This window comes from Ictalurus punctatus, chromosome 10 (genome assembly GCF_001660625.3).
Source record: "Ictalurus punctatus breed USDA103 chromosome 10, Coco_2.0, whole genome shotgun sequence".
NCBI lineage: Eukaryota > Metazoa > Chordata > Actinopteri > Siluriformes > Ictaluridae > Ictalurus > Ictalurus punctatus.
Window position 1 is genome coordinate 8096971 of NC_030425.2, and position 144179 is coordinate 8241149.

At 40.1% G+C, this 144179-nt stretch overlaps 4 protein-coding genes across 11 annotated transcripts; 1 reads left to right on the forward strand and 3 right to left on the reverse strand.

Moving 5' to 3' along the window:
- Nucleotides 1-3310: 3310 nt before the first annotated feature.
- Nucleotides 3311-46507, reverse strand: atp13a3 (ATPase 13A3). 4 transcript variants are annotated; one of them, XM_017478285.3, is made up of 35 exons: nucleotides 46301-46507; nucleotides 42682-42891; nucleotides 35451-35537; nucleotides 29416-29512; nucleotides 28391-28564; nucleotides 27668-27847; nucleotides 27339-27409; nucleotides 26726-26809; nucleotides 26098-26167; nucleotides 25281-25415; nucleotides 25017-25089; nucleotides 24554-24685; nucleotides 23244-23426; nucleotides 22790-22947; nucleotides 21527-21715; nucleotides 20522-20583; nucleotides 20200-20350; nucleotides 18438-18554; nucleotides 18308-18325; nucleotides 17691-17844; nucleotides 17474-17594; nucleotides 17044-17168; nucleotides 15566-15729; nucleotides 14830-14952; nucleotides 14192-14271; nucleotides 14034-14076; nucleotides 13584-13693; nucleotides 12128-12224; nucleotides 11803-11875; nucleotides 11448-11625; nucleotides 11124-11299; nucleotides 9627-9715; nucleotides 8728-8808; nucleotides 7801-7893; nucleotides 3311-6562 (listed from the first exon to the last, which is right to left on the reverse strand). In XM_017478285.3, the coding sequence occupies exons 4-35, from the start codon at nucleotides 29464-29466 to the stop codon at nucleotides 6362-6364; spliced, it is 3756 nt and encodes a 1251-aa protein (XP_017333774.2). In that variant the 5' UTR covers nucleotides 29467-29512; nucleotides 35451-35537; nucleotides 42682-42891; nucleotides 46301-46507; the 3' UTR covers nucleotides 3311-6361. The 4 variants fall into 4 exon arrangements, with proteins under 4 accessions (XP_017333774.2, XP_017333775.2, XP_053539032.1 ...); XM_017478286.3 differs by lacking the exon at nucleotides 7801-7893; XM_053683057.1 differs by having other exon boundaries at nucleotides 28391-29512.
- Nucleotides 46508-49737: 3230 nt separating this feature from the next.
- tmem44 (transmembrane protein 44) lies at nucleotides 49738-61393 on the reverse strand. 4 transcript variants are annotated; one of them, XM_017477334.3, is made up of 9 exons: nucleotides 60870-61393; nucleotides 60588-60702; nucleotides 60394-60484; nucleotides 59636-59802; nucleotides 59424-59510; nucleotides 59126-59296; nucleotides 58823-59047; nucleotides 58144-58287; nucleotides 49738-50050 (listed from the first exon to the last, which is right to left on the reverse strand). In XM_017477334.3, the coding sequence occupies exons 1-9, from the start codon at nucleotides 60929-60931 to the stop codon at nucleotides 49829-49831; spliced, it is 1284 nt and encodes a 427-aa protein (XP_017332823.1). In that variant the 5' UTR covers nucleotides 60932-61393; the 3' UTR covers nucleotides 49738-49828. The 4 variants fall into 4 exon arrangements, with proteins under 4 accessions (XP_017332823.1, XP_017332820.1, XP_047014137.1 ...); XM_017477331.3 differs by having other exon boundaries at nucleotides 60799-61393; XM_047158181.2 differs by lacking the exon at nucleotides 60588-60702 and having other exon boundaries at nucleotides 60799-60917.
- Nucleotides 61394-64000: 2607 nt separating this feature from the next.
- Nucleotides 64001-72806, reverse strand: lsg1 (large 60S subunit nuclear export GTPase 1). 2 transcript variants are annotated; one of them, XM_017478827.3, is made up of 14 exons: nucleotides 72648-72806; nucleotides 71716-71842; nucleotides 71520-71640; nucleotides 69954-70040; nucleotides 69776-69862; nucleotides 69607-69667; nucleotides 69310-69486; nucleotides 66866-67192; nucleotides 66678-66779; nucleotides 65167-65310; nucleotides 64954-65077; nucleotides 64778-64857; nucleotides 64483-64653; nucleotides 64001-64390 (listed from the first exon to the last, which is right to left on the reverse strand). In XM_017478827.3, exons 1-14 carry the CDS (start codon nucleotides 72747-72749, stop codon nucleotides 64211-64213), a joined length of 1890 nt encoding a protein of 629 aa, XP_017334316.1. In that variant the 5' UTR covers nucleotides 72750-72806; the 3' UTR covers nucleotides 64001-64210. The 2 variants fall into 2 exon arrangements, with proteins under 2 accessions (XP_017334316.1, XP_053539296.1); XM_053683321.1 differs by lacking the exon at nucleotides 72648-72806 and adding an exon at nucleotides 72198-72628.
- A 3274-nt stretch (nucleotides 72807-76080) lies between these two features.
- fam43a (family with sequence similarity 43 member A) lies at nucleotides 76081-78014 on the forward strand. Its single transcript, XM_017478989.3, has 2 exons — nucleotides 76081-76184; nucleotides 76271-78014. The coding sequence occupies exon 2, from the start codon at nucleotides 76331-76333 to the stop codon at nucleotides 77369-77371; it is 1041 nt and encodes a 346-aa protein (XP_017334478.1). The 5' UTR covers nucleotides 76081-76184; nucleotides 76271-76330; the 3' UTR covers nucleotides 77372-78014.
- The last annotated feature ends 66165 nt before the right edge of the window (nucleotides 78015-144179 follow it).

A 144179-nucleotide genomic window follows, 5' to 3' on the forward strand; every position in this document is an offset into this window, starting at 1 on the left:
GGTTACAGCTTATGTAAGATTAGTGCTGTGTGATAATCATAAAAAGAGAAAAACTCCCTGAGACGATATGAGGAAGAAACCTCGACTCGAAAGGGAACCCGCCCTCATCTGGGTGACACGAGATAGTATGATTATAAAGAAATCCCTGCTATAAAATGTGCTAATACTACATTGTCAAATAGTAATATGATGTAACCAGGAAAACTGATGGAGACTTGAGTGCAAAACTATTTGTGGCGATTGTAGTCGTAGCCATCATAGCATAACTGTTCATATGAATTGAAGTCCAAAGCCGTGTTATGGTTTTTAAGTGGTACCTAGCAGTACCTAGTAGTAGTAGTAGTCCTTGGGGTCTTCTCCCAAAGAGAACAGGGTTGAACAGGGTAACATCTGGCAGGACGTAGGGCAGGAGTAGATCCCCGTTCCTCCCTTCCTCGTCTACCAGCCACTGCAGCATTCTCTTAAGCATTTGTTTGTACCTCCAACAACCGACAGAGATCAGACGTTAACTTGGAAACAGGAAACTTGATGTACAGGTACACCCTGGTACACCAAGTTCCCTGACGATATTATGGGAGGTGGCCTTCCAGAGTGGGTCTACCTCAGGATACCATGTGGCATGGTTGTTTATTCATCTAAAGGAAAATGTTAGAATGTCTGTCCCTGATCTGAATCTCAAGAGAAATAAAAGTGGGTCATGCAGCAAGTTAACAATTCCACGCACACAAGTCGCTCTTCCAAGGAATGGTAAAAGAAAAATTAAGTTAATGTTTTGGAATGGCCAAATCAAAGTCCTGATCTTAATCCAAAAGAAACATTGTGTTATGACCTGAAGCAAGCATTTCATGTGATGAAACCCAGCAACATCCCAGAGTTGGAGCTGTTCTGTACTGATTAACGGGATAAAATTCCTCCAAGCCGATGTGCAGGACTGATCAACAGTTACCGCAAACGTTTAGTTGCAGTTATTGCTGCACAAGGGGGTCACACCAGATACTGAAAGCAAAGGTTCACATTCTTTACAGTCACAGATATGTAATACTGGATCATTTTCTTCAATAAATAAATGACCAAGTACACTCATCAAAAAAAAAAAGAAACATCCACTCACATTCAACTGCTTTTATTTCCAGAAAATTTCTTAACATGTGTAAATATTTGTATCAACATAAAAACATTCAAGAAGTGAGACATAAACTGAGCAAGTTCCACAGATATTTGAGGAACAGAAATGGAATAATGAGTCCCTGAACAAAGGGGGGGTCAATATTAAAAGTAACAGTCAGTATGTGGTGACCTCCAGCTGCTTTAAGTACTACAGTGCATCTCATCCTCATGGATGAGGGGGGGGATTGACAAACATGATTACATGTAATTTTCCACTGCGAGGACGATCAGCTGTCCTTCCTGTCTCCCTGTAGCACTGTCTTAGACGTCCTACATTACTGACATTACAGTTTATTGCTCTGAACACATCTGCAGTCCTCATGCCTCCCTGCAGCAGGACTATGGCATGTTCACGCAGATGAGCAGGAACCCTAGACAACTTTCTTCTAGTGTTTTTCAGAGTCAGTAGAAAGGTCTCTTTAGTGTCCTTAAGTTATTGTAACTGTGACATTAATTTCCTAACGCCTGTACACTGTTCGTGTCTTAAGGACTGTTCCACAGGTGCATCTGCAATAATTGTTTATGGTTCACTGAAGCATGAAAAACATCATTTAAAACCACTGCTATAAAAGCTCTGTAAAGCTTCTTTGGATTCTACAAAATTATCTTTAAAATATAGATAATTTTAAAGATAAAATTATCTACCCCCCCTCCCGAGTACACAATATTTCTGTCACATTTGTTTAATTGGGTAACTATCAATTTTTAGGACTTGGGTGAAAATCTGATGAAGTTTTAGGTCATATTTCTGCATCTAATTAGTGCCAATTACTTTGGTGGTGATGGTGGGGACTGATTATGGTCAGAGTAGAGAGCTAGCAAGGGTTTGTTGGAAGGGGAGGGGGATGGGGCTAGTGCGGTCTGATGGGCACGCATTCCTCCGGTGCTGTGGGGGTGGCCCTTCTATGGAGACCGGGGATTAACTCTCTCGCCTGCCAATTGCCAAGGTGCACTCCAGTGCCTCAACTATCTCCATGAAGGTGCCAGACCACCACATACCAACTGCCTTGTGTTCCCTCTAATGGTAGGGACCTTAAAAACTTGTCCATAAGCAACTGCTTGGTGCCCTCGGTCACGGTTAGCCTCTCCAGTTGCAGCCACTTCTTGGTGGTGTGCAGCAGGTTTCTGGGACTGGCCCTGGGGGATAATCCACAGTATGGCAGGATCTCTTCCCTCAGCATGTCATAGTTGGCAGCAGTGTAGGCCAGCTGGACTTCCCCGAAGGGAAGGTTGCTATGACATGAGCCCAGTCCAGCTTAGACCAACCTCTGCGGACAACGATCCACTCAAAAAGGTGTGCGGGTAGGCGTCTCCATCCAGTGGCCATGTGCTCTCCTGCGGTCCACGACGTGATGCTGAAATGGCGCAGTAGTGTGAGGAGCACGCAGCAGTTTGTGTGTATGGTCCAGGGCCCCACTGTCACAAATACTTAACACCATGTCATACATTGTCAGAAAGCACAGGCAGACCACGCAGTGACAAGTACCAGCTTTAATACTGGCAGTATGCCATAACCATTTAAATCACAATTCATAAGTAATGGCAAAAATCATTCAGTTATAGTAGTAAAAAAAAATAAAAAAATAAAATAAAATAAAATAAATGCTTTCACTGTCTTGCACCTACAAGTTCAGCAAGCGATTATGGTGATTTTAAAACCAGGCTTTAAAAAATAGGAATAAATATACGTAAAATTCCCAGCAGGCCTGCATGTACTGATCAGTCATATGGTCACTTCAGAGTAAACAGACAATCGGAATACAATATTCAGTGTAATGTTTTACGGTAAATAACAATAACCAAACACTACCTTTATTATCCAACTCAGAGTGTCCTTGGTACCGTCAGTCATAAAACAAACAAACAAACAAACAAACAAACAAACAAACAAAGGCTTACAAAAGAATGTGAACTCCATAAAACTGATAGCAAAACAAATGCTCTTTAATAGATTCCAAAAACAATCAAGGGAAGAAAAAAAAAAATAAAAGAGCGCACAACAATAAATATTAAATGAACCGTGTGTGCAGTTTACAATTCTTATTATTATTTATATTTTTACAAAAGAGAGGATTTCCAAAAATCTGTTAAAAGCGTCATTGTTTACAGACACGGAAGGTACTCAGGATACTGACTCATGATATTTGCACTCATTCAGTGTCAATCTTTTATTCAGAAGATATTCAAACATATTTCCCTGAGGAAATTAAACCACCGATAATAATAACAATAATTTTCCTGTAAGCACATCCACATATATATAAAAAATAAAAATAAAAAAAAAGTGATGGTGTTTAGAGTAAAGCATACATCATGTACATGTGCAGATTTGTACTGATTTTGCAAAATCATTCTAAGCTATTTAAAAAACAAAACAAAAAAAAAAACGCATGTTGACGATGGGCAGTGTTTAGGATCTGCGATAAAGCATTATAAACGTTCCATGTGCATTTAAAAAACAAATAAACAAAGACAAAACATGTCCTCCATTTACATATGCATATTACTCAATAACCTGGCTAGAACAAACCCTCTTCACTGACCAAGATTCATCCTTGGGTAATTTTATGTACCTTTTATTGATTTTTTTTCTTTCAGAAAACGCACGTCGGCACACAACTGACTGAAACGGTGTTTAAAGGAAGGACATACTAGATTAACTTTTGAGCGGTTATGAAATACTTCAGGTGTGAGTTGAGTAATAAGATGCAGGACTTATAAATACGACATCTCCGTGTCATCATGTCTGCTAGCTCTCGTTTTCCTTTCTCGGAAAAAGAAAAGACACGCGCGCACACACACAAAAACAGCATTATACACAAACTGATTTAAATAGAAATGACAAACAATTTTAAAAACAAAAAAACAAAAAATAATTTAACATTTCCCCATATACCCAAAGTACTACACACAAGCGATCGTCCTGTCCTGTCGGCCAAATCCAGTGTGGGATGATGCAAGTTGGATTTTTCTTTTTTAAAGAATTACATATGCATCTTTTTTTTTTAAGGGTCACATGGACATTAAATAATGTAAGAACAAGATCTTGCACATTGCTTAACGCTGATCATTCATCCTTGCTACCTCAACAAACTACAATACAATAAATATCAATCCTTCCTTGCAGAAATGATCATGAGCACGTTTGCACCAAGGAAATGACAAGACGGACAATTGTGTAACAAGAAGTGCAGACTTTACAAAATCACATACAGACAGTCACGCATGATCGTTGATTAAAAAAAAAAAAAAATTTTTTTAAAAAGGTACCAAAAATAGGAATGAACAAAATTTGTAAAGCTATAGCCCTTTCGCTGAAAGAAAAAAAAAAATCCACAATCGAGGAAAAATACAAAAAAAAGCTGATTGGGAAAAGTGGAGTTTGAGCAAGCATAAATAAATGTACATTAACCCCTAACCACGAAGCCTACAGACAGTGTTCAATATTAAAACCTCAGAGGAATGAAAATGGCTGACTGTAGTTTATACTGTGCTTTCTGACCTGCATTAGTGTCCAATCTAATCTCAAGATCCTAATACAATACGATCGCCTCTAATCAGTTCAGCGTCGTACTTTTTACATTTATAAAATAGAAACTGCTGGTATGCGTCATGTGGATCAGTGGGAGCTCAGTGGTTAAGATCAGAAGGTCAAGAGGTCAAACCCCATCACTGCCAAGCTGGCACTCTTGGGCCCTTGAGCAAGGCCCTTAACCCTCAACTGCTCAGATGTATAACTGAGATAAATGTAAGTCGCTCTGGATAAGGGAGTCTGCCAAATGCTGGACATGTGAATGTGAAATGTAAAAATGTCATACTCTGGGTGCTGGTGTGTATACTGAGAGGGGGAAAGAGAGAAATGAAAGAAGAAAAACAAAATGCAGAGAATGCCATCTCTCAGCAGAAACACATCCCAAACACATCATCATCATCAACATTAAGTTATATCACTAAGCCATTAAGGACTGAATCTTAAAAGCAGCATTTCATTTTGAAGAACAAGGGACGCATTAAAAGTTCGATTTTTATACTGAATCTGCGCTCGCAGGACAAGACATGCAAAAAAAACAAACAAACAAACAAGATGCAAAATTCATATTTGATATGTCTGAAAAATTATATTGAAATATTTTCGGAGGAGAAAAAACAATAATAGTTTGCATATGATGAAATGTAGCATAGCGGTAGTTGTAATTCTGACTGGAATACAATTAAGTCCTCTATTGGATTGGACTTCAATCATTTTCAACTCTTTCCATCCATACTGTTGGACAACAAATGACTGGCTCTTTTGTTTTGGTTGTTTGTTTAAATAAACTGCTCTGCTTCTTTAAGGGTAGGTCGGACAAGCTCGTATCACATCATTGAAGGTTCAATTAATGGGCGTGGTTTTTAATAGCCTTGACATTTTTGCTTCATGGAAATGTAAAAACCATCAAGGGCATTTCATCGTGAAGGCCCCCTGAACACTACACAGGAATAATCAGTCATCAGTGTGTACCGGCTGGCTGGCTGCTCTTCTGTTCAGAGACGTCTGAATAGAAAATCACTGTGAGGATTGCGATTTCTGCTAATAAGAGTGGTCTTCCATAATCGGTGTCGCTCAATCACCCAAAAATTACACACCATTCCTTTGGCCCACGACTGCTTAATCATGACTCTATTCTTCCATGGGAAGAAATACAAAAAGCGCGTTATACAAGTTGGGATTTTTTTTTGTTGTTGTTGTTGTTTACAAAAATGACTGGTGGCAAATACTGTCTGCTGAAGCTGTTACAGTTTGGTTGGCTCCACATGCAGATTGCTGATGTCCCCCAAGACTTTAGCATGCAGCCCATTCAATCGGATACTTGGGGCTAAGCTAACAGACGATAAAAATAACTATTGTAGACAGTGTGGTCCAGGTGCGATCATATGTCCCATCTCCTTGTGTGGAGCATCCACAGTTCCCAGCCTGTGGTGTACAAAGATGAAGCAGTGGCAAAAATATGAAGAATAATAAACAACCTTGCTTACGGTGCCTCTGTAGAGAGAACTCTGTCTGTTTCATAGTTCTTACAAAATAAAAAAAATAAAATGTCGTCATGGTGACAAAATGCATTTTTCTCTCTAATGGTGATCCTGTGATGATCCATGATATGAGAGCATCCAAAAAAGTGGGAGGGGAAAGCTTTGGGGTGGTGGTGGAGGGGTGCTAGGAAGCAGCCATGATTTGGTAGGAGCCATTTTCTGACTGAGGCGGAGGTTTGGCCTCTGTGGTGGTTTTGGGTTTGGGGGGCCAGTCCGGATCCACGCTGAGTTCCTGGGCCAGATGCATGTAGCGTGCTTTGGGCACCTTCCTACGCTGGCAACACAGCCACGAGAAGAACCTTGATGTACACAAGTCACCTCCTTCCTGCACACAAACACATGCACACCGCAAACAGGGGAAGAAGGAAAAAAAAAACCCCACACACACACAAGGGGAAGGAAGAGAAGAGAAAATACATTTTCATATGCTCTTCATTTAAACACATCTGTCATGACTGAGTTGGGAACGTGAGATGCTAAAGATGACCAACAAACGAATCCACTAATGCATTTAATCTGACGGATCAGTAATACAGACCGTGCGTCACGTATCAATAATATATATTTTTTTTTATAAAACTACCATTTTAAACCAGTGTTACTCAGTAAAAGCCAATATTGCCCTGTCACAAAACATCCAGAAATCTTTTTAATACGAGTATCCTGTAATTTCTGATTGAAATGCATCTTCACCATGATGCACCACACACAGATTTCTAACACAGTGATCTCAGGTGCTAAGATGGCTGCAGAGGTTGTTTATTGGCACAACTGGAACAAACAGGAGTATTAGAGGTATTAAAGAGAGAGCATTGAGACATTAGGATAATCATAACATTGTCAACAAGGCAGGCCCCACTAGGGGGCAGCAAAGTAGCATTCAGAGAAATCATACTGGAACATGCACAGGTCAAACATTACAACAGGGCCACAGAGAGAGGGCAGAAACATGAGTAGGGTGGGTATAAAAAAAAAGGAGGTGGGGGGAGGAGGGAAATGAGAGAGAAGAAGACAAAGAGACACAGACAGAGAGGGAGAGAAAGAGAGAGAGAGAGAGAGAAGGGATACAGAGAGAGAAAGAGAAAAACACAGACAAAGAAACAGGAAGAGAGAGTGAGAGAGAGAGAGAGACAGCAACAAACAAAAAGAGACAGAAAGTGAGCCAAAGAAAGAGAGAGAAAAAAGTGAGACAGGAACACAAAGAGAGAGAGAAAGAAAGTCGGAAACTATAGTCATAAATAGACAGACTGCGAGAGAGAGAGAGAGAGAGAGAGAGAGAGAGAGAGAGAGAGAGAGAAAGTGAAACTGGAACAGAGAGAGATGGAGAGAAATAGAGAGAGACAGAGAGAGAGAGAGAGTCAGAAACTATAGTCATAGATAGACTGCGAGAGAGAGAAAGAAACAAAGTGAGACTGGAACGGAACAGAGAGAGAGAGAGAGAGAGAGAGAGAGAGAGAGACAGAGCGAGAGACAGAGCGAGAGAGAGAGATGGACAGATGGACTTGGGGGAAGCTACAGTAGTAAGTGAAAAAGTAATGGTGAACAGAAGTGCGATTTCCCAACCTGTGGTGGCGGGGCTGCAGGGGGGACACCATAGCTGCCCTGCTTGTCTCGGCTGAACACAAGCTTCCATAAGACGACGTCAAGGACGAAGGTCTATGGAATATCGCAGTGGGGCGGAAAGAATTAAGAGAGCTACTGATCACATCGCTTTCATAAGATTTCAGCTGCTACAGCAACAGTAGCAAACTAGATAACACCTCTTGAGAAGGGAGTGATTTCAGGCTGTGAGTTAGTGATGAGAGGAAGAGAGCCAAGGAGTTCCTCGAGGAGGAAAAGAGTAAAAATGTGAGCAATTTATCTACAACTGAAGTGTCTAACTACATGATTGGGCAACATGAAAATTGGCTAAAACACAGTTTGAGATGCTGGAGAATGAGGCGGCGTCACTTGCAGTGATGAAAAGGCGGCGCAGTGCTTCGGCACACTAAGAATCTTGATTGAAAGGAATGTAATGTCATGGAATTAAAATTCAAAGGCAATCAAAGGGATCTGGAAGTGGACTTGCTTACACAGCGTGCTAAATACCTCTGTAGCAACAGCGAAACTGTTTTTTTTGTTGTTGTTTTTTTTGCATGAGATTTATGATGCACGTTATACTGTACTCAGCCAGACAACTGGGACGTTTTCATTGGGCTACAGTCTGAACATCTATACAGGACACTGTCAGAACCCAGCAGGTAATGGGTTTACCCATGTAAAACAGGTTTACAGTTCTCGTGTCTTGCTCAAGGAAGACATGAAGCCACATACTTCACACTTACAAATACATTAACCGTTCAAAAAAAAAGAAAAAAGGCTAATTAACAAGGCATGACCGCTGATATGAATGTAATGTCCTACGTGAACAGGGTTGCTGACTAAACAGGCTACTTGCAAAACACACAACCGTAAAACAAACCAATAACCGACAGAGCTTTCTCCACTTACCTCGACAAAGACTGACACGGCAGCGTTAACCAGCACTATAATCAACACAGTGATACGCCAGTTGAAAGGAACACACACAATCTGCAAGAGTAAATTACATAACAGTAATGAAATCCAGTACTTTCATCATAATCATATGCTATCCTACGATGTGCATCAAAAATAGTACTCAGTTTCGGGCTAACTACTTTAAAATGTGCAGTTACCTAATCCAGGGGTTCCCAAACTTTTCCAGGGCAAGGCCCCCCAAACGGCATTAACATTTGACCGAGGCCCCCCTTTTGCAAGATGTCTTTAAAACACATTAAAAATACAGACTTCCGAATATACCCCCCCCCCCTTTTTTTTATATTAATAATTACATCTTACATCACATTAGGAATTGATTGTGTGTGTGTGGTTGTCTGAGAGTGAGTATTTATTTTTCACACCAAATTGTTGAGGACCCCCACCCCCCCCCCCCCCCCCCCGGGCGCCCCCTGGTGGCCCCCAAGGGGGCCGCCCCCCACTTTGAAAATCACTGAGCTAATACACGAGTGCTACAAAAGGGCAGATGGAGCTCGCACCGGGATGACCCGGGCTGGAACCTGCGCTCATTTTAACACTAGATTCAAAAACTAATATGTAGTTAGATGTAGTCCGGAAAAATAAAATCAATAAATGTGGTAATAAATGGCTTTACTATGTTTACTATCCAACACTGCATTAGCCAATTAACTGACTTCAGCCAATACCATCAAATATATCAGAGTAGATCATGATTAAATGATGACCCCCAAACATAATATAGTATAACTGTAGAGCCCCATTTTAAATACAAAACAAATAAAAATAAATAAAAACCCTCCATGCAGAGCATCAGCATTGTAATTAGAAAAGAAAGATGCGGTAAGACGTACCTGTAAAGCATCATCGATATCAGAGATGGGGAAGAGCATGATGACTAACAGGAATATGTACAGGCTGACCACAGACACCATAAAAGGCCCTGCAAATGAACAAACATAAGCCACACCCACACTGTAATAGTAATACAAATGAATTATGGCTGTTAGGCCACACAGAATATATATATATAATTAAATAAATAGTCATCGAACTACATATCTGCATTGAAGAACAGACACTGGGCCTCATTTACACAAGAAATTAGGAAAAACACTTGTATCCTGCTCAAGCCCCAGAGTGTGTGTATATTTACACAGAAGACGACAAACTAACGTACAAGTCGTATCGTTTGAACCGATCACTGTGCTTATCCAGAATACTTTGGAGTCTCTAACGACAACACACTGTCATGCTAGTTCGCTAGGTCAGGGACTACGAATACCAGTGAGAACAATTTTATGTTACTGACTTTAAAGGGGACCTGTTATTATGCAAACTTCACTGTTCGTCAAAGTGTGTCGGCAGAGTGTGTACACAGCCACGCAGTAATGGTGAAAACCCACCCACTCCTTATTTATTTATTTGTTTTTATTAAATATTCCCCATAAAATCATAAACGGTGTCTCAAAACGAGTCGTCCGCATTCTCTCTCCAACGTGACGTCACACTGGAACAAGCCCCACCCACAACTGGAGACGGACTCCGCCCTGCCACACAGTGCGCCATGTTCTCTGTGTCTCGGCTTCGTAAACTTTCTAAGTGTTCTGTTGTTGGCTGTGAGAATCCTCCTGTACTCCCAGCTTCAGAGCCACTGAAGACGCAGTGGAGACGTTTTATTTTTGAAGTAAATGTGCCCCAAATAAACAGCTAAATTTGTTTATATTTGTGCGAATCGGTTCACACCAGACTGCTTCGTGAATGTTAAAAAGTTGCTTCTCAATCATGGATCAATACCAGCTGTTCGTGATCCAGCTTCATATCCAGAAGACGCAAGCATCGCACTTTATATTTTGTGAATGTTTGCAAATCGCCTCTCTGTTTGAGCTTGTTAGCAGACTCCGTGGCTAATGCGACTAAAAGTTACCATCGTCTCCGACTGCATTCACGGAGACCAGAGCTACGTCGTCGTTTTCATTTTTAACCCGAAAATAGGGCTGAACGCCGGTATTTACGGTGTCAGTCATACTGGTTCTCCTGATTTGTTGTTGCCGTAGTATCCGAAGCACGAGCTGTAAAGGTATAGCCCTCTTCCGGACAGGGGGCGTGGCGCAGCAGCTCGTTTGCATTTAAAGAGACGCACACGAAAACAGCGTGTTTTTGCTTCAACCAAAAAAAAAAAAGGGGCATTTACATCACGGTATAATAAATGATCCGTGGGGTATTTTGAGCTGAAACCTCGCAGACACGTTCTGAGACTTGTATTACATCGCGCAAAAAGTCCTCTTTAATTAAAGAATACGAAAAAAAAGAAAGCAAGGCCTTTTCTGTATCTACTTACGAAGACTTACAGTTTTTATAACTGGGCTGACGGAATGGTTTGCCTTTGGAAAAAACGATGGCAACGATGAGGTACTGAAAGGAGGAGACGTAGAACAGGGAAGTGTTCTCGTAGTTTTGGATGTTGTGGTCATCAATCTCTGAGGAGTTCTGCGAGAGATTGCTGTAGGAGGACGTATTGCAGGCACTGAAAAAACACGGGGGTGGTGGGGGGGGCAGCTAAAGTTAATGAATTTAACCACAAGTCAGAACATCACACATGCTTTCTGCTTTAAAGGCAGCTCATATTATTGCATAATATTCTGATATCTGAATAAAGGGCATGGGTGACTCACTCTGACTCGGGGCTCCATATCTCGTACCAGTCCTGGTTACGCACGAGCAGGAAGGTGAAGGTCTGGAAGCCAAGGCAGATGAGGATTTGAGTGAGTACGGAGAAGAGCAGAGGGCCTGAGATCAGACCTGAGGGGGGACGCTGAGAAACCAGCACGTTCCATGCCGGATTCAGACTCACTGAGTGTGAAAAAAAATAAATAAAATAAAATCACTGCAAATCAACGACATCAAGCACAGAGAGCATACATACAGTGTCGGCCGATCCATACACACCGACCCTCCATTTTATTAGGACCTGTCGCTCGCTCAGTGCTTTATGTTTGTATAAGTAAAAGTTCTGAGAAATCTACTCACTGGTAAACACAACAACAAGGATGATGGCCATGTCAATGAACAGGAACTGGAAGTCCCCCAAGTTGCTGAGGATCTGAAAAGGGCATTTTCAGCAAGTCCATCATGGGAAACACTCGATTCGATTATATGAAATAGAGCGAACATTACTAGGTCAAAGGAATGCAAATCTACAAGAGTAAAGTACTTTATAGGTTTTAAATATGGTTATAAAAAGTGCCTCTTTTTTAAAAGAAAGAAAGAAAGAAAAAAAGTGTGAAGCTTTGTGTGGCAATGAACAGTGTGGTTCCTGGTCTTTTGGGTGCATTAATCCATCTAAGATACTTACATAGTAGAGCAGGGTGACGCTGAGGTACTGGATGATGCTGTACAGGGCCATGAACTTGAACACGCAGAAAGACGTAATGAGAGCTGCTCTGCCTTCTCTGCAACATATAACGTATACCATTTAAACTAGTACTCAATGTCTTCAACTCAAATTTTAATCTGACCCCTGGGTCTGATGTTACAAAACATGTCTGACCACAGAAACTGAAGTGTTGCTGAGCAAACAGTTCATCAGTTTGCAGGGTTTCTGCTCTTTTTAGGACTTTTTCCCCCAAGAATTTTGTCATAAATGATACAGGGCCATTAAGAATTTCCAAACGTCATCAAAACAAATAATCCAAAGTGATTGAATTACTGTGTGTAGTGTTAATCTTATACAATGTTTCCACTTGTCTTTGTTCTAACAAAACATCTTTTAATTCTTAAAAAAAAAAAAAAAAAAAAAAAACTTTTTTTTTTTAAAGCAGTATTTTCTCTCAAAACCCCCTCACAGAATATCTTAAATAAACGCAAACAAACGGTCGTTCATGAAAAGCTTTATTTCAGTTCCTACGACTTTTAACCATGCCCTGACTCCCTGGGGTATAAATATAAAGAAGAAAAAACAAAACAAAAACAAAACACTTTTCACAAAAAGAACCGTAACAAAAAGCTCCACGGTCTGAAAGAGAAATCAGCCGGGGGTTGGATGATGAGCTCACGTGAGGACGATGTTTTATGAGTGGACAGATTCTTGTGGGCGTCAAATATATTGCTGTTTGGAAGCACTGCAAGAAAGAAATCCTTCCATAACACAAACACAGAGCCTGACCTTCAGAAAAGCATCGTTAGAACTAGAGCTGACGATGTGGTCAGATGAGAGCAAACTGTTCTGGTTGTGCACACATCAGCATGTTTGGCAACAACACAGGACTGCAAACAAGAAAAATTGACTGATAGCCAATGCAAAATATGGTGGTGGATTACAATTTTGTGGCTGGTGGCTCAGGGGTATCGTGTGTAGATTTATGGCAACATGAATTTGATATTTCAGCCAAAATCCTGGTTGCCTCTGCCAGGAGGTACAGACTTTGCCATAGATCAACAAGACAAATAAATATAAATATAAATATATATATATATACTTCCAAATCAGTGTTTTTCTTTCTAAGCTAGGCATTGCAAAAAACTATTAACTGTAAGGCTGATGGCTTAAAACAGCTATTTTTGTCCCTATTTTCATGAAGGGTGCCAATAATTCTGGACAGCACTATTTAACACAGCTGTTCATGAAAGGTCCGAACCCTTCACTGACCGAATGGGCATTCTTAACCAATGATCACGTTTTACTCAAATATTAGATGGAACTACATTAAGATGCAAACATAAATACTGACTGGGAGAGACCAGTTCCTGGTTATGTTTAAAAGCTTAGATCTGGGCTTGAGGTGAGGGGTGTGTGTACTGGTTCGTTGTACCTGATTAAGCTGGGCACACAGGAGATGTTGGGAGTTCTGGAAGTGAAAGGGGAAGCCACTGAGGCCTCCAGTTCAGAGAGAGAGATACCTCCATGAGCTCTTTTCAGGGCCTGAGAAGGGACAGGAAACAAATAAACAAACACACTCATATACACATACATATCTCATTATTTTATATTATATTTTGTATATATAAACACACACACACATATATATATATACACACACACATACATACACATATATATATATATATATATATATATATATATATATATATATATATATATATATATATACATATACATATACACACACACATACATATACACACACACATTATATATATATATATATATATATATATATATATATATATATATATATATATATATATATATATATATATATATATATATATATATATACACACCCCAAAACTGTACTTACCCCACAGTCATTGGCTCCATCTCCACACATTCCAACATAGTAACTAGACAAAAAACATAATGACCGATATTATATAAAAAAAGTTTACATTTTACATGAGTACATTTATAACCAATAATGGCTGTGTGTGTGTGTGTGTGTGTGTGTGTGTCACTCACTCGACGCTCTGTAGAGCCTCCACTAGCTGGGTTTTCTGGTCTGGAGACATTCTTGCAAAAACTGTTCCATGTAGCACCAGCTAAACCATCACACCCACAAACACAGTTAGCCTTCTACACCTCAAACATGCACAGTTTCTCTGGTTCACACATAATTAGCTTCATAATTATCTCATAAAGCAGCAGTTCTAAAAGTATTTCCACCCCTCTAATAGGATAAGTAAGTAAGTAAATTCCACTGACCCTATCATGACAGATTCATTTTAAATTACTCCAAAATAATGCAACTATACAAATATTAGGTTGGCTCTTTAAACACGTATAATAATATCCTGGTGATTCATCAGAGTCAAAGAGAATTTTGTTCCTGAAATTTCCACTGACAGAACACATTACATCCACATTACACACACAATATATCTACGCAAGGCCTACTTTTTGAATTACTGAGGTTTGGATTAAATTAATCATGTGACCAGTCAAACAGCTCACTTAGTCAAAAAAAAAAAAAAAACTACACTGCTATAACCCAAAAAAAAAAAAAAAAAAAGAGAGAGAGAAAAACAAACAAACAAAGCAAGACCCCACTCTGAGAACCACTGCTGAACAAATAATCAGAGATACATGTTGCTCCTGACCTTCTGGAGCAGGTCCTGGAAGTGCTCAGTAATGACGGCAAATGATTTGCCACTCATGGCAAAGTGGTACTTCTCCACAGACCTTAGTTCTTCAGGCCCGTCCTCCACACCAATCTCCACCTCCTGCATCGGCATACGTAAAAACATTACAAACTAGAATCTCTCCAGCAAAACACGACTTAGCAAAGGCTTTATGTCAAAGAGTAATTTATTTGATAAAATCGCATCATTAGCATCATTGTAAAGCCCCTAGCAACACTCTCTCAAATGTTTTAAAGAAAAAAAACCAACCAAATCTGCGATGCTCTCTCATTAAATAAGCATGTATCAATAGTTTTTTAAATAAGCATTCATCAGTAGTGGATTCAAGACAGACTGAAGTTATATATTCAGCTGGAATATAATCATAACTAAGAGATATGCTCTGCCTGATCAGAAATGTGTAGGCAGGTCAAATCATAGACTGATTGTTGTCTGAGTCAGATTTCCACGGAAATTTAAACAATTCAAAAATTGCTAGCAACAGACCACAGAGCTTTCGTTTTTACACGAGTCATTGAAGTTACGTTGCGTGTTGGTGTATTTTGTACATCATTTCCAGCATCACGTTATTTTCAGTAAATGATGGCTGTTTAATACGCTAAGGCTTTAAGCACAGTTATACACGACTATCTAAAGGCTCACAGTAACTGCACTTGCAGTGTCGGTATTTGTACTGCAGAGGGAGCAGTCTGACCTCAGGCTTGCTGGAGTGCTTGTTGGGGTTGTCTGCATAGCGCCAGTTGATCCTGGCCACCTGGCCATCTCTAGGGGACAGGGCATCAGCAATAATGACTCGGTCCTCGGGCAGGATCATGCCACAGTCCCGTGCCACTGAGATAGCGGTCAGTATATTGTCACCTGTGAAATGGACAGAAATGATAAAGACTTTAATAATAATACAAGAACAATACACTATTTTTTATAACCTTATAGCTTAAGGCTTATCAATCAAGAGCTGATGGAGAGGTCATATAGAGAAACTAGAGGCGAGCAGAATAAAAACCAAATAAGAAAAAAAAAGAAAGAAAGTATAATAGATTTATAAACTAGTAGTAAAATCTTATGGTTGGTTCCACAGGAAACAGGAAGCCAGCGCAGTGATGCTAAAACTAATGTAATATAATATCTCTGTTCCTGGTATATGTAAACACGCTGCATTTACAGGTAACCCTGTTATTACAGTACTATAGATGAGAAAAAACTAAGGCATGGATGTTTTAGCTACATACTACTGTATGCATCTAGAGCCAGATTTCCAAGTGTGTTCAACAACTCTCAACACCTTCACTACCACCCGCAAGAATTGCTATCCAAACAGCAAAGGATGCTGGGTAGACAGGTTACCCTTTTATCTTTAAGAGATCACCTGCCGTTACAGATATGCACAGCTCTGCGGTCATCTTTACAGCTATGAAAACCAACTCTGTGCTGATTAATAATCTGACCATACGGGGAAAAAAGAAAGAAGAGGGGGGGGAGTGGACCAAATACTGAGCTTTGTGGTACAACATGCAGATCATATTTATGTGAAACTATTTCTCCTAAACTAAATGACAATACTTTCTTCCTGTCAGATATACAGATAACCGCTTCATCAGCATTAACTCTCAAATAATGTAGCACTTTCGGTAGTTTCTGTTCTGTGTATTATTTTCATTTAAGAAATCGTTTAATTGTGAGAAGACAACTTATATGTATTTTACTAAAGGGGGAAAAAAAAAAAAAAAAAAAGGTAGGTTAGAGATTGGTCTAAATTTGCCCAGAATTGAAAGATTTATGCTTCTTCAGTAATGGGTGACCATTATTGCTGCTTTAAGTGCATCTGGGAAAATAATACGCTGAGCTGAGCTCGATAAGGGTGTGCAGGAAAGGAAGGCCATACGGAGGAAATACAGAGTCTGCAACCCAATCTAATACTCGCTACATTCACGACGGCGCACTCGTCCCTGGAACACTGTCGAGGCTCTATGCGAGTAAGCCAGAGAGCTGGAAGCTTTACTGGTTTGGATTACAGGAATTCCTAATGTACCAGAACAAGTGAGATTAAGCTGTAGGACTCTAGACACTCGAAACAGCCATCAGCTCTGGGTCAGTGTAGAAGTGTATTCGGACAGACACATGCCAGACACGGAGAAATCGTCATGATAGAAACCAGCAGGTTTTATCCTGTACCTGTAACCATGACCGTGCGGATGTTTGCCTGTCTGAGGACCTCCAGCACGCCGGGAGTCTCGGGCTTCAGCTTGTTCTGCATAACGATCAGACCCAAGAACTCCATGTTCGTCTCTATGTGATTCCTGGAGATGCAGATTACCGCAGATTTAATAGGACATCCGTGGTTAGTATACTACGTATTTCAAAGTACAACTCAAAAAAAAAAAGAAAAGAAAGTAAGATACATAACGGGTTAACTAGGGCTAGTACTGATTATACAGACGGGGTCAAATTTCTTAACACTGAACAAAAGCGCCATTTCAAGACTTCCTTCATGCAATACTTTAACTAAATGTCCTAAATAGAGCCTGTATAGAACTTACGACTCCAGTAGAGAAAACCATGAACTACTGAACCTGAAAAAGCACAAGCATGACAAGGACAGTACCTGTTAATGTTCTGTACTTTATGCCAGGTCAGTTTGGACTCCAGGCGCCTGTGTGCCAGTGCGATGACGCGGAAACCCTGTTTAGTGTAGTTCTCCAGCACCTCTGCAAAGTCCTGTGGCACTGCAGAGCACAGCAGGAGAAAGAGTTTGACACGTTGAACGGCGCCACAAGCGTTCCCAAAAGATTCTATTCAAATTCTATGGAAATTTAACCAACCGGTCTCTTTCTTGCATAGACTTGTCACAACCTCAGGCGCCCCCTTGAGGTAGGCGTCCATTCGCTTTTCTCCGAGCAGCCGAGCCACCACGCTCATCCTCTGCAACGCTGAGGAGAAGGGGAACTGCCGCACGATTCCGATCTCGTAAGAAGCCTGTAAGTGACGAGATTAGCTGCTCCACTGTTCACACCAATCCCCCCCCCGCCGCCCCACCCCATTTTCTCCCCAATTTTCCACCTGCCAATTCCCACCCACCAGCCAGCTCTCCCCAGTCATACCACAGCTACCTAGCGGGGAGGTTGAAAGCTAACGTACTTCCTCCAAGACCATGAATACTGCTGCTCATGCTTCATCACAGGGCGGTATACAGTACCACACTCAATGGAAAGTGCTATCTGCCCTCTTCTGCATGCATGAGCTCACAGATATCCATGATTAGCTAGTGTCGCTGTGATCGACAGGGGACAGTGAGCATGGCCAATTTTACACCCTTGGCTCCCGGCTGTGGAACCGTCAGGATTAAAACGTCTAATCTCCTGATGTCAGGGCAAATTTCTCGCTTTCTTTCTTTTTTTTAAAAAAAATACAGAATTTAAACAGAAACTCAACTACTTACCGACAGCTCGTACAGCTCCTGTAAAATACAACAGTCAACGAAAGCGGTGTCACTATTTGCCAAAACATAAACACGATCTCTGCCAGAACATGATACGTTCTCGTCTAGCGCGCAGCGAGGGCAAACGCACCATGTCCTGCTCCGGTGACATCACAGGTTCAGGAAGGAGCTGCTTGGGTGGGCGCACCACAGTGGGCATGATGCGTTCATGAAGAGAAGTCTCCTCTTCGGTGGCCTCCTCCAGGATCTGCGACACACGCGGTGTATTTCAGCATTACAGGAATACTTGTGTCTTTGAACAGCAGGCATTGTTACTTTATAAATAATTCAAAAGTTAAAGACAGTCAATTACTAGAGACATTAGGGCCTTTCACTGTTTGAATGATTATTTATTTATTTATTTTAAATCATCTGTGTATTTTAAGGCAACAAACCCATATTTAAATGTACCGTATTAAAGTGATGTAGCTGTTCCTAGAACAAACTACTTTTATTCACCGTGTAACAAAATACTACACCACCTCTTCCCTTTAAACATAACCGTCTCAACGTTATTGATGAATTAAACAAATCCCAACGTACAAACTAGTGTATTTGTCCACAGCATCCATGGCCATATTTAGCAGTGTTTATAAGCATGAAAGACTCGCGTGGCAAAGGATATGTGTTTGTTTTCAACCCATGCAAACAGGAAATGGAAATACTGTCGACATCCAAGCGCCGTTTTAAGGACACACATTCAGGAAGCTAGCTCGTTATCTGTTTTTGTCATTGCTGTTAATTACCTAGCTGGTCAAGAGAGTGATATCCGGAGCGATAATGTTAGTGGGTTTAGTCATTTCTAATAAATGAATGCAATGTAGCGGTGAGTTTTTAATACAGGGAACTGTTTCAAGACGTGGAGCATGGCAGAAATGATTTAACATTAATCGCTAGCATCAAATGAGATCAATTATTATTAACAAAGCAAACATTGCAGGAAATGCCTAAAATGCAGCGATTTAACCCTTAAGGCCCTAGATCGATTTTTGGGAAATCCGAGTCTCCTGTTGTTCGTTTTTCTAAGATAGTCTAGCAGTCAAGCAGTCTAGAAGCATCAAGTTTCATATATCATTTTAAACAGGAGAACTTTCACTTTCACTCTAGCTCATTTGAAAGTCCCAATTTTAATCTTTTTTTTTTTGTCTGAGAATGGATGAATTATCCAGAATTTTAGAAAAATGGCAAAAAAAAACAATTTGGTAGGTTTTTGTTGTTTTTTTTTTTTTTTTTTACTGTGAACTTAAACAAAACCTCATGAAGTCTGGATTTTTTATTCTTTAGAAACTTATACCTGGTTGTTTTAGACTTCCAAATGAAATTGTGTCTTCATCTAGCATTGCCTTAGCAAGTTATAGCCATTTATTTCAATATTATTCCAGTCGTTTTTCAATGGAAAAAAAAAAAAGGTATATTTTATTTACTGACAATGTAGATGTGTCCAAAAAAAGAGAGGTCTCTTTCAAATGAAGAATTTCCCCTCCCCCTCATTTTCCCCCCTAAAAAGAAACATGTTGATTGGTGGAGTAGATGACAGTTTGAGCCAGTTTGGCCGCGGGAAGGGTGGGACTAAGCAGCGACAGCCATTTCCTGTTTGGCTCAGGAACACACTGCATACGTTTCCTTGATGAATCAATGCTGCAAGATGCGATAGCGTAACCACGATGTATCCGCATTCACTACGAAGCATCTGAACGTCCAACTGAGAAAAAATGTGATCTCACTGAAAAGCTCAGCCCTTCACGGGGCTTTTTAAAGCATACGGTTTGGATTAGCGGCTCAAAGGTTTCACAATTACGAGCAGGACTAAGATCGAACATGATGCAAAACAACAACACAAGTGAAGAACAAACCCAGCCAGTGGCCTCAAACATCTTCAGGTCCAGAGGGTCTCCAGAGAGTTGGCCCTCGATCTTGGTGAGAGAGTGGCACGTGGCCATGCAGGCCACAAAGTGAGACTTCACCAGACTCTCTTTATAGGCGTTCTCCTCTGAGTGATGGAACCTGGAGCGTGAGAGACAGAACAGCAATACTACGTACAAACATCCAAAGAGATAAAAGAGCAGATATTTAAGATAGACGACCATGAACACAATACAGTACACGCTTGCACCTGGACCTAGATTATATTGTTATTAAAGCTTGTGCTTATTTGTCGAGAACCATGTTGCGTACCTGCTGTTCTCTACTCTCTGCACGCCCCACATATCCAAGCCATCTTCAGTGAGCGTGCCTGTCTGTAACAGGAAGACAAAGAGAAGTTACATGCTAAGCTAGAAAAGCGACTGTACTAGAGAGAGAAGTTTAATATCACAGTCCTGACTACTACCCACGGGTTATTCTAAAAATCATATCACATTGCAGCTCTCGCCTGTTTTCTCACTGAAACTAAGCAGGGTTGAGCCTGGGAAGTACCTGGATGGGAGACCTATTGGGAAAAACTAAGGTTTCTGCTGGAAGTGGTATTAGTGAGGCCAGCAGGGGGCGCTCGGTCTGTGTGGGGTCCAATGCCCCAGTATAATGACGGGGACACTATACTGTAAAAACAGCACAGTCTTTCGGATGAGACGTTAAACTGAGGTCCTGACTCTCTGTGGTTATTAAAAATCCCAGGACACTTCTCGTAAAAGAGTAGGAGTATAACCCCGGTGTCCTGCCAAAATACCCCCATTGGCCTTTCCCTATCATGGCCCCCTAATAATCCGCATCTCTGAACTGGCTACATCACTCTCTCCTCTCCACTAATAGCTGGTGTTGCTGCCGTTGCATCATCCAACTGGATGCTACACACTAGTGTTGGTTGAGGAGATTCCCTCAATACTATGTAAAGCACTTTGAGTGTCAAGCACTATATAGATGTATTTGTAACTAACTAAAGCAAATCAACTATACAGCGTAGTAAGACGGGCAAGAAAAGTTATAGTGCAGTAACAAAAGACAATTGTTTTAACAAAAATGCTAGCGCAATGGGGTTAGGGCTTTTAACTTTGGGTTGGGTGATTGTTATATAATGTGAAGTAAGAGTTATATTTTTTCACATTATAATCATACTCTTGTTTTCTGACAGAACGCACAATGTCATGGAATAATTTACCAGCAACATTACATGCCCGTTCTGAATGAACGGTATTCTACAAGAATACTGTGTAAACAACGCTACACCTTGTTAAGCCTACGTACCTTGTCAAAGCAGATAAGGTTGAGTTGGCCACAGATGTTGATCCTCTGCGGACTGATACAGAAGATGCCAAGTTTCTTGAGACGTCGCTGTGCGTACACGATACCCGCCGTCATCGCCGCAGGCAGTGCGGGTGGCACTGTGATGGTGATGATGTCCAGCGACTCGATAATGATGGTTTTAGCAGGAACCTACAAGTACAGGAATCTCAAATTTAATTAAGGTATTTTGCTATTTAATATATACACATTTCACATAAAATCACATCAGCTTGTAAAATGCATCATTATCCATCCCCAAACTGCTTAATTTTAAAATATATCTTAAACTGTTCTTACATTTGATGGGAAAATGATGTATCTGAATATATTTTGATACATTTAACTATATATAAATATTATTTAAACATTTTAAAAACTTTCCCATGAAACCCCTGCAATTACGCCACGGACCACTAGGGGTCTGCAGAACAACCCCTCACCACCCTAATAAAACATTTTATTTACAAAAATATATATTTTTTAAATGGATGACTTGATGCTAAATCGGTTGAGAAATCAGTTGAGAAATCGATTAATCAAGAAATCAGTGGAGAAAATGTCAAGAACACATTTCTGGAAATTCTCGCCAAAAAGGGTGTCTACTTTGAGGATGCTAAAATACTAAATTACTTTGATTTATTTTGAATTTTTTTTATCACAACATGAATCCCAAATAGTTCCATTTGTGTTACTCCAGAGTTTTGATGACTTTTATTATTCTAAAATGTGGGAAAATTGATAAAAATAAAGAATGAGTGTGTCTAAACTTTCGACCGGTAGTTTATATTAACGATTAATAAATATTAAAGTAAATAAAAAGATATACATCCAAACTGAACCAAAACATAACACTCCAAAGTACAAATAAAAATAGAGACATCCAAAATGAATATATATATATATATATCTTTTTAAATAATTCAAATAGCACAACAAAATTAGTCAGTGATGGTTTTTATTTGGCCTCTAGAGGCCGCTCTCGTACTGCATAATGACAGCGGACTCTTTTCAGCCATCCATGTGGATTTCTGCCGTTAACCAATCAAATCGGTCGACCTCTAATAGTAACTTAACAGTCAATATAGACAGGTATTCATTAATTGTTATGTACTGGCAGGGCTACAATAGTGCTGAAATCCTGATAGTGTACAACAGTGACTGTTACGGGGGGGGTTTAAAGGAAAATACAACATATTTGACGTATCGTGTAGAGAAGGGTATTACCTCATTCATTATGCTCAACACGATTGAGTAGATAAAGCCAACACCAGCCACTCCAACAAGACAAAGCAGGAACATATAGGCATCTCTGTAAAGCTTAAAGTCTGTGGGTTTAGGGTACAAGATGCTTCGAATCAGCTGTCCCTTGGCTGTACTGAAGCCTAGAACAAAGTAATGAGCGTGAGCAAGCATACGGAAACACACACATGCACCAATGCACAATGAGCTGCTTGAATGATTATTGTTTTAAATAATTATATGCTTGGAGTGTATTCTTCCTCAGGACAAATATAAAACCTGTAACCCGTCACTAAATCTTCAGTAATAAGGGCAACATGACTTTAGTTTTACACTGACTATGGAAGATGAAGTTTATCAAACTTAAAATTTTCCTTAATCAGGCACAAAGGGAATGAATAAAGCAGGAAAAAGGGACGCGTTTGTCGTTGCCACTTACCCGTCCTGACCACCACAGCTTTAACCAGTTCTCCTGAATAGAACCGGGTCTGGATGATGTGTGTGCCGCAGAACAGCGTGTGCTTCTTATGCTCTTCCATATCGTACACTTTGTCCCCGTCAGACCCCCTGTCTCCATGTTGAGGGTTGGGCAGGTTAGTCTTCGTGACGGGCACACTTTCACCTAGTGAACAGAAGAAAGAACAAGAGAGAGTGTGAAGAGTTGTACAAATTGTCAGGAAGCTTGGGTTAGAGTGCAGGGGAGCCATGACGCAGTGCCGCTACAACAACTCGAGTTAAGCACCTTGTCTAATACCGGTAAGCTAGGCAGTACCGGGGCGTGACCTCAGTGGTCCTCAGTATCCACAAAACAAGGAGATGGGGATTTTTTTTTTCTTTTTTTCCCCCCCACAGGACCATTACTAAACTCTCAAATCTCAAGTGATCGGTTCAATAATATTAATCTCAATTCATCACCAGTTCCACTTTGATACCATATAATCCTGTATCCATGGGTAGTGAGATACTTCCAGAGAACTCATAAAAAGGGAGGAAAAAAAAAAGTGCACAACTAAACGGTGGTGGTGGTGGTGGGGGGGGGGGGGGGGGGGGGGGGTTATTATATTAATGTGCACAGAAAGGGGTATAATTACTTACAGATTTCAGCGGGTTCCTTACCTTGGAGAACTGCTTTTTCTTAGCGTGTTCAATACTTTTTTCCCCGTGTCATTCCGCTTCATTACACACAACTTTATTTATGGACTTGTAAATCCTTTATATTTCCAGATTTCTTGAGTTAATACTAATGCCTGGTGAAAATTTCATGTTAACAATCTCACTGGAAATATATTTACTGAAAAAAAATGTTGATGCATCTAATACTTATTTCCCCAACTGTATATATATATAGACAAGCCCAATCAGGACTCGTCTAATAAGAAGATTACGAATGAGCATTTTCACTCATTTTCTAAACACAGACCCAACGATTCTGGAGTTTACGCGATGTAAGTATTGTTCCTGGATATTTTGATGGGCGTGTTTTCACGCGGTCTAAATGGGTGTGACGGTATCTGTTAAAAACGACTCAAGGGGATAAAATCAATCTGGGTGAAATGGCTGTACATTCACAGAATGAAATGCCTTTGTACTTGTTGCAACATTGCGGTCTGAAGAGTATCTGAAAAAACACTACATCCAGGCACGAGCGAAGATGAATACAACACTGGATGGATTCTGACAGATGTGGTTTAGCACTGATATTACACATGCGGTACGATTCAGTAACTGAAACAATTCGAATCGAAGAACCTGTAAGCATGCTCTCGTTGACGATGCAGGTTCCACTAATCAGCACTGCGTCACAGGGCATGATGGTTCCGTTGCTCGGGATGACCATGACATCACCTGGGACAAGGTCTGTAGACAAAGCTTCTTCAATCTCTATATTAAGGGCACATAGAAGAAATAAATAAATAAATAAAGAGCTGGACAGCAAGGGAGAGAAGAACGTGGTAGAACCTGGCTGCAAACGTTCAGTGAATACCAACTTTACGTAAATGAGCGAGGTTGCTACGCTGTGTTTAGCCAATCAGGCGAGAGCTTCAGTAAAAGGTGGAAGAGCATAGAAACACTGTGCATGTTCAGCAACAAAACGTGCAACTGGACATGTAGAGGAAGGCAGATAATCGAGCCTTACAGCCCGCTGTCTAGCAAACATTTTATACAGGGTTGAAGGAAGAGAAATGATTTTAAGATGGAACTTGAATCTTACCGTTATTGGTTCTGCAGACTGATACACGAACAGTACTGTGGGTAGCCACCATGTCGTGTAACGTGATATATTGCTACAAAGAATAAAAAAAAATGACATAACTATAAACTTCCTGTACTACTCAGGTAACCGAAGAACAGGCACACAAACGACGTTTGTATCACACAGCAAACGTGACCGAGTTTCTCTGGACATCTTATCCTGATGGAACGTACGTTTAAATGTGCTAGTGCTAGGCAAGAGAGCCTAAAATCGCTGACTCACCTTTCTGATGGTGTACAGAGAGGTAGCTATCGATATGATTGACATTAACATTATAGCCATAGCGTAGTAGTAGTATTCGTCAGAACACCACAGGATAATGCTGAAGAGCTGGAAGATGTAAAAGGGGTTGAGGACCTAGGAGGAAGAGCCAGACGGAAGAGTGATATGAATGAAGCTGCACGTGCGACACACATGGAAACTACAGCACTGTTCGCAAGCAAATCATGCAGGAACTGGTACAACAACATGACATGAATAGACACCATGGCCAGCTCGGTGGTTTTCCTACAGAATTGGGCTATGTGATGCAGGGGGAAGTTTCTAGATGAATTAAGTATGCCATAGGGGGTACTGCTAGTGAAACGGCTCACCAGTAGAAATGACGACATTAATGTAAATGCTTAAAATAAAATGGCACTACTTTTATTCTATAAACGTGCTTCTTCATCAGTACACCGATCTACTCTTAGGACTATATAACAACACACCACTATTTTAAGAGTTTAACACTGGGACGTTTGTTCATCAAGTTTCACTCGGACCTTATGATCACCAGTTCAAAGCCGTAACCGCTGCCCTTAGGGTTTAATATCACTGTGTTGTATAAAAGCGTCCTGAAACGCTACTAGTTTTAAACATCCATCACACTGGGTGTGTCATGAAGATCAGGCAACCGTGTTTACTCTACAGAAACCGTTTCTATGGGTTAAACACTGTGCTTTAACCGTGAAATGCCGAAGAACGTCATTAAACTGACAAGCTAATATACAATCTGGCTTAGACCAGGTGTTAAACTGAGCGTTTTTGTGGGTCCTACCTCCTTGATAAGCAGCTTGAAAAGGGAAGGCACTTTGACAGAGATTTCATTCACTCCAAAAAATAGTCTCCTAAAAACAAAACAAAACAAAACAAAAAAAACAGTAAATGAATACACCATTTATAAAACAGCAGTATTCTTGTGACCACCTGAGGGCATACAGTTTTTTTTTTTTGATTGGTTTGACGCTGGTCCGGTTTGTACGGGGTTAATGCGGGGTGATCCGAAATTTCATTTAAAAAAAAAAACACTCTGATAGAGATGAAGTGTGTGTTCCAACATTAATTTGATATGCTCACAGAGGACACGTGATCCTGCACTCTTTACTGATTAATTCCTGGGTTTTTTTTTTTTTTTTTTTTTGTATTTCCCACAAAATGGTGTCTTCCACACATTATAAAAGAAAATCTAAGGCTCTAGACCTGAGGAGAGCAAGCCCAATACCTGTATCAGGTTTATTTACAGCAATAAAAACTCAAAACTAGGCAGGACTAAATGTGAGAAACCCTGCCCTTCTTTCTGTTTTGTTTGACTGAACGTCTGTACCGTGCTCATTAATCAGATGCGTCACACGCGGTGTGATTATATAATTGTTAAACAGTCACTGTCGTGAGCGTTCGGCCAGCACCTGTACTCCTGTTGGTTTCGGTTGAGGCCGTCACTATGCTCCGAGTGGATGCTGGAACACCTAGGCTCCAAGTCCTCGAGACCCCTGCGTACACCACAGCAGTATTAACAAAAGCCAAACAGCTGTTTATTTACAGTTGGTTTCAGTCCTGTTTCAGGTCAGCAAGTGAAGAACCACACATTTGGGTGGGGAAGAAAGAGAGAGAGAGAGAGAGAGAGGGGAAGACAGAAAGAGAGAAAGGGGGAAGAGAGAAAGAGAGAGAAAGAGGGGAGGAGAGAAAGAGAGAGAAAGAGGGGAAGCGAGAAAGAGGGGGAGAGAGAGAGAGAAAGAGGGGAAGAGAGAAAGAGGGGGAGAGAGAGAGAGAGAGAAAGAGGGGGAGAGAGAGAGAGAGAGAGAGAGAAAGAGGGGGAGAGAGAGAGAGAGAGAAAGAGGGGGAGAGAGAGAGAGAGAGAGAAAGAGGGGGAGAGAGAGAGAGAGAGAAAGAGGGGGAGAGAGAGAGAGAGAAAGAGGGGGAGAGAGAGAGAGAGAGAGAAAGAGGGGGAGAGAGAGAGAGAGAGAGAGAGAGAGAGAGAGAGAGAGAGAGAGAGAGAGAGAGAGAAAAGAGGCTGCTTACGTTAACACTTCATAATTTTGGACAGCCTCGTTCCAGTAGTACTTTGCGCTATGGAGTGTAAAATAACGGATCTGAAAGAGTTTAAAAAAAAAAAAAAGGGGGGAAAAAAAGAGAGAATAAATAAACGCACAGAAATCCCAGATTCAGCAGTGACTCAGCAACGTACTACAGTGAAATAGGACTTGCAGCAAAAAATCTGGTACGGACACAGGCTGGTTTTATGCTTACTGCTACGCTTTAGTCACACTGCATGTGTTCTGGTCATCATGAGTCACAATGATATCAATACGCATGTATCTATGTCCAAAATGTGGTAGGATGGTGTGTACCTGTACAGGCTGGTACTCTGCATATTTTCTGATGAAGCCTTTGGCTGAGGCGTCAGAGGGGTGGGGGGTGTGGCCGTTGGCCATGTGGGTGGTGCTCTCCGAATCCAGGCTGCTATAAGGGTCCTTTCCCGGGGCCAGCATCACACGCACCTTAGCCAGGAACCAGCGCTTAAACTCATCCTGGAGGACATTCACACACACGCGCGCACACACACACACACACACACACACACACACACACACACACACACACACACACTATGTATTTCCATAGACAAATAGGAACTGCAGCTTTTGAAAGTTATTTACATATATTCTGCCACATGAGCAATTGGTGACGACTTAAACAAATGGTTTTAAAACAATCACGATAACAGGGAGATTAACATGGACAGTTATTCGAATCCATTCCTATGGAACCACTACTCGGTTCTAGAAACTGTCTTCACACAGACTTTATACTTGTGTGCATGAGCGTGTGACAATGAAGAGGAAGAAGGAGCACACAGTAAGAAGGAGGAGATGAAGCACAGCGAGACGATGAAGAAGAAGACGAATATTATGTGGAAGAGGATGAAGAAAAATTAATTGGAACATTAAAAAGATAATGAAGATGGAGAAGAAGAAGAAAGAAGGAAGGAAGAAGACGATTATGATGAAGGAAAATTAACGAGAACGTTAAAAAGATAATAAGGGACGTGGAGAAGAAGAAGCAGTACGTACAGTGCTCTGGAGCAGTACCACCTGGGCGTCGCGGATGGTTGTGCGGGTGCACGTGCCCTTGACACACCACTCGGGCAACCAGTAGAGCAGCAGCAGGAGAAAGCCTCCGGTACACAGCACACCCATTGCCACCAAGGCCAGCTTCCAGCGGCACAGCTTGTACCCTCTCATCTCCTGTGACATAGACACAGCTCTTACACCGGTGTTTGCCACCGAATAGATAAAAAGTTTCATTCAGGACCTTAAAAGGGGGTGCTCCAGAACTTGTAGCGCTATGAAGTCTATCATGGACAATAACTGTGACACATATTTCCCCGTACTGAGCAAAGAGCAGAAAACACAACATGGCCATGCTCTGTGACCAAAAGTATGTGGACACCTGACCTTCACACCAAAGTGCCCATTCCAAATACACTCTTCTGGTAACGATTTTAGTAAATATGAGGTGCAAAGACCTGCAGTAACCACTGTATACGTTCACAACGTTTGTTACGTCGGCAAGATTTTTTTTTTCCGGTTAGAAATCTCAAGAAATGTACATTTTAACCAACACCAGAGTATTCGCTGCAATGACGCTGCACCGCCACCATGCAAAACGGACTTTAGAGTGTGAATCGGTTATATAGTCACGGATTACAAATGATATTAACTGCCCCAACGACTGCCGTTACGAGTCAAGCTCTCGTCCATGGTAACGGCACATATATATTACAGTTATGGTAGGAGTGAGGTAAGGTAAGTAAGATCATAAGAGAAAAGCTGCTTCCCCCTCCACGGTCACGTGAACACGTTATGTAACCCTCTGCATGATGCGCTAACTTTCCTAAACAGCTGCACGTAGGGAGCCAGGACACTAGGTCATGGAGCAAGAATACAGCTGCAGCACTAACGCTTCAGTTACGGCTACTCGTGCCGGCTACAGTCTCGCTAATCTGCCCAGTGAATACCTTACAATTAGTTCGTCTTTACAACTAGAACGCGTTGTATGATCGAATGGATTTGAAGGTGCGGGCAGACGAGCTTACCATTTCATCCTCCAGCCCCTTATTAATAATCATCAGGTCCTCCTTCTCCATCCTGGGCTCCTGCTCCAGCTCACGTCCAAAGAGTACGGATACTTACCTGTAAAGATCACACAGTGTCTGAATGAACTCAAGTTGTACAACATACACACACCCACAGGCCTCTCCGGCAGCATTTTATAAAAACAAGAACATAAATACAGCTGCTTTATCCGTTCATCGCCACCGCACAGACACTTTTTGTTTCCACGTAACTCAACATACTGCTTTAGCCTTTCACGGGTCTACACAAACACCTACTGCACGTTCGGCTTCGGGAACACTTTACATTACACTCCTTATATAAGTGAAGAGCTGAGCGCGTAAGGCACCGACGAGAAAGCATGTCAGATCCCAGCAAGAAACAGATGCCGAAGCACGAGAAGACAAAGTGAAAAGAAAGAAAAAAAAAGTGAGGCGAATATATAAGTTAGGAGTTGAAAAACAGGTTCACAAAAGGGGGGGAGGGGGGTGCTTGATTCCCAAACGGGGTTGTGAGAGAAACTCAGTGAGCTCATTCGTTTATTTTACAAATTAACTTTTGTGTGCTGACGTTTTTTTTTTTTTTTTTTTTTTTTTAAATGTTAGTGTGAGTCACATTCAGACAAGCCACGATTAGTTTAAGCGTACATGTTAGAAATTTTCACTATAATAACGCTGCACTGGCGTATTATTGGTGTGTTACTGCCAATATAAATGGACAGAATTCCACGTCCACCTTCCTTTGCTAAACAAGCTAGTGTTGCGTCCCAAACCGTCTACTTGTATAGTATTCTAGACCGTTATTGAGTACTAAACACTAACCAGCTTTCCTATTACAATATTTGAATATTTATAAACCTAACCAAAAAAAAAAAGGGGTGTGTTTTGTACTTCTGGATTATTAAATACTTTCGAATGTCTAGTCATGAAAGGATTTTCGATTTGAGACACAGCCAGTGACGATGATAATCACTCTGACGGTATAAAGCTTTAAGATAGATGAGGCTGGTCAATCTGTTTAACATCCTTGTGCATAAAACCGTAAAAAATTGTGAAAGTTCGACTTGAGAACCCGACCCGGTGGAGACGGATGTTTCAGCTCTGACGTGCCGTCTAGCGAATGAGGTTTTTAGATTTTCTGGAGGTACATGAAGTGTAAGCAGAACCCTCTGATTCCCATTAGACTGGTCAGTACGAGGAATATTCCTGTGGCTTTTAGTCATGAACTTTTAAAAATATTTACACTGATTGCATATGCCCTTATGCAGAGCGACTTATATTTACTTCTTGTATACATCTGAGCAGTTGTGGGTTAAAGGCTTTGCTCAAGGGCCCAACATTGACAGCATGGCGGTTCTGGGGCTTGATCTCATGACCTTCCAATCAGTAGACCGCTGTCTTATCTACAGCCAACTCGGTGGTCAAGCCTTGGGGGTCATTCACCCAAAAACTGTTGGAACTCCTGTTTTACACAGAGTTCATTGTTGAAAATGTGGTCTCAACTGAATGACTCATACGAAGCCAAAAATGCTTTTTCTTGGCTATCAGACATTTTATTCCTAAATCAACCACACAGCTCTGAATCTGGAGTCTCAAACCTGACTAGTCAGGTGTTCCTAGAGAACCCTGATTGGTCTAGGTGTTCCTAGAGAACCCTGATTGGTCTAGGTGCTCCTAGAGAACCCTGATTGGTCTAGGTGCTCCTAGAGAACCCCGATTGGTCTAGGTGCTCCTAGAGAACCCCGATTGGTCTAGGTGTTCCTAGAGAACCCCGATTGGTCTAGGTGTTCCTAGAGAACCCCGATTGGTCTAGGTGTTCCTAGAGAACCCCGATTGGTCTAGGTGTTCCTAGAGAACCCCGATTGGTCTAGGTGTTCCTAGAGAACCCCGATTGGTCTAGGTGTTCCTAGAGAACCCCGATTGGTCTAGGTGTTCCTAGAGAACCCCGATTGGTCTAGGTGTTCCTAGAGAACCCCGATTGGTCTAGGTGTTCCTAGAGAACCCCGATTGGTCTAGGTGTTCCTAGAGAACCCCGATTGGTCTAGGTGTTCCTAGAGAACCCCGATTGGTCTAGGTGTTCCTAGAGAACCCCGATTGGTCTAGGTGTTCCTAGAGAACCCCGATTGGTCTAGGTGTTCCTAGAGAACCCCGATTGGTCTAGGTGTTCCTAGAGAACCCCGATTGGTCTAGGTGTTCCTAGAGAACCCCGATTGGTCTAGGTGTTCCTAGAGAACCCTGATTGGTCTAGGTGTTCCTAGAGAACCCTGATTGGTCTAGGTGGCCGAGACGAGTGGCCTCGTCTTAAAGCACGCCGCTATCGTGCTTCTAATGTCGTAACAGAAGTCTGAGCAGAAATGTCCCTATTAGATCAATATTTGGTATTGGATGGTATTGTACAGAGCTTTGAGATCGGTACTGTATTGAAAAAACAAAACAAAAACACTGCTAGTACACTTGAGGTTAGTGAAACAGCAAAGTTAAAATGCCAAATAAATGATGTCGATTTAGTACCTCTTGATGGATATTTGAACTCGCCGGCTATTGTGTGCTGATCCTCCTGTCTAAGCCGAGACAAAGGACAAAGGGCTCGCAGAGTTCACAGCTACTTTTCAACTCTACTGAAGGGTTCGCATGAGAAACAATCCCTGACAGTCCATCATGTCACCATTAAAGCGCAGTAGGTGTTCACTATATGGCCAAAAAGTATGTGCGCACCTGACCATCACACCTATTTGTGGTTTGCCCCCAAAAAGTTGAGAGCACACAGTTTCCCTTCACTGGAACTAACAGGCCCAAACCTGTTCCAGCATGACAATAAGCCTGTACACAAAGCGAGCTCCATGAAGTGTGAAGGTTGGACTGGAAGAACTCGAGTGTCCTGCACAGAGCCCTGAGCTCAACCCCACTGAACATCTTTGGGATGAACTGGAACACCGACTGCACCCCAGACCTCCTCAACATCAGTGGGATGAACACAAGTCCGCACAGCCACGCCCCAAAATCTAGTGTAAAGCCTTCCCAGAAGAGTGGAGGTTATTATAAGAGTAAAGCGGGACTGAAGCGAGTGTGATGGACAGGTATGCAGTGGACAAACGTTTGACCATATAGTGCATCCACACAAGCACACCCGAGACAAACATACTTTTGTTAGCTCATCTATACGAAGGGAAACACTATCTAACTGAAAAAAAAGGTTTATTTATTTGAAATCGATTCGGACTGCGTAACCGCAGTGCTCTTGCGGCACGAGTAGCGAGCGGTAGCACGTCAGGAGTGCGAATGCGTTAAGAAAAAGAAAACAGAACAAAAGAAGGTAATTCAGGCTGCTGCCGAAGAGCATGGCGTCCGGACGGCTCAACAATACAGCGGCAGGGAGGCAGCATCGCGGTCCTGCTCCCTGCACCCTGCCGCTGAGCTTGATCTTATCTGGGCCCCTGCACCCGCCCAACATGTCACACAAAGGGGAAATTTAGCTCGGGACCGTGCCCTTCCTACTATTTTACACCAGCCACCCAGGCGCTGCAGTGTTCCAGTATTGACACCAGCATTCTCAAGCCACTTGGTAGACAGCAAGGTAGAAGTAAAAGATCGCTTTCCTTGCAGCATCGTGTTCTGTAAATTCTCTCGACTAAAGCACGCGACATGATACCGATGAACAGAAACGAAGTACCGCCTTGCGCCTTCAAATACCTCTTCGGTTTATAACTTTGTGAAGCCTGGGCTCAAAGACATCCTGGAGAATCTGCTGTGGTAATACTCTGCTTGCGCCACATTACAGTCATTTCGGGTACTGGATTTAAATCAGGTGATCGACTGGACCTTTTTTTTTTGGCTGCAAGGCCACTCCGTTTCAGGTCACCAGCACCGTCTAATAAATTTTGAGCCGTCTGGCTGAATCGAAACAGATAAGGTCGTCCTGAATGCCTGTGGTGTCTAAATTGCAACACAACTCTGTGTGAAGTGGTCTGCTTTAAAAACGTACAAGAGTCATTTTTTATTTTTTAAACATTTCCTATTGTACAAAATAACCATGGGAGATATGTAAAACGTGATCTAATATAAAGATTTGGCCATGGCCTCAGCAGAAGAGAATTAAATGGCTGAGAAAACCCGTTAGGAAAAGGGATTTCTGCTCTGGAGTGCTTGCTCCTTCGGTCAATATACAGATATACTAGGCTACAAGCCAGAATAGACCCTGGGGGCGGAGCTTCATGAATATAGGTGGGATTGGGGGATGTGTTTTTCCAAGAAGTAAAAACAACAACAACAAGACCTTATCTTACCCAGTCCACTTTTAAATCACCAGCAGTTTTCATTTCTCTGGTATGCGAGCGGTCTCGCCTGCTCCCGCGACATTATACTTCCTTTCAATAATCATGTGTTCCAGCGTGCACTGCTTTGCTCTGTGTGGCGTACCTCAAGCGCATTTGTCCTTAACTTCTTGGCCACAACTCTGTCTACGTCCACTGAAAATAATGTCCCCATCTACAGTTACGTTGTTATTAAAGGATTTTCTAAAAAAAAAAAAAAAAGCTCTGACCTCATGCGCTGTCTCAGAGCCTACAGTACAGGTAACCTCCTCTCAGGGTAGTCATTTTCCTTCTTAATAATTCATCATCATCTCGTCATGACTCGCTTTATTTCCAGCAACTCTTTCGGGGCTGCAAGACGTTATACGCCGAGAACGGATTGAAAAGTGGTATAGCAGAGTCTTTACTTAATCCCAGACATGCGTGTGCCAACACTAGCCACTATTACAGGTGCATTAGGTACGACATGTGGACAAATACGTCTCGGACATTCAAACGGATGGAGTTGAATAAGATTTGAATTACTGAAAAAAATATTTTTACTCATTGATCTCAGACCCCATTTCAACCAGCGTACACAAAGCTCCGCCCCAAAAACTGACAGTACGTCGGTTACAGTACAGCGACCGTCAGCAAGGACTGTCGCGACATTCAAAAGCTTGAAAGCAGACGTATATAAACTCTATAAACATGCAAGCTGAAGGGGTGTTAGGGGTGTGTCTGTAAATGACTGACAGGAGCCCAATCCAAATACAAAAAAAACACACACACTGTGGGCCAGAAGGCAGGTTTCCAAACTGGGTTGGGTTTTTTTCCCCCCTCTGCTACATAATATACTTGTTCCGAGACCATTTTTTAAAAATCATTTCTACATAATCTTCCACATTATTCGTGCTAGTAAAAATTGAAAAAAAATATTGACGACTGAACCTTTAAATAACACCACAACTGACTATTTTACACTTGGGTAAAAAACCAACTCTACAAATACTTGTCCTCTAAAATACACTTGCCCCAAGCATAACACGATGGCGCATAAAACCCGCAATCATCTCTAAACAGATCATGTGAATATGCACCAAAAACACATTTTAAATGTCAGTCTCTTAACCCCAGCGCTCAGTGTGCACATTCAAACCCAACAAGTTTTCAAACTTATTGCAAATAAAAGTGCACAGATGTCTGAGGAACCGGAAATGATTTAACCCACTTTCTTGAAAAAATAAATAAATCAATCTCACATCTATAGCGGTGACTGAAATGCTGAACAAAACTATATGAGGAAATCTGAAAGGCTGAACGATTCAGACAGACTCCTGGACAACGAAAGTCCTATCAGTATGAGATTATAAATGTTTTGATAAAAAAATAAAATAAAACTCTAGTTATTAGCATTAAATAATCCTTAGCTAGATAGTGTCTAGTAACTGTTGGTGTTATAATACCTTAGTATCATATCTGGCATGAGTTGCCAAATCCTTTCCTGAAGAACATGCAATCACACAGAAAGTGTGTTTGACCCTAACTGTAACTATCAAGGCCCAAACCTGACAGTCCTTAGCCAATTTAAGTGGAACTGGAACAACTCCCAAACAGTGCTAGTGCTGGGAAAACATGAGAAAACACGAGTGTTCCTCAGATGCTAAGGGTTAATCATTATTATTGTGATATGTTATGGGTAATATAAAGAGTGCGACTTGGTCTTACCTTAAAACCTGTGGCACCAGGGCCCAAGGCAGCCTGTTCCTGTGGAAGAGCTTGCTCTCACGCTCTCGCTCTCTCACGATGCGGACCCTGCAAAATCACCAAGACAAAACAATGCTTTAATTAGGAACCACACGCTCTAAAGCCTTAGAAAACACCCACCCGCACTTTCGGATCTCTTGCGTAACCTGTGGAGAGGTTTACAGATTTGTGTGTTTAGCAGAGTGAATTAAAAGGTGACGTTGCACTGACCGGTGATTAACTGGACAGACGTTTGTTTGTGCGACGTCGAAGTGTACTTAGAAACATTGGGAGAGGGCACTCAAGCGGCACGGGAACTAAACGCGTCGGCCCTAACTTCCCAAGCTCGAATCACGACGACGCAGCCATCCGCGGTGCTCGCCGAGTGAGAAGGAACAGCCTTATTCGCTCTCCTGTCAATCACAGAGATACCATCTGGGCGTTTATAAGATTCTGTATGTGGAAGAGGGCACACAGCGCTTTCTGATGAACTTGGCTGACTTCACACATCTCGGAGGAAGCACGTGATAGCCTTCACCCGCCCTCATGACTAGCTATTGTATGATAGCAGAGATCTGGCTGGTGGGTGGGAACTGGCAGGTGACCAGATTTGGGGATGGAAACCTGGGGAAATGCTGGGAATACTGAAAGATTACACGTGTGTCTGTGTGGTATTTTAAATGAAGGTCTCCATATTATGCATATATTAAACTACTTGCTGTGAAGCGGTTATTTTGCATGCATGCATGCACGTAAAACAGACGTCCAGACCATTCTGAGAGAGAGAGAGATAGAGAGACAGAGAGATTTAATATAGTCCTAGCACCTAGGTTCACACCATTATTTATTAGCCGGCCGGGTTTTGCCAGGCACTGACCCAAACCTAAATTCGTCCCCGTTCACTTGCGTCAAAGGCATGAGGTCTAAAGTAAACACCACACTGAAGCTCCTCACCACAAAGAGAACACAGAGCATTCAACTCTAACCACTAGGACAATGGTTCTCAACCAGTCGGGCGGAGAGTTCGGAAGGGGGGCGCAAATTGTTTTCAAGAAAAAAATTTGGAGTACTCGGTGTATTTTATTGCTTTTCAAATAGAATGTGCATGAATGAAAAACCCCGCGTTCCCTCTCCCTCTGCATTTTCTTTTTGCTGGGGAGACACGCCCTTCCCCTTCCTTTACATCATTCATATGTGAGTGTTTTTAGAACGCAAGATAAATGTAACGCAACATGTTCTCCATGTAAAATAGTCCACGTTATTACAGCCTAGTTCTCTTGTTCAACGTACTTATAGTGTTCAGATATTTTATATCATTCATGTTCCATATCTAGTCCCCTCCAATATGGCGGGGGAAGGGGGGGGGGGCATGCCACATGATAGGGGAGGCTTGGGGGGGCTTTAGTTACAAAAGCTGGAGAACCTCTGCACTAGGCTATTAGATTAAATAAGACTCCGTGGCTGCCATATTGGAAGTCTGTGTGTGACTAGGCCTAATCCTGAGAGGAATTGTTGTACGTTTCGGCAATAATAGGACTTTATTGTGAGAAACAACAAAATCCTTGAGCAAAAATGGGTTCGTTTTCAGGCTTGGCACGCGTCTGGGTGAAATTCTGGTCAAGCCCAGAAGTTAACACACCAGTCCAAGAGCTCTTGCACAAGGCAGTTTCAAAACATCGATACGACATCCCCCTTGTGCATTTGAACACCAGCAGTTTCGGCAGTATGACAGTCTCGTTTTCAGTTTCCGGACAAAAAAAAAAAAAGTCTTACAATTACACCTTAATCAGTTGAGGAAACTACATTTAGCAGAATGAATGTACTAGGATGAGTACAGAGGTTTGTTTGATAGCCGGGCTACACATGCGTTCTGCAGATCTAAGCAGAAAGCAGTAGTCTCCGTGTTCCAGTAAAAAGGACGCCCCGCAATACAATGCGACTGTTAATAATAAGCGATGACCTAATGACGGGCGGTAATAATTCATGGAAGCTTTTGGAGGGGCGAGGGTTTTGTTGTAGGGCTGGCTCGAAGCACAACGAGCTTTCTTTATCACTTCCTCCGCTAATCAGTGCGTATTAGAACGAGGCCTTTTGTTTACGGTGACAATGCCGCGGAGCTGTGTGTCACACAGAGCCTCGGTGGTGAACATGACCTGTCGTTCCGGTCTGTTCTTCGCCATTATCACGCATTTCTGATAAGAAGTGGCGCTCTGCTTTACCTTTCGGCGTAATCGGTTTACTAGGAACATTACTAACACTTCAGCCTGGCAGAACACAAGAGCAAGCTCGCTCTTCAATTTCTGTTCGGGGTTCTATTACGCTGGACAGGTAGAGAAAGTGTAAGATAATTAGGCTCCATCTGTTCAGATCAGATAAGAACAGATGTATGGATTTCATTTGCAACATACGAGGCTTCTGCTGAGAGAACAATCTAAACCAAGCCGGGGAAAATAGGTTTGCCATTTGAGCACCATGAGGGCACGCCACGCTCTCTCGCCGTGTCTGTCTCTCACAGACAGAAATTTGAATGATGGCAGCAACAAGAGAGGAGTACAAAAAAATTTAAATGATCAAAACCTAATAGCACATCAAAGCACAAAAAAAATAAATAAATAAACAATTAAAACCCGAGACATCCTGCTTGGTGAGTGAAATATATTAAAACAGTGTACAGTCCATTATAAATAAATAAATACATAAATAAACAGGGAATTTAATTCATTCGATTACATGAGAGAATTCAGTCTTTAGTAGGAGGGCGCGTCAAATAAAAACCTTCATTTTATTTTAATCTCCGTTCATACATAATCTCCATTTCGTTCGGTTCCGAACGAGTCTTCGAATTCTTCTAGAAATAACATTCTTCTTACGGTTGCAGGTGCAGCCACTGACGCACCATCTGTTGTACCTCTTCATCCGACCGGAGGATCCGTCCAACCAATGCCTCCTTTCGTGTTCTGCTGTGTGTGTGTGATTGCTCAGGACTGCATACAGTTTGTTTCTCTAATTTCAAGGCTTTCATTTGCCTTCCTGAAACAAATGAAAATGCCTACAAGGCTGTGCACTCGTGCCAAGCTCGGCATCACACCAGAAAACCCTGAGCTCCTAAGATAGTACAAAACTGACCGACACAAATGAAAAACCGTGACTTTGACGAAGCCAAAATCTTCTAAACGTAATAAAGGTGATACTTTTTCCCCCCCGTGATGTGCTGGAAACGGATGCGGATTTATTACATTTCTTTCTCTCTCCAGTTTCTGCCGTGCGGCACGATAAACACGACGCATCGGATTGCGCTCGCTAACGGGTTAAAAAGAAAATCAGAGTCAGCTTCTCGCGCCGCCCGTGACCCGCAGTACTTTGACACTTTTTGTACTCCCTTCTGACCACGAGCTTCCGAATCGGTTTACATAAAAACAAAAACATGAGCTCTGAGACTCAAGGAGCTTCATATATGCTGCATTCTGTAATGAGGGAGGCGGATTTTCCTTCACAGTACCGCACACTGTATAGTTTATAGATCTAACAAGCGGGTGCATCGGTATGACTGATCTAAAGCTAATACTTGTATATTACAGTACGACTCCTCATTTAACGGTGAGAAGTGCCACTCCGAGCGACCATGTTGACTGAACATTGATCGCTTGTTATACTCTGAGGAACTGAGAAGACCACGCAGAGTTCCTAAGAGGGGGCGTTTCATTGGTATTTCCTGGTTGGAGGTCGGGAAATGACGAGTTACGACCTTTAATCGAACGCGGCATAGTCACTGGATTTTTTTTGGATCTTTTAAAGACTCTAGGTAAAGTTTGGGGCTGGTTGATTGCAGTCAAAAGGGAGGAATCCCTTGATATCATGTTGAGGTGTTCCATTAGTGCTTGAGCAACACATTCATATATTTAATCTCAGACGATATATATTTTTGGAGCAGTGTTTCTGGCCAACGGGAACTGCATTATAAGCTTCAAGATGTTTCACCACTTACCAGTCCCGCCAGGAATTCGCGATTGCAGAAACGAACACGAACGACGCAATATTCGGAGCTTGCAATTTTTTTTAAAATTAGCGCAGATTTTCCGCACGTTCAACCCGAGACGCACCACGAGACATCGTCGCGACGTGCATTCTAGCCCTTTACGAACGACCGTGCAAAACAATTTGGTGCCATTACAATTTCACCAATTCAAGTAATTTCCCTATATTTATAAAAAAAAAAAAAAAAAAAAAAAAAAAAAAAAAAAAAAACACTCCGCAAGTTTTTGCAAACTTTTTGCAATTTTTTTGGCTGCAACGATCACATTTTTTTTTTTTTTTTTAAATCCACGAAATCCTATACAGACTGACTTAGCAAAGAAGCATTACCAGTATGCGTAGGTCAGGCGTACCCAAAGGGCCGGTGTGGCTGCAGCTTTTCATCCGGGCCCAAACCGGGATTCACCCATTTAACCAGTTGATCTCAACCAGCATCCAAACTGGCCCTTTATGGACAGGACTGGGCACTCGTTATAAACAATATGGCATTCCACAAACTTGTTGGAGTGGAAGAACTCGAGTGTCCTACACAGATCCCTGACCTCAACCCAACTGAACACCTTTGGGATGAACTGGAACGCCGACTGCACCCCAGACCTCTTCACCTGACATCTCGAACACTCTTGTAGCAGAATGAACACAAATCCCCACAGCTACACTCCAAAATCTAGTGGAAAGCCTTCCCAGAAGAGTGTGGAGGTTATCGCAAGAGGAAAGAAGGACTAAATCTGGAATGGGATGATCAACAAACACACGTGGAATGTGATTGGTCAGATGTCAACAAACTTTTACCCATATAGCATGTATCCATCCAGGGTGTTATATTTCTTACAAAATACTTAGCCCCCCCCATCCATCTCAGACCAAATCTTTCACTTACTCGTATGTAAACAGTGTATGCTACTGCTTACACCTGGTGAGCTTGATAGCGGCCTATGAACCTCAAGGGATCCTACAGAGAGCGTGAGCCGTTGTGAAGAAAACGCTGCTCTGGTAAGAAGCAGGAAGTTCAAAAACAAAAACGACCGGTTACAAAGGTGTTGTTCTTCACCTCCATAAAAGATCTGATTTAGAGAGGCTGTAAACACAGAGGTGCCAGCACTGCTAACAAGTAAATCCTAAGAGGCAGAAAGAGAGAGGAAAAAAAAACACCACCACAGAACTGCAGAAATGTTTCACGTCAATAATAAACTGCATACAAACAATATGCTTTCTTGTTTGTTTTTTTTTCCTTTCATAATCGATTTTTATATCGAGTTGTGTGTGAAATGTTTGAATAAGCCGAATCGAACTAAAACTTTTGAGCTGGATTTACAAACGTTTCAGAAATGCTGATTTTGCATTTAGTCACGCCCACAAAACGCCATAAAAAGATAAAGAGCGGCGGGGAGCATGGAACGAATGAACCGTCAGGGTAAAGCTTGAAACGCAGAGGTGGAAGTTATTTGGACTCACTTCTGTGCAAATAAAATGATCTATTACAGTGATTTATTAACAATGAAAAGTCAATCAGCTAAATCTTCCACCAGCTGAGGCCGACTGTTCACGGGGGTGGTGTTGGCTTGGTTTAATTTTTATTTTATTTATATTCTTTAATTCATGTCAATAATACAGAATCACACGTTTCCACTATTTTACTTCAATCGAGTGTTAGTCCTAATAAACAATACCCTGAAACTGGCTTTTTTTTTTTTTTTAAAGGACAGAAAAGGAATCACCGGTTCAAAGTTGATCTTTGGGATTGAATCTGAAGTTTATGCTTCTCACGTCGGTCTCACGTTACACATTCGCTTCTATTTTTAATCCATAGCACTTCGCTGCACTATCCCGGCTTTATCTTGGACTTGTTAGAGGTAAACCGCATAGGGGTTATTATTTACCCCCCCCACACACACACACACACCTCGGTTGTTCGAGGCAAACACTCCCGACGTGGCTTGAGAGACTTACACCATGTCAGGACATTTCACATCCTGGTCAGGAATCAACACTGGCAGACTTTCTGTCATACGCAAAAGTCTTAGACCCAGCCTGTGAGAAGTCACCAGGGCACCACCTCAAAGCATGCTTCTCTTGGAAAGCGTTAAGATTCCTTCAAGTTGCTCGCGTTACCCAAACTCTGAGAGAAGAGTGCAGAAAGCTCGGTGTAAATTACAGAACAAACATGGGAAGCATTTGGCAATTTGTCAATTTGGCAATCTGAGGACAGGATTAATACCTAGTTCCTGAAAGTCTTGTGATCTTATAGAGAAAGTGCTGAATGCGAACTGAATGTGTTGTAATGATTCTTTTCAACCAGGAACATTTAAACACTCCTTTCCAGCTGAAACATAATTTACCAAGACAAATACATCGTCAACCCTCTTCAGACGGGATTACATTTACACGGGGTCAGCCACGGTACGCCACCCCCGGAACACATAAGGCAGCTTGGCAGTGTTGAGGCTTGAACCAACCCCTTGAACCCCCCCAACCTTCTGATCAGCGACCCAGAGCCAAACTGAGTTACTGACTCCCAAAAGAAGGAATCGATTCTGAACAGCTGAAACGAGTCGTTAGGGATTCCAGACTTACTTCCTGTACTAATCTATGTAGGTTTGTAACAAAAAGCCCCGCCTCTTATCTTCATCGGCTGCTCGCTGACAGTGGTAGACCAATCACAACAGACTGGGACGTCTGACCAATCAGAGCAGAGTATGCTCTCTGAAAGGAGGAGTTTAGAACAAATCATTTAACGAGTCGTTTGTGACACTGGGGGGGAAAACGGTAATGCTGCAGTTTAAATTATGAGAACATTAAACTGTTTTTTGACCTTGGATGCATGTAAATCTATTGTATGAGACCTTTAAAACAAAATTAGGCACGTTTCAAAACCATAATAGGTGCGCTTTAAAATTCCTTATTGAAAACATATGAAAGAATATCCGACACACACTTACTACGAGTACATATACATACATACATACACATATACATATATAATATATATATAGTGAACTACAGAAGTGAGTGCGCGACCGAGTGGGAGCTAGTGTACGCCAACATTTACAAACCAATTTTGATAAACGCGACTGAAGTCTGGTCCGTCAGTTCGACGGTAGAATGAACTAGCTTATAAAATATGAAACTTTTTTGTTGTTGCTTTATGTGCGTGTGCCATGCGAGTGAATGTAGACAATACCTGAAAAAGGCAGACCTCAGAGACTGACGCGTCGTCAAAAGCCCCAGCCAGCACTGCCGTCCATCCCATATCGTACACGAGAAGACGGTTTGGTCATTTTGTCCAGCACTAACTGCGTAACTCTGAACAGCTAGAGTTCAGCAAGGACAGGACATGACACGAGATGAGACCAGACGAGACGAGACGAGACTGCTAAGGCAGGTCTACACGCTGGGGAAAAAAAATAATAACATCCGTATAAGATGAAAATCCTGATAATCCTTTTAGTCTAAACAAACCAGAAGCATCAGGATAGTGTACAAACAAAATACCATCATGGTCAACTTCCTTATGATACAGGCATATCGGCTAGACTTGTGGGTGGGTGTTTGTGTGTGAGGTTCATTTATCACTTTCTAATCATCCAATCATCACCGCTATCAGCGGTTATCTTTAAACTGTTAGATCAGACATTTCCTCGTAGCCCTATTTAATCCGTTTGGTTCGAAATCTCCGTCCGGCCAAAATCTCTCCTTGACATCCCTAATAAAGACCGTTAACTTGTCTAACGTTGTCCGAGTCGAACGTGTCGCGACTCTAGTATTCGCACGTGAACAATTTACCCTCTGGCGCTTCAGTGAAAAGGTTTTAATGAGCAGAAGATCTAAATCTAGTCAATCTGCAGAGCTGAAAATGCACGAACAGTACGAACAGCATGTATGAATCCGAACTATTTATTTTGAATGGGGTCGGGGGAAGACAAGTGAACCTCTATTTTACAACTGATCCTCAAAATAACCTAATAAAGTGGTTGTATCCTATGGGACAAAACAAGAATACACTCTTAAGGCCAAAAAAATCATTTAAAAAAAAGCAGGAAAAATTCCTTTTAAAATAATGAAATGCCCCATAAAGGAGTATTACATATCTTTCTGTCTAATATCTGACACAGCTGGCACAGCTGCTCGGATAAACCGAGGAATATACCGATACAAACGATATAAGGTGAGGGAGAGGTAGTATTTAAACATCTCTACATACGTTAGTTTTAACTATATGTTATACATACACTATACACCAGAAATATCTGGACCCCTGACCATCACAACTAAGTGGGCCACAAAGTTGGAAAGTATAGAAAGTCAGTGTGTGCTGTAGCTTTACAATTTCCCTTCACTGGAACGAAGAGGCGCAAACCTGCTCCAGCATGACGATGACCAGGTATCCCAAACTTCTGTGGCCATGTAGAGTATGTGAAACCTTAACCCACCGACTGTCTTGCGGCTATAATTAAATTCTTTACCTTCTTTGTCGACGATAAGTAATACTCACGGTTACGCGCACGGTTTTGGGCTCCAAGGTGCTAATTTGTGTTGAATTATTGAAACAATAAGCTTTCGGACTCTGGATCTGCCAGCTCAGGGCCAGCAGGTGTTGCGTACTGCACATGGCACATATTCGTACTCGGTAATAATAAACAACACAAACATTAACAAAGTGTATGATTTATCATCGATTATTGGAGGAGTTGGGTGATAGAAATTGTCTCCAAGCCTATTTCTTTTAATGCTTTTAATCTCTTTATTGCTTTTTTTTTAATATACATACATACATACACCATATCCAGATCAGATATAATGTTATCAGCCATAACATTAAAACCGCTGACAGGGGAATCGAATAACATTGATTATCTCGTCATATAATTGTCAAGGGGTGGGATATATTAGGCAGCAAGTGAACAGTCAGTTCTCGAAGTTGATGTGTTGGAAGCAGGAAAAATGGGCAAGCGTAAAAGATCTGAGTGACTCTGATGAGGGACAAATTGTGATGGCAGACGACTGGGTCTGAACATCTCCAAAACAGCAGGTCTTGTGGGGTGTTCCCAGTATGAAGTGGTTAATACCTACCAAAAGTGGTCCAAGGAAGGACAACCGGTGAACCGGTGACAGGGTCATGGGCACCGAAGGCTCACTGTTGCGTGTGGGGAGTGAAGGCTAGTCCGTCTGGTCCGATCCCACAGAAGAGCTTCTGTAGCACACACTGGTGAAAAAGTTCATGCTGGTTATGACAGAAAGGAGTCAGAACACACAGCGCATCACAGCACACTGCGTATGGGGCTGTGTAGCTGCGGACCGGTCAGAGTGCCCATGCTGACCCCTGTACACCACTGAAAACACCTACAATGGGCACATGAGCATCAGAACTGGACCATGGAGCAATGAAAGAAGGTGGTCTGGTCTGATGAATCACATTTTCTTTTACATCATGTGGACGGCCGTGTGTGCGTGCGTGTGTGTCGTTACCCGGGGAAGACACGGCACCAGGATGCACTATAGTAAGAAGGCAAGCCGGCTGAGGCAGTCTGATTCTCTGGACGACGTTCTGCTGGGAAACCCCGAGTCCTGGCCTTCATGTTGATGTTACTTTAACACGTACCCCCGACCTAAACAATGCTGCAGACCAAATCCTCTCGTCCTAACTGCAGCGGCGTCTTTCAGCGCGATAATCTGCCCTGCCACACTCAACAAACGGTTCAGGAGCAACGGTTTCAGCAACAAGACAGAGTAATCGAGGCGTTGACTCGGCTTCCGAATTCCTCAAATCTCAATCCGATCAGGGATCTGCGGAACGTTCTGGACAAACAAGTCCGATCCATGGAGGTCCTGTTTCACAACGTACAGTATCTGCTGCGAACGTCTTGGTGCAAGACACCACAGAGCAAGGGGGACACAAGATTAGGCAGGTGGGGTTAAGGATTAATGTCATGGCTGATCAATATATTATATATAAATATAAATAAATATATAAAATACATTGGAAGTTAAACAATATTAACCTTAAGCATTTATATTACATTTGTATACAAATTGCACTGACGCCTTTACAGCCTGGAGTAGTTTATTGCTTTTTTTCCCCCCATTTCGAGGCGTCTGAATGAGTAATGAGTTTATTCAGCTTTGACTTCGCTGACGTGTGTGTGTGTGTGTAAAGGGGAAACGCTGCACTCGAGTCAAGTGGCTAAGCTAAAGCGCGGCTAAAGCTCTGACACAACACGGCGGATCCAGATGGCGGTGAAGCAGTAAAACACTGCTGTTCATTAACAAGCTTCCGGCTCTAGAGGGATTAAAAAAAAACATGTTTATAAAATGAAACAAAGCGGCAGTTAAAATGCCGCGTGACAGCTCGGGTGTGAGGGTCAGACAGACAGACGGTTTAATCCAGCTACACCTCGATCAGAGAGCTAGCTATAAAGACCCGGAGGTCAGATTAGACTTTTGGAGGTCTGACTCCTAGTTTGTTTTTAAATGGAGAGGAAATCCTGACCAGGCTAGCTTTAACGGCTAACACGAGCTAAATCAATACATCAGTACACACGGATAAGGAACGATGCACGGGGCGAGTGTGTCGGTGTTTATAACCCGCTTAAACTGAGCTCAAGACACCGGTGAGAAACATGTATCAAGCCCCATTAACTGAATAATAATAAGAAGAAGAAGAGGAAGAGGAAGAAGAAGAAGAAGAAGAAGAAGTCTTTCTCTCAATCACGCGCGCACACTCGTCCCTGACACTGTGCGCGTGTGTATGAGTGTATGAATGTGAGTGTGTGTGTGGGTGAGTGAGTGAGTAAAGCACGTACCCAGCACCACCTGGACTGAAGATCACCTTAAAGCCATGATGAAGCGCGTTGTTGATCTAGGAGAAACTACCACGCGCGCGCGCACCGAGTTGTATTATCCGGTAAAGTGTATGTGTATGCTGGATGTTGACAGCGCACGCGATACCGAGAAGTATGGCTTTGACTGCCCTAAACTGGCTTCGCTAGCCTTGTTCAGGAAGTGACGCACGGGAAATGAGCTCATACCAACCGCATGGAGTGGGAGCGCATGTAATGCCTGGGTGTCTTCTGGCGTGGTGAAGTAGTTTTGTAATTACACTACACAACACATGAATACATTTAAAAAAAAGAAAACATTTTCTGTACATGATGGGCCAAAAGTATGTGGACACCTGATAATCCCACCCACGTGTGCTTGTTATATACTCCAGTCTTCTGGGAAGGCTTTCCACTGGATACTGGAGTGGGGATTTGTGCTCATGCGGCTACAAGAGCGCTAGTGAGATCAGGTACTGATGTCGGGTGATGAGGAGGTCTGGGGTGCAAGTCGGAGTTCCAGTTCGTCCCAAAGGTGTTCATGGGGTTCCAATCCAATGCTGGCAAGCAATGTCTTCACACAGCTCGCTTTGTGCACAGAGGCATGTCAGAGGTTTAAGTCTCTTAGTTCCAGTGAAAGAAAACTGTAAATGTACACATACAAAGACACCCTACACGATTGCGTGCCACAACATTTTTTTGGCAACAGATTGGGGAAGAACCACATACAGTTGCATCTCAACAAATTAGAATGTTGTGGAAAAATTTGTGAAATAGTGAAATATTTCAAGTCTTTCTTGCTTTAATCTTGTTGATTAGATTTATAATACAGGAATTTCGACCTGAGATGTCGTCTAATCAGCTAATTAACTCAAAACACTTGCAAATGTTTCCTGAGGCTTTAATCTCTGTCTGGTTCAGTACACAACCACAATCATGGGGAAGATGAAAGTAAATTGTGCATTTCATTTGGAAATCAAGGTCCCAGAGTCTGGAGGAAGAGTGGAGAGACACAGTATCCAAGTTGCTTGAAGTCCAGTGTGAAGTTTCCACAGTCAGTGATGATTTGGGGTGCCAGGTCATCTGCTGGTGTTGGTCCACTGTGTTTTCTCAAGTCGAGAGTCAGTGCAGCGTCTACCAGGAGATTTTGGAGCACTTCATGCTTCCATCTGCTGACGAGCTTTATGGAGATGTTGATTTCCTTTTCCGGCAGGACTCGGCACCTGCCCACAGTGACAAAACTGCTAGTAACTGGTTTGCTGACCGTGGTATTACTGTGCTCGATTGGCCAGCCGACTTTCCTGACCCGAACCCCATAGAGAATCTATGAGAGACACCAGACCCAACAATACAGACGAGCTGAAGGCCGCTATCAAAACAACCTGGGCTTCCAGAACACCTCAGCAGTGCCACAGGCTGATTGCCTCCATGCCACGCTGCATTCATGCAGTAATCCGAGCAAAAGGATTAAAGCCACGACCGAGTATCGAGTGCATAAATAAACATACTTTTCAGAAGGTCGACATTTCTGAATTATAAATTCTTTATTCTAATATTTTGAGATACTGGAGTTTTGATTTCCATGAGCTGTGAGCTGTAATCATCGAGATTAAAACAAAAAAAAGGCTGGAAATATCATTTTATGTGTAATGAATCTAGAATATAAGAAAGTTCACTTTTTAAAATAAAATTACAGAAAAAAAACAAACTTTTCCACGATATTCAAATTTTTTTGAGATGCACCTGTATGGGTCTGATAGTCAGGTGTCCACATACTTTTGGCCATATCGTGTAGACCATCTTTTCCAGCTGGTAAGTGCTGGTCGAATGGAAACAATAATGCCAAGTCAATTATTAAATTGAGTTTGGAGGCTTCTTCCAAAAGAAGACCAAGAACCTACATTCACAGTTGCAGATTAACATGTCCTAATCCTTGACCCCAGTTTAATGTGCAAACAGAATTCCAGTTATTTCTATGGACCGGACAATGGCTTTATTTCCCAAGGTTTCAAAAGGGAAAATAAATAGATCTGTTGCTCTGGCCCCAACACCAGGTTGTCAAGTAAAGCCCAGGCAGTGGTCAGTAAGGTATTATAAGAATCTATATTAGATTTGTACAGTCCACAGTTAGCTCCAGTCCACTAATTTGATTGGAAAAAGATATTACTATAACTGCACTGGGACATTTCACTGTTTGTATCACTCAACTTGTCTGTATTCACTACCTAAAATTCCAATTCTAGCAATATTACACCGAAACCGTTACTACACTTACTATAGCCTGTCAGTCAGTCTGTGCATTACCACAGCAACACACAATGCTCCATCCACCTATGGCATCTTTGGGAACCATTTTTGTTGACAGAGCAAAACAAAATATTTGCTCATACTGTGTCTGAAATATCAGTTATTCAATATTAATGTCTTGTTTATAGAAATATCAGCGATACTGACATGATTGCCTGTGACTCTATCAGCCTTGCTGATATTCTGTGCACCAGCACTCTTGCTCGTGCAATATTGCTTAACTATAGACAGACCTTTAACATGAGTTTTTGGTTCAGTAGTTCTGGATAGCCGACAGATCCACCCTCCTTTATTATGTACATCAATGCGATCTAAGCCAGTGAGGTGGTTCCCACAGAACTTCCGTAACGCCAGTTCAAAAAGGGATCAGAAGGAGCCAAAAAAACAAAACAAAACAAACTTTAGATATCTTGAATGTGTCATATGATAAAAAATATTCAAACAGACAATAGTGGAAAGTAAAAAGGAGATTTACAGATCTGCTGTGTTTGAATTACAGCACCTTGGAACTAATCGGTCATTTGATACGCCCCCAATCCACTTCCACAATGTGTTCAACAACCTCTAATCACTACATTGTCCCACTATCAGACTTTTTGGGAAGTCTCCTTGCTACTCATCTGTTAGACAAGACTGACATGGGCACAATACTACCAAGCCACTAAGTCACAGGACAAGAATGGCCAAGGCGGACGACCCGAGAGATCGCTTAACAGCCCTGGCTGTCTGGGTCTTATCTGGACCTTTCTGCAGTCCAGCTTAGATAAAACTGTCCAACCATGAAAATACAGGAAACAACCCGTGGAACTTTCAGGCCTGTGAAAGGGCAATGTTGTTTTTTATTAGGATAGTTTATTGGACACCTCCCTGCATTTATCTGTTTTGGCTTGATCTTCTTATGTTTCTGCTTTTAGTGTGATCTCATTAATCAGTGCTACGGCATGCGTGATAAACACAAGTAATGAAATGGTTCCCTTACGAAAGAGCAAGCATGCCAGCAGATATATTGACTCTTTAGCTTATCTGACTGACAAAATCATGACTCTTTTTACAAGTCTTATTTGGAAAGATGGAAATCTTATCTTACTACACATGACTGTAAATGTTCAAAAAAACAGAATATTGCTCTCCTTTATTATAGTTTATCTCATTAAATATGAATGTACTGAAACATCACAATGTTGAATCGGTACTGTGAATCCATGATCATTGCACAGAAGCTGAAAGGTTCTGAAAGTTAGTGTCAGGGCATCCTGAAACCATCCTCTCTTCCAGATCAGCACTGTTACAGAAACAAGCACTAGAGCAAGATCTCATGTTAGACTTCGACCTCTGGTCTACCGTCCACTCCTGCAGAGGGAACGCGTCTGTCTTTTGCCCGTCTCCATTCTGTGAACTCCATTGTGGTGGGGTCTCCTCAAAGTCCCACTGCATGAAAGAGAGTAAAACACTGGAGCGTAAGAGACACTACTGGAATGGTATATCAATTTCAGCATATACAGTAAGGCATTTCACCAAAGGTCATAAAGCTGTATGGGGACACCAAGGCACTGAAGCAACTACAACAAAGGCCTGGGCTTGTTTTACTTTGCTTTGTCAGACATACAGTATTAAACTATTAAGACTTAACTTGCATGGAAATATTTTGTAGCTACCAACAACAGTTATTAAACAACCAGATGAACATATAAGCTACCTTTGTACAATTATAACAAACTTAATATGCATATCCAGTCTGCAATCCATTCTATATCAGATATTGCAACACTGCAGGCTGAAGTTCACCGATTCTCCAGTCAAAGTTCACCTAGATAAAGTCGGCGTGAAGTTTGTGGACACCTGACCATAGGTGCTTTTTTTTAATACATAATAACCTCCGCTCTTCTCGGAAGATTTGGAAGTGTGACTGTGGGGATGTGTGTTCATTCGGACACAAGAGCTTTAGTGAGGACAGGCACTGATGTCGGGTGAGGAGACCCAAGGTCTCGGGTTCAGTGGGGTTGAGGTCTGGGCTCCATGCAAGACACTCGAGTTCTTCCGCTCCAACCTTGGTAAACAATGGAGCACGATTTGTGCACAGAGGTATTGTCATGCTGGAACATGTTTGTGCCTCTTAGGTCCAGTGAAGAGAAACTATAAAGCTACAACAAACAGAAACATTCTAGAAACATTCAACTTTGTGCTTCTAACATTGTAGCAACAGTTTGGGGAAGAACCACATATGGGTGTGATGGTCAGGTCTCGACATACTTTCCATTTCAGTAAACTGCCTTTTATAGTGGTAAAAACTGTAAATGGCCCACACTTATAGCGCTTTTTTTTTTAACCTTAGCTGTTCTACAAAGTGCTTTTCTCATTCACCCATTCTCACACACACACACACACACACACACACAAAAGAATGCCAAACTGCCATTTAAGGTGCTAGCCTGCCATCAGGAGCAACTTGGGGTTCAGCGTCTTGCCCAAGGACACTTCGCCATGTGGGGTCATGTGGCTGGGAATCGAATTGCCAACCCTAAGATTAGTGGACAACCCGCTCTACCACCTGAACCACAGCCGCCCCGCTGTAGCACAAGCTACACAAGCTCAAGCACGAGCAGAAGTTTAAATACCAGCACTGCCAAACTGTCAATATTGGGCCCTTGGGCAAGGCCCTTAACCATATCAACTGCTCAGTTCTATCCTGTCTCAATTGCAAGCCGCTTTGGAAGCACGCCTCAGCCAAAGGACATAAATGTAAATATATATGTTAATGATATTGGCATCTGTGCCACTCACAGCTAAGTAGGGAGCCAAATCCCTATAGACCTCACAGCCATTTCCCACAGTTCCTGTCTGAGTGCTTAGCGCAAATGTTATCCAGACACAATGGAGGAGAACTGTGAGAGTAAGTTTTGTGCTGTGTTGTGGTCATGGAAGCATGGCTTAGGGCCAGGATTCACATAATCAAGTGGAACATCAACAGACCAGTTAATGATACAGGGAGGTTATATCACTCACAAATCAAGGGTTGCATGGAGATTGCTTTTTGAAGTACTCTAGCAACAACTTGACATTTTATTTTGTCGGTTGATATCCATACAATGTGTAAAATATTTTTTTGTTTGTTTTAAAATCACACAAACTGGCCTAGCATTAAAAGAAAACGATATCCATGTCCCTCACAGTACCGAGTGACTTACACAGTGTACAAATGCCCTAGATAAATATTTATTGACTCTTTCTGTGATTTAACAAATATAAAACGTACTAAAATGGACGTGTCAGACAAGCAGAGTTATGAAAGTGCAGTGCACAAACGTGTACAGGGGCAACTCTCGTCCTAAGTGCCGTGTCTTACAGGAAAACAAAAAGACAATAAGGTCAACCTCAAGTTTATTGTTGTAGGAGGAGACACCGAGAACTCCATATAACCTACTCCATAGTCCATGTGCTTGTCAGAAGGTTCACATAGTTTGCCGTTTTCCTGTTTAGTGAATAAAACAAAGTTCAATTGTTTTCACCTTGAGCAATTCACTTTTGTTTTTGACTAAATGACATCCTCAATAACCAGGCATTCTTAAGAGCAACAGTGAGGGCCAAGAAACAGCTTGGCTGTGCTAGAAAGCATGGCACACAAGGATTTCCTGTTGCACTAAAACGCAGGGTTATGAGCTAATGCCTTCACTGAACTGCATCATCACATGTACAAGGTACAGGTTATATGCATATACTTACTGTATGGTGTATGTAAAGAAGTTAAGCATAGTACATGAAGTTACCAGTGAAATAGAACGTTTCAGAAAATTTCCTTCATCAACTGTGCAAGCAAAGTGCTTCTCAGGCTGTAGGAGGTGAAAAACGATCCATTGTGTAATAATGGATTTAATGGTGCTCCATGGGATGTTCAAAGTCTGGGATATTTTTATTCTCACCGTACCCTGAGTGGTGCACTTCCAGCCCTTTGTGATGTGTTTGATAGCTTCTTTGTCTTCATGATACCGTTTGTTTTTTAAGGTACAGGTATGTTCTCGAACTAACTCTGGGGCCTTCGAGTAACAAGTGTATTTATAGGGAGGAGAAGAAGAAGAAGAAGAAGAAGAAGAAGAAGAAGAAGGAGAAAGAGAAAGAGAAGAAGAAGAAGAAGAAGAGATAAGAGAGTATTGCGAGTAAATTTGAATGCTGGAGACTTTTAACCAACCGGGATTTGTCAACAATTACAATTTTTAATGTATTAATGAACGACATTTGTAGCCGTTTACTATTATGGAATGTCTATGAGATTAGAGTGTTCAGGACACTGGAATTTATTCGTTCTTGTTCCTCAGTAACATGACAGGCTGACTGACAGACAAGAAAGTATGACTGTTTGCAGCGATTGTGATGTCATCAATAACAGAAACTAAACACCGGGTCGTAAATTTGACTGACTTTTACAAAGCGCCTCCACATGATTAAAGCTAAATAATAAACGGATTTTTAAACAACAACAACAAAAATAGTGCTGGTGTTTAACAAACTAAAACGGATAATCATAAGGTGATGTGGTGAAGTTTTTGTTCGTATACTTTTATGGAAGAGGTCATGGATGCCAGTGCTGTGTAACAGTTTGGTAAAGTTTCCCAGCATGGGGAAGTCTTCAGGACAGAGACAGAGAGATGTGGATGGAATGACTGTTTACTGCTATTCCTTACATAAACAACATATATTCTCTGGTACAAGAACTTCATAGCGCATGCCACATGTATGATGCATAACATTCCACCAACTCCAACAAGGAAATGGTCAGATGACAATACACACCATAAAAAAATGAGGTAGGAGTTGAATAGACAACAATGTCTGCAAAAGGAATGGCAGAATGTCTAGTGGGGCAAAAAGAGAGAGAGAGAGAGAGAGAGAGAGAGAGAGAGAGAGAGAGAGAGAGAGACATTTGTGCTACAGGACAAAGGATAGGATAGCTGTGGCAATACTGGGTCTGGCTGTGTGTCTTGGGATAAGAAGGGGAATTAATATCTGTGTATTGACGTCGGAGTTTCCATCTACATTCAATCCAGTGCTCTCTTCATAGCCTGCATCCCTTCAGCCTGAATCTAATTCTTAGCAATTTGCTCTATTTATAAAATAAATAAATAAGTTAAAATGAAAATATGCAATTATATTGGAGCCCATAATGTATGGGTTTCATCATCATTACCAACTTACCCACTGAATAAAGAGAATGTAAAATGAGCTTGTATTCACAAATTAACAATGAATAACAACTGGTTTTATTTGGAAATTAATTAACTGCGCTTTTGCCTCAGATTAACAGATAAATGACGATGGAAAAAATCTGCAAAAATGTTTTCATATTTTCCTTTTTATATATATATATATATATATATATATATATATATATATATATATATATATATATATATATATATATATATATATATATATATATATATATATATATATTGTTACTTTCTTTCTGCACGCATGTTAGTCATACATGTAAACCTACAGTGCCCTCCAAAAATATTGGCACCTTTTGGCAAGTAAGCCTGTGGGGAAAAAAAAAAGTTCTTTATTGTTTAACCTTTTGATCTTTTGATTAAAAAAATACTCTGCTCTCATGAATATCAAACAATTGCAAACCCAGATTTATCAAAAATATCTTTGTTAAATGTGTGTGTGCAAAAATTATTGGCACCCCAATGAAGTACATTCCCATCGATATTAAAAAATGTTTTAGCACACCTGGGTGACTAGTAACAGAAAATTATTTAAGCGTGACTTTGTTTCACAGGAGTATAAATGAGGTAACACACAGGCCAAATTCCCTTAATCAACATAACAATGGGTAAGACCAAGGAATATAGCTGTGATGTGCAGCAAAAGGTCACTGAGCTTCACAAAATGGGAAGTGGCTATAAGAAAATAGCACAAGCATTGAAAATACCCATTTCCACCATCAGGGCAAGAATTAAGAAGTTCCAGTCAACTGGAAATGTTATGAATCAACCTGGAATTGGACGTGTGTTTATATCGTCTCAACACACTGTGAAGAGGATGGTTCGAGTGGTCAAAAAATCTCCAAGGATCACAGCTGGAGAATTGCAGGTTAGTTGAATCTTGGGGTCAAAAAGTCTCCAAAACTACAATCCGAAGTCACCTACATCACCACAAGTTGTTTGGAAGGGTTTCAAGAAAAAAGCCTCTACTCTCATCCAAAAAACAACAAGTGTCTTCAGTTTTCCCGACACTACTGGAACTTAAAATGGGATCGGGTTCTATGGTCAGATAAAACCAAAATAGAGCTGTTTAGCAATAAACACCAGAGGTGGTTTTGGTGCACACAGAGAGGTAGCCATATGGAAAAGTACCTCATGCCCACGGTTAAATATGGTGTTGACTCTAATGTTTTGGGGCTGTTTTTCTGTTAGATGATCTGGACATTTTGTTATGATGCCATGCATCTTATCAAATATCAGATATTAAATGAAAACCTGACTGCCTCTGTCAGAAAGTTTACAATGGGCCGTGGTTGGATCTTCCAACAGGACAATGATCTAAAACATTAATCAAAATCAACACAAAAATGGTTTACTGACCACAAAATCAAGGTCCTGCCATGGCCATCCCAGTCCCCTGACTTGAACCCTATAGAAAACCTGCGTGGTGAACTGAAGATAATAGATAAAGAAAATTTGATTGATCTAGAGAGATTCTGTATGGAGGAATGATCTCAGATCCCTTGCCATGTATTCTCCAACCTCATCAGGCGTTATAGAAGACTCAGAGCTGTTATCTTGGCAAGGGGAGGTAGCACAAAGTATTGACTAAAAGGGTGCCAATAATTGTTGCACACAAATATTTAACAAATTTATATACATTTTTTTTGTTTGTTTATAAACCTGTGTTTTGTTTGCAATTGTTTGAAACCAGAGTATATTTTGAGAGCAGAGTATATTTTGTGATTTTTTTTTAAAAACAAATTATCAAAAGGTTAAACAATAAAGACAATTTTTCACAGCCTTCTTTGCTCACATTAACCAAGGGTGCCAATATTAGTGGAGGACACTGTAGATATTGGTCATAAACTTTCCCATGCACAGCACCTACAAACATCTTTGTATTTAGGTGTCTACATGGGACAGCAGATCTGGGGTCAGTTCTGAATGCACCCATTTGGAAACAAAAGCCTTAACACTAGTGATTCTTGTGTAGGATTTGGACTAAACTTTCAGTAGGTTCCTCCTGGGCCCAACCACAGAGGGGGAATATTTCATTACTGTGGTATGTTCTTGCAGCTGAGATTTGCAGACCACGAAATCAATTTTTAGATTTTTGACCACAGGGCAGCGGTATGATAAACGTCTCAGCTGCACGGTAGAGTGTCAGTGTCTGAAATCATGAATAGCCACCATCTTCTATGCAGATGCACAGTCATTATTTATCTTCATGCGGATTTGATTGGTCATAATGTGGCCAGTCATTGCCTAATAATTGGATACGATCTTTTTTATTAGGTCTATGCTAAAGTATGGATATGTCAGAAAGCATGGTGAGCTTCCATTTAAACCGAGTAGGTCTGGCTTTAAGTACCAAATAATACTCCTTTTCTGTGCAATGGTAAAGTGCCCAGAATTGAGAAAGTATTACTCCAAACAAATCAAGTTAATGGGGGGGTTGTCGCTACCTGATTTTACATTATATTACTGGTCAGCCAATATACATAAGTTAATGTACAGGTTCAGCTCATCCAAGGGCCCATGGAGTAGTCTGGAAGAAAATTCATGTTTATTTACTTCATTACAGGATTTCATTTCCACCTTTAAGATATGGGGGCAGTTTAGATCCCACTTTAAGTTTGTTTCTGCCTCTTCTTTAATGCAATTGTTTAGAAATTATTTATTTCCTCCATCGATTACAGATCCTGTTTTTTCAGGAGTGGTATGGTAAAGGATTAAGATTTTTCTGAGATCTCTACAACCGGTTATGTCAACCGGTTCCCCATTTCTAAATTACCCTTGTTAGCCTTCACCTCCTTAGTAGCTAGAAGACGGACTTTATTTCTCTGGAAGTCCACTAAACCACCAACTACTACACTATGGCTTGTTGATACCATGTTCTTTTTGAAGGTGGACTTGATAAGATGTTCTTGGAATGGCAGCGCTGGATTTTTTTGTAGTGATAAATGGCAGCCGTTTATAAACCACTTTAATTCTCATCAAACTTTGCCCTCTGACTGATTCTCTTTCAACCCGCCCCACCTTCTTCTTTTCTTTTTTTTTTTTAAAGTGCATATTATTCTTGGCTGTCCAAGCATTGTCTTTACTGTTATCCATTTGTATATGTTTATTTTAGCATTTGTCTATAGATGTAGTTATACATGCACATTTATTTATTTTGTTCATTTATTTACCAAGTTATTTGTCCCCCTCTTCTCTCGGTTATAAAAAGTAAAAACAATTCGGAAAAGTCGTGTCTCTGTTGTTTCAAATATTCTGACTGCCTTCTCTTTTCATTCAATAAAAAATTTGAGAGAAAAAATGGAAGAGAAGAAAGCATGGCGAGCATCATCAAGCTACAAAATCATTAATAATATATATGTAAACAATAACAACAACAAGAAAAATAATTAGCCTTTGGCTTTAATGCCTTAAATAAGCAGGATTCTTCCTTTTTGAGGCAACACTGTACACCCCAGGCTCATTATTCAGGTATTCAGAATATTATTCAGGTGTTTTGAGTATTGAATATTATTTAGTGAATACTATTATGAAAGTTATGTCGTTATGAAAGAAAAACTGCAACAGCTCGAACTGCTCATGAGTTCTAGAGGTTTACAAGGTTCATTGTTAACTACATCTTTTTAAATGTTCTCCAAGAGTTATGAATCATTCAGTAAATGTACAAATCAGCTTTCAGTATGGGGAAATTCCTTTCCATGAGTCAAACCATCAGACTGCAGTACAGACTTGATACGCCTTAGGGTTAGGCTTTTTTGTATTTTTACACCTGTAAAAAGACTTTACTGCCACCTACTGGCTCATAGCAATTAAAAATGGATAAAAAGGCAGTGTTCATCCAGAGATGAGGTTGTTGAAAAAAAAAAAACAACAAGCCCAGGAATTTGTTTCACGGTACATCCTTATCATAACGCATTTAAAAAAAAAAAAAAAAAAATTTTAATTAAAAAAAATAGTGTATTAAATAGGTCATTCATCTATTCATTCGATCTCAAAATACAGTTTGCTAACTGACACAGAAATATGAACACTACTCTGTCGGTCAGCCAGTTATGATTTCCACGTTAGTCCCTTCCGAAAGCTGCCCCATCCTCCCCTCCATGTGCCTCAGCTCCACCTCCTATAACAGCTGGTCTAAATGATGAGATTTTTATTGTAATCTAGTTTAGAAATCAATCATATGGTGTACATACAGCGGATTTTACTCATGCCCCATATACACATGTCTATGATTACTTTCGTAATCACTAATTACCTGCATTGACCAGAGGGGAGTTTATTGAAAAAGGCATGGCTAACCTCTAGCTCAGAGCTAAGGCAAGATGAATCTGTAGCACTGCCTGAAGAATAACGCTCATCGACCCTGACCACCTTCACAGATCCCTTCAGAGGTTGGCTGTCTGTGGAGTCCTCCCGAGTGAGAGTAACCTCCTTCAGACACACCTAGAAAACAAGGAAATACATCATCAAATAGTTAAAGTGTTTCTCAGTATATGCTGCCAGTCAAAGGATTTTGGAACCCCTGGAGTTTCTCGGATTTTACAGTTTACAGGTAATTTAAAAAAAAAAAAAAAAAAAAAAAAAAAAAAAAATTAACAAGTTTTTTTTTTTTAAACCAAGGATAAAACTAGACCAAGTTAGCAACAAATACAGCATGTAATTAAAGTGAGCTAAGCAAACAAAGAAAGGTCTTACATACGTTTCTCAATTCACCTACCCACACCCATAACTTCCTCAGCCACCCCCCCCCCCCCCCCCCCTCCATTTAAAATGAGCTTTCATAATGCTAAAATATAAAGTGTTAAAAATTTATCTGGCAATGTAAGAAGCATCACAGTATTTTCCAAAAGCATTTCCACTATCCATCCTGTTCAATTATATGCCTATGATCATTAAGATACAAGAACTAGACAAGACAGCATGAAAGGAGGAGAGCACAGATTTCATCATCATCATCACAGTCTAACAAAATACATACCGTTCGAATAGGCTGAACTTTAGTGTTTCTATAAGGCTCCATCTCGGGCATTTTTGAGCTGCTCTTCCAGGACGAGATATGCTTTCTGGCATTTTTGTCTTTGGGGCTGTGATACAGACCAGACGTCACGCTGTGGAATCTGCCCAATAGGGACTCTGTATCCGAATCCAGCGTCCCAGCGGACTGGCACTTATAGCAGATTCTATAACATGAGAGGAGCAAAATCTGAAAGTTCAGATAGTTAAAGGACTAAAATGACACCGGGATGATATATGCCTGTAGGTGCTATACGTAAAAGGATACAAAGAAATCCAGAATTGCACAGCACGCTCCTGAGAGAATCCACGGCAGAGCTTTGACAACAGACTCCAGCCGGGGATCATAGAGCAGTATGGCAGAGGCATAAAGCGCTCCAGCCAAAGCGCTAAAACTCCTTGAGGAAACATGCGTCAAATTACTCATCTCTCCTCTGGTCTGCAGGATGCAAATTACAAGACAAAAAGATATTTGAACTAAAGGTGTATGCGAGTTCATTTGTAAAAAAGACTTCTCAAAACAAGCAACCTCAAAATGACTGGAGGTGCTCATAGAGGTTACTCACAGCTTTCAGAAAGAAAGGAATCCTGGAAGTCCAGCTAATGGCGAAATACAGAAGACCAAGCACATAACCAAGCAGTTCAGTCTGATCCTGTTCTCAGAAACCAACACAAACCACAACTTCTTGAGTACACTCTTGTGTCACAAAAAGTCAAGTGTTTAGCAAAGCCATGCAAACATGGTGTTGTGCAGGTAAGAGAGGATCAGGTCACTCACATGTACAACGACGTACAGCGGCTTCCTGCTGGTTGGATGGCCGTGGAAGACTGCTTGTGTGTAGTGTACATGTATATCAGCGTAAACACATCCTCCCGTTCCAAACAGTAGACAGACCATCAGGACGTTCTGCCTCCTTCTTCTGCTCAACATTCTCACTCTCCTTCCTTGAACAAAACATAAACGCAGAACTGACCTACATATGACTAAAAGTACGTGTTCACCTGACCATCACACCCATATGTGGACCTTCTGCCGAACTGTGTTGCCATGAAGCTGGAAATGCACTATTGTCTAGAATGTCTTTGTATGCTATAGCACTAAGGTTTTTCTTCAAAGTGGCCGAAATATGTTCAACGCACAAAGAGAGCTCCATGAAGACATGATGATTTGTCAAGGGCGGAGTGGAGGAACTCGAGCGTCCTGCACAGATCCCTGACCTCAACCTGACCGAACACCTTTATGATGAATCGGAACACAGACATCACACCAGGCCTTCTTACCGGACATCAGTGCCAAACCGGTTGCGCTTTTGTGGCTGAATGAACGCAAATCCCCAAAACCACGCTCCAAAATCCAGTAGAAAGCCTTCTCAGAATCGTACAAGTTATTATAACAGCAGCAAAGTCTATATTAATGCCTACGGATTTGGAATGGGATCTTCGATACTCAAGTGTCCACATCCTTTTTCCTACATAGTGTATATTCATCACTTATTAGTAAAGGAACATGAAACAAACACAATGAACCCATCTTACCAGTGGTGGTATGGTACCACCAACAAAGCGGCAAAGTGACTGAAATGAAATGCACAACATCCAAGCTCGCCATTATTGAAGCCATAACACGCTGGAGGGGAGAGAAAGAAAAAATAATTCAAGTTAGTTATTCAAGATAAATTCAAGTTCAAAGATGAATAAAGTGTAACAAGCTTGTTTTCGTTGGCTTTCACCTGAAAGAAGGTCTGATTAGAGAGAAAAGCTCCAGCAAGCTGACACAGATCTCCAATCAGAGAGTACAACACACAAGCTGCAGCATCTCTGAACTTTGACCTGCTGCATATGAGTCTAGAAAGGAAGGCCTCAAAACTGACATATCACCAGGATACACATTTAAGCTCCCATTTTCTTAATAATAGGAAATTAGACCGCACCATTACTTACATTAAGTAGGAAATGACCAGAAATAACACAGACGTGAAGCCGACTGAAGACGAAATGCCAATGTTATTTACCTCGGAGTAAAAAGAACTCGTAACTTCTTTCCACCAGTGAGAAAAAGCAGTGGGGAAATCATTTTTAATCATATTTCTTTTCCAGAAAAGAAACTGTACCACTGTGAAGTGGGTTAGGGATGTGTGAGGTGGAAAAAAACCGCCAAGTACTCGTTACACAACTGACACACACAAACAAACACTTGGTACTATATAGTATAAAGTGTAATGACAGGAAGTTGCTCTCAGGTGAGACTAGCGTTCCTTGCAGTTTCTCACACGAGGCTTTAACAAATTACTAACAACTAATCAACATTTTACAAGAAAACAAACGATGAATGTCGGCTACACGCTTTAAAACACTCCCACGGCATGCTACATGCTAACACCGTGAGCTGCTCTAACACACCTGTTTAACCCTTGTGTGTCCTTATGGACGTTTTTCTCTTTTTCATTTTGTCTGTGTTAATGCAAACAGCATAAATTTAGCAAAAGGTGTGTATTTGTATTGGAGTTTGCTTTCATAAATCTGTTTTAAACTAGGTACACAAAATAATTACACTCAGGACCTTAAGGACAAACATGTCCCCATGGTAACCCATTCAAACCGCAATATTTAATCTCCATGACGTTTATGCTTATAAAATCATGCATTTTGAGTTCATATGGCTTTTATTTTGTTGACAATGTTTCAAAAAATTTAATTTTTATGTTTTATTATTTTGTGGTGAAAATACATGCGTTTCATTTCCCCCCTCATTCTGCTGTATTATAGAGCACTGCAGACCCACCGAATAAATGATGCAGATATCACTGTGTGTGTGGATATTAGAGTTAGTGAGAAAGAAATGATACTGTAGTGGAAATCACAAATCAAACCCCATGTATATGAGTCAATGAAGGTTCCTGAGCTTTGAAGATTTTTTGCATTATGTAAAGAAACCAGTGTTTAAAGGGTTCAAATTCAGTCACTGAATGAATGTTTGGTCATTATGATCAGAATTGATGCTGGTAAAAGCATTAAAAAAAGTCAGTGAAAGTGGGATTTTATATATATATATATATATATATATATATATATATATATATATATATATATATATATATATATATATATATAATATTTCTATGACAGTTTTTTTACATGGACATTTTTGTCCTTTATGGACCTGAGTGGTAGTTTTTGTTTTTGTTTTTTTTATCTGACACAACATAAAATATATGAATGCATCAGAATGAATGTTGTTGTCATATCAAAGGCTGTAATAATCAAAGAAAAAAAATTCTGCTTAGCATTTAGTATATGGAAAATAATTTTTTTTCATTAAAAAAAACACAGACACACACACACACACACACACACACACACACACACACACACACACACACATCTGTGGCATTATGTAAACAAACCGGCATAAAGGATTACAATTCTGAAAATGAATGACTGTTTGGTAATTATGATCAGAACTGATGCTGGTTAAAAAAAAAAAAAATTAAAAAAGAAGAAAAATCAATGTCAGTGAAAGTGGAAAACAATATAAATATATGATATTTTTATGACAGTTTTTGGACATGGACATTTTTGTCCTCTATGGACTTATGTGTAACTTTTTTCATTAACGCACAAGGGTTAAGTGCTGAAGCACGCGAGTTTGAATATGAAGATGTCCTTCACCTTCTCAACTTGGCCTGAATAGTTGTGTGTGGTTTTCATTTCGTCTTCTGTCCTCTATTCTCGGATGAAACAACGCGTGTACACTCTGTCCGAGAAAAAACCATACTGTTTTGATTTGCAGACATGTAGTACAGTAGTATGATTTGTTTCAACTTGGGTTGTGTATAGATGGATCTAAATAGCTTGCATAACTACCTCTACACCCAAGATAATGGAATTTACTACAGCTGGAGTAATATTTGGACATGCGATATAGTACAGTACTTGGTTTTTTGATATACTAGTGTATAGCCAAACGTATGTGGACACCTGGCCATCACACCCGTACGTGGTTCTTCCTCAAACCGTTGTCACAAAGTTGGAAGCACACAATTTTAAAGGATGTCTCTGCATGCTGTAGCATTACAATTTCCCTTCACTGGAACAAAGAGGCCCAAACCTGTTCCAGCATGACAAAGCGAGAGCCATGAAGACACAGTGTAACAAGGTTAGAGTGGAAGAACTGGAGTGTCCTGCACAGAGCCCTGACCTCAAAAATATTCTAATGAAAACATGAAACTAGTTTTTTTTTTTTTTTAAAGACATTTAATAACAAAACATTATAATCTGATCACAAAACTTGTCAAATGTTTCAAGCTAAGGTTGCATAGCTTTAAACACCAGTAAAAGCTACAAAAACAAGCAAAATGTTCACTAAAATGTAGCCTGCATGAAATCTCATGGAATATTTCATTACATCATGAATATATTAAGCTGAAGGGGTTCAAATGATCCAAAAAAAAAAAGTTGGGAACCACAGATTTAGCCGAATCAGGTGTATTGGGAGCAGGAAAAACTTAAAAGGGACAGGAGGTAGTCCAGGACCGGGGTTGTGAGCCTGTGCATTAGGTCATGCATTACATGTGCAGTGTGAGAGAAGTCAACTTGAAAATGTAGGCATCTTCTATTCAAGGGACTCTAAATATATATATATATTTTAAAACTAGAATCCTGAATACAATTTTTAAAAAAATTTAATTTCTATAGTATTGAGTAATCCCTCGTTATCCATTTTAAGAAAAGGCCCTACCTAAACATGACACTTGGAACGGGTAACTCCCTCTCTCTTTCTGTAACCATTTTATCCAGGTCTGGGTTGCGTTGAATCCGGAGCCTATCACGTGAACACTGGTGCGAGGCAGGAAAATCACCCTGGATGGGACAAGTCTTTCGCAGGGGACTGTGAACGCATACATTCTCACCTAAGGGTGAGACAAATCTCTTAGTCAATCTACCTACTGCCATGTTCCTGGAAGGTGTGAGGAAACTGGTGAACCTGGAGGAAACCCTCACAGACATGGGAACAAGCAGCATAGAGTCACCGGAGCTCAAGATCGAACCGGGGACCTTGCAGCTGTGACTGTACCCAAGATATATTTAGGATATACAGTTTATGTAATCCAAAACTTGGTCATAAAAAGAAAAAAACCAAACATTTTAGACACATCAAGAGGGGTGCTTCATTGATTATAAATGTGGCAACAATACAAAATCAGTTTGGATCATGCAGAAATGTATTATTTTCATGGTGTAATTGCGAATGGATTCTTAGAAAGTGGCTTTTATTTTAAGTTCAGATATTTCCATCAGCCTCAAATAGGAACTGTTTCAGTGTCTTTGCTCGTCTTCCATATCACGGCAACGTTCAAGCGTCCAGGTGTTTATTGAGTCTTCTCACTTTCTCCTTCTTGTTCCTGTTGCCGTGCTTTTTCCAAGGTTTCCCAGCTTGCTGTTCTGCGCCTGCTTTTCCTTGCGCTTGTGGGCCACTGCCAGGTTTGTAGCCCATCACCATCTGCACTCCCTTTGTTAGTGCCCGGACGTTCTCCTGGGTGAAACATGTAGTGAAGTGCTGAACAAAGTAGCAAAATGTTGACTAATTTAGGAAAATAATTTATTTCAGAAGACATGATTTGTTACCTGGTGAAAGAAAGTTTTATCAACAGTGTTTTCAATCTGTTTGATCTTGGGAGGTTTATTGGTACACGTGGAAGGACCACTCTTAATAGTTTGGTTTACAAACTTCAAGTGCTGAGGCTGGAAGTCTTTAGCATTGATGAGAGGAGGAGGGTGACAATAGAGCAGCTTTCCCTGCAAAGATTCATAAAAACAAAACGTGCAAAACCATAAGTGCGCTCTTTCATTTCAAGCAGTGAAACGTGTGGACGTGATCGTGAACAAGACAAACCCGAGTGGAAGTGGAATAAATACTTACGGTAACATAGTCTTTCAGGACATAGCGGGCAGATCTGGACTGGTCTGGCTGACCGTGTGCTGTCATGAAGCCCCTCATATCTGAACAGACACGTTCACATTGAAGTTGACACCAGGAAATAATTCACTTCGCTCATACTACAATGTGCGCTTATAACTTAACAATTAGTGGCCTACATCCATAAGCTGAAAGCAGTTCCTCAGAGGTGGGCGAGCGATCTGGCTCTTCGTCCTCTCTTGGTCTGACGATGTTGATGCCGTAGGTTCCCTCCAGCACAGCTCGTGGAATTGTCTGACAAACGTACTTAAGTTAAGGGTTTCACTTGCGCGTTATACACGAGAGCTTAAAAAGAAATTCCAATACTGGAAAAGTGGCTGAAGAGAGGATATGAGAGAGATGGCCGGGACGTGGTCTCGCATCTGGTCGATGGGGAGAATCCCGCTGCAGATCATCTCGGCTTTGGTGGACATGAAGGAAGGCATGACTAGGCCAGGACAGTCACACAGGCAAAGACCCGGTTCAACAAACAATGTCTACAACACACAAACAAATATTTAACATAGATTCAGAGGGCTGAATAACATGAAAAAATATATGACTTTCTCTTGTATTTTGCAACGCCCATCTCAGTATTTGACTGTAATGAAAACGAACTAAAGAGATAGAGAGAGACAGAGACAGTGACTGAGAGAGACAGAGAGAGAGTGAGAGAGAGAGACAGTGAGCGAGAGAGTGAGAGAGAGAGACAGTGAGCGAGAGAGAGAGAGAGAGATAGACAGAGACAGTGAGAGAGAGAGACAGAGACAGTGAGAGGAGAGAGAGACAGAGACTGAGAGACAGAGAGAGACAGACAACGAGACAGAGACAGTGACTGAGAGAGACAGAGACAGAGAGAGAGAGAGATAGACAGAGACAGTGAAAGAGAGAGACAGAGACAGTGAGAGGAGAGGGAGACAGAGACGGAGAGACAGAGAGAGACAGACAACGAGACAGAGACAGTGACTGAGAGAGACAGAGACAGTGAGAGAGAGAGAGAGAGAGAGAGAGAGAGAGAGATAGACAGATACAGTGAGAGAGAGAGACAGAGACAGTGAGAGGAGAGAGAGACAGAGACGGAGAGACAGAGAGAGACAGACAACGAGACAGAGACAGTGACTGAGAGAGACAGAGACAGTGAGAGAGAGAGAGAGAGATAGACAGAGACAGTGACTGAGAGAGACAGAGACAGTGAGAGAGAGAGAGAGAGAGAGATAGACAGACAGTGAGAGAGAGAGACAGAGACAGTGAGAGGAGAGAGAGACAGACAACGAGACAGAGACAGTGACTGAGAGAGACAGAGACAGTGAGAGAGAGAGACAGTGGGAGAGAGAGACAGTGAGAGAGAGAGATAGACAGAGACAGTGAGAGAGAGAGACAGAGACAGTGAGAGAGAGAGACAGAGACAGTGACAGGAGAGAGAGACAGAGACAGACAACGAGACAGAGACAGTGACTGAGAGAGACAGAGACAGTGGGAGAGAGAGACAGTGGGAGAGAGAGACAGTCAGAGAGAGATTTTGTTTTTGATTTGAGACACTGATCGTGACGACAATCGCGCAGACGGCAGATTGAGATACGCATGTGAACAATGCTACTTGTGTATCAGCAGTGGAAGTGAAGCACATTTGCACGCTTTCATCACGTTCAGGCCTGCTCTGAGAATCCACCGATGTCGATATTAGCAACTGCACGAACCTTAGTATTTTTTTTAGCGATACATTTAAACAAATAAATATTTCATTATATATAATCACCATCTTCATTCAGAAGTGAAAAATCTCCCTTGCAGAACGTGCTGAAGTGTACAACTGATCATAGTCAGACGATATCGTTTTCCCAAGCGCATTTTAGTAAAAACATACCTGAAAGTGCTTTGTGTGTCCAGGTGTTGCTGACACCGAGACTTTCTTATTCCTAAAGATGGTGTTGATGGTGGAGCTTTTGCCAACATTCGGATAACCCACCTTAAACAGAAATAGGATCGTGTCATGCTGATGAAATTAATAAACTCTGCGTGTGTGTGTGTAAATTCCCTTAAATGCAAGCTCACCAGTCCTACTGTGAATTGGCCGTTCTTACACTTGGGTCCAGTATGTGCAGATTTGAACATTTCCAGCAGTTCGTCTTTGCGCAGCAGACGGCTCGAGTTATAAAAAGAAGCACAAGCTGAAGAGGCTGCACACTTCTCTTCGTCCTTTTCGTCTCCTGATCCCTCAGAGCAGGTTTGCCAGTCTACATCTGAAGTGCAGTCTTCAAAACTCGCTGTCGTGTCCTCTTCTTCGTCATCTTCCTCGTCCTCTCGACTCCTTTCCTCTGAGGCCTGGGCCGCCCTACATTCTGCATCGCTTGACTCCTGAAGGTCATCGAGATCTTCTCCCTTTAACGCCAGGCAGGAGATAATCGCAGGGTGAAATGTGAAATATCGGTCAGATTACATTAAGCATACTGGTGCAACTTACTTTGATTCACATGCTTTTAGGAGTTTATTCAAATTTATTCTAGAAGAAAATTTCAGAAAGCTCTAATGCCGACGTATCAAAGAGTTTACTCTTAACTGAGGTAAAAATCAATAACAAAAGAATGTAATAATTGGTATAAACAAAGTATAACAGCACTTCATCCGACCAGTTTGCATTCGAATATTCCGTCTATAGAAGAAAAAAAAAATTCAGATACGTTAAATAAAAGCAGAGGCAGAAAAAGGGGTTGTTGCTGTTCATCTCCAACCAGATCTTTAAACAAGCTGGAAATAACTAGCTACATACACCACATGGTCAAAAGTTTGTGGACACCCGACAATAACATCTATATGTGCTTGCTGAACATCCCGTTCCAGATTTATTCCTGCTTTGCTGTTATAATAACCTCCTCTGGAAAGGTTTTCCACTAGATTTTGGGCCATGGCTGTGGGCATTTATACTTGGGTACCTTTGTCTTTTTATTTTTACCTGGCAAAGTCACATCCAAATCAATTTAATTGAGAAACATCAGCATGTGCTCTGTAGAAATGATTACGCACACACACACACACATATGCATATACAGACATAAACATACATACATATGCGGGGGGGGGATACCACAAATGACCAACGTTATAGAACGTTGCTGCAAAGCCGTTGCTGGCAATTACAGCTTCAAGACATCTATGGTAAGAATACGGTTTTTGCACCATTTGGTTTGATTTTGGCTCATTCCTCCCATAAAATTGCCTTCGAATCCAAAAGAGGGTCACTCTGATGGACTCAATTTCAAAACCCTCCATAAATAAAAGTCAGGAGATTGGCTAACCACGAGAGCACCTTTTCCTTCTTTTTTTTTTTTTTTGGGTAACCAGTCTTGAGTTAGTTCGGCTGTATGTTTGGGGTTGTTGGCTCGTTGAAATGGCCATCTTCACACCCCCGATGAGATCAAATTCTCCTTATAACATGTCCTTATACCGTGGGTTACAGAGAAACAGCTCTATACCATGATGCTCCCACCTCCATGCTTCACTGTGGTTATGGGGATTTTGGGATCATATGCACGACCTTCTTTCTCCAAACATGAGATGAAATCTTGCCAAAAACAGTTCTGTTTTTGTTTCGTCTGAGCAGAGAATGCTGCTCCAAAAGAGGTGTGGTTTGTCTAACTGCTTTTAGACATGCATCTCCGTGCTTCATTTGAACAACAGAGTTTTGTGTGAGGTGAAGGAATGGAGACGACTGCAATGCAGTTCGGTGTTTAATCGCGCTCTGTGTAACTCTCGTTCCTGCTGCTTTCAGGTCGTCCTGCATCTCTCTGACTTCTCTCTTACCTTGGGAAATCTTGCACGGCTCACCTGTCTGGGGACGACGTTCCATCGGCATATTATCCAAGCAGTTTTACTGACGGGGGATGTGTAAGAACTTTGTAGAGTTTTCATTTCGGGTGTTGTTTAATAATATTCTCCCTGAGGTCCTTCACGGTCTGCACTTAACAATTGTGGTTCTACACGGTTCTACAAAGAGCTTTACACTGGTTCTCAGACACCCATTCACACACACACACCAATGGTAGCAGAGCAACTTGGGGTTCAGTGTCTTGCCCAAGCACACTTTGGCATGTGGAGTCATGTGGGCTGGGAATTGAACCACCAACCCTACGATTAGTGGACAACCTTCTCTACCAACTGTGCCACAGCCGCACCAACTCGTGAACCCCTTTGCTTCCCATGCGACGTCTTTTATAATGACACCAGGTGCAATTTGTGTGACAATAAATTTTATTTGTTATTATTATTATTGTACCTTTACATATATATTTAGCAGCATAGTGCTCGAATAATCTACATCAATTTCGTCGTTTTTATTTAAACAAATGTTTGTGTTTATGAATAGATCAAAAGACGTTTGTAAATTTGAAGTGGACTTTTGCACTTGTTTATTATACAACAACAGCAACAACAACAACCCTGTCCGAATCTTTACTTTACCCTCGCTCTATACGGGTCGCCGAAACGGACGTAGTGCTCACCTTTTCTTCGGCGTCCAGCCGCTGTGCCTCAGCCAGCGCAGACCAGAACGCTGCTCTGATGCCTTCTTTCTGAAAATGCTTGGCCCAGGCACGACGCTGCTCTCGGGTAAGCAGATCTGCTTTGTTCAACAGTAGCATGTTCACCTTGTGACTGGAGACCTCTTCGACGTATTTCTCCTGATGGCCGATTAAAACAACAGCGTGTTGCAGTAAACGGAGACAGAAAATTCTAGTAAATCAATGTTAGAAAAACGAAAAATAAATAAATGAATAAATAAAACAAATGTATTTACGTACTAGATCAGGACATCGGAACAGCAAAGGGTTTCTGGCATCCACTATCTGGACCACAACATCACTAGAGAGAAAATATTGCTGAATAATTACAAAGCTGATTCAAAGCACCAGTGTAGTAGGACGACATTTATACATAAAACACGGCTAAAAATCACATTAGAGAAAGTACCTTCTCTCGATAACTCTCCAAAGCTGCCTCCAAAAATCCAGGTTCCTCTCAAAAGGGGTAAGAATCAGTTTCTGTTCCTCCTCCAGCCTTATCCAGCAAAAAGGGGCAAATAATTGGAACAAATCAAGTCTAACAAAGAAGCGATAAATAGCCGAAAAACAGAAAGGAGTTCCCTCACCTTGCCAGCTCTCGTCTCCATGTCAGGAAGCTGTCTCTTTCGGCCTGCTGGAGGAGCTCGGGGCTTGTGTTCTCATCCCAGTGCGGTCTGTAAACAAAAACACATCGCGATAAAGGACTTTCAAAAAGGAGTCAGTACAACACGCAGCTCTATTCCACCAGAAGGCCTGGCGTGGCAACCGACCCATAATCAGCCATAATGTTGTTGCTATTGCCACCAGTACACAGTGCATACTTTTGGTATTTTTCAACACATTTGCGGAATTAGCTAGTCAAAAGTATTTGCAAGTAATGCGTATACATTCCAGTTTTTCAGAGAAGGGACTTCCTGTCAGAAGGGACTAGTAGAACTCAATGATGAGTTCTAGTAGAACTCAGCGCCAATGACGTTGACGGGGATGCCGCCGCCTCTTCCTCTGCAGACGAGTCCAGTCCTTCAATTCAGTTTTATTTGTATAGCACTTTTTACAATGGACTTTGTCTCAATGCAGCTTTACAGAAACATATAAACACAGGATACAGATTTTAAGTGTGTGAATTTATTCATATTGAGAAAGCCGGTGGCAACGGTGGTGAGGGAAAAACTCCCTAAGATGATATGAGGAAGAAACCTTGAGAGGAACCAGACTCAGAAGGGAACCCGTCTTCATCTCAGTAACAAAAGATAAAATCAAGGGAAAGTTCATTATGGTTTTAACATGAAGTCTGTTTGTTGAACTAGTCCAATGTTCACTAAAGGAGACCCGAGTGCAACCCAGCATGTGGTAATTTTGGTCCTAAGGCCATTGCAGCAACCGTAGTTCCAGCAACCACAATGAGAACGTCCATATGGAATTGAGGTCCAAAACCATTTTCATGTACCTCAAGTAGCATCATCCTAAGCAATCTCCAGGCTGTAGCCTCCAGTTAGAGGCTCCATCCAGAGGTAGGGAATCAAAATGGATCAGACAGTCCTTCTTGTTATTAACTTCTGTGCCAGAATGAGGAGTTTTTAAAACACACGTCAAATATGAAGGAAGAAGTACTATTTCAGACATCTGACCTTACCGTGAAGTTGACGCTGTTATATAACTGCATATATAAAATGCTAAACATTTAGCCACCCGTTCTCGACGAGGATCTCAGACGGACGCGCGGACAACCCGAAAACACAACCCTTCCCTGATTCGGTGGTGGAGCCGTACAAACATACCGGTGTTGCATTTTGTATTGCAGTAACATGGGTCTAATCGCTACCACTAATACCTTTTTTCTTGTAGTGTTGAAAACCCACCCAAAAAAACCCAGCATTCTTTACCGTCGGCCTCGTTCCAAGATCTTTATTGTTAGAGCGTAACGGTTATTGATGGAGTCCTTCGTAAGAATTCTCTCAGTACAGGTAATCATGTCAAAATTCTCGTCAGATGTGTCGGATCGGTTCCTTTAACCAGAATATCACAGTCCTGTTGCTGAACGCGCAACAAGTGTATTTATTCAACTGTATGTTTTTCCTTCAGGTTCACTCTACACGAGGGTTAAAGGGTTAACCGAGTTCAATAATACTGCTTCAAAAGCAGTGCTTACAGACCTTCGTGGTATGCGGAGGAACTGTCTGTTGTCATCATGGAGCTTCTTCAGTCTCTTGGATTCCTCAGCTGTCAGTAGGCCACTCCTGGCTTCAGCTGGCACCAATCTGATGTTCAGTTTCTCTGAAACATTAAAGCCAGTTACAGACACTGTACTTTACCAAGACGTCTGGAGAGAGGAAGTGCAGAAGGATCTACCTGCAGTAAATTCTGTTCCTGCCAGTTCAGCCGTGGCCAGAAAATCATCCAACGAGCTCTGCTCCGTTACAGACTGCAAATTCAGGCGACCCCAATCATATCCGTCATTCAGTTCGCTGGTGTGGAGCTGGTTCGGGAGGGATGACGACATGTTATATCAGATACTAGTTACGTTTATTTTAGAAACTATAACAAACTACGTTTATATAATAATTCATTAAAACAACGCAAAATTGCACGGGCAAGAGTGCTGTCATAGTAAAAAAACAAAACATTTATATTTCAGACTCTATAGGGGGAAAAATTATTTTGGTTTATTATTGCTGTTGATAAAAGAAGTTCCCAAAGAAGCCACAGCTGGATAGAGTCCTGTACGTTGGCATGGCAACTCAGCCTGACTGACAGCCTGTAAATCTAGTAATGGTTTCAATGTAATGGAATATTGTTAGAGATGTTTACAGTTGCAATCAAAATGATTCAACCTCCATTGCAAATCAGGCAGCTGTATCGACTCTCGACTTGAGAAAACACAGTGGACCAACACCAGCAGATGACCTGGCACCCCAAATCATCACTGACTGTGGAAACTTCACACTGGACTTCAAGCAACTTGGATTCTGTGCCTCTCCACTCTTCCTCCAGACTCTGGGGCCTTGATTTCCAAATGAAATGCACAATTTACTTTCATCTTCCCCGTGATTGTGGTTGTGTGTATTGAACCAGACGGAGAGATTAAAGCCTCAGGAAACCTTTGCTAATGTTTTGAGTTAATTAGCTGGTCGCCATTTCTGTGTTATTTCTTACATGACCATAACTAGTGTATACACTCCCATCACAACTCTGAGTGACTCGGCTATCTACTATAGCTAACCCGTTAGCAATAACAGAGAACAACTGAAGAAAGTCTTGTTGCTATAACGTTAGCTTTATACCCATGTGTCGTTTCTTCGGTGTCCTCGGACTGCATTGAGTCTCTCCTTCATTAAAGCTCTCCCTAAACCCGTACCATCTCCACGACCCTTCTTCTTCCCCATCCTGACGCGTGTGTAAATCCCTATTACACTTCCTCCACATACCACACCATGCGTGTGGCGAAAGTCCCAAATGCGTCCTCGTTGTAAATAAAGTGCACTACGTAGGGCGCAGAAGCTGTTATTCTTCCCTAAGAGTAGTGCGCCTATATAGGCAATAATAAGTTATTTAGGACGCAGAGGAAGTTATGTGGAATGTTCCATGTTGACATGCAGAGGGTAGAGTGATTGCGAATATAAACTATCAAACAAAACACACACAAAAAAACTTTATCTGAGGTAAAGCGTTTGCGATGAGCTATGTGTGCGTCTTTAAAAAGCGTTTGTTCATTTGAGAATGATTAAATAAAGGATATAAAGATTTGAAGGGGGGAACAAAATGATAAACACCCTTTTGGTTGCGTCTAGTGTGCCAGTGTTAAGCGTCGTCTAAAATCTTCCTCCAGTAAAATAGATCCGGCTTCACAGAATACTGCTGCGGGCCAAATAAAACCAATATAGATATAAAACAATATGAATAAATAAATAAATAGTTGTCCATCATAGGGCAAAAAAAGAAGACCGAAAAAACAAGTTTGGTGGGTTTATTTTTTTATATATATATAATCCGCCTCCCTTTTTTTGTCCCCTCAACTACCATTGTTTATATTGTAACCTGTTGTCTGCTTCCCCCTGGCGTTGACTGATGACTGTTTTCTGTTTTAATGATAAATCTAGTCTTTATTTAACATGGAATATTATTCCCAGTTTTGCATTAAAATAACCAATTAAGCTATTAAATTTCCATAAACAATTTTGCTATTACGTTTTTAAAAAAAAAAAAAAAATCAGTAATCCAGTTACAAAAAAAGGAAGAAACTTTGCTGTTCCTATCAGAGTTAATATACAGTAAATGGCCAAAAGTTTGTGGACACATGACCGTCACACCTATACGTGCTTGTTTGAACATTTTCTGGGAAGGCTTTCCAGAAGATTTTGGAGAATGGATGTGGTTCAGATTTGTGATCAAGATCATTAGTGAGATCAGGCACTGATGTCGGGTGAGGAGGTCTGGGGTGCAGTTCATCCCAAAGATGTTCGGTGGGGTTGAGGTCAGGGCTCTGTGCTGGACACTTGAGTTCTTCCACTCCAACCTTCACAAACCATGTGTTCACGGAGCTCGCTTTGTGCACAGGGCTATTGTCATGCTGGAACATGTTTGAGCCTTTTAGTTCCAGTGAAGGGAAATTGTAACTCTACAGCATACAAAGACATTTTATACAATTTTGTGTTTCCAACTTTGTGGCAACAGTTTGGGGGAAAAACAATATATGGGTGTGATGATCAGGTGTTCACATACTTTTTTACCATGTATGTAGTGCATTTAGTTGTTGGGCTAAGACAGTAATCTGTATGTTTAGTATATGTTTGGATCCTTTTATATTTTCTAGGAGAATCAAGTCTTTCTCAACACCATGAATCATAAAAAAAACTTGGCAGGTAATGAGAAAGTTGAAACGTAGAAAAGAAGATAGGTTTTGATACACATATTACTTTTCTCCATCTAAACGTTTTTTCTTTTGACTTTTTTTCTAGTGACGTGAAATGTCAAATATTTTGGTTATGTTTTTTTTTTAACTGCAACTTTTTCCATGAAAACTAAGAGTATTAATTTTAGTGTTACCTGATGTATAGTTATGAACAGAGGTGAGTAGGGTAGCCATTTTTTTTACTCAAGTACAAGTAAAACTACATATAAAAATAATTACTCAAGTAACGGTAAATTTTAATAATGACTTGAGTAAGAGTAATAAAGTATCCAATGAGAAGACTACTAAAATAGCAAGTTACTAGTTACTTTGGATCTGATTAAACTGAAGGGAAGATCCTGTATCTCAGACTACATGGAGAATTGTGATGGATGTGATGGGTACAATAACACAAAACTGATTATTAAAACTCATATATTCATTAATATTTAACAGTATCGGAGGAATGCCAGTGAATGTACTGAAGAAAAAGGAAGCACGTTACTACCCACCTCAGGTTATGAAGCATGGACACACACACTCACACCAGAGGGAGATGTAGGATAGCCAACCCACTTCCTCTTTATCCGGTGGGAGAACCCAGACAAACCGATATGGGGAGAACATGGGACAGGTAGTAACCCAAACTCAGGACTGAACCGGGGACCCTGGAACTGTACATCAGCATCACTAATAATAATAACAATACTACTACTACTACTACTACTACTACTACTAATAATAATAATAATATAAACAGAAGGTAATTTGGCCTGTAATTTTCTCAGAGGAGGACAGAGAAAAACACTGACATCACATAGTAGCACCTGAAAAATAAGAAATAACCCCAGGATCCCGTGTACATTTAATGCAGTCTGAATAGGGCTTTCAATACAATACAGAGAACAGCCCTCATGTGAGTTTGTGATACCTCCTAACTCCAGTAGATGGCAGCATTCCCTCGTTCTTATTATTATTATTATTATTATTATTATTATTATTATTATTATTATTATTATCCATCCATCCATCCATCCATTTTCTATACTGCTTATCCTTCAGGGTTCAAGGCGGGGTACACCCTGGACGGGGTGCCAATCCATCGCAGGGTACAATCACACACACATTCATACACTACGGACACTTTGGACATGCCAATCACCCTAGCATGCATAGCTTTGGACTGGGGGAGGAAACCCGGGTACCCGGAGGAAACCCGGACAGAACGTGCAAACTCTGCACACACAGGGCAACGGCGGGAATCGAACCCCCAACCCGGGTGGTGTGATTATTATTATAACAATAATAATACAGGTACACTAGTGGCCCACATAAAACCGAATCATTCTCTTGTGATCACATTTCTACATTTCAGTGCAAATAAAGCATTCGCCTACTAAACTAGAACCCCTTTCCATAAAGCACTGTAAAATAAAAAACCCTCTTAACACCTTATGTGATGCCGGTTCTACAGTTTAACAGTGCTCTTGCTTTAAAGACACTCAGTCCGGATTGATCAATGTCTTGGGTTTACATTGTTCTAAACATAGGCTACACGTTGACCAGCAAAATCACTGAAGCAAACCAGCACGGGTGGAGGAGGCCTTGTACTTATTTTAACCAATCTGATATTTACAAAGGAATAATAATTAATAAATGAATAAAAACCATTAAAGATACAAAAAATTAAGAATGTAAAACGAAAATATGTGAAACATCTAACAGGTGACATTTCTGGCTCGTTCCAAGGAGGACACTCAGACTCCACACCCCCCTCTGAGACTCGGAGTTGGTTCAGTCCAGTGTATAATTACAGGCGTCTGGGGCTGCTGCACTTAGTTGACGGCTCCTTATGATGCAACGGGAGGGAGTGAAGGAGTGAGAGAATGAGGGAGGGACAACTGATAAGAACTTCTGATCTGCTAAGGAAGTGAGTGCTAGGACATTTTAGTCATGTAAGGATTTGTGAGAAGGTTTCTTTTTTTTCCTACACGGACGCTGTTTGTTGCTGTTTAGATGCAGTAGGATTCTTCTTCTTGGTGTAGCTTTGCCTGCCCTGTGCACAACAAGACTATAATGTTGCCTTGGAAGAAGAACAAGTTTGACCTGATCGAGGAAGACAAGCAGTCCAAGCACAAGGGCTACGCGGTGAGTCTGAACTACTCCGCGCTCACCACGCTGGCCAAGGCGTGTCCGGAGAGCGCGCTGAACCGGGTCGGCAGCATGTTCAAATCCAAGAGGAAAAAGGTGAAGATCACCAGCGAGGACCCCACGTACACGGTGCTGTATTTGGGTAACGCTACCACCATCCAGTCGAAGGGTGAGGGCTGCACGGACGTGGCCGTGAGCAAGATCTGGAACAAGAGCGAAATGGGAAAGAGCGGCACGAAGATGCGGCTGACGGTGAGCTCACACGGAGTGCGCATGGTGCACGTGGACGAGCAAGCGCGCAGACCTGGACACCTGTACTTGCTGCACCGGATCACCTACTGCGTTGCTGATCCACGCCTGCCCAGGATCTTCGCCTGGATCTACCGGCACGAGATGAAGCACAAGGCGGTGATGCTGCGCTGCCACGCAGTGCTCGTGTCCCGGCCGGAGAAGGCGAAAGCCATGGCGCTGCTGTTGTACCAGACGTCAGCCACGGCGCTCGCGGAGTTCAAGAGGCTGAAACGGCGCGATGACGCGCGGCACCAGCAGCAGCAGCTGATCGGAGAGCAGACCATCCCACTGGTGCCGCTGCGCAAGCTGCTGAACGGCCAGTGCTGCTACAAGCCTCCAGTGGAGCGCAGCAGGAGCGCGCCCAAACTCGGCTCCATCACCGAGGACCTGCTCGGCGAAGAAGCTGAAGCAAAAGCCACGCAGTTTGAATGCGAGGACGTTCTGGACACGGATGAGGAGCGCGCAGGCACCGAGAAACCCGGGCTGTGCCAGCTCATTAACGATTTGGGCGAGATGGGCATCGGGAACGACGTGCGGACTCTAAAAGCGGACCTCAGGGTGACCAGGCTGCTGTCTGGAGAGAGCACCAGCAGCGAGTCGTCTCTAGAGAACAATCACGATCCTGCGGTCGTGTCCGGCGATGCCGACGAGCGCAAGACGCCAGAAGTCGGCTGAACTCCGCAGTGACATGTTTCCGTCCGGTTTTTCCGACTGTTTGGTTGTGGAGAATGTTCGCCTGTAGTCTTTTGTGCCACTGTTATCCGTTTCACTTGAAAGAGCGCTCGTGCGCTTAAAAGTTTTGTGACTCCGACTTTGGACTGCATGAATAAGCCATGTTTCCATCCAAGGGGTCTTATCTTACATTACATCCAAGGTGTTGTTGTTTTTTTGTTTGTTTGTTTTTAATGGGGTAGATGGTTTGCAAAGCTTGAGAGAGAGAGAGAGAGAGAGAGAGAGAGAGAGAGAGAGAGAGAGAGAGAGAGAGAGAGAAAAAATAAATATATCAAATGAGATTTTTTTTTGAAAAGGAAGTTTTATCCAAATTATTACTGTGGAATGATGCATTCAAAAATATAGCAAATAAACAAAATATAGAGTAAAATAATTGGCTTATTCTTTATATTTGATTAAGAATTATGCAGCAAAAACAACAACAGCAACGTAAATATGAATGGAAATACTCGTGATGAAACCCTTGATTAATTGTGCAAGTTTTCCCCCGGTCTGAAGTTTGAAACCTTGAAGGTCAACATGAAAAGGAAGGCTGATGTCTGCTATGTCTAGCCACTGAAACTAAATAAAGTGTGTGGTTTCCTGATTCAAGACTCCGTCTAAGTTCAGGCAGTGAAGTGTTACAGAGGTGGTGCACAAGTAAGAACATGAACAGGGCTGATGAAGGAAAAAAAAAGGTGTATTTTGTATCGTTTTTTATTATTATTATTTGATTGTTCACTTGGTGGCATAAGTTTAATTTGACATTTGGATGGAACCCCAGCTGTAGGGAGAAGAACGAACCAAGGCGCAGTCAACCTCAGGTTGAGCTGGGACAAGGAGTAATGCGGAATAATAAAAAAAACAAACAAACGCTTTCCTTTTCTCCTGTCACATGAAAAGTTTTACGTTCAGGATTGTTTACCCAAGTCATTTCCTCAAAGGAAATGTTTCTCTTTTAAACAACAACCCTTATATAATGGGTTATATATATTTTATATTAGGGTTCTTGTCTAAAACAAACATTTCTTTGAGGAAATGAATATATAAGTGTGTGGTGATTATATATCTATATCTATATATCTATATATATATATATGAGAGAGAGAGATAAATAAAAAATATATATAATATATATATATATATGTGTGTATATATATATATGTATGTATGTGTGTGTATATATGTGTATGTGTGTGTATGTATGTGTATATATATGTGTATATATATATATATATATATATATATATATATATATATATATATATATATATATATATATATATATATATATATATACACACCACACACACACAATGTTAATTTGAGGACTCACTTCAACTATCCAAATAATGTTCAGGACATTTTCCATTTTCTGGTCCTTTGTTTGCACTGTTGCGTATCGACTTCGTTATGTTAATGATACTGTATACAACATTGTTTCCTTTTAAATGTTCTTATTAAAAAACAACAATGTTCTTATCTTTGCTGTGCAAAAGACAAAAGAAAATCTAATGTATTGAGATGTAAATATTCATAATGTGTATTATTTTCTAAAGAGGTTCATGTTGATTGTTTTTGTGTATCTTGAACAATGACCATAAATAATAATTAAACAAAACAAAAACAACAAAAATATCACAGAACATCCTTTATTATTCAGATGAATATGTAACGGGCTGGTACAGAGGTGGCCATGATTTCTCCATGCGGAATACAGATTGTTTGGATTTGTCACGTTACACGTCAGATTCGAGTTATTCTCCGTCTCGCTCAAGCGTAGCTAAATAAAAACAGGATTAGCTGAACTGAATTCACACAGAGACGCTGAGATTCACTTGCACATAGCGATAGGCCTACGCACCCATCACTGCAGTAGGTTGGTTTTCAGGTGAAATGTTTAGTCTCTGGTCCTCACAGCTGCTCCATTTTCCTGACTACTTCGCCAAGAGAAGAGACTCCGAAAGCAGTTACATGGATGCGAACATTAACATTCCAGGCAGAGCGACTGTATCTGCCATCTTGCTATAGTGGCACTGAATCAAACTCTGAAATCCATACACAGTTTGATAGAAACTTCTTTCATAGATGAATGAAACTAGAGCAACAGTCACATTCTGTCTGCGAATTTCCACCTGAAACTAGGCAAGAGATCATCACAAGAGACATCCTTGTATGTACACTGTGTAACTGCTGAGTGTAAAGCACCAGTTAACACTATGACCAGCTTCCACATACGTATATTAACTTGAAATCTCCGAAGGCAGAAGGCAACCGATCTATCCATCCCTTATTGTAAAAATTCTGTAGTGGTTTTCATGCAGTTGAATGGATGAATGGGCAAAAGCGCAGCTCAGGCTAAAATGCTAACACCATCAGACAGCTCACAGTGTACAGGGGATACACAGGACGCTGATGGCTGCAGCTGTAACCATAAGAGTACCTGTGTTACATGCTTAGACACCAGATGAGGGAAATGTAATGGGAATAAATCGCTAAATATAATAAAACAAAGCCTGCTTAGCGGAGATACTAAGTTTCTAAAAGCAAGCACAGTCATCCTGCTATAAACTAGCATATAGGTTCACTATTCACTGTTGTTCACAACTTGTGAAATTGTTTAGGAGAACTAAAAACACAGCTAAAAACAACAATTATTGCCACACGCTCTGGCGTTTTTATGTAGTTCAGTCACTAATTAAGCAACTTAGCTTAGCTAGATTAGGAACCAAGGCGTAATGTCATCTTCCCTAATGCAGTAGAACAAATTTGCACTTTTATCATTTATATCTAATTACAAAGTATATAAATAACACATAAATAGACTGTCTTATCACTTGAACGTGATGACATGGCAGACCTTGCTAGTTCTACTTGTAGTTGGAATCTACTGGGGGCGAAGTTTTGTGTACATGTGCAGGAATGCGGGGGGGTAAGGAATAATAAAACATTCAAGTGTTGTTGAACACCAGAGAGCTGTGCTGCATTTGAGGCAAAGTTGCAACGTGTAATTCCCTGCCTGAGAAGGTAAGTCCCACCATTACCACATACAAGGCGTCACGTACACAACACAGCAAAAAAAAAAAAACAACCAAAAAAAAAAAAACCCAAAATGAAATAAAAACATTAATTTAACACTGTTAGTTGGGGCTCCATTGGAACATATTTTGATGCAGGTCTTTTAATGCCACAAAGACAGTGCATGATTAAATAATGCATATGAGAAATTAGTCTCACGTAAGATAAAGACACACGTTTACTAGCTCTCTCTCATACAGACCTAGCACACCAATCAGCCATAACATTAAAACAGGTGAAGTGAATAACATTGATTATCTCATCATATACCTGTCAAGGGGTGGGATATATTAGGCAGCAAGTGAACAGTCAGTTCTCAAAGTTGATGTGCTGGAAGCAGGAAAAATGGGCAAGTGTAAAAAGATTTGAGTGACTCTGATGAGGGCCAAATTGTGATGGCAGACGACTGGGTCTGAGCTTCTCCAAAACAGCAGGTGGTGTAGGGTGTTCCCGGTATGCAGTAATTAGTACCTAACAAAAGTGGTCCAAGGAAGGACAATCAGTGAACCGGTGACACGGTCATGGGCACCGAAGGCTTACTGATGCACGTGGGGAGCGAAGGCTAGCCCGTCTGGCCCAATCCCAAAGAACAGCTACTGTAGCACTAATTGGTGAAAAAGTTCAAGCTGGTTATGACAGAAAGGAGTCAGAACACACAGTGCATCACAGCACACTGCGTATGGGAATGTGTAGCTGCATAGCTGTTGACCCCTGTACACCACCGAAAGCACCAACAACGAGTACATGAGCATCAGAACTGACCATGGAGCAATGAAAGAAGGTGGCCTGGTCTGATGAATCATGTTTTCTTTTACATCATGTGGACGGCCGTGTGTGTGTATGTCATTCCCTGTTGAAGAGATGGCACCAGGATGCACTATAGTAAGAAGGCAAGCCGGCTGAGGCAGTGTGATGCTCTGGGCAATGTTCTGCTGAGAATCCTTGAGCCCTGTCATTCTTGTGCGTGTTACTTTAACACGTACCACCGACCTAAACACTACTGCAGACCACGAACACACCTACATGACAGCGGTATTCCAAATTCCCCAGATCTCAATCCGATCGAGCATCTGTGGGATGTTCTGGACAAACAAGTCTGATCCACGGAGGCCGCACCTTGCAACTTACAGGACTTAAAGGATCTGCTGCTAATGCCTTAGTGCCAGATACCACAGCACACCTTCTGAGGTCTTGTAGAGTCCATGCCTCGATAAGTCAGAGCTGTTTTGACGGCACAAGGTGGACCTACACAATATTAGGCAGGTGGTTTTAATGTTATGGCTGATCGGTGTGTATGTTTGGGTCAGACGCTGCAGATCGTCCACGTTGTTATGTACTGAAAACTTAGACACGTTGCGTGCTATTTGATCCCAGGATTACACATTGATGCGAGATGCCTTCTGCATGAAAAATAACTCTCTTGAGTGAAACAAGACCCTCCCTGATCAAATTCTATATCTGTTTTTTCCTGACACGCGATGTGGACACAAAACAGTACATCGCACATGAACGGATATCCCCAGCTTCCTCACGGATATATCGGAAGATACCTAACTTCATTTGTTTTTGTTTTTGTTTTTCCAAAACATTCATTCGTTCATCATCAGTCACCAATTTATCCTGGTTTGGGCCACAACAACTCAGGAGCCCATCTTTCATTTTCCTCACTAGCAGATGACTCCTTAGTTCACCATACACAGCTGCTTTATTATTACTAAAAAAAAAAATTCTTGACTCAAGGTGACCTATGGTATTTAAAACTACCAAAAACCAGATGATCATGAAACAATGAATGTCATAAAAGGTACAAAGCACACAGTAATCTCAGAAAAGAGATGAACAGATAATACTCAGATGTAACCTTCTTTGTTTTTGATTCCACTGTGGGGAACAATTCAACAGTACAGCCATTTCAAGAGTGAGGGCAGGAGTAGCACTAAAACATCTGCATGTGGGTGTGATCCTCAAGCACAAACAACACTCACCCTTACATCAACGCTCTCTGAACATCCTGTCCTGTGCTTGTAATGTCCACCTTAAACGAATCTCAGTCAGGAACATTGTCCTTAATTATCAAACACTGATGACATGCTAGTGCTCAGAGAGTAGGGGGCAGGGTAAGGGACCCCACTGGGTAGGCATCTCATTTATCAGTATTTCTGACACAAAAGCCTCCCCCTGGAGAGTAATAGATTTCAGCAGAGTTATTTTGGTCTTTCCGTTTGCACGGCTAATAATAGCAAGAGAGCAGGAAGAGTTACCAGAGAGACTACAGTCTGCAAACTCAGATTGAGAGATTTCATGGAAATCTCTTGTCTCTGATGACTTGTTTTTTGTTGTCTCACAGCAAGCTTTCACACTTCCTGTGATGCGCTTCATGCAACAAAGACATCCGTTTCGAGTCCTTATTAAAGAAGGGGAGCTGCTCGAGGGGCTGTGATTTAAGATGGGTAGGTCTTATGCTTGGAAAATGTGAACGTCTTCCGAACTGAACCCTCAAAAGGCTGAAGGAACATCAGATTGTAAACGTTTCTAAAATGATTAAACAAGTGAAGTAGGTAGACGTTTCACTTTCTCCAGCAAAGTTTGTCATCTTTCACCATAAAGGTAATCATGAAGCCAGACATATGAGGCATGTGTTCCAATGAAACTGAAAAAAAGACCAATGAATAAGGAGAGATTGGTAAGATGTAATAAATAAACTGTGACACAATAAGAAAGACAACGCCACACCACCAGTCCACCAGTCACTGACTATTGGCCAGTTCTTAATGTTATTCTTTGCTATTTAAAAAAAATATATATAGTAGTTAATTTCAAAGATATGAACATAATTACGAACCCTGGAAAAAAAAAAAAGGATCCTTTGCAAGGACAATAAAACAGACCACTATTAATGAATGAATGAATGAATGAATTATATTTGCCATAGCAACAGTGGCCAGATAACTGAAACAGTATATATACAGCACATTTTTATCTCAATTTACATCAAATGTTATACTTCCATAATGCTTAGTAACATTTATTAATATCTAAGATTCCTTTCTGTGTGATGACCCACCCTGTTGAAGGTGGATTTGGGGAACCCCCATCTTTTTAATGTTATCTGTATGTAGGCAGTTGGTTTGAGTGCTCAGTGAGCGAAGCTAGGTGTAAGGACCCCCACACTGGAAAAGTCCAATATCCTTCATTGTTTTTCTTAAATCCTAAAACTAGATTTAAGCAGTCTGGGGCTGTCCCATTAAACAAAAACAAAAAACCCCACCTTTGTTTATAACCTTACATTCTAAAATTACATGCCCTACATCACTGTTAATAACTCAATCACTGTGCATCTCGTACGGAGGGATTACGCATAAATAAAAGTCTTTATATTGGAAATATTGACTGAGTGGCATGTTCGTTCTGAGATTCTGAGCCATGAGCCTGAAATAAGCTGAGCTCATGTACGAGTCAAATTTTGTTCGATTTTATACTGAACAGCTGAAACGAATCGTTAGTAATTCCAGACTTACTTCCTATACTAACCTACGTAGGTTTGTAACAAAAAGCCCTGCCACTGGCCTTCATCAGAAACTTGTTATGGTAGTGGGCGTTTCTTTTTCGACACACGCTGACAGCGGTAGAACAATCACAGCAGACTGGGACATCTGACAATCAGAGCAGAGTATGCTCTCTGAAAGGAGGAGTTTAGAATGAATCCTTTTGAACGGATCATTTAAAGAGTCATTTGTGACACTGGGGGGGGGGGGGGGGGGGGGCAGTAATGCTGCAGTTTAAATTATGAGCACGTTAAAGTGTTTTTTGACCTTGGATGCATGTAAATTTATTGTATAAGACCTTTAAAACAAAATTAGGCATGTTTCAAAACCATAATAGGTGCACTTTAACCTTTGTTCATTTTTTCGACGAATTAAATAGTGTTATGTATGAACTTGCAGGTTTGAGGCAATGCTACACTTGATTGAACGGACAGAAGCGTACAGGCAAGTGAATTTGGATGGTGATCAATACATTCTTAACTCTGCATGCACAATATCGACTTGTTTACCTGTACTGAGATATCTGACATCCACGCAGGCTGCAATTTTATTTTGAAATTGTTTTGGTGAGCGACACGTTTCTTGCTGAAGTCAAACTGTGGCACTTGACAAACAACTCCCGAGTGAATTTTCTTCTTTTCTGTTTTTATTCATATAAAGAGGTTATTAGTAGCTCTGGTTTGTATTGTTCTGGTTTCTTTGTTTATGGCAAAGGGTGTTAATGAGTATATCTCTCTTGTGCACGCAGCCAGGGACGTATGCAGAGCCACACAGGAAGTTACACTTGACCTTCTCTTTAAAAACTGCACGGGACATCTGCAAAGTCTGTATTGTGTGCAAAAAATAAAAAGCGCAGCCATGTGGAGATGTTTTTAATAAATACATGAAACCTAAACACGTTCTCGCCTCACAATGACCATAACCGATGCACGGCACAGCAATGAAACTGATTTAATGACAGCGGTGCTTGAAAGTTTGTGAATTTTCTACATTTCTGCATAAATATAACCTAAAATATCAGTGCTAAAAATAGAGAAAGAGAACCCAATTAAACAAATGAGACAAAAATATTATACTTGGTCATTTATTTATTGAGGAAAATGATCCAATATTACATATCTGGGAGTGGAAAAAGTAGCTGAACCTTTGTTTTCAGTATCTGGAAACTGCAACTAAACGTTTGGGGTAACTGTTGATCAGTCCTCACATCGGCTTGGAGGAACTTTATCTCGTTCCTCAGTACAGAACAGCTCCAACTCTGGGATGTTGGTGGGTTTCATCACATGAACTGCTTGCTTCAGGTCATAACACAACATTTCTACTGGATTAAGGTCAGGACTTTGAGTTGGCCATTCCAAAACATTAACTTTATTCCTCTTTAACCATTGTTTGGTTGAACAACTTGTGTGTTTAGGATCGTTGTCTTGCTGCATGAGATTGAGATGAGACTTTCTCTTGAGACTCAGATCACAAACAGATGTCCTGACATTTTCTTTTAGAATTTGATGGTATAATTCATTGTCCCATCAATGATGACATCCTGGCCCAGATGCAGCAAAACAGGCCCAAACCTTGATACTACCACCACCATGTTTCGCAGATGTAATACGGTTCTTATGCTGGAATGTAGTGTTTTAATTTCTCCAAACGTAACGCTTCTCATTTAAACCAAAAAGTTCTATTTTCTTCTCATCCGTCCTCAAAACATTTTTCCAATAGTCTTCTGGCTGGTCCAGTTTGCTACCCATCTGCAGTTTGCTCTCTACTTTAAGGACTTGTATGAAAATCTGATGATGTTTTAGGTCATATTATATTATGTGTGTGTGTGTGTGTGTGTGTGTGTGTGTGTGTGTGTGTGTGTGTGTGTGTAAATACATATACATAATATATGTAAATTCAAAAGGTTTCACAAACTTTCAAGCGCCACTGTATATCACGTGTGTGTCCTACTAATACATCAAAAAGTCCTAATGACAGAGTTATAACAATTTAATAACTACTATAAGAACCATGCCATGGTGGTGATAATATATATTCCTGATATATAATGATATTATAACTTCTTGACATGTACTCTAATCACAACAAGCATTAAAAAATAAACGTAAAATAATGACGTAATTTAAGCTGTCTCAGCAAATAAGAACGCCCATTCAAACCAAAGAGGTCGGAATTTCTCCTTGATCGCTCCTTACAGATAATTCACAATAATTACACCACTGTTTGCTTAATTGAACTTTATCTTAAGGAACCTGTATATAGCCGTAGTCCATGTGCAAACAATTACATTCCTCCAAGGTGAACATCCTGGAGATAAGCTGCCACGTGTTGAAAATCTTTAGATAATTGTGTGCCACTAGCTCATCATCCTAACAGATGGCCCACTTCTCAGCCTTACATAGCCGAGTAAACAGATCAGGGACAGAGAGATAGAGTGAGAGAGGCAGAGAGAGAGAGAGGTGAGAGTGAGAGAACACATTTGCAATCTACTATCTCATACCTAATGATTACTGTCACACTCAAGGAAGGATTTGTTCATGTTAAGTCTTCTTGGGAATGAAATTACCCACACACATAGATTTTCTCATTATTTATTTCCTACCTCAGGTCACATCAGGTATTTAGATCAGCTTGTCTTAAGGCAGGAATTGCTCAGAATGATCAGAGATATCTCATATTATTAGGAGTTAGGACTCCCTCTAGGTGAATACGACAGGTATGTGATGCCTCATTGTTTACCAGATCCAGCTGCAAAAAGTTCAGGCCTTCCAGTATGTTTCATTTTGCACGCACACTGCGAAAGAGCCAAAGTCGTCCAGCAGCCGACGTGTGGAGAAAAGTTTCCATGTGCGATGACAAAGAAAGAGAATGGCAGTCAAATCACCGTCACTTCCTTCCTGTAACTTTAGTTTTTAGATCTCCGGGAAGCCTGAAGCCACTGGTCACTCACAAAAACCCCTCGAAATAAACCTCAGAAAAGGCAGGGGAGTTATTGTTCGCACAAGACAGGGACAGAGAATGTGTGTGTTTTCAAATGAAAGATCTGCCTTCCCACAACTAACAATATATAAAGTAAAAGAAAACAGCATGGGACTGAAACTTACTGAAGCACTTACTTTAACAAGACAAGTTGAAGTTCCCTGAGCATATAACCGATTTGTGTGTTAAGTATTGTCTCTCAGAATGAATTACAGAATTAATCCCAGCTTTCTAGGAACCCGTGCAGTAAGCCTATTGCGGGATATTAAAAATACAGTCGGTTATATTATGATCACATGAGTAAGAGTTCTATATTGATTTAATCTATACTCATTTGGTAGACTCTTGAACAAACAAGCCGGTGTATCAAAGTTGTGAATCATTAGTGAATTAAAGTGTACGAATTGTTAGTGAGTCAAATGTATGAATCGTAAGTGAATCATGGTTGTGAATGGTTAAAGTGTATATTTAGTGTTTATTGCTTTAAGATGTTCTTAAACTTTGCTTATATAGTCATTTGTAGGAAAGCCATCATCAAGAAGTATTATCAACAACAACAACAACAACAACAATAATAACAATAATAATAATAATAATAATAATAATAATAATAATAATAATAATATAACAGAGTGTAAGTGTGATGTAAGAAATCTTCTCCCGGCTGTAAATGAAGCACATTTGCTCAATTCAGCCCACACGTTCGTAGTATTATGAACGACTAGCATAGACTTCGCTGACTTCACATCAATCACACTATCATGACCTTCACATAGCTAGAATTTCTGGGTGTGAGAAACATACATACAGATGCACACGGAACTACAAGGCGATTAAGGTGGCAACGTTTTCAGAAATATTTAATGGAGCACCAGACTGTTCTACAGTGACAAATAACCAAATTTCATTTGATTATTAGTCACAAAGTCATTTTCTTGCTGAAATAATCACTGAAATACATTTATGTGGAATTGTATGAACCCTACAAATGACAGTACATACTTCATACAGGAGTCATTGCAAACAGAACAGGTTGAAGTGATGCACCGAGTGGAGAATGTAGGTGTGGGGAAGTGAGCAATCAAGTTCAGAGCTTAAATACCTTAAGGCAATGCTTGAAGACTAGCTGAACAACATTCCCTCAATCAGGTTTTTATAACATGAGTTATATTGCAATGTTTGTACTGTATGTAATAGCATGCCATTCCTGAGGCCAGGTACAAAGGGTACCAAAAAACTATTTTGTTTTTTGCTCATAACACAATTGAAAATAATAGATATAATTCTTTACCTATATATATATATATATAATAATTATTTCCATCCATCCATTTTCTGTACCACTTATCACAGGCAGCCTGGCACCTATCCCAGAGGACTTGGACACAAGGCGGGGAACAATCGCAGGGCACAATCACGCACACACTCTGGACAATTTGGAAACACCAATCAGCCTACAATGCGTGTCTTTGGACTAGCGGAGGAAACCGTAGAACTCAGAGGAAACCACCGAAGCATGGGAGACCACGCAACCTCCACGCACATAGGATACAGGCAGGAATCGAACCTCCAACCACGGAGGTGTGAGGCAACCCAATTTATATTATATACACATATAATGGATGTATGAAAGCTGCCTTAATATCTGTAAAAGAAGAATTGTGTGTTGTCCCAAGAGTCAACATTTAAAGCTGTAAAGTTTCATATAGCTGTATTTATGTATGTTCCTTTTACTCCACTCTTCCTATAGATTACACAAAACTTGGCTTCTAGAGAGTGACCCGAATCATGTATTTTCTCTCATTTCTATCAAAAATTATACCATAAAGTCACAGTGTGTCCCAGCTATTTATTTTTATGCAACCCAGGTTTATTTATTAATTGAATTATTTATTTTTGTGGGTTAAATGGCTTGGTAAAGCAGGGTTGGGAACCAAACTAGCATGCTGGAATTATCACTCTGACCAGGTAGGAACCCTGCATGTAGCTCATTCGACAAAAGACAGAGATGTCCCTAATAATACTGCACATAGCTGAACAAAAACTTGATCAAAGCATGACTTTAATTAGCAAACAAGGATTTTACCCCATTTCTTTGCATGAATATAGCCTAGGCAAAATTAAAAAGTAAAGTAAAAACATTGGTGAAACATATTTATGTTTTCTTAAAGTAGAGATCCAACAGTTTTCCCCAGACCTTCAGACTTATAGAGACTATGGCCATAGCTGCTGAGGGAGGCTACTTCAATACAGTGAAGAAGAGAGCTGTAATAAAGATTACAGTATTATCTGTCTGCCTAGTTCAGCCTGATTACTGTAATATGAACGCAAAGGCGGGACAGGCTGTCAGAACCTCAGTAGTGCCCGTACAGTCATTCTTTATTTTGCTAGTCCAATCTCAACTCTTCAGGCGAGAGCACAGTCTGATGATTTTTTTGGCAAAAGCATAGGAGCGATGGCAGCCAACGAGTGCGAAGAGGGACTGAGCGAAGGAGTGCGGGTGAGAGCTCTGGCAAACGTGGTGAACAGCACATGAATGGCAGAAGGAGCACAGGAAGTGAAGAAGATAAACAAGCGAGAGCCTAAAAAACAGCCTAAAAGTGACCCCCCTGACAAGTTCTACATTCTGCATACTCCGACAATATATTTTAGAATCTACGCGTGCCCTCTTCTTTCAAATAGCGTCTTCTGAATGCAATTTCATCTAGGATTAATCAGCGAGGAGCAAACAATAAATCCGATTATGTTTTATACTATTTATAGCAAATTTGCTGCTTATACACAATAGCTACAGCTAATGTTCACCTTTTTCTAGAGTTTGAAATGTCTACTTTAATACCTCAGACAGCCCAAAATAACCCGGTCACAGTGCAGCATGTAAACAGGAAACTGAGCAGGAGGTCAGAGGCTCCAGAGAGGACCTGAAGTAGAGCGGTGCCTATGACCAACACCAGCAGTAGCACTGTGTACAGGAAACTGATGCTCTGCTAATCAGAAAGCAAAAAAATCTCAGTGCTGCTCTCAGCCAAGCAGGAATGTCTGTAAAACAATGGGTCTGGAGAATGAGAGTCACAGCTTTTTTTATTCCGTAGGTATGTGAGGCATGGAACAAGATTAAAGGAAGGTCAAAGGGGAAAACAAAAAGAGATTACTCTGGTGAATAACAATTCTGCGGTATTTGGACAACAGGTCTAACATAAGGCATTTAAGAGAAGAAAACGAAAGTATGCTGTTACAAATGTACATCTATATTTCTGGTAGAGGACTTTAATTCAGAGACATACAAGTGTTTGGTTGTTCACTTGGAAAACATGTCTTTACTGTATGCTGGTGAAGATAAGGCAAAATATAAAGATACCAGAAACAGGGGTCAGTGCTGGAACACAAGTGCATTAATGAACAGCAGACATGGGTTTTCAGGCTGGTAAAAATAAAATAAAATAAATAAAGAAAGAAAATATGACTTAGCCTGAGGAACTTAATTCCCGTGGGCACCAGTGCAGAAGAGTTTCAGTATTTGTCTTCTTTGCTTCCTGAATGGTGGCAGAGCAAGCCAAGCCATATTTGTGGCTTGAGGTACAATGAGGGATTTGGCAATTGGTGATAGGGGGCTGGTTCATTTTTGCCCATGTAAGCAAGCATAATGGTTTTAATATAATATAATATAATACAATAATAAACTGAGGATGGAATAAGCCACTTGAGCCTTTCCTGTGAAAACACACTACATCAGACTTTTATCTGCATCTTGACGCTGCAACACGTTCAAACGGTACCAAAATGTACTGTCTTTTTCATTACATTTTAAAAAATCCAGGTCTTTTTCATTCAATTTTGGCAGTAAACCTAAATTTCCAGCAACAGCCAAGTCAGTCACTTTCCAATTGGATTGACCAGGCATCCCTATACCTAAAAGAGACTGCAGAAGCCTTTCCCTCTCTTATTAACTCCAATTTCAATTGTTTAACCTTTAGGTTATTTCTTTCTAGTTTTATTTCCACCTCCCGTTGTCTCCGTGCTTGCTCTGCCTTCACTCTGTCACGGTCTAACTGAAATTGTAACCTCTCTCACTCATGTTTCGCTTTTTCTTTTTCCAACTCCATATACTGTTCAACAGACAAGTTCCCAGGTGTAAATGGTGAGCTAACTGGAGGGACCAGAACATGAGCTGCCTCTAAAATTTGGTTACATACAGATAGGTCTTCAATAATTTCCCTTAACTTACTCTTTTTGGGTACAAGTTCACTTTTTTGCCATCCCAAAAATAAACTGAGAACTCAAACTTAGAATCAATAACAATGTATTGCCCAATCAAATCAAGTTAATATTAAGACTAAGCAACCATGCATTATTGGCAGAAGGTGCTTCTCCCCTAACCTACCAAACCAAAATGAATTCAAGCCTAGTCTTCATGTGTGTACTGGTGGTGGGTACTTATGCACTTAGAATCCAATTGCATTTGAGAGGGCCTATTGTCCCAGCCAATGCAACAGTAGTGCTCCTGAGACAACTGCTCTAGCCGCATGGACAAAGCACAAAAATAACCAAACAGCCCTTCAATAAAGAAACAAGAAAAAGAAAAACACCAATACCGCATTATTAGGAATTGGTGCTACAACCTAACTGGGGAAAAATAAATAAATAGTCCAATTAAATAGGAGAGGTGACAAAGTTATCAAACCACACCTATTCATATAATGTTACAGTATATGAGAAACACTTACCATACAACATAGATTTCTCCACGGCAGCACAAGCCCATTAAAATGTCAGAATGTTGGTAGCCTAGTATTGCACAAACAAACCTAGTCACTGCAGGCCTCCAAAGACCCATTGCACACCACTTAAACAACAAACAGTTGGGCCATGTATACATTTTGGTTTAAAATAAATTGGATGAGCCTCCACTTGTTACAGCCCGCTTATGCAGGATACAACACAGAAATGAGGACCACATGGCAGTTCAAAACTAAGTTGGTATTTTATTCACCATCAAGATACCAAGATCTGATTGGATAGTCAATGGTCAGTGTGATGCAAATGTTGGATGGAGGGAAATTCTGAAAAACAAGCAATCAAACACAGATAGACAACCATACGAAGGAAAAGAAAACCAAGAAAAAAATAATCGGAATGACGGCTTCACATCAAAACGACCTAGATACCAACTTCCCGGGAAAGAAAAAGCACGAACCAGGAGCAGGCCTAGCCTTTATAGCCTTCCCTATCATTGAAACCAATCAGTCTTCAGGGGTGGGACATGCCAGGCCAGTAGGTAGGCAGCCTACAATGCTAGGGGGAGAGAGAGAGAAAGAGAGAGAGAGAGAGAGAGAGAGAGAGAGAATAGACCTGCAGAGGACAGACGGCCTAGCTGTCACAAGTATAAATACACAAACCAAGAAGGAGGCTTGGCAGTGAAGTGGCATTAGTGATATTTGATTAAAGACAAGGCACAAGCATGTATGCATTTAAGATTAGTCTTGAGATGAAAATAAATGGAACGAGCACATGAGTAGCCTCCTTTAACAGAAATGATCGCATCATTCTGATGGTGTGCAGGAGAAATCCTAATGTAATAATACAATAAAATAATAAAACATTACTGAGATAATATGGACAACCAAGCTTTATTTTCTAATAAGGGTGATCTTTAGTCTTGGGCTTACAAGAATAACAAGATCCAACCAACCCGCCACTTAAGAGAAGAAACAGAAAGCATGCTGTTACAAATGTTACATAATGTTTGGTTGTTTACTTGGAAAACATGTTTTAATGCTGGAGAAGATAAGCCCAAATCTAAAGATACTGTTAACAGTCAGTGCTGGTACACAACTGCATCAATTACCAACAGGTAAAAGTTTATACCAAGTTGACTGTCTCTTAACAGCCTGGAAGATTGCAGAAATGAATGTAATGACTTTTTGAAGCTTCTAATTGGCCAACTGACATAATTAAGTGTTAATTGGGAGGCACCTGTGGTTGTAAAAGGGCATACCTTTAGAGCCATCAAAGTATTATTAAAGAGAAGCTTGAGGAAGGCTTCTCAAGGAGTTTGATTCAAGTTAAAGCATAAAGAAGTCTGATCTATCTGATCTGATAAAGTAAATAAAATCTGAAATAGGTCCGTCTGGTAATTATTATCTTGAAATGACCTCTTATGGAAATAAAGTACCCTAATTGACTTAACACAGGAAGTGTATGATAACGTGAGTTGTGAAGAGTCAGTCTGAATGTCTTTGGCATAGGTGTATGTAAACATTTAGCCTCAACTGTATACAACAGTTTGTATTATAGTGTTTTGTGTATTAGCATTTGATAAGCGCCAGGTGATAAGGAAAGTCTCTAGATACATGGAACTTCAGTGTGACAGATGTCAATAGTAGTACAATATGTTACAGTTTTCCACACCCTTTCACACACCCTACACTTTAGTCATTAATGCATGACTGCACACTCCCAGCTTTCAGGGACCTAATGTTATATAAGATTCTTCTCTCGTGACAAAGGAATAAGGTTGACACTACTTGTTGGTGTTCTAGCCTTATACTGTGGCACTCAAAGGCACTTGCCTAATCGACCTAACTGCACTGAAGCAAAAGAAGCAAGAAACCTTGGAGTCAATACATATACACACTGTTACTTCAGCATTGCTTGCAGTGGAAATCGAGTTATTGTTCTATATTGAATAGAGTGAATGTTGCTCCATGCACAACGGAAACAAGAGTGGGAAATGGTCCTGCTCTGAAACCCTAAAATAAAAATGAGTTAGGTAGGAATATCCACGTAGCTCTTAACTGAATGTATTTATTTCCCTCAGAGCATTCTTTGCACTACTGCACCACTATTTTACGTTTCTGGCACTGCTATTATGATACAGAAGACAGAATACTTTTACTTAGTGACTGATGGATAGAAATGGAGAATGAATGAATTAAAAGAACATGTCTACCTTGAACATTACATTAAGGTCTGGACTACAACGAGGAGCAGAACTACTTCAGCACTGCAACTTGGGGTAGTCTGTAAACTAAAATTCAGATTTTAGCTGTGAATTACGACCTACACATTCACACCAGCTGTTTCATGGTGAAGAAAAGAAGATACAGCAGAATATTTGTTCGAAAATTTACAAAGGTTCGCCAATTAGACCTTTTTTACGTACAACGTAATTCGTAAGAAATTAGACAAAAGTCAAGATCCAGTTCACTCAAGGGTTAAGGTTAAAGATGGGGTAGGTTAGCATTCATACCATTTCTTATGGTTATTTTTGTATTTAATCGTATAAAAATTCACATACACACGTTTGTTCAAATTTGGCTAAATGTTTCATGAGATCTTATTCATTACTGTTAGTAAGCCGTGACAGTGAAATGCCATGAGGTGATATATATGACTGCTAAGCTAGGGCTGATCTAAATAGCAATATGTTAAGCAGTTGGATTGCCTCTGACAGGTGCTGCTAGAACAAGCCTAGACATGTTAGGATTTGTATGCTAGTCTTATATGTTACTGCCTCAGCAGAAACTGTGTTATGAATCAATATTACTCATGCATACAAGACCTGTCTGGTAAATTGACTGGATAGAGTACTTACGCCCACAACAGACAATAACAGTCATTTGTCCAACGTATTTTACTGAATTCCAGATGATCAATTTCGTTACTTTAAGAGTGTGTTCAATTCATTATAGTCCATCGATCAAAAGAGTTGATTTAGTCGTGGACTATGGTCCTATTTTCATAACCATAGCACAAACACAAAAATGTAAATATGTTACACTCATAGTATTGAACATGTATCAAAATTCTAAATCCAGACACACTGCCATACTCTCCCTGGCCACTTTATTATGTACGCCAATCACTTGGCAGCAGCACGTTGAATGCAATCATGCAGATACAAGTCAAAACTGTCAGTTAATGTTCAATTGAAACATAAGGGGGAAAAAAAGTGATCTCAGCGACTTTGACTGTGGCATGGATGTTGGTGCCAGACAGGCTGATGTAAGTGTTTCAGAAACTGCTGATCTCCTGGGATTTTCACGCACAGTAGTTTCTAGAGTTGAGAATGAGAATAGTGTGAAAAAAAACAAAAAAAAAACATCCAATGGCATTTCTATAGAAAGAAATGCCTTGCTGAGAGTTGAGAGTGTTTGAAGTTGACAGGGAAGCTATGGTATGGCACAACAGTTTGGACCTTGAGGTGGATGGGCTACAATAGCAGAAAACCACAGCAGGTTCTACCTCTATCAGCCAAGAATAGGAATCTGAGGCTACAGTGGGCACAGGCTCAATGAAATTGACGTTCAAGCTGCTGATGGTGATGAAATGGTGGGGGAAACGTGATAATGTGCCACAAAGCACAAATGGTATCGAACTGGTTCCATAGCATTATAATCAGTTACAATGAAAAAAAAAAAAGTGTCTAGTGAGTGTATAACTGTTGAATAAACATGAACATTTGGTTTTCATGGCATGATGCAAATTACACTCAAGGCACAAGGCAATATGAGTACAAATGTCCCCAAACCTGTAACATAACATTTAAGTACTAGCCGCCTCAGCTGTCATTCGCTACTGTATTTGATTTTTGTAAGCTTTCAGCTGGTCTGCTGTGTTAGCAATCCATAATAGTCTCACGGATCCTTAAGGTTTATTACACAGGTTAACATGAGATTGACGAAGATATGGGGCTGACAGCTAGTCTATAAACAAAGAGGTAGCTGTGTAAAGCTGCCGTGCATTCTTTAAGGCCAAACCCAAATGCTTTTGGATTAAACATACCCAGAGCACTTACACATAGTGGCATTATTTGTACTCATTTGTGTATAGTGCCAGCATGTGACAAGAGCTTTCACTGCTCTAAATCCCTAGGTGGGGATTGGTCCTGCAGCAATAAGTTCATTCACTATGCTTTCTGGAACTAAACTCTGGGAGAACCCTGGGTTAAACTTGATCAGAATCATGAGAGCCAGAATTTAATTTGGATGAGGTACAGTTATTATAGGGAATTTCTGGAGCAAATCAGTTCAACAGTGAGTGTAATAATGTTTCGGAAACTATCGATTGAAGCTTTGTCCATTGCCAGGAAAACAACATTATTGTAAATGCATTGCTTCGTTCAGATTTTACGGGCTATAAAACATGCAACTGCAACACGGATAGGAAATTAACATTTTAAAGAGACTTAACTGACATCAATTTACAGGCAGACAGGAAAAACACTCACACAGACTATTCTAGGCAGTCATTAAAAAGGGTATTATGCAGCACTGCAAATAGTGGCGTTGGTCTAGGCATCAGTTTCAGTGAATCACTGGAGACTGCTGGTCAAAGTGATAATTTGCCTGGGCTGCTCCGGTCTAGTCACACGTACTGCTGCAGAGGAGAACAGCTGACACTCGGAGACCTGTAATTCACCCATTATCTGTTTTCCGGGATTTTTTTTTGTCTTTGGTAAGTGAAATGCAGTTCCATGGATTTCAGGGTTCAGGTTGGTTGATTGACTAAGCCAGTAATTCCATCCATCCATCCATCCATCTTCTACCGCTTACTCCTTTTCAGGGTCACGGGGAACCTGGAGCCTATCCCAGGGAGCACTGGGCACAAGGCGGGGTACACCCTGGACAGGGTGCCAGTCCATTGCAGGGCACAATCACATACACACTCACACATCCATTCATACACTACGGACACTTTAGACACGCCAATCAGCCTACCATGCATGTCTTTGGACTGGGGGAGGAAACCAGAGTACCCGGAAGAAACCCCCGCAACACGGGGAGAACATGCAAATTCCGCACACACGGGGCCCTGAGGGGCAAATAAATTTTGATTAAAATGCTTTAGTAGTATATTTTTAGGTCACCTTCAAGCTCCATCCACATAGAGGCGTTTCTCTGGATCTTATCTTTCTGTATACTTAATAATGTTCAGCTTTTCACACAAGATGGCTAACAGTCTTGTACTCATGAGACCATGCTGACATGCTGTAAAATTACCTGTCTAATATTTTGCCATTCTGCCAGCCTGTTAGCACTGTAGAGACACAGCACACCAATAAGAAATGAAGTGCACAGTATAGTAACTTGCTTGTTGCCTGGCCTCTCCTTCAAATCTAAAGTCATACTTTAAGGATCGCAGCAACACTCATTAGTGCTGGTCTATCGTTAGTGGACTAATAGGGTCTGTGGGATGGTGGTCAAAGTAATAACTAGCCAGCATTGCTCAGATTACCTCATGTTTACTGCCATAGAAGATAGAAAAGATAGCTAGATTACAGTTACAAAATCAGCAGTGCACACTAGACACATAATAATATGATAGAGGACACATACATAGAAAAAACACATTAGAGAAGATCTACAAAGGACTGTGAGAGACATTTGCTCTCTTTGGGTGTAGGCGCTGCATGCCCTAGAATAGAACTTGGTGCTAAAGGTGCCAGATAAAATGACCTCCAATTTATTTTTATTCTCTGTCATTAGTGAGTTGCTTTAACGGGAACCTTTAGGTTAAACTAACTCCCTAATTACGGAACTAATAATAGGAAAAAGCGTCGTGCTTGATAATTCAAATCTACATGCAGTTTGATGAATGAGAGAGAACAAATGCTCCTATACAAACTGTCTTCTAGCACAATTTACACATGCTATTATTCCAAATGCACCACTATACAGCATGTGAGAGCTCACATCTCACACGGGTGAAATGCTGAAAAAAAGTGGCACTTATGTGTTGCATTTGAGGTCAGATCTTATGTAGCACAACATCTAATAACAATTCAGAAATGTGTTGACTCTCAGCTTTTAGTGTGGATTCAGTGATGTACTCAAAATCCTGAAATGTATCACCCAGTGTAGAGATCTAAAAAGAAAATAAATAAATAAATACATTGATGGCACGCAAATACAAGAGAGGTGTTCTTGTAATTTTCCCATTCATCTCTTGTTGCAGTTCCCATTTTTGACCACTTGGTACACTGATAAATCTATGGAGCTAAATGGGGCAGGTAGTGTGGTGCCCCACGATTGTGCAACATCTTGAAAGGCATTCAAATCAGTGGAACATCTACAATATTTGCCGATGTTTGCCATGACTCTTTGGGTTCTGACAAATCCTGTTAACAAACCTCATATACGATCTCAATATATCTACAATATCTCCTATATAGGTTACATTTGGTATTATTCATAAACATGGTATTAGCTTCAACAGTATGTTTCAGCAAAACCAGATGACAGACACCGGACACTGAGTAACTTCCTCCTACTTAATTCTGACAATGCAGAAGTTCTTTTACTACATGCCACATGCAGCTAGAGTTTTCTGATTGTGTAATAATACTTGAACGGTTTTCAGTTACAACACATGCAGCAGTGAATGGCCTTGGTGCTATTATTGACTCTACTTTCTCGTTTTGAGCTCATGTAGATCATTTTAATAGGATAGACTTTTTTCATCTCAGAAACATTGATAAGCTAAGAAATATATTACAGTATGAAGAAAATATACATATAAACGAACCCATTATTGGGCTTGAATTCGGATGTCTTTCCTGGATTCTTGAAATCTGAATTTGATCAAAGAAATATTCACCACAATGCCTGCACAAACATTCCCTTTGGCTAAAATCCCAAGTATACAGACCCTATGAGGCCCAACCCATCCATCACCTCAGAACAACCTGTACATACACCCATATTTACATGAAGTGTAGTTTCCTATGCAAAGTCAGTCAGGAGCACAGAGGGTAGCACATGAAACACACCAAAAAGAGCTGGTCTTTTCATGCAGTGGTGATAGTGTGGTGCAATAACACTACAATCTCACACTTCGTTGCTGAGTGGCAGAGTGTGTGTAGACAGTTAAGATGCAGAAAATCTGTGTCAATGCTGTTTCCTCCCCCACTTCTGTAGAAATCTCAAAACACTAGGACTCCAAACCAAAACTCCCAGACCGATAGCATTTAAATTATAGAGCTAAAGCATAGTACTTTCAAAGAAGTGTGAATTCAAGGTGTGGGGGGGCTGGGGTTGGCGCACTGCACATCCAAATCACATGGTTTTCAATACTGAAATTACAAATCCAAAATTAAACAACAACAACAACAACAAATAACAGTGTTTTAAGCTTCGGTAGGTTGCAGTATTTAATTCACTAATGCACATTTTGAGGAATCTATCCTCTTCTGGGTGATACTAGATAGTGAAGTCATGTAAATGAAAGTATACACCGATTAGCCATAATATGGAAACCGCCTGCATAATATTGTGTCCCCCTTGTGTCACCAAAACAGCTCTGACCCCTCAAGGCATGGACTCCACACCTCTGAAGGTGTGCTGTGGTATCTGGCACCAAGACGTTAGCAGTAGATCCGGTAAGTCCGGTAAGTTGTGAGGTGGGGCTTTCATGGATCGAACTTATTTGTCCAGCACATCCCACAGCTGCTCGATTGGATAGAGATCTGGGGAATTTGGAGGCCGAGTCAGCTCACTGAAGTCTTTGTCATGTTCCTCAAAGCATTCCTTAACAATTTTTGCAGTGTGCCAGAGAGCATTAATCCTGCTGAAAGAGGCCACTGCCATTAGGGAATATCGTTGCCATGAAAGGGTGTTCTTGGTCATCAAAGCAGTGGATTTCACCTCACCACCTGACCTTTATTGATTCAAGAGAGTCCTGTATGTCTTTTGATGTTGTCCTTGGCTCTTTAGTGACTTCCTTTATGAGTAGTTGCTGTATTATTAGATGAATTTGGGAAGTTCGGCCACTTCTGGGAAGGTTCACTACTTTGGCGAGTTTTTTCATTTGGAGATAATGACTCTCACTGTGGTCCTTTGAAGTCCTTTGAAATAGCTTTGTAACCCTTCCCAGACTGATGTATTTCAATCACCTTCTTCCTCATCATTTCTGGAATTTCTTTCAGTTGTGACGTAGTGTGTAACTGGGTGAGACCTTTTAACCAACTTCATGCTGTTGAAAAAGTTCTATTTAAGTGTTGATGTGATTGAACAGGGCTTGCAGTAATGCAACCTTTTTGTGTCTAGTCCATCTGAACCCCATTATGAACGCAGTTTCATACATTTGGGGAATTAGTAACTATGGTGGCAAATACATTTTTATACAGGCCAAGTTTGTATACTTTTTCAAACATAATTCAAATATAATAATTTTTCAAATACTCTTTCACAGCACTGTACTTTTGGCCATATAGTGTATGAATGAGAAGATGGCAAGCATTGAAATAAGCATTTCCTCTGTTTCAGGTGAACTCTACCATGCATATGCGACTCTTGAATAACTTATGAATAAGGCTTAATCTAAGGTCTGATGTAACACAATTAACTTGTAGTGAATAAGAGTCCTTGGATGAGCATAAAACAATCTTCATTATTACACCAACAGTTAATTCCTTCAGTGTTTATTGGACTTGTGCATGACACAACTTTGATAAACCTAACTCTGTGGTTCGTCCTACTTCTCCTGCTGCAGTGAGAGACTTGCACTTCTCATGAACCTCTGCCATGATGTAAGTTGTTGCATACCACCTGCAGTAAAACTGTATTTTGCTGATTTTGAGACTCTTACTCACAATACATAACATCCTGTATGTCTAACAAAGTTCTAACATCAGCTCTGTCCGTCTATCCTCTATAAGACCTGCAATTATACTGTACTTTACCCTTTTAATTCTCAGCTTATTATTCAGTTGTTGATTTTAAAGTGCACCTATTATGGTTTTTCAGATATTACCTTTTATGTAGTGTGTTATAGAGCTGTTTGTGAATGTAAAAAGTCTGCAAAGTTTCAAATTTCAAAGAGCACGACAAACTGAGTTATTGACTCCCAACAGAAAGAACCGATTCTGAACAGCTGAAACGAGTCGTTAGTGATTCCAGACTTTACTTCCTGAACTAATCTATGTAGGTTTGTAACAAAAAGCCCAGCCTCTGGTCTTCATCGACTGCTCGCTGACAGCAGTAGACCAGTCACCACAGACTGGGACGATTGACCAATCAGAGCAGAGTATGCTCTCTGAAAGGAGGACTTTAAAACGAATTCTTTAGAACGGATCATCGAATGAGTCATTTGTGACACTGGGGGGGAAAAGGTAATGTTGCAGTTTAAATTATGAGCATATTAAAGTGTTTTTTTTTATCTTGGATGCATGTAAATCTATTGTATGAGACCTCTAAAACAAAATTAGGCATGTTTCAAAACCATATTAGGTGCGCTTTAAAGTATATTACTATGAATTATTTAGTGCCTAGAGCAGGGGTGGGCAATCTTATCTTTAAAGGGCCGGTGTGGGTGCAGGTTTTCATTCCAACCGAGCAGAAGCCACACCTGAATCTATTGAAAGCCAAGACCGATTGAACAACTGATTAAACAGGTGGAATCAGGTATGCCTTCTGCTTGGTTGGAATGAAAACCTGCACCCACACCGGTCCTTTCCGGATAAGATTGCCCACCCCTGGTCTAGAGTGAAATGAATAGGTATGACATGTATTTGCGAGAGCGAGAAATATAAGTCTGGACCCATGGATGGGTTGTGGAAGTATAAGGGGTGTTAATAACAAAATATCAGCAGTGCTATATGCACTGACTTTAGGTCTGGCTGCTCTTAAGCTTTATTCATCATGCCATCACATTGAGCGTTTTCTTACATTTTGTTAGCTCATAAGTGGTCTAGGCCAAGATTTCTATAAAGCTGCCTTGTGACATTGTGTTTAATACTATACAAATAAAACACAATTAAATTCAAGTTTGTTAAGCTGGAAATTTGGAGAGAGAACAAAAATCAATGAATCGTTTTATGAAATCTTCAAAAATATCTCAAGTAATCAGACAGAGAAGACAGAGCTCATTAGAAAGCACATACTGAATTCCTGCTTGCCAACATCTGTAGGTCTGTGGCTGACGTTGAAAAGCCTACTGAGCTAGTGCCAAATGACTCTGAATACGTTGACACTGAACTCATGAATCTACACACATGAAAATAAACATTACAATTATAGAGATAAAAAAAAAACCCCGAAGGCTAGTGTTGATGTGTCATATAACATAAGGAAAACGATACACTGACATCTATGAGGGGTCACTAACAGGACAGTTCTGTGTAGCATGCAGCCGAAAGCTTACTCAGTGTGAGCAATCAGCCCTGATTGTTTTTTCCTCCAAGTTTCAGGAAAGGTTTAACAGCCCCCTCAGGCCTCTTTTAACAGGATCAACAGAACATGTCTTCTACACAAGGTGATTTTCAGATTTCCAGCCTGATTACTTGAGATATTTTTGAAGATTTCATAAAACTATTCATTGAATCTTTTCTCGCTCCAAATTTCCAGCTTAACGAACTTGAATTTAATTGTGTTTTATTTGTATAGTGTTAAACACAATGTCATAATGCGACCTCTGTTTTCAGATCACAATATGTGACTGGGGAATGTAATGTAATGTAATGTGGCAAAGATGAACATAAAATGACCTGAAATGTGATGTTACACTCTGGTTTGAGCCTTTTGGGTCATTTAATTGGGTCATTTTTGAGTAGTTTTACGTAACCAAACCGCTGGGCTAGCTTCTGGCTCATTTTCACTGACAATTGAACCAATGCACCCCTCCCCCACCCCGACCCGACGCCTCAGCCCAACTCCTTGGGTCAAATCAACTCAGTTTGAATTCGCCTCAGGTGGAAGTAGCGGTTTTCACAAGGTTAGTATCAATATATTTATCCATAATGCCATTACTGTACACTTGAAAAAGCAATTAAAAAAGTACACTGTACACTTGAAAAAGCAACATTAAACTCACCACTATCTTCGTTCGCTTTGGCTTACTTGTTTGTTATGCCCACTGTAAAATCGTAAATTGGTTACTCAGTTTATTTGGATGTTTTAAACGTCTCCTTTGATCAAAATCTGACGTTTTTGTCTTAAATATATGACATACTTGAGTCACTTACGTCAAAGTCTATATATAAACGCCACTTTAGCATCTCTAGCAATACATTTCTGAACACCTTCTTGTGTATAAATAAAGGAGATACCATGTTGACGTATTTGTTTATAACGTGGAATATCTGACATCTTCAAAGGGCAAAAATAACCCTGAAAATATTAACCCATTAATGAAATCAAATTAACACTAAACACCGTTAACTATTAACTACGAACATTAATGCCACAATTAACACTGTTTTTGTAAAAAATGAAACCAAATTTTAGGATGAAAAACAACCCATTCGCCGTGTTAAAATTAACAACCCAACGTGATGGGTTAGATTAGCCCAAAATGTGTTCTGTCCTATATTTACCCATCCGTTGGGCTAAAAATAACTCAATTTGGGTTATTTTTAACCCAGTGTTTTTTAGAGCGTAGGTAAACCATATAAAACTCAGATGAAAGCAAATGAATTTGCTGGCACAGATGACACACACACACATGTTTATTCCACTAAATACAGCTTTCACGTCATTAGAGGATACATCATGCTTTATCGTGTGATTATGTCTTCTCACATACCATTCACTGTACGGACAAGATGACATTAATCACTTTCATTAATTATAGTGGCTGCATTGTAAATCCTGTTTATTGCCACAGATTCTCGCCCTTTCAAAGATAGACACATGCACTGACCTTCTCTGGAACAATGACAGCATTTTTATCGATGAATAAATGCCTTATTTGGGGATTTAATAGAGAATGCAAGCCTGTGGAGAAGGATGAATTCTTTTTTTAACCCTCACTGATCCCAGAATGTAACAACTCCATGCTACCATATGGTAAATATCAAATGGGATGCTGCATTTCTGTGTCTCACATTACACGTGGCACGCAGGTATTTCTGCATTCATTATCCCATGAGCTAAAGAAAAAAAAAAACCCTCCAAAACAATTTTTTATCAATATGCTAAAAATCAGAGGAACACGGTTCATCAAACGTATGCTCTCTCAAATATCTTAGTCTTTACGTTTATATATATTTATTTATATACTCGTACATAACATTTATGGAATTATATAAATGACAAGAATATACAATATGCTTATTAATTGCATCATATGGCAGCAATGAATGGCCATTTTTGTTATCAATTGATGTTATGTTATCATGGAGAGCTGTAAAAGATTGTTGACACTCGGCAAACTGACGTGTTCCTGAGAAAATCTATTGGAGAAGCATTTCAGAATCGATTACATTTCATTCCAGGAACCAGACCTTTTTGGTAACCGGCAACGGTGGAGTTTAATGAGGATTGTGACATTTAGTTCTGCATTACTCTAACAGCATACTGCAGTGTCCGAACAGGGCGGTAACCTCTCAGTTAAAACCGAGACACGATAAGGTCCAAAAAAAAAAAAAAAAAAAAAGTACACTTCTGTTAAACGAAATCATTTCAATAGAGAATTATTCTAACAGATTGGGAAAATCTCATCTTTCATGTCAAGTCCACGCAAAGCAGATTCGTATCAGCTTTCACATACAGTTGAGAAATATTGGACAGTTCATCAGTCAGTAGTGATATTTAAAATGCACAGAGGTTTGCTAATTAGAATAATCCTTAATCTAATGAGCTCCCAACTGACAGTAGCTAGCCAATGCTTGAAAGTTCTTATGCATTTCAAATTGAACCTGGGATTTCTTCTTTTTCTTCCTTTTTTTTCCTGGATGCATTGGTCACCTTAATTTACATGTAAGAAACGCTGTCCTATGGTATTACTCTGTTTCTCCTTTAAGAACATTGGGCATCATGTTTGCCCTCAATTCTGAGTAAAGAGCATATAAAAAGCAAAACCCATAGGGTTCTTTTAACCTTTAGTCCCATCTTTATTGACACTGTAGGTGCTAGTGATTTCAAACCGCTGTAACCATGCAAGGAACCCCCCCAACCTAACCCCAGGAAGTCCTTGTCCTAGAAAGTAGTTACAATTAATCAAGAGCAAAGCATCAGGCCTGGTGTCCATTCCTCCAGCTGCTCTGCTTAATAGTGTGAACAGGCTTTTTCTCGGACATGCTGGGAATCTCTCTTTCTCATGATGACAGATTCATCACTGATCAGTGAGGAATCTGAGGAGTGGCAGGCATGTGCTTGTGTCAGTAATTAAAATTAGACTGCACTGTTTAAGATTTCCCTAGGACACAGCAGATCCCATGCTATGCTGTAGCCTTCTGACAGTGTTTAATGGTCTATCACACATTAATACCATATTATCTATACAGAACACATAGGCATTGATACTATGGCTGTATCAAAAATGGCTCCCGATTCCCCATGTACATATGTATGTATGTATGTGCTATGAGATTGAAGAGGGATTATGGATTTATGACGGATCGTGTGCTCTAATCAAGAAAGTATTTTCCTCCATTAGCCATATTTATCATTTTCACGGATATCCCTGAGTCAATGAGCATCATGTCATGTCTGCAAAATCAATTTATTATCAAGGATGTCCTGCTACAAGACTAAATAAACTGGATTAAATGTACCAAATGGAAGGCTTTCAAGTGGCCTTGGCATGGCAGAAACCGTATAATCTGTTTCACAACATTTCAGTCTATCATCAACAACTGTCTTATCAACAACACTCCTACGTACAACAGGATCATGAAGATATTAATAATATTGTTCTAATTGTCCTACAGTTCCACAGACTACATCAGGAACTCAGCCAAGAACAGAATCTGGGGCTACAGTGGGCAAAAGGCTCACTAAAACTGGACAGTTTGACAAGTGTAAAACCATCACCTTTAGCTGTCCAGTTTGAGTAAACCTGTGCTGAATATAATGTCACATTCCTGTTCTTGGCTGACAAGAGTGGAGCCCAATCAGCTAATCCTCTTCCACAGCCACATTCAATTTAAATTCTGTTTAAGTACTTTTTTTGGTACTTTTTTTTATGTTGTGTAGCGTTATTATTGTAGCTAGTGGTCAAAAATGGGAAATACATGCCAACAGTGGCCCACTGGGGAAGGAATCACGTGAGTGTAATCCTCCTTCACATCGTAACACCCTTTGTCCTGTACAAAATGGTGAATATTAAATTTTCCACTTTCCAGCTTTTGATGACACATGAATAAAATACTGTCAGAATAAACACCTTAATAATGTTTTTTTGAGACTCAATATGTCTTGGAGAACCGACTACATTTGTGAGGGAAAAGGTGTCTATTTATTCAGAAACATTAAAAAGCAAAACACGCAACATGGAAAAAATCTTAACCGTAACATTAGATTAGAGAATTTATTTTTAGGATGCTCTCTTCTTTATTCCCCTTTTCTGTTGCGTGTTTTGCTACACGGGCCCCATAAGGAAGCACAAGCAAGTGTTTGAACCAAGTTTCCTAGGTTCAAAATTGTATTTATTTATCTTATTTAATAAAAGAAAAAAACAGACACAAAACTAATACCCTGGATACTGAAAAAAAAAATATGCCCACATGCCCGAATTTATTGGCATTTTATCATAAAATAAATGATTAAATAAAATAAATAACCCCATGCACCCAAACAAACAAACAACAAACAAACAAAAACCCCTCTCCCTGTTCAGTTCTTCTTAGCAACAGCACTAGCAGTGCTTCAGTCTTCAGCCAGTGGAGATGTGCTGCTTTTACAATACACCCAATCTGTTGCACAGGCATTGCATCAGCATTCAGTCATTTTACACACAGACACATACATACACAAAACTGAATGCTAAGTGAAGTGAGTGATAGGTTGACAGAATTATTGCCTATTCCTGATGCCTGGAGATGTATATCTATATCTATACATTGCCCTCCATTAATATTGGCACCCTTGGTAAATATGAGCAAAGAAGGCTGTGAAAAATTGTCTTTATTGTTTAACCTTTTGATCTTTTGTTAAAAAAAATTTAATTCACAAAAATACTTTACTCTGGTGGATATCAAACCATGAGAGCACATATATATATATATGTGTGTGCAATAATTATTGGCACCCCGAGGCAAAAATATATTTGAAGTGTATTCACATTTATATATTTTTAAAAAAAGAAGAAAAAAAAAAGTTTTTTTGTACACCTGGTTGGAACATGAAATTGTTCAGCCATGACTTCCTGTTTCACAGCGGTTTTAAATATGAGGTAATACATTTATGTTATTGTTATTAATGTTATTTTTACTGACAGAAGGAAAGCATGGCGGTTAATGAGCTCAGGGTAAGTTTTTATCAACATGGTCGTAGCAGGACATTTGAAGAACTTGGCCCTTTATTCATTAATACCTTTTTAATTTCTTTTAATATCTTTTTCAAATCAATAAACATTTTTTTAATGTTTCATGAAGTAATTTTTCCCTAGTAGTTGGTAAGTTTGAGAGAATGTATGTTATGTATATCTCTAACTCAGAACAGAAACTAAAGAGTTGGCCAAGAGCTATATATCCTAGGTTATCTTTACATATCTGTATATTATCTGTATGTACAGTACATTGTATATTAACAGATAATCTGGGCACTGTTGTATATACAACGTACATATCTCTTACATACATTTATGAATAATACTTGCATATATAATTTTATAGATACTATAGTATTTCTATAATAACATAATGTAATGACCATTCATATATGTTACATTATATATATATATATATATATATATATATATATATATATATATATATATATATATATATATATATATATATATATATATATATTACATATTCTACATGCACAATTTGCACAATGCTACTATTTGCACTTCTGGTAGATGATGGTTGATCAGTTGATTGATCTATTGATCTATCTATCTATCTGGTCATTTGCAGTCCAAACATAAGGAGACTTTCTTAATGTCCACATAATGTTGACTAATAAATAAATGACTCAATTTTAACTATTACTTTAAATGATAGCACAGCCTATAAGTCCTGTAGAATTTTATTTAAATGAGATAATTTCAGCATTATCCAATAAATAAATAAATAAATAAAAATCAGCAGCAGTAACACTACTTTCCTTTTAAAACAATATTCTTGTGTCATGGGAACGCATTGCAGACTCCAGATCTTCTCACATACCAAATGTTTACCCTTTAAGTAGCTCTGTGACATAATTAGCTTGGAATAACCGGTGATAACTTGCACTTCAAATCTCAGGTTAAAGCGTGCGAGTGCCTCCAAACATCAACAGGATAATCCTTTTCAGGACATTACACAGAATTCACTGCACAAACAAGCTTCTGGCACAAAGCCCAGTTAACGAATGGCTGCTTGAGGAACCTCATCAAGATGAACAGGTCAATCCTGACAAAGGACATTCAACATGGTTTTAGGTTACACAACATTTAGACAGTGATACCTGTTGTAGACATGCTTGTATTCTACAGCATTAAATATGCTGATTAGTTTGTTTTAGAAGTCACTCTACAGTGTGTGTGGGAAGAACTGTTTTTGTGGTATTATTCTTTTACTTGGACTAGATTTGCACACTATATCTAAGCTACACAAACTACAAACAATACTTCAGTACCTATTTTTAGCCACCAACGTATTTATGGTTCTACTTATAGTGATAATCATATGGTAATGATAATAATGAACATCTTTTACACAATACGTTTGATATGTTGGAGAAACAGTGTCACACAATCCATAAAGGCAGAAGATGTGCACATGATAGCCCTCCTCACTCCTGCGCTCGCAAGCTAAAAAAAGGCACCTTTTCTGGCCCTTTATACCCCCATTTACTTCTATTAAAGGTACCCTTCAGGACTTAATCTTTTGCATTGCTGCAGCTTAACTTAAAACCCAAGACTGTTTGCCAAAGAAGATCGGTGAGGATTTGAAAGGTAAGATAGACCGCATGGCTATAAATAGAGCTTTAACTGTTCTATGCAGACAGGACTTAGATGTTATTAGTTGGAAGACAATTGAGTCAGGAAGCCTTGAAAAAGCTCCACAAGCAAAATCGTGGCTTTAGTAAGGCAAGGAAGTGATGAGAATACATACACATATGGTTATGGAAATAAAATGATCACATCTGCTTATCCTTACCAGCTCTTAGCGACAGTATATCCAGAAGCGATATTAATCAAATGTTTACCTGGGCTAAATAAGGAGCTTACAATTAGATTCTGAATCATGGAGGGGAAACAGAACTTATGGTCAATACAGTACGTAGTGTGCCTCAGAGGTGACTCAACTGTCCACCGGTTGTCTGCTGGATAAGGTCAATAGAGGTTCAGGTTCTAAATTTCATTTCATTTACTTAAACCTTAGGAAGCGTAATAAGGCCAAGCGCTCATTTGAAATGGTGTAAGTTCACAACAACATTAAAAAAGAAAAGAAGTCAAAACTATACATATACTATCATCTAAATGCTTGGACACGTGCTCATATACGGGTTTTCTTCAATTTTACTGTTTTCTACCATTTAATTTTCTTTATATTTTTGAATACAAATGAAGACATTACCACTATATAATAACACACGGAATTATGTTGTAAGAAGGAAAATCAAAACAATTTTATACTGTAAATCCATAATAGTATTCCTGATGAAACTTTTTAAACATTTGGAACTGTCCCAAACAGCTTCAAGAGGAAGCCACCAAGAAAGCACTAGCTTCATGTTTGGAGAAACAATTAAATTCTTCAATTGTAAAAAATGAATGAATAAATAAATAAATAAATAAATAATATTTTTCTTTAAAAAAAGAAAAAGAAAAACATGATGGAAGAATGTTTTGATGATGAAAAAAAAAAACATTTTAACATGAATGCATGTAATTGTATTACAGTGTATAGGGTATAGTGCTGTTCAGGATTGGAACTGGCAGGAAATGTGTACACATACACCAGCTCAAACTTCATGCATGAAATAAGTCCGGGTACATGAGATGCAGCCAATCAGGAGAGAGAGACAGAGCACACAAGCGTGTAAACATAGCAACCTAGAATGCTATTAAGGCATTTAATTTGCTCTCAATTTTTTTTTAAGCTAATGAATGACAGATGAATGACAGTCATCCATTTATCCCCATTGTGGAGTTGTTGAGCTAGAGGACTTTTTATACTCTGGTGGTTTTATCTAGTGTTTTTTGACAGGCTTTAGAGCGAAATACACAGATTCAAAGTCTCTAGGAAAGCCCCAACATTCAGTGCACATAGCACACTATGCACACTATGAGATTAAAATGAAACAACTAAGTTCTCTTTAACCAAAGCTTATATTTTAGCTAGTTAGCTACTATCATGTTAGTTGATTGAGTAGGTTATGTCACAGAATGAGCACAGGTGCTTTGCAGCAGGTCGGTAATGTACAAGCGCTGCTGCTTAATCAGGCGTTCACAGTAAATGATTAAAAGGTTCTGACCTTTCCTCTGATACTCCATAAGTGTGGCAGTAATACACAATAAAGGATTTATTTTCATAACACTTCTGTACTTTGGAACAATTGCAAGCCTCAAATACTTGGACCATGTCCTAAACTGTATACTAACTGCATCCTGTATGGCCCATATGGAGATGAGAAGATTCCAATGCCTGACTCCTGGAGGAGCAAGGCAGATGGTGGTTCCTTACTCCTTTCAGAAACATGAGCCTATGAGCCCCCAGTGAAGTGGCACACCAAGTCCAATTGATGCGGCACATACAATTTTTGAAACAGTTTCCACCATGAGTGTACAAGGCCTTTGGACTAGGGTTCTATAAAAAAGAAATATGCATGTATATATATAAAACTATGGGACAGAACAAACTAAACTTTAAAGGGGGCATTAAGACAGAATGCAAATGAGTCACTGGGTTTGTGCAAAAGCAAGACAGTTTATATATTATTTCCTATTATAAGATTACAATAAAAGAAATATAAGCTTATTATACCTAATTCTAGCCATTTAAAAAAAAAATCAAGCTTGAAATAGTACTGTTCTACTTGCAGATAATTTGCTATTTTTTAACGTTTATTTAAATAAGAAAAAGCAAAAATATCTGGTAGAATAGAATAAGAAAGTTTTAAGCAATCTGCAGTAATAGAAGGTAAAATCCAGTTCACTACTGCAATCCAGGGCCACAGGGTGAGTGTAAACTCCAGATAAAGGTTGAATCCAACGTTGTAAAATGAAATTGAGCTGTCAGTGGAAATAATCAGAGTATGACACGACTGATTTGTCCTGAATCTTCATACATGGCATATGAACAATGTGGATCTATAACTCTTTCTTTAGCGCTTTATAATCATGACTATCTTGTTTCTGTTGCAGACTGCCCATGCCGTCTCGGAGCACTTCCAAAACATTTATCGGAAACAAAACAACGATTAAACAAGCCTCATTGTTGATAAGACTGTCCGGTCACAAGCTCCTCTTAAGTGGAGCACTGTCCTTCCCCTGTCAGAATGAACCTAACAAAGAATTAATTTAACAAAAGATGAAATTCTATGCATTGAAACACACAAATTTACATTTACATTAAATTTACATTTATTCATTTAGCAGACGCTTTAACCAAATGAGGAAATACAAGCAAAGTGATACATCAAGCGGAGAACAATACATATAAATTTTTTAATTGAGCTCTAAAAAAGCGAAAGTGCGCAGAGTAGAGGTGTAAGAGCCAGAGTAAGTTTTTTTTTAATGGATAATGTGGGGTTGGCGTTTTAGGGGTCGGTTAGGTGTTCACGGAAGAGGTGGGTCTTTAGCTGCTTTTTGAAGATAGTGACAGATTCTGCTGTCCAGATTGAGGTTGGAAGTTCATTCCATCACTGAGGAACAGTTAGTGTGAAGGTTCTGGAAAGGGACCTTAAGCCACGTTGAGTAGGCACTACTAAGCGTCGGTCGTTAATCGATCGCAGATTGCGTGAGGGAACGTAAGCCTTCAGGAGAGAGTTGAGGTAGGAGGGTGCTGATCCAGACAAGGTCTTGTACGTGAGCATCAAGGCCTTGAATTTGATACGGGTGGCTACGGGAAGCCAGTGGACATGCCAGCATATCTCACAACAACAAACAAACAAGAAAAATAAAACCTGTTTCTTTAGAGTGTCTGTACCTAATAAACTGGCCTCTGAGTATGCACTGTAAACCAGCATGCACATGTGTATATAACTGCATGCTTATGTGTTTCTTAGCAAATCTCTGGCTGTAGGCTTTACAAAGATTATTTCCACCAGAATAATAATGCCTTTGTAATGAGGTAATTAGAGCGTACGAAAATAACTTAATTATTGTTTACATTTTTTACTGACCACCCTGTCAAGTCTCGTAACAAGACGTTACTGCATATCCTCCCCATATTCCCCCTTCATATGCAAGTATAAATAAGCCTCATATTTATGCAAATTCATCACACTAGAAAATGTCCAAAGATGTAATTATTTTCCTCTCTGCGGCATTCGTTTTCTTCCGGGAATGGAGATACTTGAAATGCTTTCTGATTTGTTTAAAATTCTTTCGCTGTTTTTGTCCCCCTGCTTTTAAAAAGAAAAGCTGCAATTACACGCCTTTTTCTCACCTCCATCCGCCTGCTGTCTGAGAAAACTGCCCTTGGTTCAATACAGTACTAATTAGTAGTAAAAACAATTTGAAAATTGGGGTGGGGGTCCTGATCCGTATACCTAATTACAGGAAAGATAGCTGAGGTCTACACTGGGAAGGTCAGTATCACCTCATTAAACACCTGCATTTAAAGTTAAAGGAAATGTCAAACCATATGACTAGTACGCATAGACTGTAAATTAAATGAACATGATTGAAGTTTCAGCTTTTGTTCCATTGACATGCAAGCAGTTATTTCATGAAAGGTTGAATTATTTTATAACAATCTCATAATGGGTAATATTAGACGCACTGCCTACATTTAAGATGTTCACGGTTTGTTTTTATCGGTTAAGCCATTTGTTTGGATTTTCTACAGCGACATTCATTTTTTTGGGGGGTGGGGTGGGGTGGTCAAATGCTAATGAAGCCTGAGAGCCAAAAAGTATTGCACAGCTAAAGTGCAATCACATGATATATAACAGACCTAGTGGTATTGCTTGGGTCAATTTCAGCACAATTTTCACAGATCATAACTTATTACTACTATAGTATACTAAAGAAATGAACTTTATTTGATTTATAGAAATTTGGTTTCATATAGAGAGAGTTGTAGAGACTCTATAATGTACTCTATAGTGACACATCCCTAAAAGACTGATGATACACCCTGAACCCACCTGGATGCTTCACCCACCATTCACACTTATCACATGACTATAGGTATAATCTAGTATGTACATGCAACTAGAATCTGTTATTTTAATGGAAGTCTAAATTTAAGCTTTGAATAGTGCACCCTTTAACATAACCTTCAGAAAGTATGTAATACGGGTTTGTTTCTTCTTTAATATTCTGGGATAATACAACATGAACACAACTAAATGCTCAGTAAGTGCACTGGGTAAAGCTGTCAGTGTTTTGTTCTAGAGAATGCCTGCTATTGCTTGACCCACTTCTGTGTATAATTTACACTACATAGTCGCCTATATTTGCAGTCCAGAAAACACCTGGTAGGAAAGTACAGATATTTTATTTTTAGAAAGTGTGATCACTTTCTCCTTTGACATCTTCAGACCTAACTTGGTTAATAATACTAATACTAATACTAATTCTACTAAAACTAATGTTCTACTAATAACACGAATACTACTAATATTACTAATACTAGTTGTTACATATAAATGCTGTGTGTGCATATATATATATATATATATATATATATATATATATATATATATATATATATATATTTATATATATATATAGTGTGTGTGTCTGTGTATACAGCGGGGGAAATAAGTATTGAATGTGTCAAGATTCTTTTTCAGTAAATATATTTCCAATGAGGCTATTCACATGAAATTTTCACCAGACATCAGTATTAAGTCAATAAATCCACACACAAAGAATTCACAACATTAAAGTCCATAAATAAAGTTATGTGCAATAAAGTGGAATGACACAGGAAAAAAGTATTGAACACACTAAGAAAAAGCAGTTCGACAAGGCGAGGGAAGGCAAGGAACCAGCTGAAATCCGTAAGTAATTATACCCCCTATCTGTGCAAATTAATATCAGCTGGGTTTGTAAATTGATGGTCTATAAAAAGGCTTTTCGTTATAAAGGTGTCACACAAGAAACATCTCACGCTGGGTAAAAATGACTTCTTTATATGTGTGGATTTATTGAGTTAATACTGATATCTGGTGAAAATTTTATGTGAATAACCTCATAGGAAATATATTTACAGGAAAAAATGTTCACGTGTTCAATACTTATTCCCCCACTGTATATCCCAGAGGGAACCTTTAGAGAAAAATAATGTTAAAATTAAAACCATTTAGGGTCTATCAGTTTGTGCCTCTAGTCTATGTGCTAAGCGTGTGTGTGCTTTTTTTTTTTTAAATCAACAATCAACATTTAACAATCAACCACCCTTTGTACTACACAACAAAATGATTAGCCCTGTATTCATTCATACCCTTGTCATCGGTTTGGCCAGTAGAGATAAAGCAGTGTTTGATGTCTGGTGTATTACTGCAAACAAACTGTATCTTCCTTTTTTATGCAATAGATTAAAAAAGGTCTAGTTCCATTATAGTGCTGTGTACCCTGGAGTAAGCTGTGAGGAGCACTACTCTCCACTAATCCTAAAAAAGGCACTCATAAATATTTGAAAAGTACATGGTACTCTGTACCCATGCTGCGCCTAGGAAATCTGGGAATGAACACATGCTCATGCATTAGCACATTCAAACACACACACACCCACACCCACACACGTTTGTACACCTGGTTCTTAAAAAGAACACAAGCTAACACGACAGTGGTTATTCTCACAGTAACAGTATCTTTCTGTAGTATCTGTAAACTCCTATGTTATTTTATTTTTGTCACGGTGCTGGTGAACACAATCAACCTGAAATCAACTGCTTCTAAGACAGAACGTGCACATACAAAATAGAGAATAATAATAATAATAATAATAAAAAAACATGATTGTAACCAACACTGGATTTAATGAGCAGCAGCTATTGTGGAGTTGATGATAAGTAAAGGGACAGAGGAAAGCAAAACGATCTTGGGAGCTGGCACTGGATATCACTGGACTGATATTTAAACCAAATGTACACTTCAAAGCTGTTCCTAAACTTGGCACTCTGGTTAAACGTGCAAAAATATCCTGCTGCGTTCTTCTAAGAATAAGTGTGCAGTTGAAAATCTAACTGGAAAATCCCTGTAAGAGGCGAGCATTATTGCATGATGAAAGAGCAATATGCAAAAGCAGGTCATGCAGCATTGGTTTAGCAAGAGGAATGGATTGAGGCATGACTTGTCGGTCATTTTGAATTTGCATATTCATCGAACGCCATTTTGAACACTTGTAGTAAGTATTTATGCTGCTGTTTCTTTTCCTGTTGTCTAATGTTTTTTTTCTCTTTTGCACTGTCGCCTTTAAGACAAGTTTAATGTAACGTTAAAAGAAATTTCAAAAAGGTTTTGAGGGCAAAACGAGTTTAACCCCTAAACTCCCAGGAAGTTAAATTTCTCCCATCGATTCCTTAATAGTAATTAAAAAAAAGAAAGAAAAAAAAAGCAATGAGGTATAAAGAGTTCAAAACACATACTGGAACTGATTCATATCATTTAAAAACCATGCTGGGTTTTTCCAGATGCTTCACAAAATCTTTTTAGTGAGGTTGTAATAGCGTTTTACGGATTATTCTGAAACTGGTTAGAGCATAAACCAATTTTCTTTTCTCATTATTCAAAGTGTTTTACTGTAGTACTGCTATATCCGTAGTGTGTCTCTTTCGGCATTCATCATGCTCTTCTGATAGAGGCACAGTAAGTAGTGAAGTCTTTCAGGTTCAGCGCGAGACACCACCCCACTGCTACCTCCCAGTGGACAAACTACTCCTCAGGCAAAATGAGAATCATGTCAACATGAAGCACTGTTGCACAAACACAACCACTATTTTCCCTTCATCCTCTCAGACCTCAGAATTATTAGATTTTCTATTACAATTTGGGGGTGGTGGTAGGGGGGACCATATTTAATCTTATAAATATTATGTACATGCTACCGAATGTTACATTATGACCATCATCATCATCATTATTATTATTATTATTAGGGGCATGGTAGCTTGGTAGCTTAGTGGTTAGCATGTTTGCTTCATACCTGCGGGGTTGGGGGTTCCAATCCCGCCTCCACCATGCACATGCACTGAGTTTGCATGTTCTCTCCATGCTTCGGGGGTTTATTCTGGGTACTCCAGTTTCCTCCTCCAGTTCAAGGACATGCACTGTAGGATGACTGCCATTCCTAAATTGTCCATAGTGTGTGTGCAACTGTGCCCTGTGATGGGTTGGCACCCTATCCCCATGGAACGTCCAGGGTGTTCCACGCCTTGTGTCCTAAGTTCCCTGGGATAGGCTCCAGGCTCATCGCAACTCAAAGCGGTACAGAAAATGTATGGATGTATTATTATTATTAACAATATTATAGCTCATTATTTTAAAATCTTTGAATTGTGAAATAAACCTTCTAGTCCAAAGGTCTCAACATATTGAGCTGAAATTGTACATGTACCCATATTGAGAGGAGTGCACTACATGTGCAGTCTTCTAGAGACAAGATAGAAACACCATTAGCATGGCTGAGAAGTGACAAAGAAGTTGTGAAGAGAGAAATGTGCATGTGTGGTTTTTTTTTGTCTTCAGCCAGAACAAGCTGTGGCAAAAAAGCACACAGAACAGTTATGCAAAAAGGTGCAAGCTCTGGCCCCATCATGAGTATTTCCCATTTCTCCATTTGTTTGACTACTGTAGAGTGACCATCACGCCTGTTGGTCAGTGACAGAGTTGGTGCACCCCCACTGATCTCAGATTAGCTAATGTGAATTAAATGACTTGCTGTAAGTACTTGAACATGGGTGGGTTCAGAAGAGGAGAAGTAGGTTAGACAGGAAGTTTGTGTGTTTGTGTGTACTATTTGTGGGTGTGATTGTGTAAACTCTATGGTAGAACCCAAGGGTCACTGCAACTTACCACAGCACAAACTGTGAATTTAGAAATAGTTTTTGTTTTCTTTTGTTTAGCTTTCGCTTTAGTTGGACACCCCAGTAATCTCTAGGAAACAAAGATGTTGAAAAGGTAAAATTTTTTTGAAAAGCTTCTGGGGGTTTTGCGGCAAAAGTTTTTTTTTATGCAAAAAAACATCTTTTACCATAATGAACACTACAAATGCAACAGGGCCACCTATCCCAGGGGACTCAGAGCACAATTGATTGCAGGGCACAATTACACACACTCTGGACAATTTAGAGATGCCAAACAACATACAACACATGTCTTTGGACTGTGGGAGGATACCGGAGCACCTGGAGGAAACCCCCAAAGCACGGGGAGAACTCCACACACACAGGGCAGAGGCAGGAATCTCCATCCCCGAAGGTGCGAGGCAAACATGCCTCTATGTCCCCATGAGATCAAAATTTTGTAATCACTTCTTATTATATTTTGGCTTGGTGAGCTGTTCAGTCGTGTCAAAAAATTCAATATGACAAAGCCTTACAATCAGACAACCCCCCTCCCCCCCTTTGTATCAGAAACAAATTATTCTTTAATCAAAAAAAAAATTGTTCTATATCAGTTGAAAGCCGTATAACAAACAAGCTACAAAGTAAAAAGGACTATAGAAGTATCACAACAAAGCAATTGAACAAGGAATTACTTTGTAATATGTTCTGAGTTCTTTTTAATTTAAGAACTCTTAGAGCTTCTGCTTAGTACTTCTTACCTAGTGCCAGATTCAGAGCTTCAAAGATCTTTACAAACAAGCACAGTGAATTAACCAAAATACTGGTTTTATTTTATCAACTCAAAATAGCTTATGTCCCATGCATACTTTACAATTTCTCCAGTATCTCATGCATACATTAAGTTTTATATTAATAACAGAATCTGCTGGATCAAGTGCTATTTTCTAAGTTGCTGCATATTAAAGAACACCTGTACACCTGCACAATCATGCAGTTATCAAAACATCCAATTATGTGGCATGACATACAACGTATTACATCATGCAGATACAGGTCAAGAGCTTCAGTTAAAGTTCACTTCAAATATCAGAATGGGGGGAAAATGTGATCTAAGTGACTCTGACTTTGGCAAGGTTCTTGGAGCCAGATGGGCAGGTTTGGGTAGTTGAGTAGCTGTGGTGAGAAGAAAAGCATCTCAGAACACACAATACACCAAAACCTGAGATGGATGGGCTACAAAAGCAGAAGACCACATCAGGTTCCATTCCTGTCATCTAGGAACAGGAATTAGAGGTTACACCAAGAGTGAACAACTTAAGATTGGAAAAAGAATAGGTGTTCTCAGGTCAATTTCCCAGTTTTCATGAGTCCCCTCTTCTGTGGGATTGGACCAGATGGGCTAGCCTTCGCTCCCCACACGCATCAATGAGCCTTGAGCGCCCGTGACCCTGTCACTGGTTCACCGGTTGTCCTTCCTTGGACCACTTTTGTTAGGTACTAACCACTGCATACTGGTAACACCCCACAAGAACTGCCATTTTGGAGATGTTCTGACCCAGTTATCTAGCCATCCCAATTTGCCATCACAATCTAGCCATCACAATTCGCCGTACAAATTTTGATCTCAATTTGCTCAGTTCCTTACGCTTGCCCATTTTTCCTGCTTCCAGCACATCAACTTCGGGAACTGACTGTTCACTTGCTGACTAATATATATATATATATATATATATATATATATATATATATATATATATATATATATATATATATATATATATATCCCACCCATTGGCACTTGCCATTGTAATGAAATAATCAATTTTACAATGTTATTCACATCACCTGTCAATGGTTTTAATATTGTGGGTGATCCGAGTGCACTGTATACCTGGGGAAGTGACGGCACCAGGATACACTATGGGAAGAAGATAACTGCCAGTGAAGGGCGTGTGATGCTCAGGGCCATGTTCTGCTGAGAAACCCTGAATCCTGCCATTCATGTAGATGTCAATTTGACATGTACCACCTATTTAAACATTGTTGCGGACCAGGTACACCCCTTCATGACAGTGGTATTCCCTGAAGGCAGTGGCCTCTTTCAGAAGAATAATGTGCTCTGCCACAAGTCTTGCCCTGTCCTTGAAATTCCGCAGATCTCAATCCGTTCAAGCATCTGTAGGATCCCAGCTCCACCTTGCAATTTACAGGACTTAAATTATCTGCTTCTAACATCTTGGTGTGAGATACCACAGCACACATTCTGAGGTCTTGGAGAGTCCATGCCTCAGGGGATCAAAGCTGTTTTGGTGGCAGGCAGAGGACTAGTTCTTGGAGTATAGCCAAGACAGGGATATAGATAGTGAAATGCATATGGTGCAGGAGGTTGTGTGGGTGCTTCACAGCACCAGAGCTCAGGATCAAAAGATCTTATAATGCACTAATATTACCTGCTGAGCCAGCATGCCACACTTTTGATGGCAACTACCCTTATTTGCAGTGTGCTTATGTGTAAACCCGGGAAAAAAGATTTTGTGTATAGATTTTGATCACAAGACATCTTTAGACCATCTTGTCAGTGTAGGTAGTGGAGTAATATCAATCCTGACTGAAACAGTTCATATTATAATCAAGCAGTGAGGAACAGAGAAAAACTGTTACAGGGTGATCTGAGAATCTTCTATTTTTCAGTCATTAGGCCCAGGAAGCAGATGTAATGAGTCGGAGACGTGCTTTTTTGAAATACTGAATCGCTAAATATATCAGTCAAATATATTCTTCCGGATATTTTTATATCTTTGCTTCACTGGACAAATTAATTGAGTTCATTTTAGCAAATAAGACTAAAATGTCCAACAATATTTCATATAACACATGCATAACGCATAACAAGATTTCATCATTCCAGTTCAGCAAGAAAATGAAGCAAAAAGAATACCAGGCAATTAAACATCCAGAATTTTTTTTCTCTAAATACTTAAAAAGAAAATAAAGGTTTCAAGGACGGATCTAGAAAATCCAAAGAAAGATTTCGGGCATTTTTAAAATGACTTTCCTTGACCCTTAAGGACCAGGTATTCTTTTTACATCACCACTGTGAAAGGAATAAGGATTTGTGTAATGACCATGGGCCTAAATCAAAACTTATGAGATTAGCAAAACTCGTACTTATGTAAGAAGTATTACAGTATGTGCGGTATGAACAACAACAGAAATTAGAAATGGCAACAGCATGTAACAAGAAGAAATTATTCTAGCATCCTTGGAAATTATTGTAGTACATCTTCCTGAGGAATGCTATTTCAAAAGAAGCATGGAAAGCAATACTTAAAAAAGGTGACATTTGTATTATTTATGTTAAAATGTATATAAAAGGCTGACATTTGGCTGTTTGAATGACTGTGTGTGAAAGATCTGCTACAGGAAACTGCACACAACTGACCCAGAAGTGATCATCATCACATTACTTCAAATGACTGCTCTACCAACCATGAGAGTAGTCTCTCAGGTAGTAGGTGGCTCAACGGGTACGGCTCTGGGTTACTGATCAGAAGGTCAAGCTGCATCACCACCAAGCTGCCACTGTTGGGCCCTTGAGCAAGGCTCTTAACCCTCTTTGCTCCAGGAGCACTGTATCATGGTTATACCGTATACCTGCGCTCTGACCCTAACTTCCTAACAAGCTGGGATATGCGAAGAAAAAGAATTTCACTCTGCTGTAATGTACATGTGACAAATAAAGGCTTCAGAGTATATCCAAATACTCTACATGAAATAGGACAAGACAACAAACTACTGCTGTGCAACAGAGTCTTATGCAAAAATGATGGCCTGTCTCATTTACTCACAGTTTGAGGTTTATGTAATACCTGTGCACAATACACAGGAAACATCTGACCATTAATTCCTAATCATTCTCTGTTTTAATTTACATAATCGCCCTGGAGGATAACATTACTCATTCTGTATTCAGGCAGGAAAAATGTTTTGGTTCTTGACATTTGCTAAAAGCAATACAAAAAGCCAGATTTGCATGTGCTGTATATTTATGCGGCAAACAGAAATGTGCCAGTATGCCACCTGTGAAACAAGCGAAGCTCTCTGTATCACACAACAAATGTGTGATACACTAACCGTCAAATTTTAATACATCATGGATGAACAAACAGACTGCTGAGCAGATGCATGCTGGACATGCGTCATATCTGTTCCCAGCAGATATTAATTAGAAAGCTTGTATATTTTGAATCGGATTCTGACCTTCAAAGAACAGAATGAACACTGTAGTGCTCCAGGATGTGGCCGGGTCTAATATAATTAATCAGTCATGAAACACTGATGTTACAATACAATGTTCTCAAATGATATTTCTCCAAAAAGATGACATCATTCCTCACTACTGCAAGTAAAAAAAAAAAAAAGGACTGAATGAATAACACAAAATCATATTAATTGAGTTATCACATATGTTTTATAGTGAAATAACAACAATATACATAGTGTTAATAGTATAGCATTAGTTACAATTTTAATTCAATTCAATTAATTAATTCAAAGATGTTCAAACTGATTATTTTCATATACATTCAGCAGCCAGATTAATATGAACAACTGCACCACAGCTCATTCATGCAATTATCCAATTAGCCAATCATTGCAGCAATGCCTCAATTAGATAAACAACGCCTAGTCTTTTTTTCAACTTTGACTGTCCGGTTTCAGTGAGTCTGTGCCCACTGTAGGCTCTTGTTCTTGGTTAACATGGGTGTAACATGACGATGTCTTCTGCTATTGTAACCCATCAACCTCAAGGTTTGGCATATTGTGCATTCTGAGATGCCTTTCTGCTCACCACGATTGTAAAAAGTGGTACTTTGAGTTACCATACCCTTCCTGTCAGCTCGAACCATTCTGGCTATTTTACATTTATGGCATTTGGCAGATGCCCTTATCCACAGCGACTTACATTCACATTTATACAATTGAGCATTTGAGGGTTAAGGGCCTTGCTCAAGGGTTCAACAGTGGAAGCTTGGCAGTGCTGGTATTTGAACTTACGACCTTCTGATCTGTAGTCTAATGTCTTAACCACCACTGAGCTACCACAGCCCTCTCTTCCAACCTCTCTCATCAACAAGGCTTTTCCATTTTGTGCTGAATGTTTTTGGGGTTTTCGCCCCCACATCATTCTGTGTAAACTCTAGAAACTGTTGTATGCAAAAGTCCCAGATCAGCAGTTTCTGAAATACTCAAACCAACCTGGAATCAAAATACCCCCCCCCCCCCCCTATCCCCAATTATATACTGGATGAATGATGATTGGCTAATTGGATAACTATAAATTGTGCAGTTGTACAGGTGTTCCTATTAATGAATCTGTTGAATGTATTGCAAATGAAGGTTTATTCAAACTTCTAAAGCAGATATAGGGATATAGACAAATTATGAGATATAAACAGTCCTATTGTGATCCTCTGGGTGGAAAAGACTATTGATTTTTATAGGTCTATAGATATATCAACACAAGAAGTCTGGTTGCCACTGCTGAATGAATACAAATAATTTAAGACCATATGCCAGCTCATAAAGACTCGTAAATGGATCTAGATCTAGCGTGAAATAAATTTACAGTCAAGATGTAAAGAAAATGATTATAAAAAACACGATCATTGTTTAGCTGAAAGTCATTTAATCGTATATACTAGAAGAGCTCATTATTGACATACAAAAGTCCTAGTTATTCCTGTACTAGCCTGTCATGGGCACTGATTACTTCTTTAAAAAGCGGTACATGTTATTTACAATCCAGTAATTATTTACAAACAATCCCACAACTAGCACAAGTAATAATGCAACACTGCGATGTACTCTCATAAATTCAATAATGCAACACTTATAACACCCCAATGGACAGCTAAACCTCTAATGACTACAAAAAGCCTCTTAACATAATCTCTGAATGAAAGGCTTTTTCATTACATGGCCGTGCTAACTGCTAACTGCGCAGCAATATCCCCAGCAATGAATTAACTCAATGTTCATTTGTTTCCAGCTGGACATAAATAGTGCAGCTTTTTGGTTCAAACCCCGTGATCCTGCTGTATGTATGCTGTTCAGGGTTGTAATCAATCTTTGGTTAATCTGCACCTCATTGTGAATGGATGGCAGTGGAAATTGCATGAGAAAACAGCCTGATCCTCTTTGAGCTGCACGCATCATGTGACACACAAGCAGATATTAAGATGAATGCCTGGTAGAGGTTATGTACAGTGACTAAGTTCAGTCTCCGCAGTCTAGGATGATTAGCACACAAAACAACATTTTGCTGGTAAATTGATGTGCTTCCCTTTTTGATTGCTCTCCTGCTTGGTGAAGTAATTTGATAGAAATATAACTGAGAGAAGTCCAGCTGGTGGTGCTAAGCAACTTATCAGACCTGTTTTTCACCTTACACTTTTACACTTCTACCTTTAATTACATCAGGTTACAAAGCAAGAGTTACAAAGCATCCCTTTTAAAAGATAAGCCAATGATTCAAATACAGAGCTATATTTCTCTCCAGTTGGCAGAATTTCACAAATTTAAATCAAAGTTTGCTAGCTAAAGATGGAAACTCGTCTGGAGATCAATGCATTTGTATAATTCAATTTACACACATTTTGGAGAGAAAATTATTTAAGCCATTATTGGCCAGACTGGACAATTGAAGACATGAAATGTCACTGCCCTCCAGAATTACAAACTAATATGAAAACTTAGAAAAAAATTAATGATAATGAGTCTTTATTGGTCACATATACATATACAATTACAGCACAGTGAAATTCTTTTCTTCACATACCCCAGCATGTCAGGAACTTGGGATCAGAGCGCAGGGTCAGCCACGATACAGTGCTCCTGGAGCAGAGAGGGTTAAGGGCCTTGCTCAAAGGCCCAATAGTGGCAGCTTGGCAGCGCTGCGGCTTGAACCCCCGACCTTCCGATCAATAACCCAAGAGCCTTAACCACAAAGCCACCACTGCCCCCCCATTTAATATTAACATATTAAAAGCATGCAGTAAGTGATATTTTAAGCTCAAACATGGAGTTATGTTGTATAGTTTTATAAATAAATATATTATTGTATATTTAAAAAAAAATAAAGATTATAAATTATAAAGGCAAGAACAAAGTTGTTATAGGGACTGAGAGCAAATGATGAATGAATATATGTAATTGTGGCACATATATTTTTTGAGGGGTGACATGGTGGTGCACTAGGTAGCACTGCCACCTCACAGCTCTCTGGTGCGCTGTTCCATCCTGAGCTTGGGTTACCGGCGATCTGGGAATCTGGAGCCTGAACGGTACCTGCTCTTGCCGGAAGATGACAGCACAAACTCCCAAGCCTGTTTCCCACCTCACGACCCCCGCAAACCTGGTAAATATGCCCTTTTACTGCAATTGCATCTCATCTGTCTGCACTCACATTTCAATTTTGAGCCGTCAAAATGAGCCCATGAGCCTGTCACCGGTTGTCTTTCCTTGGACCAGTTTTGGTAGGTAGTAACCACTGCATACTGGGAACATCCCACAAGACCTGCCATTTTGGAGATGGTCTGACCCAGTCATCTAGCTATTACAATTTGGCTCTTGTCAGAGTCACTCAGATCTTTACGCTTGCCCATTTTTCCTGCTTCCAACACATCAATTTCAAGAATTGACTGTTCACTTGCTGCCTAATATATCCCACCTCTTGACAGGTGCCATTGTAATGAGTTAATAAAAGTTATTCCCTTCAACTCTCAGTTTCAATTTAATGTAGTTCTAATAAAAAAGATTTTTTTAAACAAAGTACTATTTAAACACTATATTTCACCAGTAATTCTGGAGGGCACTATATTGTACATGCACAGTGCCCCATTTCTCTACTGCCTCCTTGTTTTTACCAGACGTGTTAACATCTGATAATGCCGAATGAGTAAATGAATCATTTACCCTCATTCAGTTTGTGATTCATTGGAGAAAGCAGATGGAAGCCACTGGTTGCCAGATTTTGTTGCTCTACTAACACTCTTGGGTCTGTGACAGATGTCAGAGGCATGGCTATGATTAAGTTTTAATCAGGTTACAGTCTTTTAAATGAGGGTAGTTTAGGACACCTTCGTAATATGAATGTCCTCTAAGCTGGTGTTACCAATTGACGTATATCAGCATTTAAATACAATGGCCATAGGTCAAGCTTTTAGTGTTCATAGGTCAAAATAGGTCAAGGCAAATTAAAATGTATTGTCCTGCAACCCACATACACATGCCCAATGGGACACAATATGGTATTTCCAGGATTATGTCTGAGATTCTCACAGTCCCTGTGAGAAACCATCAGTTCTTTCCACCAGTTTGCATTAGTGTTAAAAAAAAGAGAACCTCTACATTTTAGGACGTTTAATGTTGTTCAGCAGAGGGTAAAAAAAGGAGCACATAGGATGTGATGTAATAACAGTATCTTTTCTTTAATCCTGAGTCTGAATAGTTACTGGAGGGGGCCCACCAAAACTCCTCATCAGACGATCAGTTTGGTTTTGAACATAGATTTCAATTATAGACAACATCCTAAAGGAAAGATACTTTATAACGATATTACTAAAACTAAATGAAAGATTCATTTTATAAAGCTAAAATATGGTGGTTGTGCCTAGTAACTACTGTAAAGAAATACTAGTACTGTTACCATTAGTGACGACGATGACAACTACAACAACAATAATCCATCCGTCCATCCCTTTTCTGTACTGCTTATACTACACAGGGTCGCGGGGAGCCTGGAGCCTATCCCAGGGAACTCAGGGCACAAGGCAGGGGACACCCTGGATGGGGTGCCAACCCAATGCAGGGCACAATCACATACATTCGCACACTACAGACAATTTGTAAATGCCAATCCACCTACAACGAATGTCTTTGGACAGGGGGAGAAAACCGGAGTACCTGGAGGAAACCCTAAAAACATGGGGAGAACATGCAAACTCCACACACACAGGTGGGAGGAGGTGGGATTCAAAACCCAAGCAGTTTGCTTAGTGTCCTTTGTTCACAAATTGTCACCAGTGGATCCAGCTTCCTAATCTGTTTATTGAGTTTCTTTGCAGCACTGGTACCATTTACCCAGCAGTGTTCTTGTACGCATACATGTGTGTGTGTTTGTGTGCGTGTTTGTGTGTCTGGGTTGGTCTCAGTCCAGTCTCTGGGTAGTGGGGGAAGAAACTGTTACACAGTCTGGATGTGAGGGCACAAATGCTTCAGTACTTTTTGCCAGATGGCAGGAGGGTGAAGAGTGTGTGTGAGGGGTGTGTGGAGTTATCCACAATGTTGGTGGCTGTGAAGATGCAATGCGTGGTGTAAATGTCTGTGATGGAAGGAAGAGAGACCCTGATGATCTTCTCAGCTGTCCTCATTATACTCTGCAGGTTCTTCCGATCTGAAATGGTGCAATTTCCAAACTAGGCAGTGATGCAGTTGATCAAAATGCTCTCAATAGTCCCTCTGTAGAATGTGGTGAGGATGGGGGTGGGAGATGGGCTTTTCTCAGCACAGAAAGTAGCACAGAAAGTACAGATGCTAACGGGCTTTCTTAGCTATAGAGCCGGTGTTGAGGGACCAGCTGAGGTTCCCCACCAGGTGTATGCCAAAGAATTTAGTGGTCTTAATGATCTCCACGGATGAGCCATCGTTCTTAGTGATGAGACCCACAGCGGTTGTGTCAAATTTGATGATATGATTCAAGCTATGCATTGCTGCACAGTCCTGAGTCAGCAGAGTGAACAGCAGTGGACTGAACAGTAGTGGACTGGGGGGCCCAGTTCTCAGTTTGGTGGTGCTGGAGATGCTGTTCTCTATCCGGACTGACTGAGGTCTCCCAGTCAGGAAGTCTAAGATCCAGTTGCAGTCACCAGAGTAAATACAGAGGGTTTATCACAAGATCTAAACCATTGGTATACCTCAAAAACAGGAAGGCCAGATTAGAATTTCCCAAAAACATCTTTAAAAAAGACTGTGCAGTTCTGGAACAATACCCTATAGACAGATGAAACAAAGATCAACTTGTACCAGAATGAGTATGGAGAAGAGAAGGAACTGCTCTGATCCGAAAAGCACCACCTCATCTTATGGCATGGTTGTGTATGGCTGCCAGTGGAACTGGTTCACTTGTATTAATTGAAGATGTGACTGTTGACAAAAGCGGCAGGATGAACTCTGAAGTGTATAAGGCTACATCGACTGCCCTATTTTACTGGCCGATTTAGCCAAATGCTCGTTGGATATCGCTTCACTCTGCAGGTGGACAATGACTTGAAGCATACTACTAAACCACCCCAAGAACTTCAGCTCCAATATCCTGTGGTAGACAGCTAAAGTAACAATAACTTTTTTGGTGTCCAAATATTTATGGACCTAGCTGTACGTAAAAGGGTCACATTGCTAAAACATGAATGAAGGGGAAACACAGCAAAGGAGTATTAGGAGTACCAGGAGAAGCCACCTCAGAAATGACCTTTGACCTTGACCCTGGAAAAATCTCGGCCCAAATATATTTTATTTTAATGGTTTATAACTCATTCCTATCCGCAAATTCTGTGAGTGTGCATGAAAGGCGCAATTACAGGGCATGTAATGATTGACTATTATAGCTAGACCTTGCTTTACAGCATCTGATTTAAAGTCTTTTGTAACCAAGGTCTCTAAACTACAAGATATATTTTAAATATTTTAAAGCACCTATTAGTCCTTAAAACCTTGTGTCACTGGCAATCTGAGCAAATCCTTAGATTTGATCCATTTTATACATACTAGAAATTATCCATTGTCCATTCCAGAGCTTCTTCCTTTGAATAAAAGAGTACTAGAAATAACTTGTGGGAATATTCTTGTGGAGTAAAGTAAAAGGTATAATGTACCATCCATCCATCCATCCATTTTCTGTACCAGTTATCCTACACAGGGTTGCAAGGAGCCTGGCATCTATCCCAGGGGACTTGGGGCAAAAAGCAGGGAACACCCTGGACAAAGTGCAAACCCATCGCAGGGCACAACTGCACACACAACAGACAACAGACAATTTTGAAATGCCAATCAGCCTACAACACATGCCTTTGGACTGGGGGTCAGAAACAGTACCCAGAGGAAAAACCCCGGAGCACAGGGAGAACATGCAAACTCACACAGGCCACAGGCACGATTCAAACCACCAACCCTTAGTTGCAAGGCAAATTTGCTCATCACTATGCCACCATTCCCCCTCATAGTTCACTAAAATATACTAAAACATCAGAAAAAAATGTGCTGCCTACTCAAATAATATCCATCCATCCGTCTTCTACCGCTTACTCCTTTTTTTCAGGGTCGCGGGGGAACCTGGACCCTATCCCAGCAAGCATCAAATACACCTAAATAATTAGACATACTCTGTTAAGTACAAAAATGAATAGTCTGTGACTGAAGGCTGTCGATTTAGAATTATGTATGGGTTTTGTTTTTTCTTTTACTGTATGTATATGCTATTTTGATTATATACAACTTTTCATTTCATTTCACACAGATGGCAAGTAAAGACAAAATTACATTCACGAAAACATCCAGTAAATTAAACATGTGCAGTAAATTCATAATGCTCTCTGCTGCTAAACTTAAAGCTAATCCTCACACGTTGCAGTCGGGATTTTAACGTCCTCACGGGACTCTTTCCAATGTAGGACATTTAGTTAGAGCTGAACTCTGCGTGCACATCAGCTGCCGTTATGACGTCCTTTCATCCCCAATTCATGATTTTCTAACAGGCAGGAGTGAATTTCCACAGCTACTGCTGAATGCATGACATCAGAAATGGTGATGACTTCTGCTGACATTTCATCTCTGTTCTGAATGAAATACCAGTCGGGCACATGTTCGGCACACATGCGGCATGTACCAAAATAGAGGTATGGACTGAGGACAATAGATCTACAAGCTCTAGTTTTCCACACTCAATTGATTTCTTTAACAGATTGGTAAAGCAGAACACAGTGAAAAGGGAGATTTAGTCAAATTTTCAGAGCATTACAGCAGAATGTAACCTTGTAAAGAATATAATAGATTTTACCTAACTGAACACTATGTAATAGCATATTACAATCTATAACATATACATATATAATTCTTCATTAATAAATGCACCTTTATAAAGAAAAAAATATATATTGACCTATTCCAAACATTTATATGACCATATCCTGGTCATTATAATAATGTAACCTTGTCACCTTTCCAATTTCCGTATATTTTGCCAGTTCAAGATTGGAATAAAAGACTCATTCTTTTATTCCCCCCCCCACCCCCAACCCCCCAAATTGCCTTTGTGCATTGAAGGCAGTTTCAGTGTTACAGAAAAGCAACAATAATGCTTGGAGGAGCATGTGCAGTGGGTCACACATTTCCTGATGGATGTCAGGTGGAGTCAGGGACACGTGCTGTCTGCAGTTTCTGGAAACCCTATTCCTCATGTCAGAGGTCTGACAACTCAGATCAAGGCTTCCTCTTCTGATAACCAACTGAGACTTTTGGCATTTACTTTGCAAAACAAACACATCGTTCACATGAGCAACCCAGAAAAGGTTCACCGCAAATGTCTTCGATTCATTTTTTTTTTGTCTTTTAGATTGTACAAACGGTTTCAAAATGCTTGTATGGTCCTAGGGATTATTGAATCTAGTGTTTTTTTAGTTAAAACTCAAACGATTATTTTTAGCCTGCGTCTTGCGTGAACCTACAATAGTCATTTATGAAGCGTTTTAGCTGTGAAAAGAATGACATCCTACCATTCCATACTTGGCTAGTGACAAACTTGGCTATTGTTATAAAAAGAGTAGGAAATACTCAGAACAGGTCAAGGCTCCTGCTTCACGCCAGTGTCATCAAAAACTCATTTCAACAACCATCAAGCTGTAATGATTTATGGAATAGGAAATTACCACTGCATCGATTCATCCACATGAATACATATGAATAGAGTCATGGGCCACTCTAGAGCTACTAGAGTGTGTTCCCTTACAGACTACAATACTGAACACTAATCAGTATTATCCATCTGGTAACACTGACACTGTCCTTATAGATCGAGCTATAATTATACCATACAGAGATATCTTTTTTTTTTTTTCTTCACTGTATTAACAATATTAAACTTAATGTCCTATGCTAATATGCTTGGAATTGTGGTTCATTTACTATTTGTTGCTTTCTGACAACAACATGGTCTAAATCAAAGCCGGGTTCCTATTTTCCTCACTCCAGGAAATTACATGCAAACCATATTTTTGTGGAGTTGAAGGAAATCAAGTTTGGAAGATAATTCTAGGCATTGGTTAAGAAATCCCGTTTTGAGGATGATATTTGGCGTTTATTCTTTTATAAAGGATATTGCTGTGCTCATTTTTGTTTTGCACACTGCTGTTTTTCATATGTTATGTTGAAAACCAGTCACCGTCAATTTTCCAGGAACACACACACACAAAAGTGTTCTTGAACAAGCATAAATTCAAGTCGAAAAGCAATAAACTGCCACTGTTGCTACGGTAGCAATACTAGATTGCCTGGCTAATTTAATTGAAAGAGAAATATAGCATGCCAGCTGTGCCTGTAAGTAAGTAATTATCACAGTCATTACCCATGTGTTGCAGCACCTCTCTAACATCTATGCTAGTACACAAGACGTTGTCGGACTTTCTGCCTTTCATCAGTATCTTAAAATAGGGTCTTAAGGAGAGCACATTACAAAGCTCATCCAGTTAACTGCCTCTCAGACCAATGACCGTCTGTTAGAGACAATTAACATTAACCAACGGATGATTAGGTGAACTATTTCCTTTATTCCCAGACACATTCAAATGATCAATTTTGCCTGATAAGGCAGCTGATGGCAAAATGACACACAGGGAAACTCAAACATGGCTTCACAAAATACACAAATTACATTAGGCCAGAATAAAACCAGAAATTTCCATGCCTAGTTTACTCTCATAGAAGCAATACTGCGAAGTTGAACGAATTTCAATTAATTCAATTTCAATGTGAGATTTTCCTCTTCCCAGAAATCATTGCTGTATTCATGACAGCTAGAGGTGATACTAGGCTACATTTCATCGAGACAGCTACAGGTGTCACATCCCTCAGCAGGAAAAAGTGTGTGACAAGCATGCCTGGTACAAAAGATCTGATTTTATCTGTCACTGCTGCTAGGAGAATTTTCTTACTGTGGCTGACACAATCTTTATTCATTATCATGCTGAGAGCGGGAAAAAAAAAAAAAAAAAAGCTGGATGGAATCCTGCCTGAGATACTAAAAAATATATCAAGTAAATGTATATCATCTGGTCTTGTTATTTTTTTTTAGACCAGGGATTCTCAGATTCAGACATGAGCATATGGGATTGAAGTGCTTTCTACTCTCAACACATCTGATCCCAGGGATCATTAATTAACTCCTTCATGAACTAGGTCAGGTGTGTGGGGAATAGGAAAAAGTCCAAACTATGCAGAGAAGACAGTTTTCAAATAAATAAATAAATAAATAAATCCCGAAGGGAATGTTTCTTGAACTGAGCAGTGTTTAATATTGGACAAGGTTAGGTGATCTGTATATATTTTGACTGTGGTATATGCTCTGATCAGGCTAAAATGGGTTCGTAGGAGTGAGATGAGGCCAGCCTTATGAAAGATTGCCAAACTTGTGACCCAGTTCTACATGCCCACAGCAGAGCAGGAGGCAAGCACTGATTGATTCAAACACCACAGCAGCTATAACAGCAGCTAAATATTCCATAACAAGATTAATAGCACTTCGCATTAAGACTCAAAACCAGAGAAATTAGCAGAATTACCCAGAGAGGATAACATGAAGAAAGACATCTGTAGAGGGCACAAACGTGTGAATATAGTCAATAGATTTGACCGTTTTGATTTTGTCTATAAGATTCTATAGTGTGTCATTCTGGCACTGCTTTAAGATTTAAGTATTAGTCATTTTAAGCAAACACTTTACTAATGTTTTCAGTGTTTTCAAAAGCTTGGACTTACACCGTAAGCAACATGTTTCTTTACATCCATATAAGATTTGATGTCTCATAATCAATGACTGGATGTTTGAGTGGATAACATGCTGCCATATATTTCCATTGTGCAGTTTTTCAGACTTGGATAGTCAGGTAGACCATAGAGCAAGAGCATACTGAAAAAAATAATAATTTATGGAAATTAAGGACATTGTTTACACTTAAGTAAAATATGTACGTTTACTATAACAAAAAGTAAATAGGTACATAATGGCAGGGTTATATTACACTCATTAAACAGAAATACATATATTGAAAAACGTCATTTATTGTAGTAACATGGACATTATATCAATATGTAAAAGCTACATATTTTACTTAAGTGGAAATTCTGACATTAAATTAAATCCATGAATCCATTAAATATTTTTTCAGTGCATGCTCAATGGGTCCACCTGTCGCCTGGCCATATTGGTTATGGACGCAGTACCTGAAGTACAGCTTAAGATGGCACATCATGTAACTCAAAGTGTCAAGTACAACTTTATTAATTAACATGTACAATGATAAATTGTTGTCATATAATATCCATCCATCCGTTTTCTGTACCGCTTATCCCACAGTGTTGCGGGGAGCTTAGAGCCTATCCCAGGGAACTCAATCACACATTATGGACAATTTTGGAGATGCCAATCAGCCTACAATGTATGTCTTTGGACTGGGGGAGGAAACCCTCAAAGCACTGGGAGACCATACAAATTCTGCAGGGTTGGGAATTGAACCCCAACCCTGGAGGTGTGAGGCAAACATACTAATCCCTAAGCCAGGGGAAAAACTCAATGCTGTCCATGATTTTCATCTAGCTCTGTCGCCTTCAGTAAGTTATCCATCTGATTGGTGCAGTACAATTAAAAACAAGTGACTTAACAAGCTACTTCGAGTGTTTGCTAAGACCATACTGTCAATGATAAATGATTATAATATTTAGCTAGTGTTAGCTGCCATGGTTTATGTCATGACTTTGTTGACTCATGTTGGTTTGCTAGTTATAATATCAGCACAACGAGCTACAGCTTAGACATCACAATGAGAAACATACTGGAAAACCTGCAACAAACTCACTGCTGAGGGTCTTTAGACCCTTAGAACACTTTAGGTTAGAACAAGAACTGGAAATCTTCAGGTGCGTGTCGTATAGTGTATGCCCCTTCATAAGGCTTGACTGCTAGGTCCAATCACCTCATTTATCGTAAGGAAAATTATTGGGGAAAATATCAGGATCAAATGAACTATTCCTGAAAATAATTTATAAGAGATGTAGCTTAAAATTTAAGTTTGAATCCTTTCCCTTTCACTAACATGGGAGTGGGCGGAGTTAAAAACTGTACAGCAGTCAAGCTCTTTCTCTATAGTCAGCAGGGACTGGATGTTAAATCTATTTTAATTTTTTCTGGCCCATTTTATTTCAGTTTGTTTTTAATCTGGTCCATTAGGTAAAATGAATGTTCACTGGGTTTATGGTTACAACTGTCCTCACCCCCCAATCTACTTATATAGCTCCAGTTAGGAACTAGCGGACATCTCTGTTTTTTAATTAATTAATTAATTAATTTCATATGCCCTGCGATGGATCGGCACCCTGTCCAGGGTGTACCCCGCCTTGTGCCCGATGCTCCCTGGGATAGGCTCCAGGTTCCCCGTGACCCTGAAGAAGGATAAGCGGTACAGAAGATGGATGGATGGATTTATTTCATATCTATGCTTGTGGACAACCCCCTAGTGGTCAGGGTCCCAGGGCATGTGTTCTATAGACCCAATTGCTAATATGTCTCTTTTTTTGTCCCAATGGATTTTTGCTATAGAAAATTATATAGTAAACTACCCAGAAAATATTCACTATAGACAAGAGAATATTATCCACAACAGACAACAGTACAAAATGGCTACACCCACAATACTGCACTATGTGGTGGACAGGAAACAAATTCAGATATTGCCTTTACTCAAACTCACTATGACTAAGGACTGTGTTAGACGGTATGTGCAGATCTGAGTGGGCAACAACCTGCTTCTTGGGAGAACCTAATCTGAATACAGATGGTGGTTTCACACCTATTCTGTCTGTTTATTTCCTCATTCGCTAAAAATATCAGTTCGTTCTTTCACATGTTCACAAAATCATGAAAATATCCTACTCCACAATGTCTGTATGGACATGTATTTCGAAAATTCCACTTCAGATGTTCAACATTTCAGACCTTCATTTAGTACCTTATAAATGTATTTCTCCGTTTAATAAAATTAGTGAAATCAAAAACACTTTGTAAAGCCTTATTAAATTCCCCATGAAAACGTTTTCCATGTGAGGTCAAGATATTATATTTAGTTAAGGCCATGAATATTTTGACATTGTTCAATGTCAAAGTTATTGTTAATATAGCTGTCTATCACAGCTCTCAGCTCTTCTTTCACTGACATTGATTTTTTTTTTTTATCAGCATTAGTTCTGATCACAATTACAACATTCATCCATTTTCAGAATTTTAACCCTTTAAACACCAGTTTCTTTACATAACGCAAAAAATCTTCAAAGCTCAGACCTTCTTTGACTCGTATACATGGGTTGGGATTTGTGATTTCCAGTACAACATCATTTCTTTCTCTCCAACTGTTCACACATACAATTTTCAGTACACACACACATACAAACCACAACTTTAATATTCCTACAAACACCCACACAATTATAGCTGCATCATTTATTCAGTTGGTCCGCAGTGCTCTATAATACAGCAGAGTCACAAAAAAAGGAAAAGCATGGATTTTCCCCACAGGCTAAACCTGAGAAAATAATACACCTTTCAGAATTATTTTTTAAAAAAAGTCCAATGTTTTGAACCCTTGTCAACAAAATAAAAGCATATTAACACAGAATGCATGATGATTTTATATGCTTAAATGTCATGGAGATTAAATATTGCCGTTTGAATGGGTTTCAATGGGGACATTTTTGTCCTTAAGGTACTGAATGTAACTATTTTGTGTACCTAGTTTAAAACAGATTTATGAAAGCAAATGAGGGTGAAATATTAATATTCTAATAGAAACACACATCTTTTGAAAATTTCATGCTGTTTGCATTAACACAGACAAAATAATAATAAAAAAAAATACTATAAGGTTGCACAAGGGTTAATTTGAGGGTGAGCTCAGGAACACCAAAAGGAAAACGACAGAAGAATTCTTTGCCTATTGAAGAAAAACCTCTTCAAAACAGTTGGCCAGATCAAGAACATCCTCCAGGAGGTAGGTGTATCCGTGTCAAAGTCAACAACCAAGAGAGGGTTCACCAGAGTAAATACAGAGGGTTTAAGACAAAAAACAAAACAAAAGAGGATGACCAAATGACAGGAAGATCATCTTGTACCAGAATGATGGTAAGAGAAGGGTATGGTATGGAGAAGGGAAGGAACTGCTCATGATCGATGGAAGTGGTTGTTGTATTGTATGTATTGACTGAAAGTGTATAGAGCTGTATTATCTGCTCAGATTCAGCCTAATGCTTCAAAACTCATTGGATGGTGAATGTCCCTGAAGCATATATTGAAAGCAACCCAAGACTTTTTAAGGCAAAGAAGTGGACTGCAAAGGATCTGCAACTAAGTACATATGCTAATGTTAGTTTGTCCAATTAATTTTGGTCAAAAAATTTCACGTTTTCTTTGAGTACATCTCCAATACACTGTGATAGACAGTCAAAATAATAATTTTGACAATGTCCATATACAGTGGGGGAAAGAAGTATTGAATGCGTCGACATTTTGTTCAGTAAATATATTTCCAATGAGGCTATTCACATGAAATTTTCACCAGACATCAGTACTAACTCAAGAAATCCGGAAATATAAAGAAATCCAAGCATTATAGTCCATAAATAAAGTTATGTGTAATAAAGAGGAATGACGCACGAAAAAAGTATTGAACACGCTAACTGAAATTTATTTAATACTTAGTGGAGAAGCCTTTGATTGTAATGACGGCTTCAAGACACTTCCTGTATGAAGAAATTAATGAGCCGCTGTATTCAGGTGTGATTTTGGCCCATTCTTCTAAACATATTGTCTTTAAATCTTCTTCAGTTGGATTCAAGTGCTTTTGCTTTGCTTTTACCCATCATGAGATGTTTCTTGTGTGACACCTTGGTAACAAAAAGCCTTTTTATAGACCATCAATTTACAAACCCAGCTGATATTCATTTGCACAGATAGGAGGTATAACTACTTACGGATTTCAGCTGGTTCCTTGCCTTACCTTGCCTTGGAGAACTGCTTTTTCTTAGCGTGTTCAACACTTTTTTCCTGTGTCATTCCACTTTATTGCACATAACTTTATTTATGGACTTTAATGTTGCGAATTATTTATATGTGTGTATTTATTGAGTTAATAATGATGTCTGGTGAAAATTTCATGTGAATAGCCTCATTGAAAATATATTTACTGAAAAAAATGTTCAATACTTATTTCCCCCACTGTACACACAGATCTGCCTGTGTATTTCAGTTGCATGGTGATAGCACGGTTGGCAACAAAATGATGTTTCTGCGGTTGCTCTTTCTGTCTGATAACGGAATCAATATCTGTGCTCAGAACACAGAGCCCTCTTTCGCTTGTCCACATTTTAATCAGAGCTAAGTGTGTGAAACTGAATCTTTAACAAGGCTTGCTTTAATCTAGGATTCCGTGTTTATGTGCCTTATTTAAACTGGATCTAAACCCTTCTTTCCCTGGAGAGTCTTTCTATTTATTTCAAAACACGCCCTTTTTTCTTTAAAAGTAAATTTTTTTGAGATGCAAGCTCTTGTGGCTTTCAGAGTTAGCATGGGGACAGTAGTGCTAGGGTACCATTAAAAGCAGGTTTACTTGTGTTCGGGGTTGTAACTGAGCTAACCCGATAAAAGGAAGCCAGGTGGATTGCATTTCCCAGGCTTAGAAACCAAGAACTAAATAATTTAGCCATGAAGTAGCAGGCAGCCACAGCTGCCATATCATCCTTTTAAGCTCCATGGTCCTTCACCCTTCACAGATCGAGGTCATGCTGCTACCATTACAGCTGCACAGAGTGTAAAATTCCACTGCTCAGCTGGGGAAAAGAAAAAAAAAAGGTACCTTAAGTACAGGTGAACATCACTGTGCAGATTTATTTCTTTTACTCTGCAGCTAAATCATTTTCATATATTATTTCATGAATGAACAATTCTGTTTTGTAAAATTATGTGCACCGTGTCATACTTTATGCTTTAAGCGCAATAAGCAAATAAAATCATCAACCCACTAGCACGTGAGACAATTATCTACAGCAAACCCACGCTTTTCTATAAGGACCAAAACACCGAATGACTTAGCAACAAAGTAAGAGCACGAGTGGCAGCTTTTAAACTGTCTTTTGTGCAGCACATTCATGTGACATAATAAAGTCGCAAAGCTAAAGCTACACAGACGCCTGTGACAAAGAGTAAGGTAACAAAGAGTAAGGGAACAAAAATCAACAGCTATTCAACCAAAAGCTTTTTCTTTAAAACATGAGACACGCAGACGCTCGGGTTTTGTCATTTTTCAGTGACTGTTCTTGAGTGAGTTTTTGTAGTCACGTCTTTATTATGTACAGCTGGATACTTCACAATATTATAAAACAGATCTGTCTGTTTTGGTGAAAGTGTTGGACATCACGGTTATAAAACATGGTCCGAGCTTAGCAGGTAAGAATGTTTCCCATGCCGGCATCCTGTCTGAGAAAGTTCATTCTTACGAAATGTGGCACAACCACAAGAACGCCAATTTTCTTTTCTGATCACATCACAGACAGAGTGCTTACGTGCAGTACTGTAAGTGCAAGCAATGCAAATGCACAACGCAGGGAGTGAGCTACGAAGAGAGAGGGAAAAAAAAGTGAGAATTTATGTAGGTCATCACTTCCATAAACAAAACAACTTCACAGACCTGGAGGATGACAGTGCGACTTGCAGTTAACAAGCAGGAAGGGAGTGAGGGACGGAGAGAACGAAAGAAGATTGAGGAGGAGGGCTAAAGTTAGGAATTACTTTACTCATATTGCAGAATGAGTTTCTGCCAATTTCATCTGGGGCTCGGTCTCTATTTACTGAGATCTTAAAGGAAATCACATTCTATTCTAGTTTTGATGAAAAAGAGAATACCATCAGTTTGATTTAATATATGAACAGGAGGTGTAATTTATTATGTCCAATAGCAAATGTTAGCTGTGATATTAACGTATATGGCATCACCAACAGTCCTGTGGGCAGAAACATCTTATTGATGGGAAAGATCAGAGGAGAATAGCCAGGCTGGTTTGAGTTGACAGGAACCGTCGTGAACAGAAAAAAAAAAAAAAAAAAAATTAAGAAATCCCAACAAATTACAAAGCAGAAATCGTCTCAAACTGGCTCCATGAACAAGACAGTGGCCTCCCCAGTCAACAGATCTGGACTGAATGGAGCACTTTTGAGATGTGGTAGAACGGGAGATGGGATGCATGAACATGCAGCCAGCAAATCTGCAGTATTATGTGATGCGAACATGTCAAACAACTTGATGAATCCACAAAGAAAACCAGCTGGGAATCTAATATCAGTTATATTGATGCTCGCTACACCATTTACTTATGATGACGTGAATGCCTTCATTTAAAAAGCATATCTACACTCACCATGCATTTTATTAGGAACACCTGTACCTCTGCACATTCATTATCTGATCAGCCAATCATATTGCAACAGCGTGGATACAGGTCAAGAGCTTGAGTTAATGTTCACATCAAACACCAGAATGAAGAAAAAGTGTTAACTCTGCGACTTTAACCGTGACATGGTTGCCGGTACCTGATGGGCTGGTTTGAGTATTTCAGAAACTGCTGATCGGATGTTCACACACAGCAGTCTCTACATAGAATCGTACAAAAAAAAAACCATCCTGTGAAAGTAGGGTCTACAGGCTGAAACACCTCGTCGATGAAAGAGATCAGAGGCGAATGTCTAGACTGGTCTGAGCTGACAGGAAGCCTATATTTAGCTCATATAAGCACTGTTTACAACCACTATGAGCAGAAAAGCATCTCAGAATGCACAACACATCAAACATTGAGGTAGATGGGCTACAATAGTAGAAGACCACATCAGGTTCCACTCCTGTCAGCCAAGAACAAGAATCTGTGGCCATCATGGGCACAGACTTGCCCAAACTGGACAGTTGAAGACTGGAAAAAGACCAGGCGATTTTTTTTCTCTCTAAATCTTCAACAGGCTGGAAATTCAAGTTAAGCACCCGCATAAACCAAATCTGAACTTTCCTCATATACAGTTGGGCCCATGAGTATTTGGACAGTGGCACAGTTTTCGTAAGTTTGCCTCTGTACACCACCGGGCTGAATTTGAAATGAAGCAATCAAGATGTGATTGAAGCAATTTCATGGCCAGATGTGGCCCGTTTCTTCATTATTATGGGACAGATTAAAGAGATGAAAGGTCTGGAGTTCATTCCAAGTGGTGAATTTGCATTTGGTAGCTGTTCATGGGAACTCTCAATATCCAGTCCAAAGAGGTATGAAGGAGTGAAAGAGGCCCTCGTTGGGCTGAAAAAACCCAAAACAAACCTATCAGACGCTTAGCAGAAACTTTAGGAGTGGCCAAATCAACAACTTGGTACATTCATAAAAGTAAAAATGCACTGGCGAGCTCAGCAACACCAAAAGCCCTGGAAGATCACGAAAGACAACTAAAGTGGAAGATTGCAGTATTCTTTCCTTGTTGAAGAAAAACCCCTTCACAACATCTAACCAATTCTAGACGACTCTGGAGGAGGCGTATCATTGTCAAAGCCTGTGATCAATAGATGCCTTCATGAATGTAAATACAGAGGGTTCACCTCAAGATGCAAACCACTGGTTCCACTCAAGCACAGAAAGGCCAGATTAGAAAACATTTGCTAGAAAACATAAAAAGCCTACCTAGGTCTGAAACAAGATTTTTTGGACAGATGAAACCAAGATTACCTTGTACCAGAATGATGGGAAGAGAAGTATGGAGAACTACCACATCATCAGTCAAACATGGTGGAGGAAGTGGAAGTGTTAAGGCATGAGCATGTATGGTGCCAATGGAACTGGGTCACTGGTGTTTATTGATGATGGGACTGCTGATAGAAGCAGCAGGACTCACAAAAAAGCAGCAACTGAAGGAGGCGACAGTGCAGGCCTGGCAAAGCATCTCAAGGGAAGAAACTCAGCATTTAGTGATGTCCGTGGGTTCCAGACTTCAGCTAGTCATTGACTGCTAAGGATTTGCATCCAAGTATTAAAAATAATCTTTATATTTATAATTATGTTAGTTTGTCCAATTACTTTTGAACCTGTGAAAATGGAGGGACTCCGTTAAAAAAATGGCTGTAATTCCTAACGGGTTTACGCAACATTTTTATTAAACCCCTTGAATTAAAGCTGAAAGTCTACATTTCAGTACCATCTTGATTGCATCATTTTTAATCCACTGTGGTGGTGTTCAGAGACAAAATTACAAAAAGTGTATCGCTGTCCAAATACTTATGGCCCCAACTGTAAATACTGCCGTAACTTTTAAACTTAAAAGTTTGTTTGTTGTCTTAACCTGCCCAAACATAATATAGCCCATATTGATTAGAAAACCACTGACACCAATACTATATAAGGTGATCATAGGCCTGGAGCTCTAGCTTAAGTGTTAGAGTGCTGTTGGCGGGCTGCATGACTTGGTCACGGAGTCTGAATTCTTGTGTTTGTGTACCAGAAGAATGCAAGCTGAGCAGTACACAGGAAATTCAGACCTTCACTTGTCTTTATTTTGTTATGTTACATCATGAAATGGATTCATTTACTTGCTCAACCGTTTGCAAAAAAATATTTCAGAATAATAAATAAATAAAATTGGAACATTCCAATTTCAGACACATCCTGTTTCATTGATTATCCTGACACAGCTGACAGCGCATGTCAGACAAAAAACAAACAAACAATAGCAACAATAAAGAACTAACAGGCATGAGGTAAAAGGAATTGTCCATCAACATTCTAGACAGAATTGTGTTGAAAGGGAAGTAGAAAAAAATTCTATAGCCTTGAACGTCCAGGAAAAACACAGCAGAAGTCTTAGAACGGACTAGAACTAGCAAAACAATAGAGAAGGACTTTAATCATGCAGAGGACCATGCACCTGAAATTCACTCTGACACAACTTCAGCCATTTCTCCACCAATCAGGCCAGATGGGAGTCATACCTCAGTAAAAAGGCACATGACAGTTTGCTTGGAATTTGCCAAAAAGGCACTTAAGGCACTGTCAGGACACGAGAAAAAAAAAAAAGATTCTAGTGTAGATCAAACCAAAACTGAACTCTTTGACCTCAATGCCAAGTATTTACATCTAGAGGAAACCAGACACTGCTCAACACCTGGCCAAGTTCATCCCTACGGTGAAGCACAGCAGTGGAAGCATCATTCTGTGGAGATGATTTTCACAAACAGGAACTGGGAAGCTCATCAGGATCGTGGAAAAGATGAACAAAAAAAGACAGTTGAGGAAAATCTGATCGGGAGTGCTTAGGACCTCATAATTGTTATAAACGTTCACCTTTTAAAATGTGACAAGGATTTGTAGCAGGCAGCCAAGAAAACACAGAGCCTGGACTTGAACATCACTGAAGAGAACTGAAAACAGTGGTACAGTGAAATTCTCCACCTAACCTAGCTGTAACAGAGCTTGAGAGGTTCTGCAAGAACAAACAGGAAACAACTCAACAAATCCAGGTGTGTCGAGCTTGTAGAATCATAGCCAATGTACTCATTGCCAAGGTGCTTCAACAAAGTACTGTGTGAAATCGATATTAATATAATAAAATACTTACCTGTTCCAGCATGACGATGCCCCTGTGCACAAAGTGAGATCCATGGCGTGCCAAGGTTTGAGTGGAAGAACTTGAGTGTCTTGCACCTCAACCCCACTGAACAACATTGGGATAAATTGCAACACCAACTGCACCCCAGGCTTCCTCAGTGCCTGACCTCACTAATACTCCTGTAGCTGAAAGAACACAAAGCCCCACAGCAATGCTTCAAAATCTAGTGGAAAGCCTTCCCAGAAGAGAGGAGGTTATTATAACAGCAAAAGGACGACTAAATCTGTAATGAGACGTTCAAAAAACAAATACAGGTGCATCTCGAAAACTTTTAATATTGTGGAAAAGTTAATCTTTTTCCGTAACTGAATACAAAAATTGGAACTTTCATATAATCTAGATTCATTACACAAAGTGAACAATTTCAAAACTTTTTTTTTTTTATCTTGATGATTACAGCTTATGGAAATCAAAAATCCAGTATCTCAAAATATTAGAATAAAGAATATATAATACAGGAATGTCGACCTGAGATGTCGTCTAATCAGCTGATTAAATCAAAACACCTGCAAAGGTTTCCTGAGGCTTTAATCTCTGTCTGGTTCAGTACACAACCACAATCACGGGGAAGATGAAAGTAAATTGTGCATTTCATTTGGAAATCAAGGTTCCAGAGTCTGGAGGAAGAGTGGAGAGACACAGTATCCAAGTTGCTTGAAGTCCAGTGTGAAGTTTCCACAGTCAGTGATGATTTGGGTTGCCAGGTCATCTGCTGGTGTTGGTCCACTGTGTTTTCTCAAGTCGAGAGTCGATGCAGCGTCTACCAGGAGATTTTGGAGCACTTCATGCTTCCATCTGCTGACGAGCTTTATGGAGATGTTGATTTCCTTTTCCGGCAGGATTCGGCACCTGCCCACAGTGCCAAAACTACTAGTAACTGGTTTGCTGACCGTGGTATTACTGTGCTCGATTGGCCAGCTGACTCGCCTGACCCGAACCCCATAGAGAATCTATGAGAGACACCAGACCCAACAATACAGACGAGCTGAAGGCCGCTATCAAAACAACCTGGGCTTCCAGAACACCTCAGCAGTGCCACAGGCTGATTGCCTCCATGCCACGCTGCATTCATGCAGTAATCCGAGCAAAAGGAGTAAAGCCCTCGAGTATCGAGTGCATAAATAAACATACTTTTCAGAAGATTGACATTTCTGTATTATAAATTCTTTATTCTAATATTTTGAGATACTGGAGTTTTGATTTCCATGAGCTGTAAACCGTAATCATCGAGATTAAAACAAAAAAAAGGCTTGAAATATTTCACTTCATGTGTAATGAATCTACAATATATGAAAGTTCCACTTTTTGAATGAACTTTTCCACGATATTCAAATTTTCTTGAGATGCACCTGTATGGATCTGATAGTCAGGTATGCACAAACTTTTGGCCTTATAGTGTATGGAAATATAATATTTCAGTTTAAAAAAAAAAAAACCTGAATGAAAACACTGATTAAAAACAATCATGCCTTTTCATTATGGAGCATTTTAAAACTGATGTGAAAAAAAAAAAAAAATCTATTTAGTCCATTTCAGACTGAGACTCAAATGGGGTCTGAATGGATTTTTTTTCCTTCAATGTACTGAAAAACTTTGTATTTGTGACATCTTTAGCAAAAGAAAATGTTTTTCCCTCCATCAGTGCATATGACCTTGCACTACTGCACAGCACATTTTAAAGAAAGCCCCAAGGGATACTCAAGTTCTTTGGACATCAATGCTGAACTGCTTACGATGCCAGGTCACCCTGGACCAAGTGTGAAATAAAGCGCTCTTTTCAGTGCATTGCTGTTCCTGCTTTTTTGCTATAAAGGTTTTTTTTAACATGACGCTTATATTTTATCATTTTATATAGATTTGTTATTGAGGACTATAATACGACTATATATATATATATAAAAAAAACATTTGGAATCTCTACCCTGATTTATTATTTTAACGGTATTACTCTAGTTATTTTAAATAGGTATTAGTAGATTTAAAAGTACACCTAGCCGTAAAACACTTGCTCAAGCCAGGTAGGTCTTGATTTATTTATGATCAGTTCTTTC

Bases quoted from the DNA above. Each gene is read 5' to 3' on its own strand.
- atp13a3 (XM_053683057.1), bottom strand. From the start codon at position 28,624: ATGAAACTTTTTATCTATTCGGTGGCAAACACCGGTGTAAGAGCTGTG. The intron at 22,948-23,243 runs GTAAGTGGCAAC...ACTTTGTTCTAG, and splicing joins AGCTGTGGTGGTCAGGACGG to GCTTCAGTACAGCCAAGGGA. The intron at 11,300-11,447 runs GTGAGTCACCCA...GTGTTTTTTCAG, and splicing joins ATATGGAGCCCCGAGTCAGA to TGCCTGCAATACGTCCTCCT.
- tmem44 (XM_017477331.3), bottom strand. From the start codon at position 60,941: ATGATTAAAAATGATTTCCCCACTGCTTTTTCTCACTGGTGGAAAGAA. The intron at 60,485-60,587 runs GTGAAAGCCAAC...TCTCCCCTCCAG, and splicing joins CTAATCAGACCTTCTTTCAG to CGTGTTATGGCTTCAATAAT. The intron at 59,048-59,125 runs GTATCCTTTTAC...CTGAACTTTCAG, and splicing joins GTGCAATTCTGGATTTCTTT to ATTTTGCTCCTCTCATGTTA.
- lsg1 (XM_017478827.3), bottom strand. From the start codon at position 72,749: ATGGGGAAGAAGAAGGGTCGTGGAGATGGTACGGGTTTAGGGAGAGCT. The intron at 66,780-66,865 runs GTGAGCTTGCAT...TTTCTGTTTAAG, and splicing joins GCCAATTCACAGTAGGACTG to GTGGGTTATCCGAATGTTGG. The intron at 64,391-64,482 runs GTAACAAATCAT...TGTTTCACCCAG, and splicing joins ATAAAACTTTCTTTCACCAG to GAGAACGTCCGGGCACTAAC.
- fam43a (XM_017478989.3), top strand. From the start codon at position 76,331: ATGTTGCCTTGGAAGAAGAACAAGTTTGACCTGATCGAGGAAGACAAG.